Source organism: Plecotus auritus (assembly GCF_963455305.1).
Source record: "Plecotus auritus genome assembly, chromosome: 1".
NCBI classification, from domain to species: domain Eukaryota; kingdom Metazoa; phylum Chordata; class Mammalia; order Chiroptera; family Vespertilionidae; genus Plecotus; species Plecotus auritus.
Window position 1 is genome coordinate 68,271,256 of NC_137770.1, and position 131,598 is coordinate 68,402,853.

General features: G+C 44.1%; 2 protein-coding genes and 1 pseudogene across 4 annotated transcripts; 1 reads left to right on the forward strand and 2 right to left on the reverse strand.

The window, feature by feature from the left end:
- Positions 1 to 2,146: 2,146 nt before the first annotated feature.
- On the reverse strand, positions 2,147 to 57,688 carry SQOR (sulfide quinone oxidoreductase). 2 transcript variants are annotated; one of them, XM_080662579.1, is made up of 10 exons: positions 57,080 to 57,411; positions 31,247 to 31,493; positions 28,816 to 28,986; positions 25,037 to 25,090; positions 22,420 to 22,614; positions 20,456 to 20,665; positions 12,772 to 12,955; positions 4,281 to 4,348; positions 3,830 to 4,008; positions 2,147 to 2,458 (listed from the first exon to the last, which is right to left on the reverse strand). In XM_080662579.1, exons 2-10 carry the CDS (start codon positions 31,478 to 31,480, stop codon positions 2,401 to 2,403), a joined length of 1,353 nt encoding a protein of 450 aa, XP_080518705.1. In that variant the 5' UTR covers positions 31,481 to 31,493; positions 57,080 to 57,411; the 3' UTR covers positions 2,147 to 2,400. The 2 variants fall into 2 exon arrangements, with proteins under 2 accessions (XP_080518705.1, XP_080518706.1); XM_080662580.1 differs by lacking the exon at positions 57,080 to 57,411 and adding an exon at positions 57,580 to 57,688 and having other exon boundaries at positions 2,158 to 2,458.
- Positions 57,689 to 73,985: 16,297 nt separating this feature from the next.
- Positions 73,986 to 92,137, reverse strand: BLOC1S6 (biogenesis of lysosomal organelles complex 1 subunit 6). The gene is made up of 5 exons (XM_080662592.1): positions 91,954 to 92,137; positions 86,813 to 86,954; positions 79,848 to 79,935; positions 78,027 to 78,113; positions 73,986 to 77,616 (listed from the first exon to the last, which is right to left on the reverse strand). The coding sequence occupies exons 1-5, from the start codon at positions 92,033 to 92,035 to the stop codon at positions 77,497 to 77,499; spliced, it is 519 nt and encodes a 172-aa protein (XP_080518718.1). The 5' UTR covers positions 92,036 to 92,137; the 3' UTR covers positions 73,986 to 77,496.
- Positions 92,138 to 96,042: 3,905 nt separating this feature from the next.
- LOC308253352 (large ribosomal subunit protein uL15-like) lies at positions 96,043 to 96,488 on the forward strand (annotated as a pseudogene). The gene has a single exon. The product of its transcript is annotated as a large ribosomal subunit protein uL15-like (transcript).
- The last annotated feature ends 35,110 nt before the right edge of the window (positions 96,489 to 131,598 follow it).

Below are 131,598 nucleotides of genomic sequence, written 5' to 3' on the forward strand. Positions count from 1 at the left end.
AAATGCAGAAGCCAGCCTTGCCAGAACTGTTGTCCATAGCCAGGAAGAGCTGCTGGCTGGTGATTCCTGGGATCTCTGGTCACTAGAGGCGAACAGCCCCAGCTCTCCCAGTGAGCAGCCTGCCAGGAGCTCCGTAAAGGCACGGGGTTTCTTTGCCTGGATTCAGAGGACAGGGCAGAGTAGTCACAAGCCTCACGTGAAAGCACACAAAGGCGACAAGCCCCTGGTTTGCAGCGCTTCTCTCCCACTCTGGAACTGGGTTGGGGTGGGAGGGGTGAGTGTGATCACTAGAGTGATCATATAATCCATTGTCCCAATGGGACATTTTGGATCATGAAAGGACATGCTATTAATAGCTATGCCAGGATAACATGTTAAACAGGAAAACCCCAGACAAACCAGGATGTGTGGTGACCCCAGAAAACATCTTCCACTCCTGGAGCCAGGGTGGGGGTCTGCGGCTGGGGTGATGACCTGTTCTTTTCCAGAATATGTGCCACCAAAGAAAGTCTACTTTCCAAATGGAACCAAGACCTCGTTCAGCAAGCTCCCTGGCATCGCAGGAAAAGAAGAGGAACCACAAAAATGTGGGCAGGGCCCTTCTCTGTCTGGTTCATCGCTGTGCCTCCTGGGCCAAGAATAGTGCTTGGCAGGTTGCAGGTGCTCAGTAAATATTTGAATGAATGAATGAATGAATGAATGCCTGAGCAGTTACCAAAGTCACCTGAACACCAGGAAACCAGGGAGATTTGGCAATCTTAGGAAATATACAAGGGTTTAAACTCTAAATTGCTGTAAAAATCTAAGGCATTGCATAAACTGCTATGCATTTCCCCTTGGCAGAGTTTATAAATATGCAAAGTATAAAGCTTTCAAATACCAGATGAACCAGATAAACTTCTACAAATAAACTCACTAGAAAATTTTTTTGAAGTCACTGCTGAACTAAACTGGAACTATTTCCTGCCATATTTCTCACGTGAACTTATTCAAAATTTTCAAGGCCCAAATTGGGACTGAATGAAGTAAATGCTTACCACACACATCAGAATTCCTCCAACCCCATCCTCACTGTGTGTGAGTTCTCTGGGAAGCAGGTGCCATGGCAGAATTACATTTGCAAGACTTCAGGGCGGGGAAATGTCTGCAGAGTCTAACAGAGAAGGCAGGGAGGGCTCTCACACCATGATTCAGCTGAGACGCCTGGGAAAAGTGGAGGGACCAGGAGCATCGCACACCTGATACAGTTCTAAGAAAGTTTCAGCCAGGTTGATGGGGAATCCTGGAGCCAAAGTTGCCCAGTAAAGAAGTCCCGCATCGTACAGCACTAGTATCCTGTAGAGAGCGCCTGGGAAGGCACATGGGCATTTCTTTAATTATTGTCAGCTGAATCCAGTGGCATTGGCAAAGCCACGTCCTGGAAACTCGCTTTGCCAGAGGCAGGAGTGTTGTCAGCTTGACCTTCAGCCCAGGTGCCAGGGGGTGGGTTTTGTTATTTAAATCCAGCCAAGCACCAGGAATGAATATGACTTGGGCTCACCCAAGAATGCACATAATCTCCTTTGTCTTGACTTTTAGTAAAACTTCCTGGTATTTTGCTGTATAAAATAAACACGCTGTATTGGCTCTGGGTCCCTGTCCCTGTCAGAGGACAGAGGTCCCACCCGGCCCCAGCTTTTTCCTTCTATCTCTGTGTCTGTCTCTTTTTCATTTTCTCAATCTCCAGCAGCCCCTACTCAGGAACCGGATCGCTCTCTAGCTGAGCTGGAAGCGGAAAAGAGAGAAATATTCACGCTATCCCACCGCATCTGTGGCCTCAGTACAAACACGGTCGTGCCACAGAGGGGCGGTGGCCGCAGAGGGGCGGTGGCCGCAGAGGGGTGGTGGCGGGGTGCTGGGTCCACTCCACTGTGCTCCTGCAGCACGGGCTCAGGGCAGTCACACACACTGTCTAAACCTTCTCCCTGGAATGACCCTGGTTTCCTGTGTATCCAAACAGGCTCAGGTGAAATTACACCAGCTATCTGCTGAATACTCAGAGTCCATGACAGAAAAGCTATTCCATCACCACCATCTTTTCCTCCCAAGCGCTATGACTTTTCATTCCACTAATCCAGATTAAAAAATTTTTTTCATAGAATCTCAATGACAAGCTTTTAGTTAAAAAATAGAAGTCTATTCTTTTATTTTAATATTTCCAAGGAATCACGCTCATCCCAGGCAGCCTGAACAGTGGCTGTTGAGAGGGACTTGAAAGGGAGGCATTTAGTCCCTGTCACCCAGCATCCAGCACTAAACTCTTTACAGGGTTAGGTCTGGAGTTCTTCATGCTGCTCTTGGCCAATCTGACTGTGATCTTGGTCCAGAAGCCGCCCAGCGATAGCAAGGGTTGAGCCATCCTTAATTCATACCCAGGTGAAACAACTTCCGCAGAAAGGCTGGTCCTCCCCAGTAACCCCTGTAAGAAACGACATGGAAAAGATATTTGCATCAGAAAAGATGGGAGTGACCTCAGTCAGCAGGATGTTGAAAGGAAAGTCAGATAGGTCACAGACATGCTTATCAGCACATAAAGCAAGATTTGTATTGTGAGGTAGAAAGATCCTGTGACTGGGAGGGGACATGCTTCGAGTTCTGGTTTCGACATTGACTTGCTATGTGAGCCTGGACATGCTCACTCAGTTCAGCAAACTTGCATGCTATCTCTACTACAGGCAAACTGCAATCCTCTCTACTTTCATTTGCTTATAAATAAAGCATAGATCCAGGTTTCTCAACCTTAGCCCTACTGACACTATGAACCAGCTATTTCTTCGTTGTGGAGACTGTCCTGTGCATTGTAGGGTGTTTAGCAGCATCCCTGGCCTTTGCTCACAAGAAGCCAGTAGCATCCCCTCCAGCTGTGACAACCAAATATGTCTCCAGATATTGCCAAATGCCCCCTGAGGGGCAAAATTACTCTGGTTGAAAACCACTAGTATAAAAAGAAAACCACTAGTATAGATACCTTGACTTACCTATCTCATAGTAGTTTGTACAGGTCAAATGAGATTTTCATTGTTTGGAACTAAGAAAAAGAATTATTAAATGTTCTTACTCTATTTATGCATTACTATGCCTACTATGCCTACTATGTAGCTGTGTTACCTCATTAATCCCCATCCTCTGAGGTTACTTTCATTTGCAGATAAAAAAGTTAAACAAAGGCCATCAGGAGGGATTGGGGGGATAAGAGATCAATCAAAGGACTTGTATGCATGCATATAAGCATAACCCATGGACACATACAGTAGAGGGGTGAGGGCATGTGCTGGGGGTAAGAACGGCTGGGGAGAGGTCAATGGGGGAAAAAGGAGACATATGTAATACTTTAAACAATAAAGAATTTTTTTTAAAAAGTTAAACACAGAGAGTTTAAACAACTTGCCCTAAGACACACAGCTTGTAAGTGACCAACACAAAAAACTATTTACCAGGATTTACTATTATTATTAATCCAGCAGTGAGAAGAAGCCAGAACATGAAAGAGAGAAGACTTGGTTGCTGCCAATAATGAAGAGAAGAGGCTGTGACCCCGGTGGGTGGTGGATATACTACTCCCTTTCCTCACCCAGGGCAGCCTCTCTCACACCAAGTATGGCTGAGGATCCAGCAACCTTTGCAGGCTGCCATCACCAGACCATGAGAAACAGCACAGTAAGGGGGATCCCAGTGACCAATCCTGGGCTCTGGGTCATGATTTCTCCTGAAGCTGGAGAAAAAACCATCACCCTGCACAAGTGGGTGCGATAGGCTAAAAGACGTGCCTCTCCCCCAGCGATGCACTTACTTTAGCATCATATTCCAGTACAGAAAGGGCATCATGTCGGCCTTCATGAGGTACATGGAAAGTCTCTCTTTACTCTGGTCAAAGGGGAAGGTCTCCAGTGGCTGCAAGTTGTAGTTAAACTCCGCAAGAATCACGCGATTGTAGCTCGTCACAAGTGGACATGACGTGTAGCCATCATACTAAAATTGTAATGAAACTGAGTTGGAAAGTGGCTTTTTTCATGATGTTATATAGATACTTTAGAATTTATTCTTTACTCTGAGCAGTTGCAAATTTTCTTCTTTTTTTTTATACCATGAAAAATGAAGATTGTATAACAAAAAGTAGTACTAAAGGCAACAATTGCAATGGCTATATTAAAGAAACTAATTAAGAAAGTGCCAACATTGTAGGAAAACATTGTTTTCACACAGAATGGAAGATGATAATTGAGACTCTGACTCTTACAAACCTTCTTCACTGGTGCTTCATTCTTCATGATCAGAGAAATTGTTCTGTCAAGGATTCCTGACTGGGCAGCTGTAAGAGAAATGGAAAAGTCAGAAAAATATAAGCATCTAGGTTTTTCACAAAACCTCATTTGCAGATAACTTTAACGTGAACCAGTTAAGAAGGCTCCATTCCCCATCCTACTAAATTTTAACTAGAACATGATTCTTACTATTTGAAGTTCTGGATACCAGAAGGGGTTCTTCAGTTCATCAAAGGCCCACATAAGTGCCTCCACAAGTTTGACACTGACGAGCCAGCTCTCTCTAACAGGAGGACTGGCAATTTCAAACAAAAGGACTATAAGGGAGACAATACCCCAACCCCACCCCCCTCCTCCTAGAGTTCAGTGGGTGTCACTTGATCTGTTTGCTCCGTATCCCCTAGTCATCTGGGATGTCCCTGTGTCCCAGCCTAGATTAATAGCCTAAGTATATCAATTAGGCCAAACAGTGAGCTTTCCTCTGTACTGGACTGCCCTGAGGTTGGACCAGATTAGATAGAAGATGATAGATAGATAGATAGATAGATAGATAGATAGATAGATAGATAGATTATAGATAGACTGGAGGCCCGGTGCACGAAATTTGTGCATGGGGGTGGGGGGTGTCCCTCAGCCCAGCCTGCACCCTCTCACAATCCAGGACTGCTGGCTCCCAACTGCTCGCCTGCCTGCCTTCCTGATTGCCCCTAACCGCTTCTGCCTGCCAGCCTGATCACCCCCTAACCACTCCCCTGCCAGCCTGATTGATGCCTAACTGCCCTCCCCTGCAGGCCTGGTCCCCCCCAACTGCTCTCCCCTGCAGGCCTGGGTCCCCCCCAACTGCCCTTCCCTGCAGGCCCGGTCGCCCCCAACTTCCCTCCTCTGCCGGCCTGGTCATCCCTAACTGCCCTCCCCTTCAGGCTTGATCACCCCCAACTGCCCTCCCTTGCAGGCCTGGTCCCTCCCAACTGCCCTCCCCTGCTGGCCATCTTGTGGTGGCCATCTTGTGTCCACATGGGGGCAGCCATCTTGTGTGTTGGAGTGATAGTCAATTTGCATATTACTCTTTTATTAGATAGGATAGAGGCCTGGTGCATGGGTGGGGGGGTAGCTGGTTTGCCCTGAAGGGTGTCCCGGATCCAGGTGGGGGTTCCCTTGGGGTGTGGGGCAGCCTGGGTGAGGGGCCTGTGGTGGTTTGCAGGCCGGCCATGCCCCCCAGCAACCCAAGCAGAGGCCCTGGTATCTGGGATTTATTTATCTTCTATAATTGAAACTTTGTAGCCTGGAGCAGATCCAAGCCTCCTGCTCGCTCAATGGCCGCAGCCATTTTTGTTGGGATTTATTTATCTTCTATAATTGAAACTTTGTAGCCTTGAGTGGAGGCCTGGGCACACCAGGGTGTGCAGAAAGCTTGGCTTCCTCCGTCACCAGGGGCAACTCAAGCCTCCTGCTCTCTCCAGCTCCATGGCTGCCGCCATTTTTATTGGGATTTATTTATCTTCTATAATTGAAACTTTGTAGCCTTGAGTGGAGGCCTGGGCCTGCCAGGGTGTGCCGAAAGCTTGGCTTCCTCCATTGCCTGGAAAACCCATGCCTCCTGCTCGCTCCGTGGCCACAGCCATCTTGTTTGGGGTTAATTTGCATACTCGCTCCTGATTGGCTGGTGGGCATGGCTTGTGGGTGTAGCAGACTGATGGTTAATTTGCATATTACTCTTTTATTAGATAGTATGATAGATAGCCGTTTTTATTTTTTGGTGGCAAGAATGGGAGACTGCCTTTTTTATTATGAAAATTTTCAAACTCTGTCATCTATCCCATCACACATGCCACTTTTCTTCCTGGAGCATTTTTAGAGCAAACATCATAGCAACTCACCCATAAATATTTCTGTGTATATCTTTGATAGATGAGGTGTTTTGTTTGTTTTTTAACACAAACACAATAACTTGCTTACACCCAAATTTCTAGCAATAATTCTTTAATATTATCTAATCCCAGAATAGTGTTCAGTTTTAAATTGGTGGTTGCCAGATGGGAGGGAGTTTGGGGTGCTGGGCAAAAAAAAAAAAAAAAAAAATGGATTAAGGAGTACAAAATGGCCCTAGCTGGTTTGGCTCAGTGGACAGTATCGGCCTGTGGACCAAAGGATCCCGGGTTCGATTCTGGTCAAGGGCATGCACCTTAGTTGCAGGCTACTCACCAGCCTGGGCCCTGGTCGGGGCTTGTGCAGGAGGCAACCAATCGATGTGTTTCTCTCATATAGATGTTTCTCTCTGTCTTTCCCTCTCTTTTCCACTCTCCCTAAAAATCAATGGAAAAATATCCTTGGGTGAGAATTAACAAAACAAAACCAAATATGCCAGTTATAAAAATAGTCACAGGAATGTACACCATAGGGAATATAGTCAAAAATATTGTAATGACTATATATGGTGTCAGATGGGTATTGGACTTATTGGAGCAATCACTTCATAATGTATATAAATGTATAATCACTATGTTTTACACCTGAAACTAACATAATATTGTATCTCAACTGTAATCAAAAAATGTATTTTTAAAAAGACTGCCCTTTTAAAAATACAAGCAGTTTGTGTCTCTAGAGATGGGAGACTGGATTGACTTCTAAGGAAAGATGGATTATCTACCTATTGTAAAATGCTAATTAAAGTGATTATTTTGCAATCCCCAAAAATCAGGGGTCAGCAAATTTTTCTGTAAAGCAAAATTTTAGACCTTGTGGGCAAAGAGGCAAAACCAAAGCTATTATATAACATGAGAAAACAAAAATCTTTATTAACAAAATTCAAAATGTAAAAAAAAGTATAATAATAACTTCTTGTACTATAAGTCTACTAATGAGAAGAATGGAATTCTTCTTTTCTTAAGAATAGGAGTCAGTGTTCCCTCTCATCAATTGATTATAAATGTTCATCTGTAGAAAACATCTCAGCCAGTGTATGAAATCAAGCAGTAAGCTGCATTTGGCCAGCAGGCTGTGGTTTGCTGATGCCCAAAAGAGCAATGAATTTTTCACTGGAATGAGAGGATCCAAAATATAATAAATAACTCTGCTTAAAAATACTATCTTACTATTAAAAGCCTAGGTGATCCTCACGCTGTCACGCTGTGAAGCCCTCACACCATCACAAGATGGCTGTGGGACTCCTGGACTCGGGGGAGTCGCCCTGTGGGGCTGCCAGACTCTGGGACTCAGGGGAGTAGCCCCGCGGGGCTACGGGACTCTGGGACTCCGTGGGGGAGGGGGAGTCCTGCAGCCCCACGGTGTGGGCCCCGCTGGGCTGCGGGACTCCAGGACTCGGGGGAGTCCCGGGGCGTTGTCCCCACAGGCTAAACATCAGGGCAAAGGACACCACCTCCACCCGGGGGAAATGAGATTCAGCTCCAGTGTCGGGATAAACCTGGGATAGTGGGAGCTGCCCACACTCCACGTCCACCCCCCAGCCTTGATCTGGGGTATGAACACGACAGAAAACCTCCCTGGTCACTGCCTGGTCCCCTACCCTGAGCTTCTCCCCACACAAGAGCAGTGATTTCATTTCCTGACAAGAGCAGTGTCCTCAATTCCTGACAATGTAGCCCAACAGAACGTGGAACCCTGGTAGCCAGGCAGCCACGTTCTAAAACAGCCCCTATCCAGCTCATTTGATAGAGACATTCCCACCAAGGCATGTTCTGCTGTTTGCCGCAGTCCCACCGCTGGCTCCGCACTCAGCCCTGACGCCTCTGGCCCTTTTCATGGGGAACCCAGAGGTAACCCAGGGAGGCCCAGGGCAGTTTTCTTAGAGCCAGGCCACAACTTTCATCCCCCTCACCAGCCCCTAGGGGCTGTGGGACTCCAGGACTCTGGGATTCTGGGACTCAGGGGAGTCCTGCAGCCCCGCAGGGTGCTGGCTTTGATGCTGAGTCCCCACAGTCGCTGTCACAGACTCTGACAGGGGAGAGGAGGGAGCCGGATACCCATACCCAGAACTTGGCAAATAGTGATATTAAAATATTTCTTCTACTTAATTCCCTTTCAATGTACACAAATTTGTGCACATTGCCACTAGTCTATAATAACAAAAGCGTAATATGCTAATTAGACAGGACAGCTAAACAACCTTCCAGACAAAGCCGGGGCTGCGAGGGCCTAGGTCAGCTACTGCAGCTGCAAGGGCTGAGCCCCTTACACTAATTTCATGCATCAAGCCTCTAGTTATATATATAAATACTATTATATACACATATATACATATATCTATATATACATATATATGTAGATATGCATATATCTATATGTACATATAGATATATATGTATACTAGAGGCCCGATGCATGAAATTCCTGCAAGGGTAGGCCTTCCTTCCCCCAGCTGCTGGCACTGGCTTCCCTCTGGCTGCTGGCACCTGAGACCGGGGCTTCCCTCCAGCTACCGGCACCCAGGCTTCCAGCCCCACCCCCCCGCCTAAACCCACCTTGGCCTGGCGCTGCCCACCACCACTCCCCTTCCCCCTCAATTGATCACCCCACCAGTCAGTGGCCTGAGCCTCCCTCTGCAGGGCAATCGTGGGGCAATGGCGGGCCCCCCCCCCCAACCAATCACATCGCACCTGCCTTGTCATAGCGTTGTCATCCAGACGGTTCTGCTGTTCGGCCCTTCGGTCAGTTTGCATATTACCCTTTTATTATTATAGATATACACCAGCTATCTTTGTTGTGAGCAAGATAACATCTCTAAAGATTACATTTCCCTTTTGGAAAACTTTATTCCTCTTTGAGGGCCATGAAGAATTTAGAATCTGTACTGAGAAAACCCGAAGAGGCCCCTGCAGCAGGACATCAAGGCCAACAGAAAAGGAGAGAAGAGGCCAGAGGGTGCCACCTACAGAGAGGCTGGGCCCTTGGACCCAGGAAGCAGTCACACTGTCCAGGTTTAAGGTGCATGTGTGTGGAGGTGTATTGAGTTGGGTTGGCAGGGGGCGCTCCCCTGTATTATAATCCCTTTTTTTACACCCAAGCCTTCAGTTAACTTTTGTTAACTGTCACATGCTGGTCTTGGCTGTGCTGTGTGTAATTCATGGAGAATCCTGGGGCAGAGAAAAGCAGAGGAAGAGGCAGGAGCTATAGGAAAGCCAGACTCAGTGTGGCAAGACAGGGTCTCGCTCACAATAGTATGATGGCCTGGACGGAGGTAAGACACCTGGCTGGTGGCAGGGAATGCCAGGGACAGATTTGTGGGACAAGTGTAAACATTGTTAAGAATTTATGTATTTTCAACACATAAATTCAGCAGCCTTACATTAAGAGAAATGTTAATTCAGAGGACTTGGGGAGGGGCAGAAATGCAGATCCACCTGGGAGATCATGGGAAAGTTAAGACTATTGTTAAGTGGACACCAAAGAGAAGAGCAAATAGACTTTCACGCAAGTGAAATGACAGAAAGAAGAGCGTTTACTGCAGCACAGTTTAAGAATAATATGAGTTGGAAACAATGCAAATACAAGTTGTGTGAACTTGTTAAATAAACCCTGGAGCAACCATACAATAGAATACAGATTGTAAAAAAAAAAAAGCATGTAAAAACAACAGGATGCCCTCCACGCAAACAGGGACATCTGTAATACTTTTAACAATACATACAAATAAATAAATAAATAAATAAATAAATAAATAATAAATAAATAAATAAATAAGTGTGGGGATGCTCTCTACATGGTCAGGGGGAATGTAGAGGCTCAGAAGATGGGGTAGGGGGTGGAAGCAAGACTTCATTTAGAATTTTCATTTAATTGTATTTAATAGTATCTATTTGGAACACAGAATCAGATATATGTTTTTTTGAAGAAAGCCAAAAGTTAGGTAATCTGGGTCTCACATGCAGCACAGTACTTAATATATAAATTCAGCAGCCTTCCATTAAGAGAAATGTAAATTCAAAGTATGGCCCTGAAGTCTACCTATAAATCCCAAGGACAAAGAACCCAGGATGAGACAAATGAACATAATGGACTCCTGAAGTAACACAGTGGGAGGAACACAACCTCCTGTGTGGAGGGTCCTGTGAAACTTTAACCTGAATCCAAATACAAGAAAAAACTAGGCAATTATAAATTATGGCATATTCTATAGATTAACCATCCTGGACTCTTAAAAAATGCCAATGTCATAAAAGTTTAAAAAAAAAATGTTAGAGGGCGTGTTCTAGATTAAAGGGAACCAGAGACATGACAATCAATGTAGTGTGCGGTCCTGGGGAAATCGGGCTCTTCCACGGGATCCAGAGAAAAGCATTCCAAGGACCCATGCATGGGAGATCATGGTGTGACAAGATCTATTCAGTAAGGCTGCCCCTGGATTGCCCCTGAGTTCCCAATGTCCCACCTCCAACCATCTGGCCATGAAAAAAAGTCCAACCCTGTCTTTATCAAGACCCAAACAAAGGCCAGTGTCCAGAGTTTGCATTTCATATTAAAACTTAGTCCTTTGAATCCAGAGAGGTTTGCCTGGGGCTCCAGTTATCTAGTAGACCCTCATGGCTGCACAAGCACACAGGGGGGAGAGAGAAAGAGAGAGAGAGAGAGAGAGAGAGAGAGAGAGAGAGAGAGAGAGAGAGAGAGAGAGAGAAATCTTTGTTCCCCTGGGCTTGAAAGACCAGGAGTTTTTCTAAATAACCAATCAACTTCCCAAGCTTTTGCAAGCTTTTGATGGGTCCACCCCCTGACCAATGCTCCCTTTCCCAGGCCTCTATGGTCAGGCACTTCCCCCTGCGCCATTTTGACTTCTACTGCACATATGCTTACCTCCCAACACCTCCCTCCCAATTCTGTAGGGGGGAGGGGAGTTCATCCTTGTCCAGGTAATACTGTGGAACCCTGGAGTGTGTATGAAGCTGTAGCTTCCTGGTGTAGTAAACAGGCTCAGTATCCAATTCCCTTTGCTTCCCTTCCCTTTATTAACCTCTGCTAACAGTCCTTGACTGGTTCATGCATTTAAGAGAGGACTGGGCCATAGAAACATTATTAGGAAAACTGGAGAAATTCAAACTGGATTGTATATGAGATGATTTTCTAATACAATGTTCCATTTCTTGGATGTGATGATGGTCTTGGGGAGATAGAGGAGAAAGTCCTTTTTCTTAGGAGATGCAAGTTGAATTATTTGAGGGTGAAGTATTATGAAGTCAAAAGTCACTTTCTAATAACTCAGAAAAAAAATGTACATAGAGTGATAAAGCAAATGCCATATAACAATAGCAATAATTAATACCTGAAGAATATATGGTATTCACTGTACTTTCAAATTTTTCATAGGTATGAGATTTTTTAAATAAAATGTTGGGGGGAAATGACTATTAATAGTGGAAAAGAGCCCTAGCCGGTTTGGCTCAGTGGAGCTCAGCCTGTGGATCGAAGGATCCTGGGTTCGATTCTGGAGCCTCAGTTGCAGGCTTCTCCCCGGTCCAGACCCTGGTTTGAGGCACATGCAGGAGGCAACTAGTCTATGTGTTTCTCTCACATTGATGTTTCTCTCTGTCTTTCCCTCTCTCTTCCACTCTCTCTAAAGGTAGGGGAGGCCGGGGGAAGGTCAATGGGGGTAAAAAGGAGACATATGTACTACTATTTGTAATACTTTAAACAATAAAATAAAAATTTTTAAAAAATCAATGGAAAAATACCTTTGGATGAGAATTACAAAACAAAAAAAAAGTGGAAAAGATATTCAGTGGGTTTCCTTGAAAGTCTTTCTTGGGTTGAAGTAGTCAGCGAAAGTAATGCAACATGAGCTGCAGGTGTACAATTCACACAAAACACTGCCATTCCCATCAGCAGGGAGGTCTGTGCTTTACAGCATCCACAGAGGACAGTTCCTGTCTATGGAGGACAGAATGTACAAGGCAATTCTCCCCATCACTGCTAATGCAGAACATCGAGGTGAAGAATTTATTTTCCAGGCGGAGACCTTAATGGTGTACCAATCAGGGCACGCTCCACTGTGTTTGTCTTAACAGGACAATTTTCTGGTCTGCAAGCATTCATTGACTTGCATGTGTTTTCTGGGGAAAGAAATGCTTCTCTAACTTTATTTACGGTGTTTCAGGCAGAAGAAAAATAGCCAACCTGCCTGGTGTCACAGACTGAGAAGGTCAGGGATGAGCATGTGGCACTAGGAGGAGTAACAGAATTCCTGAGAGCTGGAAAAGTGGGGACCTCTCTCTAATGCACTCTCCCCTGAAAACAACCTCTCTTACCTAGAAAAGGCAGAAGAGGTCATGCTACTCTGATACAAAGCCCTCAACACATTCTTTCTTCTTTACACAATCAACATGATTCTGTGTCAGGGAAGTCAAAGTCATTTTCCTCGTTATTAGTGGAATGCTATTTGTGCCAAATTATTGTTTCAGTTACCATGGTGCCTTGGGGTGACATCATTTGAAGGGGGAAGAAACTCTGCACATTATCTTACCTACGGCAGCGGCAGTCTTCGATGTAGGAAGGTTGGTGCAGTCCCCGATCCCAAACACATTTGAGTACTTATTGTGCTGCAGAGTTTCTTTATCCACATCCACCCAGCCAGCAGCATCAACCAAAGGGCTCTTCTTGAGGACATCAGGTGCACTCATTGGTGGTGTAACATGAAGCATTTCGTACTACAAAAAAAGGAGAGCATCCAAATTTGTGTTTTTTCCATATATCTACAGCCCCACAAGCTCTGCCTCCACCTCCCTCACCCATACACTGCTTTGGCTGCACCGAGCATTACACAAGTAGTGCTTATACTAATCTACACCTTCTCCAGGATCTTACAGGCTCCTTTGGAGTCTGGTGATAAAATAACTAATCACGCTCTTGGTTGACATTGTCTCCCCATAGAGTCCACATGATTCCTCTGGCAGCACGCCTGGAGGAATCCAAGATACTGGAGGGAACCTCACTAACATTCTGAAAGAACCATTGATGTTTCTCCTGTCACTGAAACTAAAACAAAGGGCCTAGCACATTTCAGTTGCTCTCTCCCTGACTGTCATCTACTGACTTGTAAAGTCTGGGACTGCAAAGAGGTACTCAGAGTCCTTGAAACTTGTCAAGGCTGTGTTAGGACCTGATAAGTGAGTGGAATTCCCAAATATGGGTCAACCCTCAAAATAAAGGAAGCAGTCAAAACACCAATTTAAAATGAAATAAAGGTTGGTAAGAATATTGCCTGGCAACTTGGAGGAAAGAGGGGTCTGATTCAGTATTGAGTTTACTGAACAGTGTAGAAGGCAGCGTGGATTCCCGCCCTTCCCCACCCCCGCAAATACCTCTGTCAAGATTACCCTTGGCAATGGTGCACTGGCCCCTTTTTGTTTGTTTATGTACTACTAGAGGCCCAGTGCATGAAAATTCATGCACTGGAGGGGGGTCCCTCATCCCGGCCTGCCCCCTCTCACAGTCCAGGAGCCCTCAGGGGTGGGAGGCGACCAGGCGATCAAGGGAAGGCGATGCCCCCATCACACCTCTGCTGCTGCCACTGCCAGCAGCATAAGCCTCGGCCGACCCTGGTTACCTGAGCCTCGGGCCAGCCCTGGGCGGCTGGGGGGCTGAGGGGACTGGGGGACTCCGGAGGCAGGCGCACAGCACAGCCGGGCCCGCCTGGGGGTGGGCCCGGCTGTGCTGCACGCCTGCCACCTTGGCAGGGCTAAGGGGACTGGGCGCTGCCATCTTGTGGCTGTGGGTGCCGCCATCTTTGTGAGGGCATGATGGTCAATTAGCATATTCCCTCTTCATAGATAGGATTCCTCTACTTTTTGTAGTTCATCCTTTTTATTCTTTTAATTGAGTTTTAATAAATTCCATCTAGAAATTCTAAATTGATTCAAATGTTCACAAAACATTTTATTAAGGTGAAAACTTTAGCATATTAAGACAATTCCAACCTTGTGAGAGTTAATAGCCCCTAGTTCCCATAAGGAGGTTCATCAGGACTTGTCAGTCATGGATGACACTAGGAGCCCTGTATTTATTCCCAATTTCAGACAATTATAAGCTGAGTTAACCTCAAGGAAGAAGGAGTGCTGCAAAACACACAGTGCTGCTCTGCAGGGTAATCTTGGGTGGCTTTTTAGGGATGTGGGCCCCTGAGACTGGGTCTGTTAATGAATGTGGAGACTGAACACATCTGAGGGATAATGGAGGGAATGGTCAACAACCATCATCCACCAAATCATTAAGGCCATGTCTGCATTGCAGTGCTTCAGTTAACTACAACCACTTTTTTAAGCTGGCTTAAATCTTATGAATTCCAGATACCTTTCTAGAAGTTCAGTATTTTTACATAATCATTGTAAAGGCATGACTATTTACTTGAACTAATTAATATCCTGTGCAAAAGAAATAGTAGGAGACTGAAATGTTAGACTCAAAACTATAAAAATCCTAGAAGAAAATATAGACAGCAAAATATTGGATATTTCTCGTAGCAATATTTTTTCTTATATTTCCTCAGGCAAGGGAAACAAAAGAAAAAATAAACAACTGGGACTATATCAAACTAAAAAGTTTTTGCACAGCAAAGGAAACCACCAGCAAATTGAAAATACAACCCACTTAATGAGAGAATATATTCATCCACGATACATCTAATAAGGGGTTAATATCCAAAATTTATAAAAAACTTATACAACTCAACACTAAAAAACAAAAAATCTAATTAAACAATTGGCAATGGACCTGAATAGACACTTCTCCAAAGGGGACATGCAGATGGGCAATAGACATATGAAGAGATGCTTAACCTCATGAATCATCAGAGAGATGCAAATTAAAACCACAATGAGATAGCACCTCACACCTGTCAGAATGGCTACTATCAATAAATTAACAAGTGTTTTTTCAGAAAGTGGAGAAAAGGGAACCCTCATGTACTGTTGATGAAAATGCAGATTAGTGCAGCCACTGTGAAAAGCAGTATGTAGTTACCTCAAAAAATTAAAAATGGAATGCCTTATGACCCAGCGATTCCACTTCTGGGAATATATTTGAAGAAACCCAAAACACTAATTTGAAAGAATATATGCACCTCTATGTTCATTGCAGCATTATTTAAAATAGCCAAGATATGGAAGCAATTTAAGTATCCATCAATAGACAAACGGATAAAGAAGATGTGGTACATATATACAATGGAATATTACTCAACCAGAAAAAATGAAACCTTGCCATTTGCTACAACATAGACCTTAAGGATGTTAAGTGAAATAAAGCAGGCAGAGAAAGACAAATACCATATGATTTAACTTGTATGTGGAACCTAAAAAATGAAATAAACAAACAAAACAGAAACTCATAGCTATAGAGACCTGATGATTGCTAGACCGGAGGGTAAGGAGGATGGGTGAAAATGGTGAAGGGATTAAGAGGTACAAATTGAAAGTTATAAAAAGTCACGTGGAGGAAGACAGGGCAGGGTGGGTAGGAAGAGATCAACCAATGAACTTGTATGCATATATGCATAACCCATGGACACAGACAATGGGGTGGTGAGGGCCTGGGGGAGAAGGGAGGATGGGAGCCATCTGGAAGAAGTTAATGGGGGAAAAGGGAGGACCTTTATAAGACTTTCAACAATAAAAATTTTGTTTAAAAAAAGTCACGTGGATATGAAGTGTGGAATAGGGAATATAGTCAATAACCCTATATAATAAAAGGGTAATATGCAAATCGACTGATTAGTGAAACAACCGGTCATTATGACTCACACTGACCACCAGGGGGTAGAGGCTTAATGCAGGGGGCAGAAGCTGGGCTGACCGCTGGTGAGCCAGCCGCGATGGCAGTAGCCTCTCCTGCCTCCGTGGCAGCACTAAGGATGTCTGACTGACAGCTTAGGCCCACACTGTCAGTCAGACATCTCCTGAGGCTCCCAGACTGCGAAAGGACACAGGCCAGGCTGAGGGACCACCACCCCCCCACCCCCCGAGTGCACAAATGTCGTGCACCGGGCCTCTAGTATTGTAATAACTACCTATGGGGTCAGATGGATACTAGACTTACCAAGGAGATCACTTTGAAAATTATATAAAAGTCTAATCACTAGGGTGTACACCTGAAACCAATATAATATTGTATGTCAACTGTAATTGAAGAAAAAATGAATAAGAAAATAATTTCTTTACAAAAAGAAAAGAGTGGTATTGGGTTTGAGAAGATAATCTGACCAGAAATCCTATAATTCAAAAGAGACACAAATATCTTCTTTCTTTACAATCCCTTTAGAAAAACAATAACCATTTATTTATCCAAATCCCTATCTATAAACTCAACTACCCAGAACACAGCTGGTAAACCAAAGTGAAAAAGACCAAATAATGAAATTAAGTTCATGCACTCAAGCTCATATACTTTGCTCAAAACAGTATGCTTTGGGCCCTCACTCCTGACCCATTCACTTTTACTTTACATAAAACTAAACATTTGGCTCTCTCATTTTCTATCCAGTAAAATATTGGAAGTAGCAATTAAAAAGAGCTGAAGACAGAGAGACTTCCAAAGTCACTTACAACTTCTTGACAGCTCCGAAAGAAGAAAAATGGAAAACTACAAAAAGGACACACACAAAATCAGAGTAGTTTGAGATACTTTTGTAAGGTGCTAACTAGTCCTAAAACACCCTAGGAGTGTAACTGTATAAACTACTCATAACTGACCTTGAGCTGGAGCAAATAGATGTAGCCTGGGAATCCTGTGATGCCATAAAGTAAGAAAGTGCTCAAAAATATGATGGGACCGAAACCGGTTTGGCTCAGTGGATAGAGCGTCAGCCTGCAGACTGAAGGGTCCCGGGTTCGATTCCGGTCAAGGGCATGTACCTTGGTTGCGGGCACATCCCCAGTGGGGGGTGTGCAGGAGGCAGCAGATCGATGTTTCTCTCTCATCGATGTTTCTAACTCTCTATCCCTCTCTCTTCCTCTCTGTAAAAAATCAATAAAATATATTTTTTTAAAAAAATATGATGGGGACATGTCACAAGGACATTGGAACCATCTAAAAGAGCTCCTCAAATCTGGGGCAATTTGTGCACCAAAGTAATTAAAGATAATAATGAATTATAAACCATTGGGAGGAAAGTAGGAATTTAGGAGTTCATACTAATAATCTATACTAATAAAAGGGTAATATGCAAATTGGTTGGGACACCCTCACAGTAACGACCAAACAGCAGGTTGCGTGGGACAACCAGGCCATCAAGAGGGTTAGTGAAGGACGACCAAATGACTGAACAGCAGGCTGCATGGGGTGACTGTTAGAGAGTGGGAATTTTTGAGCATGCTTATTACTCCCATTCCAGAGAGGCCATGGACTATGCCCCAGATAGAGCTGTCAGTGCTGACACCAGGCCAGGCCTTGAGATACGGTTTCATGGCCCTTTCCCAGCACGTAGGCCTTCTTTCATAGAACACTGTCAGCTTTCTGAAGAATAGGATGACCCTGTGAATAACATGGTCATCAATGGCATGACTCTTTTGTTGCTTAGAAAAAACTGTTTTGTCTTAAATTGCCTGCTCTGCAAAAACAGGATGTGGTTAATGTGCTTAAAAGTGGTCCTGCACAAAGGGTCGTGGCTGCTCTCTGGATTCCCTGCGTGGAGAAAGGCAGAGCAGCTGCCGGCTGGCTAATAGAGGCTCCCTAAATTTTAATTTGGTCTGGACTCCAGTGCTCATTCACTCGCGTTCGCTCCACAACAGTGACCAGGCCGGCAGGAGGGTTAGTGAGGGACAACCAAATGGCTGAACAGCAGGCTGCATGGGGCGACCAGGCTGGCAGGGGGGCAGTGAGGGGTGACCAGGCTGGCAGAGGGGGGCAGTGAGGGGCAACCAGGCCAGCAGGGGACAGTTGGGGGCGACCAGGCCGGCAGGGGGAGGGGGCAGTTAGAGGCAATCAGGCAGGCAGGCAGGTGAGCAGTTAGGAGCTAGCGGTCCCAGATTGTGAGAGGAATGTCTGACTGCCGGTTTAGGCCTGATCCCCAGGATCGGGCCTAAACCGGCAGTCGGACATCCCCCGAGGGGTCCCGGATTTGAGAGGGTGCAGGCTGGGCTGAGGAGACTCCTCCCACCCCCTCACCCCCATGCACGAATTTCATGCCCCGGGCCTCTAATGAATTAATAAAGAGAGAAAGGAGGGCTTTTGCTGACAGAATGCCAAGAGCCTATTGCTAAAATTAGAGAAAATGCTGGAAAATCATCATTTTGCAACCACTGCAATAGAGATTGGATTAGGCAAAAAAATCACCAATGGATGCTAGATCCAGGGGGAAACTTTAATGAGGAATAGGATGTTTACATGGTCTTAAAATGTCTCCCTACAGACTTATTAGTAGCAAGAGAGAAAAATAATAATAATACAATGGAGAAACTGGTTCATCTTGACTGGCCTAAATGAACATCATCAGGGAGGGACAGTTGAACACAGTGTGCTTTCACCCTAGAACAGGGGTGGGCAAACTTTTTGACTCGAGGGCCACAATGGGTTCTTAAACTGGACCGGAGGGCCGGAACAAAAGCATGGATGGAGTGTTTGTGTAAACTAATATAAATTCAAAGTAAAGGAGTGGAGGGGAGAGCAAGAGAACCGGATAGAACAGCCGGATCCGGCCCACGGGCCATAGTTTGCCCAAGGCTGCCCTAGAAGGACACATCACTTAAGCAGCATTTCAGTCTAAAACTCATAGCCTGGCCCTGGCCAGTGTGTTCAGTGGTTAGAGCATCAGCCTAAGTACCCAAGTGTCACGGGTTTGAATCCCAGTCAAAGGCAAGTACCTGGGTTGCGGTTTGCTCCCCACTTCCAGTTGGGGTGCATGTGTGAAGCAATCAGTCAATGTTCCTCTCTCTCTCCCTTCCCCCCATCCCTCCCTCCCTTCTTTTCTCCCACTCTCTCTGAAAAGCAATGAGAAAAAATATCCTCAAGTGAGGATTAACAAAAAATAATAATAAAAAAATAATAATAAAGTAAAATAAAAATCATAGCCTGAAATGAATCACAAGAAAACACAAACCAAAAATGAAGACCATTCTATTAAAAAAATTAAAGTGTGGGAGGGGGGCTGTATTATTCCAAAATGCCAGTGTCACAGGAAATGTTCCAGATTCAAGGAGACTAAAGAGACACCACAATTAAATGAAATACCTGACTGTAAACTGGATTCTGTCCTAGAGGGGGGAAGTACTGAAAATGCTATTGAAAACAAAACTGGAGTACCAATGATAGATTAAAATATTGTATCCATGCTAAATATGCTGAGTTGATAGCTGTACTGTGGTTATGTACGAGACTACCCCTATGTCTTAGGAAATTTACAGTGTAAAGTTTTGATGCTTAAAAGACTAATCTTTGATTTCCTTCAAAATTCATTTTCATGGAACCTTTCTTGCCTCTAAAAATGCTGAGTGAATAAAATATGCCTGTGCACTGTTTTCTCACTGCTAACAGTTCTTGCCAGAATGACAAACAAATGATTCTTCCATGCATGCTTCTCCAGCCGCCTTTTCATTTTATTTTTACTCCTCACCTTCTGCTACAAAAGTGCTGCTATTCCCACTCACAGAATAAACTGAGACTCAGAGAAACCAAGGCCATGTACAAAGGCTAGACCTTCCCAAGCAGGGTGTATCTCCACCAGATCTTTCAAAGGGCTTTAAGTGCTTCCTTTCATGCACAGGTGAAAGATGTTTTAAGACAGCCTCTTGAGAGGTGAGAGACGTCCCTGTCATTCTTGAACTAACCACAATCAGGGCTGTTTCTCCCATTCTATAAACTCCATCAATCACTAGATCCTGCATGTAAGGAAGCCCTTCCAGAACGCTAGGCTGTAACTGAAGTTGTGAAATATTTGACTGCTTCAAGTGGCTCAGTGCCAAGAAAAGCAGAGACATAAAACAGGATAAAAATCTACTTGGTACCAGTAGATAAACCCTCCTCCCTCCCATGAACACAGCCTCCTACCTCTTTCTCTTCCTCACCCATGTTGGTCCACCCTCCTCCATCATTATCCTAAGATGCTCATTGTAACCAGCCTCCCCCAGTGCACAATGGTGATGGACAGGGAAGTAGGAGCCACAATGTCGCCTGCATCCACAACACTGTTCACCTGACAGCTTAGCCTCGCCACTCACAGGAATCACTTGGGTCTCTCCAGGTTTGTCCACGTTCTCAAACACAGCCTCTTGTTTATCGGCTCGGACTTCAATGAGATTCTGCTTGTAGTTCACAGTGAGGTTCCGTTCCTTGATAATCTCCAGCAGGACATCTGCATACTTCTTAACCCCAAAAATCGATCCAAGAGAAGTGTTGAAAATGATATTGGCCTTGGATCGCTTCCCTGTCTGAGAAAAAGGAAAGAATAGAAACAACCAACACCAAGGCATTACTCCAGCCACCTTTTGTTTTTCAACTGAGACAAGAATTAAACCCTTCAGAAGAGACCTCGCCAGCTTTCTCCATCCCTTTGCCCGGTGGGGTGAGGTGTGGACCAATCTGCTGCCTCCCTCTTATTTTCTGTCAGCAACACAGCAACTAAGTGCACACCTAAATCAAGAAGTGGGCACTGTTCAATCGAAGGCCAGAGGCGAGATTTCTTCTAGGTAAACACAGAGCTGATTGTTTACTCATATACCCATTTGCTCATTCACTCAGTATAGATGTCATGAGGTCCTAGAGCTGGCCAGTCTGTTCTCGGCACTGAGGGATGGCAGTGAATGAGACGAAGGCATGTCCCCTTGGCTCCCACACTACAGTGCTGCTCAGGTTTCAGAGAGGCTAGTATTCTCCCCAACACCTACAATCTCAGAAACTTCTCTCAGACCACCCAAGAGTTGGGAGGTGAGTTAAACAAAGAGAATTTCCAGGAGGGAAGGAACAGCTAGTCTCTTCTGTCCAGCACCTTGTAGGATTTGCTCACTTGGATCACACTATTTAGAAGAAGTTATATGAGTAAGAACCTCAAATTGCCAACTCGGAATTCTCATAACCCCGAAAAGTCTTTCTTAGACACAGAAATGATGACTTAATTCCCCACCCACGGCGTTGGTGCTGGTCTCCATGACTCAGGTGAAGCCTTCCCGTGCTGGGTCCCCAGTGCATTCAACCCCTCCCCCCTCCCTTCTCCTCACCTGTCCCTTTACAGAACCACAGGCTGCTCTGAACCTGCACCGTCTCAAGTGGGACCACACTTTAGTAAACCTAGTGTGACACCCTGCAGAGGGGAGGAGGGCAAGGGCAGCTCCCCCAGCTTCACACCACGTGTTCTTGGGCTACGGACGCCTGCTCCCACACAGAGTGTGTGAGCAATGTCTCTAAAGAGCATCTTAGGGGAAAGAGACAAATCTTTCCACTAAGGTTTGAATTTCTACATGAACATTATTTTTTTTCCTTCAGAACTGGCATTTTTCCTATTATACTTCCAAAAATGTATATCAAGAGCCAGAAAATATTCATAACTTTAAACTTGAGCTGAGGATATTATTATGAATAAAAATGAACAATGTGCAACTAATTATCTAACTATATGGAAATATTTAAGCAATCTCTAACTTATCTCCCAATAGACTTTTATATACACATTAAAAGATATGTTACAGCCCGGCTGGCGTGGCTCAATGGTTGAGCATTGATATATGAACCAGGAGATCATGGTTTGATTCCCAGTCAGGTCACATGCCCAGTTTCAGGCTCAATCCCCAGTGTGGGGTATGCAGGAAGCAGCCAATCAATGATTCATTCTCATCATTAATGTTTCTATTTCTCTATCTCCCTCTTTCTTCCTCTCTGAAATCAATTAAAAAAATATTTTTTAAAAGTATGTTACAAAGACTATTTAATAATTATGTTTAAAAAACATGCATAAGAAAAAAATGGAAGGTCATGTCAAATTGATGATACCAGCTGTATTAAAATAATTGGATTATGATTGGCTTTTTTCTATTTTATAAACTTCCAATGATATAATTTTGTACATATGTAACAGAAGTTTAGAAATAAGAAAAAGTATTTTGACATGGATAAAATGGAATTCTGTCACTCAACAAATTAGCACTGTCTATTCCCCCACCCTGTCTCTGTCCCTGGAAAGGAAGCATACCTTCCTGAAATAGTCTTCCGATAAGTACATGATCTTCTGCGGGGCCCCAGCACACTTTATGGGAGTATTTGGAAAGGTAAAGATGGCATTGCCCTCCTTGAAGTCCTGCAGAGCTTTCCACGTCTTCTCTACTGTACTAACTGAATAGTTAGACCCTATTTTAGGAAGGGAAAAACCTTCAGGTAGGCCTTTAATCTGCAACAAAAGACACAAAGAAAACATTTTCTACCATATGATTTCACTTATATATTGAGTCCAAAGAACGAAATAAACAAACAAACAAAGTTGGAACAGACTCATAGATTCGGAGAGCTGACTGGTGGCTGCCAGAGGGGACGGAGATTAGAAGACTGGGTGAAAGAGGTGAAGAGATTAAGAAGTACAAATTGGTAGTTATGAAACTGTCAATGGGATGTAAAGCACAGCATAGGGAATATAGTCAATAATATTCTCATAACTATGAATGGTGCCAGGTGGGTATGATTGTTTAACCACTAAGCTGTATGCCTGAAACCAATATAAAATAAAATTGAAAGTAAAGTGTAAAAATAAATGTTTAACAGAAGTGCAAATGGCTTTCTTTGCCATTTCTACAACCTCACAAGCATTTCAGTACAATTATTAGCACCCCGCCTTCACACACAATGCAGCAGGCAGGTGGGTGCAGCACCCAAAGTCACCTGCCAAGCTGCAGACTGGACTCAGCCCAGAGAAGCCCCTCTGCCTCCCTGGCCTTGAGACCATAATTTGAATACATTTCTTCCCACCATCGGACTAAAGACAAGAATCCAGGCATACTTGTGTTTGGAGAACCAGCTGCCTTACTGGGAAGAAGGGTACCACTTGGTAAATTAACTAATATCTCTAAGCCACTCAAAGTGTGGTCTCCGGATCAACAGCACCAGCACTACCTGGGAACCTGCCTGAAAATGAACATTCTCAGGCCCCACCCCAGACCTACTGAATCAAGAACTCATGGGCAAGCCCAGAAATCAGTTTTAATGGGTGATTCAATGGGCACTGAGGCTTGAATAGCTTACATTCACCACCTGTAAAAGGGGATAAAAGTAACAGCTCCATAGGGTTCTTGGCAGGAGTAAATGAGACAATGTGTGTCAAGTGCTGAGAAAAAATGAACCTCACAAGGTGATGCTCTGTAAGTGGTAGTGTATTCCTGCCAGTGAGATAACCGGATTCTTGTCTGAAATGCTAGTAGGTTCACAGTATGCAATGAAAATGGCACAGATTGAGGTAAGAGACTGAAGCACCAGTTCTTCCAACAAGAGAAGGAAACTCTCAAAAAAACAGTCATCAAGACGGACTGGTCCTTCAGAACCTTCCCAGGCTGTTGTCCAGAATATAGGCCACCTCCAGGGTCACTGGACACCAATCCCTCTGGTCTCAAGGAAACAGGGTCCTATGATCTTCTCCATCTCACTCAATGACGAGAGCAACTATTCCTCTGATTACTGATCACAGCTCCTGCTACAGTTTAAGTAGCTGTAATATTAGCAGTTTAAATATTATTTCTTGTTTTGCTGCAAAAAGCTGCTAAGGATTCTCAGCACTGGTCTCTTCAGTCCTCTCAGGCAGCACAGGGGCTCCTGGGGGCAGGGGAGGGGGCGTTATTGTGGAGATGTGCCATCTGTGCTACGTCACCACTTCTGGGGTCTTGTGAGAGACAAGGACCTCCCAGAAGGTGTAACTGGCACCTTCTCCACAGTCTACTCCACAGCTTGTCATTCTGTGAGACTCATGGCCAAGCCACCATGACCAAACTCATCACAACCTTCACACCAATGCATGGCTTCTCCGAACCGTCTCAGGACACGCCCCAGGGCACTGTCACCAGACTCACCCTGGACATGTCATGGTTTGGGGGTTTTTACGCAGAAACACACTTCAAAGACCTTCCCTGGGCTGACTCAGTGGCCTGTGTCACGTTCCTGAAGCTGAGACCTGGTTGTCACTATGCTTTATGTATAGCTCCAACTATTCACCCAGCGTCCCCAACAAACTTTTGGAAATCGTCGTAATTTCTGACTTACTCTATGATGTTTTAGAAAACTGAGCTTGAATGTCACAATTGTCACACAGCATCCAGCTCCCTAGCTCATGGAAAAGGGAGGTCGAAGGAACTTCCAGGGTGGTAGTTATATTGCGTTGGTCACTTCGACCCAAAAAACCCAGCTGCCACAGGGCAAAACCCAAGCCTCTCTCCAGCTCCTGATCAACTAACTGCTGGCATTTTATCCTTAAAGTCTGCTTAGAAATTCAAAATCTTACTTTCAAAGGGAAGTTTAACCTGCAATACCACAAACTCAGTCCCACACAGAAAGGTAGTTTTCTTGTAAATGTAGAAAAGGCTGCTCTTTTGCATGAATTCCCATCAGGGCATGGACATGTTGACTCATGATTAAAGCTTAGAGCTGGATCATGTTATCATTGACAGAATCTCGGATAAGACGTTTTTAAAACCATAAAAAGAATGCTGAGAAATAAAACTGGAAGAGGATTTCTTAGTACTTTTTCTTGTCAAATGAATATAAAGACACCCAAGGCAGTGCTTGATCTTGGCAGAAGTAGGCCAGGCAACACAGAAGTCATTTAAACGTACCTTCCCATAGTCCAGCTGGATTCCGAGAGCAATAATGAGATATTTGTAGGAGATCTGCAACAGAAAGCAATGCCGTTTAGACCAGGACCCAAACAGTGGCAGTCCTAGGACAGACTCAGGCCCCAGGTGACTGGGGTCATCACAGCGTTTCCATTTTTTTATGTGAATGACTTGGAGCTGTGGGTGGTGGGCAGGGCGGGGATGTGGGGGGGGCGGGTACAGGCTCCAGTCTGCCATCACACCCATCATTCTCACACCTCACTGCTCCACAAACATTGGCTTCTGAGAGCTGAGACTCCTATATTTTCACACAGTGGAGGATGACAGCAAAGAGGCCACAACTTCCTGTGCAGGGCTTGTGTTAACACTTTTTCATGTTGGGGAAGGAGAGAATGACTTTCTACTCTTAAAAATAATCCATTTTCTTTTAATATCTATAGGGTAAAGTGTGAATCCCGAGCAAATCTGGCCTGTCATATGGATGGATTGATATCATAACTGAGAAACTGCTCTTTTGAAAGCCATTGAAAAGGATGCAATACAATGAATCTCATATTATTGATCTGTTTGGAATTTAAAAGTCCCCTCCTTAAATATGGGTATTGTGATTATTCATGCTGGGAGCAAAGATCTCCCTACTTATTGTGATAGAAATGTGGGCTGAGAATGGGGAGGAAGACAAGTTGAAGCAAAAAAAAAAAATAATAATTAATTAAATAAGGCAGCAAGAAGGATGTAAAGTAAAAGGTCTTGCCTAGGAAACTGAAGATGAGATTGCAATGAAAGTCAGGGGCCCAGAAAGGACATCAGGTGATGATGGTCTCTCTCCTGTACTAAATAGAGAAGCACGGCACACAGCTATGCAGATCACAGTTAAAGAGAGGGGATTCCAAGACGCAGGAGGCTTGACTCACACTGGGGAGCAACAGGAGCAAGTCACCAAAGAGATCCTGCCCTGTGACCCAGATCAGCTCCATGGTCATGTCCACAGTGAGGCCTTCCTATGACTCAGTCTTAACCCAGTGCACATGATGCTTTATAGCACCTGTCGAGTTATATAACAGATATATCCTCCCCCACCACATCAAACACTCCTAGAGGATAAAGGTTGTGTCTTACCCCTTATATTCCTAGAATCTAGCATAGTCACCAAGTTAAAGTGAGGAACTCAGTAATGTTTGTTGGATGAATGAATGGATGGGTGGTTGATTCTAGTTGCATGTGAAAATACAATTTATAGAATGGATAATAATATATACATCATCATCCCTGTGATTTGCCTATCCATAGACAGCAGGTGCCCTGAAATTCCTTGTTCTGTAGGAAAGTGTACTAGACCAATTAAATGACTGGGGGAACTGTGTTGAATCTTCAGGGTATATGAGGCCAGAGGTAGCATGAGGTCCGGGGAAGATGATCTACAGGTAAAACATACGCCCACTGTCAACAAGAAAAGCCTTTGGTTTGTGTGTACCCTGATGTTTCTATTAGAGCACAATATTAATCATTTTTAGGAGTAATAATAACAGATAAGCTTAAGATTATAAAAAATCATTAAGGGAGAATAAACCCTAAAGTAGCAAAGAATAAAAAGAAAGCCTCAAGTGTTTGGATAAGTTCAAGTTTCCAGGCCAGATGACCTAAAGAAACCCTAAGGAATTGCAAAAACTTGTAGACAAGACTTTTGAGCAATTGCCGAGAACAGTGCAGACCTCTCCAGAAGGCTAAATATGGGTAAGTGCTCTAATTTTATCAAGGAGGTGGGAAGGTAACTAACAACTTAGCAAACAGGATGTTCATCCAGTTCAACATTCCAGGCTCATCTACTGTAGTTTGGAAAAAGAAGAGCATTGACATGGATTCATTTTGCAACCCTGCTTTCAACAATAACTATGCTGGCACATAGTGGATACTCAATAAATATGTCCTTTTCCTTTTTTCATGTATTTTCTTAAAAATAATAACAGCAACATTTCTTGAACATCCACATTATGCAACTGACAAGATTATATCTCCCATGCGATGCTATATGCAGATTTCAGATATGACTATGTAATACTTTTGCCTTAAAAATCCTGGAAGAAGTCCCACCATCTTGCACCAACTTCTTCCCCAGCCCTAAAACAAGACACTGCCAGTTCCCTAAGGTCTACACTTGAGAGGGCTACCCAGGACTCAGAAGTGAGAACACCTGCCAGTGCCTTCCATTCTCAAGAGAAGAGACAAGTTTATGATCCTTAAATGAGCACAAAGGGCTCTGAGCTTTTCCTATAATGTAAATGGGACTGATCAAGGGGGCAGGCACTGCTGTACCAAAGGGGTGATGTGAGTTATAAGACACAGCTTCTCCTGGCCCCATGAGCTGGCAGCAGATGGCAAGGGAAATGAGCCTCAAAGCTCAGTCTTGAGAACTGAGAACAATCTTGTGTTTCATTCAGTCCACCCTCCTGGAGATGCAGGGGAAATAAGGAAGTTCATCAACACGGGGATATAACATAAAAATTTTAACTTAAATAAATGTATATTTTATTAACTAATGTATTAAATATTATTTATTTATTTACTTTAGGATGGGGGAAGCCTGACTTGTGGATCATAAGAAAAAAAAAGACCCAGAGGTTTAAACTGACCCCAAGCCCAGCATGAATCAGCCTATGGCAACTGTCGCTACAAAGGCAAATCCTAAATTAGGCTGTATCTGACTGTGGGAGGGAGTGGGGCCACGCTATTCTGGGCTGTTCTGCAGAGTGGCTTCCTCTTCCGGGAGCCTTTTTCATGGAGGGGACAAGTCCGATGATGTCTAAAGCAGGGGAAAGAGGGTCATGCGGGGACTGAAGACTGTGGAAGACGATGAAAAGTGGGGACAAGGGGACAAACCCACCTGCAGAGAATACCGACATAGACTATAAGAACCATCTTCGAATAGTTGAAGGGTTTCTCCTCACAAGAGAGAGAAGACATCCTCTCCCACACTACAGAAAGGACAAGGAATAAGGAAGATATTAAGTCCAATAACACCCTGGGGGCCCAAGAACCACAGGAGCCTGGAGCAGGCAGGGCGCAGAATGATGGCTGCACTGCCTGCCGCGGTCCTGGGCTCAGCAGCAGATGAGGGGACATGACATTGCAGATGGCTTCTGAGCCTGTGGTCTCACCATCCTGCTCTCATCCCTTCAGTCAAATGCAGGGACAGCACTTTCTGAAAAGCTTCGACCCCTGGGTGATGGTGGGGGCATAGAATGAGACTTCTAAATGATGCTGATCAATTATGAGTCTCATGCTCCAACAGCTGCAATTCTCCTGAGCCCGGCACAAAGCTCAGTCACATGGGCACTTACTAGTCTGGCGGAGCGCCCCCTAGTGTGGCTGGGATGATATTTTCCAACATCCCCTTCCTCTGGGAGGCCAGCTGTCAGGGAGAGAAGCTGGCTGCTTCAAAGGAAAAGGGAGGGAAGGTGCCTGCTATTTTAACACGTAGCAGTATTTGTTCAGTACACATTCAGATGCAAGACACTGTGCCAAGCAATAGGGCCAAGAGTGGGTGTCCACAAATACTTGTCTTAGTTGTTTATTAATTCAACATCCTCAGTCCTTCCATCTGTCCCATCCTCCATTCACCACACTCTACCCTCTCAAGCAGTATTTAACACACACATACATGCACACACACTAATAGACACCACTGTCTCACCATGAAGCTGACCAGTTTGATAATACCTGTGCATTTCATTTCATACAAGCCTTCAGATGAACAAAAGCCAAAGGATCCCAGTGCTTACCTCCTTGCCGCTGTCTGTGCGGATGCAGTTCTTGTCTGGGTTCAGCTCAGCCACTCTGTCTTTGATCCATTCCACACCAGATGGAATCACACTTGCTGTGGGACGGCCAGATGAGGACAACTGTTTGGCACCAGCACCCACCAGTGTCCAGATTGGCTGGTAGAAATGTCTCTGAGAAACAAAGTTTTGGAAATTCATTTCAAGTTGAGGCTGACCAAAGTGTCATAGCTAAAGGTACCTGAGCTAATACTCCCTCCTGACTCTTGGAGTATCACATAGTAAGTCTCTGGGTCGTCCGCCCCACCACCCCTGCCACTGGTGTCTCCTATTATGTTAAACTCTGAAGAGTAGTCACTTATAAGAATTCTGCCAAGATCATTTTTTTAAAAAGCCATAAACTACGCTGGCTGATGTGGCTCAGTTGGTTGGAACATCATCCGTACACCAAAAGGTTGTGGGTTCAATTCCCAGTCAGGGTACACACCTAGGTTGTGGGTTCAACCCTGTTGGGGCATGTATGGGAGGCAACTGATTGATGTTTCTCTCTCACATCTCTCTCTCTCTCTCCTCCCCGCCGCTTCTGTCTCTCTAAAAAAAATAATAATAAAAACATATCCTCAGGTAAGGATTTTTTAAAAAGCCATAACCTATCATTAGCGACCATTGTATTATTTATTGCTGACAGGTGACAGTTGATTTAGGGCTTAACATGTACATGTTACATATACATGTATAATGTACACGTTATGGATACATTTATGTGCACCGATATAAAGAAAAATTAAGTCCAGTAGCATAATATGGTTCCTCAGATGTTTGTGGGGACTGAGGTAAGTCTGAAGTTTACAGCCACTCTGGGGATCCTCAAACTCTATTAACTTCCAACTGTGTTTGCCAAGCCCCGTGGAAGGCGCAGACATTGCCTGTCAACCCTATTAGCGCCTCCTCCTTTCTCAGAGGATTTACACCCAAAGCCAGGAGACACCAAATGCTACCGCATAATGCCACATATGCCCAAACACATTCTCAGCATTGCCCAAACACCTCAGACTGGCTGGACAGAATTGTCAAAAGCCACAGAGAGGTGACGAGAACTGAGGAAGGGCTTTGCAATCTCCCTACAGACAATAATGGCTGCGATCCCGAGGACAGGGGGCAGAGGCCTCCAGCTGCAAGAGCTGAACGGTTCCAAGTCCATCTTGAACAGACAGAGAAATAAAAACAAGCTCGGATGTTTTATAGACTACAAACAACCATCAGCTCCAGCAATCCCTAAACCAGATACAGGAGGGAAAGTGCCCACCGCCTGCGCCACTGGCAGCTCCTTTGAGAGACTCCTGTCCTGCACGTCCTCACAGACATGATTCTGGCCTCCTGAACTGTGTCCAGCGCCTCTGACTCATTACAAAGAGTAGCCCCTGTCCGTGGGTTAGCTACAATAGGCCACCTGACACGGCTCTCAGACAGCTCTCATATACAATGTTGTCCTGAAGAGTCACTTTAAAAAAGAGAGTAACGGAGAGCACCTTCCAGTCTCCCCCCACATCACAGCACACCAGGCTGAGATTGCAGGGAGCCTGGGAAGCCCCCGCGTGCTGTGGTGATTACTTGGAAAACTGGGTGCCTTTCTCGCCCTCCCCTCCCCACCAAACAGGCACCAGATCCATTCTGCCCCCTGCCCCCAAGGATACAGTTCCCAACTGGTACATGCCTGGTTCCTTCGGAAACCTTAGACAAACCACCAGAAATCTTGAATATGTATCTGTAGCTTTTGGACAATTTTTAAATGTTTTTTCATGAAATAGTGCGTTACATATAAACACTTCCCAACTTCCCTCCTGGTAACACTTCCCAACTTCCCTCCTCGTGTTTACTACCTTTTTCTGCCCTATAATCTGTTTCTAATTCCTTGCACTTAAATTTCTGAAACCCACTGACACCTTCCCAGAGGCCTCCCTGGTCCTTCACTCATCACCTTTCTCCAGACTGGACCACAGACAGGAAGGAGCAATGACCACTGACTTTCCTCTGGACATGATGTTGGAGGGAGAGGGCTTCATGGGTTGATATGTACTAACGTCCTGACCCGGGTACCTAAGAACGTGACCTTATTTGGAAATAGGGTCTTTGCAGATGTAATCAAGTTAATACTTATGAGAGAATAAGTATCTGTTGTTTTAAGACTATCCATCTGTGGTAATGTGTTAGCACAAGAAACTCATACGGAAGAGACCATAAAAAGCCAAGGGATCTGTTCTCTCTCTCTTCCTCCCTCCACCTTCTCCCATCTTTTTGGACTGCCTGATTGTTGTGCCCAGAGGAGAAGCACGAACCCCGGGACATGACATCCCATGCCTGACCGTCATCCCCACCCCCTATCGCACACAGGCACATGCACCCACACACATGCACCCAGGAGGGGGAGACTTACCTCGCTGGGCTCAACGATGGCCACATTCTCTGCACCCACTCTCTTCTTCATGCGGGAGGCCATGGTGATCCCACCACTGCCCCCACCCAGCACCAGCACCTCATGGTAGTTCTTGGCCGCAAAGCTGGTCCCTGTGTGCAGCTGAAGTGGGCTTGCCTGCTGAGCGCCCAGTCTGAGGAAGCAGGTAAAGAGCCGGGCATGGGGGCTAGACACCATGGCCACTAGCGGGGTCATCTTCACACGAGATCTGGACAGAAAGGAACAGATGAGGCTATGAGTAAGGAAGGGACCACTGTGCGACCAAAGCATTTTCCTTCCGGTGGAAGGGGAGGCTGGCATCTGGCCAGCTCCAGCTGGTGCCCACCACCTCCCACAAAACCACCTCCCCAGCTGGCTATGGTCCCAAAGTCTCCTGACAGCACAAGATTGTAACTAACAACTGGCTGAGCTTCCATTTCTCCCCTTCCTCCTCCTGTCAGGACATCCAGGACTTTTCCATCTAAAAATTCCAGGGCCTCCTGCAGTGTATCCAGCAGTCACCCATTCTCCTCTCAGGCACATGCCTCAATGCTTTCTTTGGTTTTTCCACCAAAAACGGACAAGTCCACAACTAGATAGACACCTGTACAAGTCCTTGCCATAAGGCCCCTAAGACCTGGTTTTTCCACCAAAAATGGACAAGTCTACAACTAGATAGACACCTGTACAAGTCCTTGCCATAGGGCCCCTAAGACCTGCTGAAACAGAAGTAGTCCAGCAAGAAACCCACCTTCTGCAACCTGGAGTTCACACCAGAGAAATCAGGGACTCGGCCCCACTCAGAGAGCCTGCTGGCTCTGTCTGCCCAGGGACACACAATTTAATCAAAACACGGGCAACAGACACGCAAGCAAAGGCCCTCCACACCTCTGGCAATTTCAACCAGTTGATAAGAGAGCCATAAAAAGATCCCTGCCTGGTATCATAAAGTTATGTTTTATGTAAAGAATCTGCATATGCTGCTGACCAGTCAGTCTTTTATTGTATGCAATCAGTAAGCAATCTCCCCTTCATAGTTCCTCCGAGAGACAGGCATTTCTGCTCTGAGCATTTGGTGCTTTGGCAGTGAGGAAATGAAGGCTTCTTAGGTGTGGGCCTTGGCTTCCCCCACCCACAGAACTGGCCTGATGTCTTGGACACCATCTACTTGTATAACTGGAATGCCTCTCTGGGTAATACTGTGGCCCAAATTCCACCATCAAGTTCAGTCTTTTGGGTTAAACACTGCCCCAGGAACCCTTTATTCAAATGCAAGGACCTATGGGGGTAACCCTTCTAGCTGCTTAGATCACTAACTTCTTAATGGGACCAATTTCATTATATCATTTTTTCCAAAAAACTGAAGAAGGGGACAGCATGAGGGGATTAAAAAAACGCTGAGAGGGAAAGGGGGCTCTGAAAGGAAGGGGGAAAGGCCCTGGCGGAGGGAGAAATGACAGGAAGTGGAAAGGAGGTTGAGTGCTGCCTTTAACTAGGATGAACTTTATTCGAAGGTTTTGGCACTCCGACAACTTCTTCAACAGCTCAGATCTGAAGTGACCCAGCGATTTGGGACCCACAGAAAGTGAGGCAGGTTCATACATTGTTGCTGCAAGTTTAAAATCTGTATGACCCTTCTAGAAAACATCACCCTTTGACCTGGTTTGTCCATTTCTGGGACTTCAATCTAAGGAAATAGCCTCTAATACAGAAGAAGACAAACCTTCACAAAGATATATCTCACATATTCATTCATAATATACAGTCAACCCTCAGCTAACTGGTTTGTGAATTGATCTGATTACATCCAGGTCACAGGAAAAACTTCACACTGCCCAGGGAAAGCACAGGTCCCAGACTGTTTCTACAGTCATGTGACACCCCGGAGAGCAGTTTCAGAAGAAATTGGAAATAGAGTTACAACCAGAGCCACACAAGTAGCTAAGAAAGCTCCAAACACCAAAGCACCTGTTCAACCCACCAAAACAACAAATGTCAACAAACAGCCGAAACCTATTGCTTCTGTGAAACCAGTTCTGATGGAAATGTTGGCTCCAAAGGAGCCTTATCCCACACCTGAGGGTAGCTCCATGAAGGAAGAGAACCTCTGTGAAGCTTTCTCTGATGCTTTGCTCAGCAAGATCGAAGATATTGGTAATGAAGAGTGGGAGAACCCTCAGCTCTGCAGTGACTACGTTAAGGATATCTATCAGTATCTGAGACAGCTTGAGGTTCCCCAAACCATAAATCCACATTTCTTAAATGGAAGAGATATAAACGGACGCATGCGTGCCATCCTGGTGGATTGGCTGGTACAGGTCCATTCCAAGTTTAGGCTGCTGCAGGAGACTCTCCACATGTGCATCGCCATCATGGATCGATTTTTACAGGTTCAGCCAGTCTCTCCTAAGAAGCTTCAACTGGTTGGGATTATAGCTTTGCTTTTGGCCTCCTAGTATGAAGAAATGTTTTCTCCAAATATAGAAGACCTCGTTTACATCACAGACAACACATATACCAGTTCCCACATCCGAGAAATGGAAGCTCTCACTTTGAAAGAACTGAAATGTGAGTTGGGTCGGCCTTTACCAATACATTTTTTAAGGCGGGCATCAAAAGCTGGGGAGGTTGATGCTGAACAGCACACTTTAGCCAAATATTTGATGGTACTGACTCTCATTGACTACAGACATGGTGCATTATCACCCTTCCAGAGTGGCAGCGGCTGCTTCCTGCCTGTCCCAGAAGGTTCTAGACCAGGGGTGGGCAAACTTTTTGACTCGAGGGCCACAATGGGTTCTTAAACTGGACCGGAGGGCCGGAACAAAAGCATAGATGGAGAGTTTGTGTGAACTAATATAAATTCAAAGTAAACATCATTACATAAAAGGGTACGGTCTTTTTTTATTATTATTATTTCAATAGTTTTATTCATTTCAAACATTTTAACAAGAATGTAAACACTAATTATTATAATTTGAAACTTCAAAAAATGGAGGAATCATAGCACAATAACATACCTTATATTGAAGATGGCAAAGGCAAAATAAAATTGCCTAACAAAGGAAAGGTACAAAAGCCTTTCAAATTAAACTTAAATATAATAAAATAATTTAAAACTAAAACAAATAGAAAAGAACAAAATGTGTAAACAGTAAATTAAACATTTTCTTTAGTGCAACTTCCAAATTATGCCCGGGACGTAGATGTAGATGGCAATGTAGACTGGGTTGAAAGGTTTTTGGTCTTTAAAACATCAACTTCAGTGGGAACAGTGTTGTTGGTCTCCTTTTTTAGCTAATGCATCAAAGTCTGGAGTTAGTTTTGTTGTGGCTATTCTCAGGATAGATCTGAGGTGTTCGTCAGTTAAGCTGGATCTGTGAGGGGCTTTGTTGATGTTCATGACGCTAAATGTCTGCTCACAAACATAGGTTGACCCAAACAGCACCAGTATCTTCTGTGCCATCCTCCGGATGTTTGGAAAAGTGGCTTCATTAAGTGAAGCATAAAAGTCTCTTAGTTCAAGAGAGCTGAATTTCTCCTTTAGGACAAAGTCAGACTGAAGATCGATGAGTTCCAGTTGCACCTCTTCTGGTGCTGTTTCAGGGTTTTGTGACAAAGGACAGGCCACCAGTTGAAGTGACTAAAAGCTGAAAGTCTTTGTTGTTTTATTAACAAGTCATTGTGATGTACAGAATGTGGGAACAGGAAAAAATTGTGTTTGAGTAGAGCTCTTAATCTTACCTCAGAAAGGCTCTGATACTGTGCTCTCCAGGGGCGTGTCTCCCTACATCACCACGATAACGTGTCTACGCATTCCCACGGTGATGTCGGCATTACAAGGAGCCTCTGGAAGATTGAGAGGTTGTTCCTTCTACTGAATGGGCGGATATAAATCTGCCCACTCAGAAGAAGGAGCTTCGGCCGTGTTTCCCGACGTTGCCATGTTAACACTGCTGCTGGTGAAGGAGCGGAGGGGAGAGCAAGAGAACCCTCCACTCTTTCGGCTCCGCGGGCCGGATAGAACAGCCGAATGGGCCAGATCCGGCCCGCGGGCCGTAGTTTGCCCACGGCTGTTCTAGACCAAGGAAAATGGAACTTAAAAGCAGCAGTATTACACTGGATACACCAAGAATGAGGTGTTGGAAGTCATGCAGCACATGGCCAAAAACATAGTGAGAGTAAACCAAAACATGACGAAGTTGATCGCCATCAAGAATAAGTAGGTATGCAAGCAGCAGACTCCTGAAGATCAGCACGATTCCTCAGCTGAACTCAAAAGCCATTAAAGAGCTCGCCCTCCCTCTGATGGGGTGGCCCTAGGCCCTGGTCCTCGGGAAGGTGCTTCGTCTGGCACTTTCTCTTGCTTGTTTGGAACTCTTGACTTGGTATGTAATTCTTTGGTCTACTCCATGAAACCTCTTCTCAGACCTATTTTCTAACTACATATTGAGAAAAAATAAAGCTATTGATATTTAAAAAAAGAAAGAAGAATTAGCTACCAATGATACAGAAGAATGCAGCTACTTTACCTCTACATTCTTACAAAGTGAAATATTCACTTTAAAAAAAAATCAATAAATAAAACAAATGGAAATTGCATTTTAACAAGTGGCACATACAACACATTTTATAATTAAATAATGTCATGCTTTGCCCTAGCTCAGTGGTTGGCAAACTCATTAGTCAACAGAGCCAAATATCAACAGTACAACAATTGAAATTTCTTTTGAGAGCCAAATTTTTTAAACTTAAACTTCTTCTAACGCCACTTGTTCAAAATAGACTCGCCCAGGCTGTGGTATTTTGTGGAAGAGCCACACTCAAGGGGCCAAAGAGCCGCATGTGGCTTGCGAGCCACAATTTGCCGACCACTGCCCTAGCTGGTTTGGCTCAGTGGATAGAGCATCAGCCCATGTACTGAAGGAACCCAGCTTTGATTCTGATCAAGGGCCTATACCTCAGTTGTAGGCTCCATCCTGCCCCGGTCAGGCACGTGCAGGAGGCAACCAATCGATGTGTCTCTCTCACATCAATGTTTCTCTCTCCCCCTTCCCTTCCACTCTCTAAAAAGCAATGGAAAAATATCCTTAGACAAGGATTAACAACAACAAAAAAAGAATAAATAAATAAATAATGTCATGTTTTTAAGTTAGATTAAAATTTCTCAGTTTATCCTAAATAAACTGAGTGCTCCTTTCAAAGGATCAGAATAAATGCTTTGCTACAGCTGTAGTCTAACTGGAGAAGTAAAATCCCTGCTGACTGAAAGAGGAGACAGCCTGCTGGGCCTCTCCTACTAACAGCCCTGGCCAAGGCTCCACGCCCGATCTCCACAAGTCTTTGGGACTCCACAGCTTTCCACAGCCCGCCCTTCCCAGACAGTGTAGATCCCCCTTCATTTATTTATTTGGAATTATTTTATTTTTTCCAACTTTATTGAGGTGTATTTGATAAAAACTACTGCATACAACATGACGTTTACCATGATCAAGCTAATTAACATAGCTATTGACTCACCTAGCTATCACTTTTTTTTTTTAGTAAAAAAAAAACACACTAAGATTTACTCTCACCCTAACCGGTTTGGCTCAGTGGATAGAGCGTCGGCCTGCGGACTGAAGGGTCCCAGGTTCGATTCCAGTCAAGGGCATGTACGTTGGTTGCGGGCACATCCCCAGTAGCGGGTGTGCAGGAGGCAACTGATCGATGTTACTCTCTCATCGATGTTTCTAACTCTCTATCCCTCTCCCTTCCTCTCTGTAACAAATCAATAAAATATATTTTTAAAAAAAATTTACTCTCCTAGCAGATTTCAAGTATACAATACAGTATTGTTAACCACAGTGACTATGCTATATGTTAGATCTCCAGAAATGATTTATCCTGCATATCTGAAACTTTGTACACTATGACCAACATCTCCCCATTTCCCCTGCCACTTAGCCCTGGTAACCACCATTCTACTCTCTGCTTCAAAGAGTTGAACTTTTTAAGATTCTACATATGAGATCATACAGTATTGTCTTTCTGTGTTTGGCTTATTTCACTTAGCATAATCCTATAGGTTCATCCATGTTTTCACGAATGACAAGATTTCCTTCTTTCTAAAGGCTGAATAATATTCCATTGTGTGTATATATGTCACCTTTTCTATATGAATGCATCTGTCGATGGACACTTAGGCTATTTTCATATCTTGGTTGTGAACACTGGTGCAGTAGGTATGGAAGTGCAGATATCTCTTTGAGATAGCTATTTTCTTTTCTTAGGGTATATATACCCAGAAGTGGGATTGCTGGATCATATGGTGGTTTTAATTTTTTTAGGAATCTCTATACTATTTTCCATTGTGGCTGCACCAATTTACATTCCCACCAATGGTGAAAAGGTAGCCAAAACCGGTTTGGCTCAGTGGATAGAGCGTCGGCCTGCGGACTCAAGGGTCCCGGGTTCGATTCCGGTCAGGGGCATGTGCCTTGGTTGCGGGCACATCCCCAGTGGGGGGCGTGCAGGAGGCAGCTGATCGATGTTTCTCTCTCATCGATGTTTCTGACTCTCTATCCCTCTCCCTTCCTCTCTTCCTCTCTGTAAAAAATCAATAAAATATATTTAAAAAAAAAAAAGAAAAGGTTCCTTTTTTTTCCACATTCTTACCAATACTTATCTTAAAGGCTCCCTAATCTTAAGTCATGTTACATATTACACACTGGGTGTCAGCTTAGGACACCTGGCTTAGTTCAAATACAGCTGGCCTCCAAGCAAGGATTATTCAGAGCATTCTTAATGAAAGCTCCACCAGCCAGCCTTTCAGTTATTTTCGCTCTTGAAGAAACAGTGAGTCTTTGTATACTACCCAACCGTTCTATGTCAGTCCTACACCAAGCTGGGCTCTCTTTGCTCTGAGTTTTAATAACCACAAGGCCACCCTTTAACATACCATTTTTAGAAAACTTCCAAAATCAAAAGGGGAAACAACCAACAAACAACCTCCCCGATCCTCCCACCCAACCTCCCACCTCCCTGCCACAGGCTTCCCTGAGCCAAGCTACCTTTGAGCTGTTATGTCCGATGGTCCTGTGACAGAGTGAGCCTCAGTCACACAGCACAGGCAGGGCTTTCACCTGGTCCCAGGTGGTGAGAGACTCTGCATGGCTCTCCCTCCTCCGTTAGCTCCTCCCCCTTGGGCTTGCCCGGCCTATTTAATTAAATTCGGTTATAGCTCTCAACCAAATTACCTCCAGAAGACAGGATTTGTAGAAAAAAGGAGGGAGAAACTGTCATCATAATAATAGCTAATAAGGGAATGTTCCCATCTTCATTTTACAGATGAGAAAATGGAGGTTTAGTGTAAGGTTAGAGAACTTGTCTAAGGACACATCACTCATTTAAGCACCAGAGTTTATTTCAAATGGACTCCTCTATTGAGTTCTCATAGAGTTAGACCCCAGAGATAATTCCGGAAAGAAAACTGCCAACTGACTGAATTTCATTTCCATTTAAATTTAATGGAGTGGCGGGGGGAGTGTATATAGTATTAAATTTTAGCTTACTAAATAAATTGAAAAGAAGAAAATCAGGGGTGGGGTGGGAATGAGGTATAATAGTTGTATCGATATAATCTTTTAAATACATACTGGAATTCTTACAGTTGAAAATGAGGCAGGTTAGTAAGAAACTAGGTAATTTCCTGGCAAATGGAATGAGGAAACTGAGACAAAAGGCTGAACACACAGAAAGGCTGAGCAATTAATAGCCAATTGATAAATCACCAGAATCTATCCTCCCTAACCAAAGATACCTAAGAGCTGGTGGTTTAAATCACCTTAGTCAGGGAGAAAGATAACAAAACAAAACACAGAGCCAGACTAACCCAAGACAGAGGTGAAACTAACCAGAAAACAACCCTCCCCCTCACTTGGACCCATAAATTCGCAAGAACTGACCACGCGCACAACTCACTTGTGAGCTGGCACACATCCACTCAGACACATACTTTTTGCTTTTCTCATAGGGCTTCCTGCACCCTGGCCTCTTTCTTTTTCTCTACCTGAATAAAACTCGCTTTGTTCTCACTCTGATTCATCCTTGGAATCTTTCCTGGGCGAATCAAGAACCTGGAGGTCTCCTGACAGGCAGAGTCCTGGACCGTGCCTAGACAGGGCCAGCCCCCAGAGCAGAATCGGTCCAGTAACAAAATGACATGATATTTGCTTGAGGATATTCCAGGAGGTGAAAGTTGATGAGAGTGTAGATGACACAAAATTAGCCATGAGCCGATAATAATTTGAAGCCAACTGATAGATACTAGTATATAAGGACATTCCTTTCAGTAGTCTATTTTTGTATATACTGGCAAGTTTCCACAATAAAAAGTTTAAATGCATGAATGAATAAAACAGCAAAAAAAAAAAAAATCAAAAAACAGTGTCAGAGTGGACACTGGCTTTGCTCTTTAGTCGCTGAAATGTTAAGGTTTTGGCATATTTCAAAGAATAGCAAGATAACAGACGTACAAGTAATAGCAACACAATTACGACTTCCCACCCATGTACATAAAACTTTACAATCCACAGAGCCCACACCTGAGCCCACATTGGAGTATTGATACCACTTTACAAGTGGGAAAACAAAGGCTCTGAGAAGAAAGGTGATCTTCCAAAGGTTACACAATGAGTCAGCAGCCCGAATGCCCATTGGAGCAGCAATGCAGGCATTAATTAGCAGGAGCTACCAGCTGAGAGGTGAAGACAGCCTGCACCTTCTCCCAGCTCCTGATCTTGGGACAGACTCTTTGCTGGCCAGGAGTATAGAAGAGTCCTGCTACACCAAGTGGTCCCCCTCACCATCTCCCAGAGGGGCAGGCCTCTAGGCAGGGGCAGATCCAGGTTTTATGAGCTTTGAAGCATTATATATAATAGTTATATATATATATATATATATATATATATATATATATATATATATATATATACATATACATATACACACACACACACTAGAGGCCCGTTGAAGGAAGATTCTGTAAGAATAGGGCTTTCTGCGGCCTTCTCCACCACCCCGCCTGCTTCCCTCCCTTCTCAGCAGCCCCACCTGCTTCCCCACTGCCCCGCTTGCTTCTCACAGCTTCGCTCCCTTCTGCAGCGCTTGGCTTCCTTCTACGCTGTCTTCAGTCTTCACTCTTCACTCTGTGCCTGGATATGCAAATTAACCGCCACCTTGGTTGGGTTAATTTGCATGCTCACTCCTGATTGGCTGGTGGGCGTGGCTTGTGGGGTGCAGCAGAGGTATGGTCAATTTGCATGTTTCTCTTTTATTATATAGGATATATATATAGAGAGAGAGAGACCTGAATTATATGTAATAGTTAATATTCATTTTGAATGAGAAAATAGATCACAATATATATCCTCAATAAATTCAGATATTTATCCCCAATAAATATCTGAATTCTTGGAGATTTGGGACTCTTTCTTCTGAGATCTCTTTTAGGCAATTTATCAGATATACAAGCACAGAAATGCTTCCTGGTTACAATATGGCCACCTCTCCCCTCCTGGAACACGTCAGAACTCCCTACACCCACAGGAGCCTGTGCAAGAGGGACACCCTGAAGAAAACTTCATTTTCTTCTGAGTAAATCAACCTTTATGCCTAGAGCTCTAGAGCACTCTGCCCATGCCTCTGGGGCTTGCTGAACTACCACTACCAGTCCCAAGCTTTGCCAGTCCCCCTCCCATCCCTGTCCAGCATAACATGGCTACTTTAGACAATCTGAAACTGGGTCCTGATTCCTATTATAAAACTAGCTCCTCATGGACCACACCAAACTCCCATGTGCCAGGCCCCAGCTAGCTGCTTGAGGTTAAAGTATCATCCCCATTTTACAACTGAAAAAAAAAGTCAAGGCCACACAACCAATAAAGGACAAAACTAGGATTCAACTGGAGGGGATGGAAGAGAGGGAGGGAGTGAACCAAAGCAAACATCATCACTTTCCCTGTTATATGGAGGACACACCTGGGAACTGACTCACACAATTGTGGAGGCTTACAAGTCTCAAGCCAGCAGTCAAGCTGGATCCCCCAGGAAAGCCAATGGTGCAGCTTCAGCCCAGAGTGAGCAGGCTCAAGTCCCAGGAAAAGCTATTTCAGGTAAAGTGAGAAGGCAGGAAAAAATCGATGTCCCACATCAAGGCAGATAGGCTGAATGAATTCATGGGAAGGTCAGCCTTTCTGTTTTTTTCTTCTTCTTTAAATCTTTATTATTGAGAGTATTACAGATTTCTTCCTTTCCCCTCCTCCACCCAGTTCCCACCCCGCCCCGCTCTGCCTCCACCCTTTTGTCTGTGTCCATAGGTAAGACCTTTGGTTAATCTCTTCCTGCCACTCCTCTGGGATTCGTCAGTCTGTTCCATGTTTCCATGCCTCTGATTCTATTTTATTCACCAGTTTATTTTGTTCATTAGATTTCTTGTTCATTTATTTTTATTTTTAGATTCAATTGTTGATAGATATGTACTTATTGCCACTTTATTGTTCATTTTCTTCTCCTTCTCCTCCTCCTGCTTTTTCTTGTCTGAGAAGCTCTTTATCTGACCTTCAATTCTAAATGATAGCAGCTGGGTAGAGTCATCTTGGTTGTAGGTCCTTGCTACTCATCACCTTGAATATTTCTTGCACACTCCCTTTTGGCCTGCAAAGTTTCTATTGAGACGTCAGCTGACAGTCATATGGGCACTCCCTTGTAGGTAACTAACTGGTTTTCTCTTGCTGCTTTTAAGATTCTCTCTATGTCTTTGACCCTTGGCATTTTAATTATGATGTGTCTTGGTGTGGGCCTCTTTTTTTAATTATGATGTGTCTTGGTGTGGTTCCTCTTGTTTAGGACTCTCTGTGCTTCCTGGACTTGTAAGTCTATTTCTTTCACCAGGTAGGATAAGTTTTCTGTCATTATTTCTTTAAATTGGTTTTCTTGCTCTTGCTCTTCTCCTTCTGGCATCCCCATAATGCAAATGTTGGTACACTTGAAGTTGTCCCAGAGGCTCCTTACACTATTTTCATATTTTTTTATTCTTTTTTCTTTTTGCTCTTCTGATGGGTGTTTATTGCTTCCTCATATTCCTAATCATTGATTTGATTCTCGGAATCCTCTAATGTTGAATCACTGTAAGTTATTCTTTATATATACACTTAATTTCTGACTTGTCTTTTTTTATGTCTTTGTCATTCTCACTAAGATCCTTGAAAGTCTCACTAAGTCCCTTGAAGCTCTCATTAATTCCCTTGAAACTCTCTTTGAGTCCCTTGAAGCTCTTATTCAGATCCTTGAGTAACCTTATAACCATCCTTTTGAACTCTGTATCCAATAGTTCACTTGCTTCTATTCCTTTCATTTGTAACATGTTTCTTTGTCTCCGCATTTTGGCTGCTTCCCTGTGTTTGTTTCTATGCATTTGGTAGAGCTGCAATGTCTCCTGGAATTGGTAGAGTGGCCTTGTGTAATAGGTGTCCTATAGGGCCCTGTGGCTCAGCCTCCCCATTCACCTGAGCTGGGCACTCTAGGTGCACCCCTATGTGAGCTGTGTGCACAGTCTTGTTGTAGTTGAGCTTTGATTGCTGTTGGTGTCACTGGAAGAAGTTGACCTCCAGGCCAATTGACTGTAAGGACCAACTGACCTCCAGGCCAATTGGCTGTAAGGACCAGGTTCTCCCTGTGTCAGCCTTTCTTATTCAGTGGAAGAGCTGCTATGCAGGAAACACCTCTATGGAGCAGGACTTGCTTCAGTGGTGCCTTGGTGCTCACTGAGTCTGCCCCTTGAGTGTGTCGCTTGTGGATGTGTAGAGTTGTAACCTGGTATGTTCTGAAGCCGTCCACTAGGAGCACTGACTCTAGGGCCTTCAGGGAGGTGCAAAGTCCGCCACTTCCTGGGGCCACCCAGCAGGAGCTACAGAGATCCGCAGATGGCTGCCATTTGTATTTGGGCTAGGAAGTGCCCAGGTGAGGCCCAGCTGTGAAGCAAGGCAGGCTGGTGCTAGTGCCAGGTCTTGGGCCTTTTATTCATAGGTTTGGGGCATGCTGAGGCCAGCTACTGCTTGTTTGAGAGATTTTAGCAAAGTCTGAAGCCTGTGCCAAGACATGCCATTCATATGGAAAAGCTGCTGCAAACAGGTTGGGTGGGGCTGCAAATTAGATGGGGCAGGGTCTCAGGGAATCACCAGGGTGAGCAAATAGTGTGGGTCATGCTGATGGAAACTCATATGGTTGCCAGCCAGCTCTACAATGGGAGAAGTCCCAGCATAGGAACAATGACCCCTGTGAGCACCCCCATCTGGGAGAAAGCCGCCCCAGAGTTCCTGCCCCTATGCCGGACAATCTAGTTCCTCCTTATATGTGTCTGGATCCCCCAAAGCCACCTGGCACTGAAGCTCAGAGGAAGCAAGTCTGAGTAAGTTCGTGCCCTTTAAAAGGAACACTCGGGTCTCCAGCAGCCTCCGTGTCACTCTGCCACAATTCCCACTGATTTTTACAACCCAAAGTTATGGGGACTTCTCTTTTTAGCTCTGGGACCCTGGGCTGGGGGATCTGGTGTGTGTGTCTTGGACCCTCTGCTCCTCGTGGGCAACCTCCACAGAGTTGGTCTTTCTCCTGATTGAAAAAACAACCCATGTGGGTTTTGGACCAGCCCATTCCACACCTCCACCCCTCCGACCAGTATCAATGTGCTTTCTTTACTTTTCTAGTTGTAGGACCTCCATTCAACCAGCTTCCAGGTGGTTCTGAATGATAGTTGTTCTATATTTTAGTCGTAATTTTGATGTGGTTGTGGGAGGCAGTGAGTACCGGCATTTACGTACACCACCATCTTGGTTCTCCCTCGGTCAGCCTTTCTTGTTCAGACCTTCAACTGATTGGATGAAGCCACCCACAGTGGCTTTCTGCTTTACCACCTCCTCCAGAAACACCCTCATAGACATGCCCAGAATACTGTTTGACCAAATTCTAAGCACACCAAGCCCAGGCAATTGACCCAGAAAATTAACCAATATACCCTCTGACTTAAGCTATAAAAGGTCAGGTCTAAATCTGGAAAAATCTCAGGAAAGAAAACTGTTACTGTGATCAATTTGTACCATGTTGGGTGCCAAGAAATTGCCAAACATAAATGCTATGGTTCCTTAACGAGATTTCTTCTTAGTCTGAAATGCATGCAAGTAAAGTATGCAGTCATATGTGTGGCACTTTTATGGCACTGGATTAGACAATCATTTTTTAGTTTTTAATTTTTCTGTATTTTATGATTGACATTTCAGGGCTTTGATAGTCCTAACAAAACTGCCCCTCACATGTAAATCAAATCTACAATGAGATACCACCTCACACCTGTTAGGATTACTATTATCAATATTAGACAAGTAACAACAAGTGTTAGAGAGGTTGTGGAGAAAAAGAAACTCTCATTCATTGCTAGCGAGAATGTAGACTGGTATAGCCACTATGGAAAAAGTATGGAGTTTCCTCAAAAAAATTAAGAATGGAGTTACATATGTCCCAGTATCTTCTGGGTATCTACGCGAACATTTTGAAAACATTTATTCACAAAGATATATGCAACCCTATGTTTGTTGCCACATTATTCATGGTGGTCAAGACAGGGTAATAACCCAAGTGTCCTTCCATAGATGATTGGATAAAGAAGATGTGGTACATGTATACAATGGAATACTACTCACCCATAAAACAGATGAAATACTGCCATTTGTGGCAACATGAACAGATCTTGAGAATATCATGCTAAGCAAAATAAGTTAGACAGGAAAAAGTCAAGATCCTCATGATTTCATCATATGTGGGATATAAGAATGAAAGCAACAAATGAACAAACAAATAAAAACTCATAGACACAGACAACAGTATGGTGGTTACCAGAGGGAAGGAGAGGGTAGTAAAGGGAAACGGGGGTGATGGAAGGAGATTTGCTTTTGGGTGGTAAACACAATGCAATATATAGATGATGTATTATAGAATTGCACACTTGAAACCTATATAATTTTATTAACCAATGGCACCCCAATACATTTAATTTTTTTAAATAATTTTTAAAAAATATAAATTTTTTAAAAACTTCCCCTCCCAGTACTAGCTAACTCCTAAAGACAATAAACCACTTGTCCGGGAGCACATCTTTGATAAGTAAACCCAACCAACCCAGAGCCCATACATGAACCACCTCCTTCATCTGGCTTTTACTCACCAGAGAGCAATATTCCTCTGCCCTAATCATCCCAGACCAGACATCAGATGTTGAGGGCAGCCCCCACAGCCCAGAGCCCATGAAAATTATTCAAATTAGCCAATCCCAAATCTGGTCAGCCTGTTCCCCTGCCTCACAAAAACCACATATAGATTCTTAACCATGCTTTCTCCTCAAATTTTCTGCCTCCTGACCAACCTGGGTGCTTCCCCATGTGGCCCTACATGGTGCACCATGCCTCCTGTTCTTAGGTAACTGAGAAAAAGCATTTTCCTTTGTGGCAGTAGTCTCCCATGTAAATCAAAACACACCTGTTAGAATTACTATTATCAACATTAAACAAGTAATAGTAAGTGCATCTTCCTTCATCCCAATGTTACCCCAATGCATTATTGGGGTGACATTGGGGTGAAAGAAAAGCATCTTCCTTCATGGCAGTCACCTCACCCTACCTAATTTAAACAAATCCTAGGTACATTTTCATATTCTTTCCTTAAAATGCATTCACTGACTGTTCAGATGGAAGATGTTGCATGCCTAACAAATTTTTGCTCTGCTCCTCTCCTTACATATCCACTGAACTGTCAGGTGGCATCTTAAAAGCAATTTAATGACATATTACTGTAGAAAGTTATAATTATGTGGGTGAGTGGGCCAAATTCTTGAAACCAAATAACATAGCTACAGTGTGATATTTTTAATGAAATAATTACTCTGGAAGAATACAGCACCTGGCCTCCTTTGTCACACTCTATCACCTGTTGTGTTGAAACTTCACCAAGGAAAGTTTTCACATCTCTTTATCTTTTAACCTTGATAAGGGGGAGTGTCACCAGCCAGAAGTGCTCAGAAAGGTGTTTAAGGAAAGAATCTTCTACAGGGTATAAATACAGGTGTCTCCAAAAAAATGTATACACACTTTAACAGCTGATAGCTCAATTTTGAAAATGAAATGTATTGTACTATACACTGTCTTTATAATTATTCAAAGTATGTGTATACATTTTGGGGGACACTCTACATATGCCCAAATTCATGTTTATACCTAAACTAACCTTGTCTCAGTCATAGGCTAAATTTGCAGAACCAAAAATGAGGAAATATAATCTAACCCGCATTTTTATTTGTAGATTTATTCCCTACACAGATGCAAATTACATTACATTTAGCTATGCTAAATATGTGAGGATGTCATTATGGAAAGAACATAGTTACAGGAAACCCACATGGCCACAATTCTGCTGTATCTAAGAATGTTTCCACAGTGCTCATTGAGTACATACTGCATACAAGGACCCGTGCTGATGGACACGTTTCCCATCCCGGTCCTGCTCCCATTCCCAGTCTATTAGCTTTAGGTGCTGAGGGAAGAACAGCATAGCTTCTCAGCTGCTGATAATGTAGTCAAGAGTAAGGTGAGTCACACTTCAGGGGAAAGTTATTTTAATGTTAGAAGGTCTAATTTAAATATGAGAATGTTAAGGGTTGTTAGATGTGTGCACATCTTTCTCTTTCTAGCTTGAGAGAGGATGTGTCTCAGTGCTTTGTTTTCCTCCACACTCAATACGGTTTATTTGAATAAATTAAGTTCTACCTCCATTCATGTGTACACAGCTGATGTGTAAAAGTACTGAATCAATCCATGAATCCATTAATTCATTCCATGGTCTGAAAGTTTGTAACCCCCTCCCAAAATTCATATGTTGAAATCCTAACCACCCCCAAAGGTGATGGTAATAGTAGGCAGGGCCTTTGGGAGATGATTAGATCATGAGGATAGAGCCCTCGGGAATGGGCTAAATGCTGTATGAACAGGGTCCAGAGAGACCCTAAACCCCTTTTTCTATGTGAGGACACAGGGGAAAGGCATCAGCTACCAACTGGGAAGAAGGCCCACACCCAACTGTGCTGGCACCTTGATCTTGGACTTCCCAGCCTCCAGAACTATGAGAAATAAATTTTTGTTGTTTATAAGCCACCCAGTGTGTAGCAGCCCAAACAACAATTACGGAGATCCTTCACTGTGCCAGGTGCTGTGCTAGGTACTGGGAGGGAGGGGGACAAAACAGTGAATGTGTCACATTAGGTCCTGTGCTGACAGAGCTTACATTCTAGTGGAATGGAATACATATTCGTCCCTCATGCCCCCACTATTATACCCTCCGGAAATGCCCTTTCTTGTTTCCTGTTTTAGCCATGGCCCAAAGTCCTGCCCAAGTCCCAGCTTTTCTAGTTCCTCCAGCCCAGGTTGATTGCATAAGTCTCATTATCTATTTTGCCCTTTTTGGGATTTTCTTCTGCTCACTCAGTTATTTGTTGGCATTTTGATGCATTTATTTCCCCACGGAGATTGAAACCTCGTGGTGGTTTCAGACACTGATTATAGACTCTGGTCCCATCTACCCCCACTGACACACTTAGGAGTATCTAGGCCCTTCTTGTCATCCCCTGGGGTGGTCCAGACAGAAAACTGCTGTAGTCTGCCAAGGGTGTAGCATGGATCTCTCTGGCCACCTCCTCAGGAACAGTTGCAAAAAATGGGGTACCATTATTTTCCAACACCTGTATCATCTCTGTACTAGTGGAAGCAAAGTTAGGTTTGGCTTCCAAAAATCTGGACTGATGTTCCATCTTAGATTTAACTAGCAGAAGCAAAGGGCAATCAATATGAGCTAAACACCTAAGCTGTTTTGGCAAGAGACGGAAACAGACGGAATCTGAGTAGGAGGTAAAGGACTGGCAGCACTGGGGCAGGGGAAATGCTATGGGAAGAACATCAAGAGGAGGGAATAGCTAAGTAAATGAACCAAAGTCATGGCGACTGCCCTCCAGACCTCTCTCCAGCCTTCTGCGCCCTCCCTGAGCCCTGAGAGCTGACCTGTAAACAGGGTGGGTATCAACTGGCTTCCCTTGTCCTCTGGTTTCCAGTTAGGTTCAACCCGTGGGAGGCACCAGTAGGTTTGAAGATGGAAAAAGATAAGATTAGGATATTTATTCCTCAGACCCCTCCTTGCTGAACCTCTAGTAATCACTCCCTCTACTTGCTTCTTCAGGCCTCAAAGCAATACGATTGCTTCACCCCTCTCGGTTCCCCATAACCTTGCCCACACTTTTGTAAATAGTTATTTTGTTAAACCTTTCTTAATAACATGTTGGAGTGTGCCAACTGTTTCTCAGAGATCCTTGCTGATGAGGAGGGAAAGCCCAGCGTAGGTTTGGGCAATGGAAGTCCAACCAGATTTGACCGATGCGAGGAGTAGACAAGAAAGAAATATCACAGCCCGATTAGAAAGGGTCATGTTCTGGAACTGAAGCTTTATATTGAAAAATCAAAGTTTTGAAAAGTGACAGAACAGAGGGGCAACTCTGAGAAAAATGAATTTAGTGTGAGGGAGCCAACTAAATTGGAGGAAAGACAAAATCAGTTCTGGAAGTGAGGAGACTGGTGCAGTGACCCAGGTATGAGTGATGAGGGCCTGATTAGGTGCTGGCATTAGAAATACAAATAAAGATTCAGATAAGACCGAGGTGGAAAAAGAGACTGATTGGATGAGATGTGGGAAGGGCTCTTGGGAGGAAAAAAGTCAAAGTTGACATCCAGGCAGCTGAAGAGAGAGAAATTATGTGGGCAGAAACAGGAGAGTGAAGGCAAGGACCTGTCTGGTTAGTTTGGGAGTTAGGTTTGAGATTTGGGAAGTGGAATCACCTAGAAGGAGGATCACATAACTGTGGTCAAGGAGGAAGGCAGCCTAAGGCAGATGTCCACTGGGAATAGGGAGAAATTTGGTTTCAGGGCTTAATCTTAGACAACTGTAATCCCATCTAAGGGCCACAAAGTAGCCCCCTGTAGGCCCAATGCAGACCAGAGCTGTGTTCTGTCCAGCTCACAGTGTTCTCTTAAATTTTAAATTAGTGCCAACATTAAAAATTTTGGGTATCTCACAGAAAAAAATCCAGATTTGGGCCCATCTGACAACAATGGGCCCACATGTCGAAACTTGGCCAGAGCTGAGTAGTCATTGCCCATCTGGATCCTGCTCGAGGATCCTGTTCACCCCACCCCACATGGCCTATGTCATTTATGTCACCTGCTGGGCCCTGGCACCCATTTTGAGCATGTGGTCCCTGCTGATGGCAGTGAGAGTCCTTGGAAGTTCTTAACAAAACAGATGTCTTTGGAGACACCCTGGCAAAGTTGAGAGGATGAACTGGATGGAGCGATTCAATTGAGTCCAGCATTTTTGAGTCTTTACTAAGGGCCTGGCATTGTGCCAGGCACCACAGGGCCTGTGATGAAAAAGAAGAGTCTGTCTATTACATAATAGTAACAGGAAGGTCTCTTAAGTGGCTGTTTCAGAAATTCAGTCATGAGTGAGGGCTTAGAATAGATAATGAGAACAGAGATGAAGGTGTGAATGCAAAACAAATGTTGAAGGAATTTCAGTGACAAATTAGCTATAAGGGATAAAGAGGAAAGAATATGAACTATGACTTAGTTCCGTTTGATAAATGAAGAGAGGGTGTAAGCAACAGTATTGGATTACTCAAAGTGTAGTAAAGGTTACACAGGCTGCACCCTTCCTCTTTCTTGCACACCTGCTCTTAAGTAATGGCAGCACTATCATCGCCTGTGTGTTCAGGAACTGGATTGCTATTTTGTTAACAAATAAAGAAAATGGTCCTGGCTGGTGCTCAGTGGTCAGAGCATCAGCCTGTGGACCAAAGGGTCACAGGTTTGATTCCCGGTCAAGAGCACATACCTGGGTTGCAGGTTCAATCCCCGGTCTACCAATCGGGGTGCGTGTGGGAGGCAACCAATCGATGTGTCTCTCTAATGTTGTTTTTCTCTACCTCCTCCTCTATCCTCCCTCCCCTTCCAATTCTATCTGAAAAATCAATGGAAAAAAATATTCTCGGGTGACGAAAGGAAGAAAGAGAGAGAGAGAGAGAGAGAGAGAGAGAGAGAGAGAGAGAGAGAGAGAGAGAAGGAGGGAAGGAAGGGAAGGAAGGGAAGGAAGGGAAGGGAGGGAAGGGAGGGAAGGGAGGGAAGGGAGGAAGGGAGGAAGGGAGGAAGGAAGGAAGGAAGGAAGGAAGGAAGGAAGGAAGGAAGGAAGGAAGGAAGAAGGTAAGGAAGGAAGAAGAAAGAAAGAAAGAAAATGAAGCTTTGGCTGGATGGCTTAGTTGGGTGAGCATCGCCCTATACAACAAAATGCTGCAGGTTCGATTCCCAGTCAGGGAAGTTACCTAGGTTGTAGGTTTGATCTCCAGTTGGGGCACGTAGGGGAGGCAAAAGATCTCTCTCACATTGACATTTCTCTCTCCCTTCCTCTCTTTGAAATCAACAAACATATCCTCAGGTGAGAAAGAGCGAGGGAGGAAGGCAGGGAAGGAACAAAGAGAGAAGCAACCTTCATTTAGTCTTGCAGGGCCAAGTTGGAACTCTACCTCCGAAGCTGTTTAAATATTATTAAGTATTTGTTTAAACATTAAGCTGTGAAGCAAGGCTTTGGTAGTGGACCAGGAGCAAACCATCCAGGAAACAGAAACAATCGTATACAGCTCCCTGATGTTTCAGGGTTTTAGGGCCACACTGAGTTTCTTTAGTTCCCTAAGGGGAAAATGTAGGAATTTCCTTTAAAGAGTCACTGATTAAGGGTTACTAATGAGGACTTGGCAATGCAACAGTGGCTCCCCTTGCTGCTGAGAAATGTACTACAAATGTCCCTAACCTATACTCATTTTACAATCAAAAGCCTTATAATATAGGGAGGCACTGATCATTTCACTAAGCCATACATTTGCTAAGCAGAAAATAGAAATTATATTTACAGAAAGAAAATTCTTACATTACGGCCCCAGAAGCAGAAAAAAATAAGTCAAGTGGATTATTTCAACTGAAAGAAGTTTTGACTGAATTATATTTCTTGTTTTTCTGCTTGCTTTAGCCAGTAGGAGCTTGACCACTCATGTCCTAGTGTGTAAATCATCACAGTTTAGTTCCTTTTCAAATCCATCATTCATAGTTGGCCTCTAATCAAGTATACTGGAGGTTTCCTTTCAAGGTCTGCATATGTTTGTGTGTGCGCATCCCTAGAGCATACAACGCCACACACAGGAGAGGGAGGCCTGATGTGGAATTAACTGGGTCCCATCACAAAGCAGGGATAAGCTTGGGCCTCGTCTCCTAAATCTGTTCAATGGTCACAATGAAATTACTCATCAGCCTCAGGAGTGATGGGTGGTATTCCCACTCAGAGTCTCACACACAAGAATTCTCTATAGGGTGGGATAAACAGGACTACCAATTAGTAAGGCATATTATTCACACCCGAAATTCAATGTGTGTTGTCTTAACACAATGAGAAAAGACTCTTTAATTACAAGTTATACACCTGTTTCGAAAACGATTGAAGAGACGCCAAACTCCTTTAAAGGTTAGGACAGAATGAGGTGAAGGCTAGGTAACAGGTGTGCCAGGTTCCCTAAGTGCATGTCTTCCCTTTGCCTAACTAAATGGCACAGTTCCCCATCCCAGTAAAGCTTTGTCTGAAGGTGTATCAGGAGTCAGGAGACCCAGGATCACACCCCAGGTAGTACCAGGTAGGGCTGGTCCTTAACCATTCTGGGGCATGCTCTCTTCATCAATGGATAAAGGATTGCACTGGGTGGCTTCAAAGGTCCCTTCCTTTTCTAAAATTCTGTGATCCTCTAAATGAGTGGAAAAGGGAAAGAGGTTCACAAGCAGGTACTCAAATGGGAATACTTGTTCTACTGACAGATTGCTAGAGCTGTGAAGCATTGCAACAAAGAATGACAAGGGATTATAAACAGGCCTGTCCCTAGTCTCTCTTCTTCTTCTTAGAAAGACACCGGTGATATTGGATTAGGGCCCCACCCTTATAATCTCATTTAACATTAATTACCATTTTAGGTCCTATCTCCAAATAGCCACATTCTGAGGTACTGGATTTTGATGGGACACAATTTAATCCAGTATTTGCCCTCCAAAAGTTATAGGCATAGTTAGCCCCAGTGTGTTCTAAATGCCCTGTTCTTTACAAAGCTCTCTCCCCATCTTCCTGCCCCAACGTAGCACTTTTACAATATAAATCACAGGGATTTATATCGTAAAAGTGGCTGGACCTGCTAGTACTTTCCTTCTTCTTATTACCATCCACATTTGGTTGGATTACACAGATTTTTAAGGCTGGGAATTAAAAAGCAACTAATTGGCTTCAGGCCTAGTCTGGGCTGCTTCTAGCAATTCACCCTCACCTCTCCCATTTACCAAGCCTTCAGGGTCAACGAGGAGTTATGTATTACGTGGCAGGGCAGGGAAAAGTGAAAAAAGAAATGTGCATCTCTGCCCAGAAATGCTTCATCATGGGTCTGTCTCCATTCCCTATAAGACACTTCCTGTGTTACAACATCTGGTATTAACAAGCCTGGACACAAGCAAGATGGAGGAGACACTGTTCTGAAAGGATTCCGCACTTTCATTTTCTCTGGTGGAACACCAGCCACAAACTCTTACACAGACCCCTGAGCTCTGATTGATGTTTCAGGTACTTCAGCTCCAGATGTATTGTTTACATATTTGTTCAGCCAGTTAAAAATAAAAAAAGCCCAAATTTTAAAGTTACTTCTCAAACCACCATCTCTCTCCTTGATGAATTTAGTGTGTTTTTTTTCAGATGCAGCCACAAGCAACCTTCTCCAATCCACTTATTCATTCAAAAAATATGTATCGAGTGCATTCCATGTACCAGGATTGGAAATGTAGTCCAGTGAAGGAGACAAACAAGTTCTAATAAATGGTACTTATTTCACCGCTCTGTGACAGATGCAGTGCTGGGCAACTTAAATGCATGGTAAAGCATGATCAAGATCTCCACTGTACAATGAAGAAGCAAAGGCACAAAGAAGTTCAAAAAGTCAAGGTCAGACTACTAGTCTATGGAAGTGTGGAGACCAGAACCCATGTCACCTAACTCCCAGGCAGTGCCCTTCCCACTATCAGGGAATCTTTATTTTTCACTAATCTCTAACTGAAAGTTAACACTTTCTTCAATATATACAGTGTCTCCAAAAATATACACACACACACACACACAGAGGATCCAAGATGGCGGCGTAGGTAAACACCTAAACTGTTGCCTCGCACAACAATTTCAAAACTACACTAAAAGATAAAACATCTATCACCCAGAACCACGGGAAAGCTGGCTGAGTGGAAGTTCTACAACTAGAAGGAAAGAGCAAACAGCATTGAGGGGTGCACAAACGCTGAAAAGCTGAGGTACGGAGACGCGGGAATTGGGCTGGCGAAGGGTGACTGGGAGCGCTGCTGTTTTCAACCCGAAGGGAGACAAGCTCCTGATTACTCCGAACTCCAGTTTCTGGGGAGACGCAGGGCACCCAAACTCCTACGGGGAGAAGCTGGACTGTCTGCCGTGGAGTCGGAAAGTGAGGGAGGCTTGTTTGCAGGGCTGCACGCAGGAATAATTGTTTACTGGGCTGGGGTGCGGGACGCAGGGACTGACACAGAGCGAGCTTACTGGCAGCCATCGCTGTTTGCCACGCCCTAGCCTAGTCACACCGAGACCCCGCCCGGAACAATCTACAAACCCACCCAAGCTCAAAGCAGTGGCTTTAGCATATAAATGACGTGCCCTATTGCAGCTTAACCTAGCAAACTTGCAGCCTGGGTCAGACAGCTCCAAAACCTCCAAACCCCAAGCAAAGAGGAGAAAACTGTAGTTCTCGCTGTAGCTCCTGCTGGGTGGCCTCAGACAGTAGCTGACCTGCACCCCATTCGAGATCCAGAAGCCAGTGTACCAGTGGTCAGTGTGAGACACCAGATTTCAACTTCTCACATCCATAAGTGACACATTCAAGAGGCAGACTCAGTGAGCACCAAAGCCCCACTGAAACAAGTCCTGCACCATAAGCGTGTCTCCAGCGCAGCAGTTCTTCCATTATAGACACAGCGGGTCCTCACAGCCAATTGGCCTGGAGGTCAATTCCTCCCAGTGTACCAACAGCAATCAAGGCTTAACTACACCAAGACTTTGCACTCAGCCCACAAAGGGGTGTACCAAAGGCATCCACTTCAGGTGATTGGGGAGGCTGAGCTACTGGCCCCTATAGGTCACCTACCACACAAAGCCACTCCATCAACACAAGGAAGCAGCAAAATGCGGAGACAAAAAAACGTGTCACGAATGAAAGAAATGGAGGAAAGCAAACTACTGGACGACATAGAGTTCAGAACCACATTTATAAGGTTACTCAAGAATCTTCTAAAAACCACTGAGGAACTTAGTGAGACCTTTAAGGATCTTAATGAGAATGCCAAAAAAATGGAAAAGGACCAGTCAGAAATTAAGCATACACTGTCTGAAATAAAGAATATACAGAAACTCAACTGTAGATCAACGTACCCCAAGAATCAAACCAAAGATCTGAAATATGAGGAAACAAAAAACACCCAACCAGAAAAACAAAAAGAAAAAATCCAAAAATATGAAGATAGTGTAAGGAGCCTCTGGGACAACTTTAAGCGTACCAACATCTGAATTTTTGGGGTGCCAGAAGCAGAGAGAGAGCAAAATATTGAAAACCTATTAGAAGAAATAACGACAGAAAACTTTCCCAACCTGGTGAAAGAAATAGACTTACAAGTTCAGGAAGCACACAGAACCCCATACAAGAGGAATCCAAAGAGGACCACACCAAGACACATCATAATTAAAATGCCAAGGGCAAAAGACAAAGAGAGAATCTCGAAAGCAGCAAGAGAAAAACAGTTAGTTACCTACAAGGGAGCACCCATACGACTGTCAGCTGATTTCTCGGCAGAAACTACGCAGGCCAGAAGGGAGTGGCAAGAAATATTCAAAGTGATGAACAGCAAGAACCTACAACCAAGATTACTCTACCCAGCAAAGCTATCATTCAGAGTTGAAGGTCAGATAAAGAGCTTCACAGACAAGAAAAAGCTAAAGGAGTTCATCACCACCAAACCAGGATTACATGAAATGCTGAAGGGTATTCTTTAAGAAGAGGAAGAAGAAGAAAAAGGTAAAGATAAAAATTATGAACAACAAAATGACATCAAATACATACCTACCAACAAGTGAATCTAAAAATCAAGTGAATAAAAAATCTGAAGAACAGAATGGACTGGTGAATATAATAGAATCAGGGACATAGAAAGGGAGTGGACTGACAATTCTCAGGGGGGAGGGGGTGTGAGGGGTGCGGGAAGAGATTGGACAAAAATCTTACACCTATGGATGAAGACATGGCGGCGGGTAAGGGCATGGGGTGGGGTGGGGAATCAGGTGGAGGAGAGCTATGGGGGAAAAAAAGAGGAACACTTGTAATAATCTGAACAATAAAGATTTATTAAATATATATATATATGTATATATATATATATATATATATATACACACTTTAACATCTGGTAGCTCAATTTTGAAAATGAAATGCTTTTATCATTATTCAAAGTGTATATATACATTTTGGGAACACCCTATAGACAACAAACCACAGTAATTATTAGCTGTACCTATGACCCTCTCCAATAGAAATCGTAGATATTTTCTTTTATTACAAGTGTTGTCTATATCTTGAAATATCGTTTATGCTCATTACTACTTCAAAATTATGGTAGCTACTAGATCCACTGATAGATCTTGTTTAATGAATTACTTGTAAAGGCATATACATTACTACATAATAAATTATTTTAATATTTGACAAATGTTTTGAAACTGGTTTCCTTTACAATACTGTGCCTTTTATTTTATACCTTTGAAAGTATTGTTCTGAGAAGGGGTCCTTAGTCTCCCCAGACCTGCCAAAGGGTACACGGCACAAAAATGGGTCATAAGCCTACATTATAGCAACGGGCAGCCCATACCAGTCCAGAGGCTCTGCTCACTGTGTCTTTGAGCAAGAAGCTAGGTTGGGATTTTTAGAATTAAAAGAGAAACGTAAACAAGAGAGAAAAGAAACCGCAATTCCTTTCTCCTTTCCGCCTACTCAGTTGCGCACGTGCCCTAAATGCTCTCTTCTCTGCCAGTCGCAGGGCAGCTGACTCAGAGAGCGCCCACCTGTCCCACGCGCTGCGTCGGTGGATCAATGTGTCCCTGCTGTGGGCAGGCGGGCTGACGTCAACCTCTGACCGCGGAGGCTGTGCACCCACCGTGCCCGGATGGTGCTGAGTGACACAGTCAACAAGCGGGAGGTGCCAGAACTTCCCACACACCCAGGCGGGATCCTGCGGTTTTTACCCGCCTCTAGCAGCTCAACCCCTCCGCGCCCCCAAGGCCCCACAGTCCTAGAAGGAGCTAGAGTCCCAGGACCTGGGTTCCGACGGGGCAGCAAAGAGCTGCTGGTACGGGGTGGGGAAAAGTGCGAAGCTCAGCCCCAGCCGCGAGAGCAGAGCTGGGCCAGCCCTGCAACCAGCCTCAGGGGTGCTTTCTGTCCCCGCCGGGGCCCCCACCCCTGGCCCAGGGCCGGAGATCGGCCGCCCGTTCGATGCCTCTTACCCAGCGGCGAGCGGAGCCTCGGGCCACAGTGTACGGTGTTGGCGCAGCGATAGCCGCGGCTCCCTGCCCGGGCTCGTGGCCTTGGCTGGGGCCCCGCCCGACCCCGGGGCGGAGGCTGAAGGCGTGGAGAACGAGGCTCCCCCCAGGAAAGGTCCCGCCGCTGCCCCGCCCGGCGCCGCAGCCCGGGCACCGAGGCCAAGTGCAGACGGCACGAGGCTTTGTGAGCGCACAGAGGACAGAGCCGAGACTCTCGGGCCCAGCGGCCCAGCGCCGCCCTCGGGGCAAACTCGCCTCCACTCCTGGAACGCCCTGGAGGGTGGCCCGGCGCCCCAGGCACGACAGTGGAGGGCAAGGAGACCACCTGTTGCTAACCCCCTCCCCCACCTCGCCCGCCTGCTGGCAGCCGGGTGCTGCAACTGGGAGGACAAAGGTGGAGGTGGAGCTGGGGTAGAGGCCCTGCTGGTTTGTGTCGGGTCCTCAGGGGCGTCCTGGCTTCTCACCTGGTTCCCGCGACGGCTCGGGAAGACCGCAGTTCCCCTACTCATTTCACACTTAGGACGACGACGGAGGCTCTGCGAAGCCCCAAGGCGTATTTGCCTTGGTAAGCGCAGGGGGAAGGCCCGGGTCCCTTGGCTTTCAGCCACTGCCCTCCGCACCGTGTTGGGTCCTACTTTCATGCTGGGCTTGCAAATGCCCTTTCCAGGTGGGTGCAGTGTAAGTGGTTCTCATAATATGAGACTTAACAGCCCTCCCTTTCTTTTCCCCTAAGGATATATTTTTACTTATGTTTTTGAGAGAGGAAGGGAGAGGGATAGAGACTAGAAACATCGTAAGAGAGAATCATCGATTGGCTGCCTCCTGCACGCCCCCTACTGGGAATGGAGCCCACAACCGGTCAAGTCCCCTGACCAAGAACTGAACCTGACTTCCTGGTTCATAGGCTCACACTCAACCACTGAGCCAAACTGGCCGGGCATAACAGCCCCTTTTAATTTATATACAGGGTGCCCCACAAGTTTTACTGCAACTTTGGATATGTTAAAAACTTTCCTCCTAAAGAGTCCTTGAACGTATTAAATCTTTTACATTTTTTGTGACTTTTGAATAATTTTTTAAAAATTTTGTTACAATCAATGTTTTCTATCTTCAATCAATGGGACGAACTGCTTCTATTACATGATTTTCTGAAATGGGGAACAACTCTGGTAAAGAACTCTGAAAGAAAGGGAACCCTCCTTCACTGCTGGTGGGAATATAGCCTGGTACAGCCACTATGGAAAACAGTGTGGAGGCTCCTAAAAAAAATTAAGAATAGAGTTACCATATGACCCAGCAACCCATCTTCTGGGTATCTACCTGAAAACATTTATTCACAAAGATATATGGCCAAGACATGGAAACAACCAGAGTGTCCTTCAATAGATGATTGGAAAAGAAGATATGGTACATATACTGTATACTACTCAACCATAGGAAAAGATGAAACACTGCCATTTGCAATAACATGGATGGATCTTGAGAATATTGTGCTAAGCAAAATATGTCAGACAGAAAAAGTCGAGAATCATATGATTTCACTCATATGTGGGATATAAAACTGAAAGCAACAAGTGAACAAAATAGAGAAAACTCATAGACAAAGACAACAGTATGGTGGCTATCAGAAGAAAAGAGGGTAGGGGATAGAAAAGGATAAAGGGGATCAAATACATGGTGACAGGAGATTTGACTTTGGGTGGTAAACACTGAATGCAATATATACTAGTAGATGATGTAGCATAGAATTGCACATTTGAAACCTATATAATTTTATTAACCAACTAGAGGCCTGGTGCACAAAATCCGTGCACGGGGGGCGGGGGGGGAGTCCCCTCAGCCCAGCCTGCACCCTCTCCAATCCAGGATCCCTTGGGGGATGTCCGATTGCCGGCAGTTGGACATCCCTCTCACAATCCGGGACCACTGGCTCCTAACTAACTGCTCACCTGCCTGCCTGTCTGATCACCCCTAACTGTCCCCCCCTGCTGGCCTGGTCACCCCCAACTGCCCCCCGCTGCTGGCCTGGTTACCCCCAACTGCCCCCCCCCCCCCGCCGGCCTGGTCACCCCCAACTGCCTCTCCCCCCAGGCTGGTTGCCCCTCACTGCCCCCCTCTGCCGGCCTGGTTGCCCTCACTGCCCCCTCTGCCGGCCTGGTCACCCCACACAGCCCGCTGTTCAGTCATTTGGTCGTCCCTCACTAACCCCCCTGCTGGCTTGGTCGCCCCACGCAGCCCACTGTTCAGTCATTCAGTCGTCCCTCACTAACCCCACTGCCAGCCTGGTCGCCCCACACAGCCTATTTAGTCGTCTGTTAGGTTGTTTCGGTTGTGATGGTAGCTTAGGCTTTTATATGTATAGATGTCACCATAATAAGTTTAATTTAAAAGATATTTTAATAAAATAGCAAAAAATATATATATAATTATGGTAGAAAAAAAAGAAGCTCTGAACAAAATGAATATAATCTTCTTTCAGTTTTACCAATAGATGAATTCCTGGAAATTTCACCCTATGCATATTTGTAATTATCTCAGCTAGAATCCAATTCATTTTACAAAAATATATTTTTTTTTCATACTTGAATGTTGTGGCAAAAGCTGGGGACACCAGGAATCATACAGGACTCATAACAATTGTTGTATGGCACTCTCCACACAGGTCAGAATGTAGCCTGACTCCTACCCTCTAAACGCCATGTTTATGTTTCAATCATCTTGACAAACAGAAATGCCCCACTTCACATCCCAGTCACACAACCCTCCCCATCCCAGTTAAGATGCCCTGGTTTACATGGGAAGACTGCAGGCAGGAGAAAATCAGAGGAGACATGCTGCTTGTCGGATGGTTTGAGGTTGGTGGGTGTGGAATCAGATTCAGTTAAGTGTCCTGAGAAGATCTCACATGCTAGGGGCTCTACATGTATTCATTCTAGAACCTCACCGAAGACCCCTTCTTCTCCCCTCCAGGGACTGCTACATCAGGCAAGCAGGAAGGGGGCTGAGTTTACTCACTCACTCATGCAGTGTTCTTTCATCTAATCCCACCTGCTATGTATCAAGCAAGCCCTGTGCCTGCTGCCTGGTCATGTACTGCTAACAAAATCAGACTTGGTCGCTACCCATGTGGGGCTTGCAAAGTTGCAAACGTGTGCTTGGGGAGATGGGAAACTAGGAGAAGCATCATTAAGTGGGAAGAGGAATGATAGGAGGAGCTGGCACTAAGAGCAACACACCCCATTTTAACATCCTAAAGAATAAAGAGCAAACCACCAGGGCTCTGGGAAAACACGCAGGCTAGTGAGCAGGAAGAACTGGCAACAGGAACTGGGCGAGAATAGGGAATGAAACAGAGAAAGGGCAGGCCAGGAGGAAGAGCATGATAAAGAGGCTGTTCTCGTAGGCATGCAACTTGATTTTTTTTTAAATGTTTTTATTGATTTCAGAGGGGAAGGGAGAGGGCAAGAGAGTTAGAAACATCAATGATGAGAGAGAATCATTGATTGGCTGCCTCCTGCACTCCCCCCTACTGGGAATGGAGCCTGCAACCGGGGCATGTGCCCTTGACCGAATTGAACCCGGGACCCTTCAGTCTGCAGGTCAATGCTCTATCCAATGAGCCAAACTAGCTAGGGATTTTAAAACTTTTTTTTTATTGATTTGAGAGAGAGAGGAAAGAAAGGGGAGAGAGAGAGAAACACCAATGTGTGAGAGAAACATCCATCAGCTGTCTCCTGGGGATCAAGCAGGGGAACTGAGCAGGCAACCCTTCAGTGCACAGGACAATGTCCAACCAACTGAGCCACACCAGCCAGGGCGGACACACAACATTCAATAGTACCCTCTGTTTTGCCGAATCAGCAGGCCCCAACCTCATCCCTTCCCTGCAGCAAATCTTCCCTGGGTGAGTAAGTAGGTAGAGAAGTAGCTCACCCTTCCTCTCCCCGCCCCAGCAAATCCGTCCCTAGCTCAGAAAGCAGCCCAGCCAAGGTGACACCAGCTTCTAAGGAACTGCTGTGAGACTTGTGGGGTCCTAGGGATGAGTTCCTTCTATGTCCCTACTATAGGGACCAAGCAGTACACATAGTGTTCATCCTGCCAGACCACGCAGCGCTCTTAGAACCTCAGAGTGGGTGGGCAGAGAGAGTACAATGATCGTGTATTATGCCAGGTTTTTTCAAAGCAGTCCCCATACCTCCCAAATGTGCCGTTTTCCTCACAGCCATCCTACACAACAAATAACAAAAGTTGCTGTCAGGCTATACAGAGTAGCTAGAGTTTCCTCATTTGTTACATAGAAGATCAAGTGGTTTTTAAGACCAGAAGCAGTAATGTATATGGAGGTGCTTCACAAACTATAAAGACTCTATCTCAATCAGGATTCTTGGTTGCAAATGCAAGCAATAAACCAGCTCTGGATAACTTACATAGAAGAGAGATATTAAAGGATCTCAGAGGTTCATAGAACCATAAAAATGATGGAGTAACGATGGCAGGAAAAGTAGAAAGAAATCAGGACAGCTCTGCAGAATCAAAAAGCAGAAATCACACACCATCTTTTAGCAGGAAAAGCCTGGCTACCCTCAGAATACTCCCATTGCCTTCACAAATGACTCAAATGACACAAATATAAACAGACTGAGAATTCAGGTCCTCAGTGGGAGTGTCCATTGACCAAATCTATGCCAAAGGCCAGCATCATAGCTGTCAGAACAGGGAGAGAACATACTTGGTCCCTCTGACTTTGACCAGGACTTGTGATAGGTATTCCCCCCAAATGGGGAAAAGGGTTGAATACTAGGCAGGCAAAACAAAAAGAAGATGACTACTGTAGGCTGCATAAATATAAGAACTTACTACATATATTGTTTTTTACACACATAAGCAAGGTAGCATAATAGTGAAAACCCTCAGTCCGAGAGTAACAAAGAATTCTGGATATATATATATATATATATATATATATATATATATACACACACACACACACACACACACACACACACACACACATACATATATTAAAGAGTGCTGAAAAGCAAGGGTGTGGCAGGCAGACTCTCCAGACGCTGTCTCCTAGGATGGAGGAAAAATACTGAATCTGGAATCGTCTTTTTCAGAAACTTAGTCTCAAACACAGTTTGGGGAAATTCTTTTTGCCTAAATTTCCTCATCTATAAAAGAGATAAAATTTGTCCTACCTCAAGGATATGCTGGAAGAATAAAAACTGTATCTTTTGGGCTATAGTAGCTCAGAGTATGTGTGGGACTAGGAAGACCAAAGGTTATGTTTGTGTTGTACACCACCACTCTCAAAGAGAAAGTATTAATAGGCCTCAGTTAACTGCATCAGTAAAATGGGTATTTTTATAAGTACCTACCGCACAGGTTCCTTATGAAAATTAAATGAATTAACACAGCTAAAATGATTGGTGCTATACCTGACTTCGAATAAGTACTCAGGTAAATGGTAGGTAATAAATGGTAATTACTAAAGTAACTACAGTACTATAGTTATTGTTGTTATCTAATGTTCAGGCAACTGTTAAACGAGATACTGAAGAGAGAGAAGTTCCATATGGACTGGATGAGCAAGAGAGGGCAAGTATGCTACAGGTCTCAATAAGATGCATGCACTGCAGAGGATGGGAAATAAACCCTGTGAAAGGTCAGAAACAGGCCATTTCATTTGCTATCGAGGCCTATGAACTGTTTCCATCTAGCCAGTTAACTCTTCTTTAGTTTTTCCCTGGACTTTTCATTTTGCAATTGGTCAAAGGATTGAGCCTGATGAGGTTAAGTAGGCAGAAAACATCTAGACCAGGGGTGGGCAAACTTTTTGACTCGAGGGCCACAATGGGTTCTTAAACTGGACCGGAGGGCCAGAACAAAAGCATGGATGGAGTGTTTGTGTAAACTAATATAAATTCAAAGTAAAGGAGTGGAGGGGAGAGCAAGAGAACCGGATAGAACAGCCGGATCCGGCCCGCGGGCCGTAGTTTGCCCAAGGCTGATCTAGACTTTAGAATTCTCTGGCCTATCTGAGACAGAAGAATGGCTGATTTTGTGACTTGTGAGAGCACAGAAACTACCTTGCCAAAGATGATGTCCAGGTCGAAGTGGAAAGGTTAAGTGATCAGGAGGTTCATGAGGAAGTATCCGAGCATGTTCTGAGTGTCAGCAGACAGTGCCAGGAAGTGAACAAGTCCAAGAGGACCTTCTGATTTGTCCAGTCTTCCTCTATAGGTATAATGTCTTCTGTTTTTCATGATGCTATAATAAAGTCAGTTCAAGCATTTAAAATAAATAAAAATTTCTATCTAGCCTTTTATCTAAAAAGTTTGCTCATCCATTTTGGATGCTAAGGAGCATACCTGTCAACGGCTGTCTACCTATTTTGACCCTAGATGCAAAACTGACACCGTTAACCATCTCCACAACTTATTGGTAAAGTCCATTGACTGCGCTCCAACCTTGCCTTTTGGGTAATTATGGCCTCCTACTTCTGGCAGTTAAGAGCCACCTCCTGACCTCTATCATCCCCACAAATGGTATCAAGCTCAATTTGTAAACGGCTCTTCTTCCCTCATCCCTGGCCTTAGTGACGTTGGTGCCGCTCTCACCAGATCATTTGGATGGCTCGGTGAATGGCGTGTCCTGTGTGCCCTCTCATGGCACATATCCTGTGGTGGGCCTTTTGGCCTTACATAATAGAGCCTTTCCAGCATGCCCATGTCCCTCAGCCTCTTTATTCCTTCCTGTATTGTCATCAGAGTGGAGAGGAGAAAGAAGGTTGGAGGGAAGCATCCTCAACTGCAGAGCAGAGCTTCAGTGAAGACCATGGGCAGTCCTTGAGCCCAAGTGGCCCATCGGAGAAGTCCCATGTCTCCCAGAAGTGGGCCACTGGCTATGAGCAGCATGTAGAAAGCATGTCTCAGTGCAAATGCAGACAGACCTCAGAGCATCCCAGCTGAGCCCCTCGTCGGTTCCAGTCCTGTGGTTAGAGGTGTGTGAGAGACATTCTCAAGGCTATGATTGGAGCCCAGAACAAAGATGAGGCTGGGTGTGACCCAGCCTGCTTTAAATCCCGGTCTGCATCTGTAATAACCGGTCTGACCTGTAAGGACAACACCACTCCTGGCTAGAAGCGGGTGAGTCAGAATAAGTGGGCTTCAGGGTGGCCTACAGAGGAGCAAGATGACTCATGTGGGCCTCACCTCCTCTCTCCTTGACATTACACTTTCGATTCACACAGGAAAGGAACATCTGCCCTCCTTCAGAAGCAATCTCTTCCCTGCTCACCCATTCAGAGAGGGTAAATTCGTGAGGCCCAGGCTCTGAGATGAGTGCACTGCCTGGATGCTGTCACTGCATTGAGCAGATGGACTGGAGCCATTATGAGTGGAAACAGCAGCCCATGAGCCAATACTCCTGGAGACCCCTGGGATAGAAGGTGTCTCAGAATGTTGGTGCTGGAAGGGCCTCAGGGATCACCTCCTGTCAGCATGTCTACCCGGAGGGAAACTGAATTGCTTAGAGCCCTCCAGGGAGAACTGACCAGAAGCCCTCCTGGCTTTTAATCCTACTGTGCATTTCCCCCAAAGCCATAAAGGTATAAGAGGACAGCGCTGAGTGATAAATGGAAGACCCAAAAATGCAGGCCCAGCATGGCACTATCAAAGATCGCTTTCTTCAGGTGCTTACAGTGGTAGTGAAATGTCTCAAAACAGCCGTAATAGGAATGTCCCGGCCGTTCTGGAGTTGCCCATTTCTCCCAGCAGCTTGGCCTCTCTCCTGTCTACTCCAGCGTCAGCATCATCTCACAGGAAGAATCCCGAGCAGATCTCACTCAGTTCCAGCCTCACTGTTGCTTCCTTCTACCAGAGAGGCATGGAACTTCCCTGTCAGTCCAGGAAAATCAAGAGTTCTGGGCATTCTTCCCATTAGGCTCTCTCCTAACAGGACACTCATGTCTCTTTCCACTTCTGTTCTTCCAATATTATCAGGTTAGAAGATGAAGTGGTCTATCCATATAGTTCCCTATCATTGGTACAGTTTTATCAAAATATTCCAAGTAAAGCTCCTGAGGTCTATTTCTATGTGTTTCTAGTGTCTCCAGCCTAAGAAAATTCTCTAGGAAGGTGGTACTTTGGGTTTTTTCCACAGTAAAATCCTAGCTCCACCACTTGAATTGTATGATCTGGGAAGTTACTCAGACTTAACGTGTCCTCATCTGTAAATGTGCTCACCTGTAAAATGGTGATGAGACTATGGTGTTATGGTGATAACTTCCCACAGCTGTTGTTACAAGATAACCTATGTACAGCACCTAGCATGAAAAAGATGCTCAACACAGCTGGGGTTCTGAATCTTAGGCTTGGGAATGAGCTAGAAGTAGATCTGAGGTTAGAAATCCAGCCAGAGATGAAAATACTCTAAGCAATTAGACAAAACAAGCGGGGAAACCCAGCAACCAATGAGAACAGGTATGTGGTTGACAGGAGGTCTGCACCTGGGTGCTGGTCACTGCTATTTCCTTCTTTGAATTCCTGGATTAGCAGGCATGGAAATGAACTCTTAAGTAGCATCCTTATTATTAATTTAGGTAATGCATATTAAAACACTTTGAGCCCAGCCAGTGTGGCTCAGTGGCTGAGCATCAACCTATAAACCAGGAGGTCATGGTTCCATTCCCAGTCAGGGCACATGCCCTGGTTGGGGGCTAGATCCGCAGTAGGGGGAGTGCAGGAGGCAGCCAATCAGTGATTCTCTTTCATCATTGAGGTTTCTATCTCTCTCTCTCACCCTCTCCCTTCCTCTCTGAAATCAATAAAAATATATTTTTTTAAATCTTAAATATCTTATTTTAAAAAACTTTGAAAAACAGAACAGCCCTAGCTGGTTTGGCTCAGTGGATAGAGCGTCAGCCTGCAGACCAAAGAGTCCTGGTTTTGATTTGGGTCAAGGGCATGGAACTCGATTTCAGGCTCCTTCCCAGCCTGGGCCCTGGTCAGGGCATGTGCAGGAGGCAACCAATCAATGTGTTTCTCTCACATCGACACTTCTGTCTTTCCCTCTCTCTTCCACTCTCTCTAAAAATCAATGGAAAAATATCCTCAGATGAAGATTTTAAAAAAAAGAAAACAGAACATGCTAGAGGAGCCTAAAAAACAATAATGTTAGATGCTTATATTTACAATAAATAGAGATTTGTTAAGGTTATCTCATAAATGGGGGAAGGGAGGTGGAAGGGTAGTGTGAAATATTCGTGGAAAACAGGACTCTTAGTCCAGTAATTAAATCCTAAGATCCTAGGAACCTAAGAAAAGCCCACCACCAGGTGGCACAGAGCCTTATACAGGAAAATTGCTCAGGATCCGGCATCTTGAGGGTCCTGAAGAAGTAAAAGTTGTCCCATTTCAGCATGGACCCCTCCTTCTGCCCCTAATATTCAGATGTTCTTCTGTGTGTCTTCTCACATCTCCTTTATTTATTTATTTATTTATTTATTTATTTATTTATTTATGTTATTGATTTCAGAGAGGAAGGGAGAGGGGTAGAGAAATAGAAACATCAATGATGAGAGAGAATCATTGATCACCTGCCTCCTGCACACCCCACACTGGAGATCAAGCCCACAACCTGGGCATATGTCCAGACAGGGAATCGAACTGTGACTTTCCATTCATAGGTCAATGCTCAACCACTGAGCCATGTCAGCCAAGCTGAATGAGTATTCTAATACATATTCCCAAGACAGTAGGTAACTAAGCCAATGAGATTCCCTATAGTCCTCATCTAGGCAAAGTTTTTCCTGCCAGGCTAATTTTTTACCAATTAGACCAGGCGTTGGCATTTTTTGGGCCCAGTGCCCAACCTATATCCTATCAGCTAAGACCTAATGTGGAGGGTCAGGTGAATACTAAAATCACACAACTCCTAGGGCCTTTGCCAACAGCAAAATCTTTGGCCTGTAACATTTTTCTTAGAACATGGTTGATGGTGATAGATTACATGATTGGAGAAGAAAAAATAAGTAAAAAATTAAAAATGTCAAGCCCAACATCAAACTGAAAGACTCAAAATGTTAGGAAAATATCATTTTAAACTTTATCAAACGTTCCACACAAATCACTTTCAAACATCTCACTGTTTATACAAAAGTTCGGACCATACAGAAAACCCTGACTTACCTAAAAACTATATATAGTAGTTGAAAACGCTTAGGCCAAACTACATCAAACTGATTCAGTCAGTATCAGAATCTGTAGACCTGCGGGAGCAGAGAGTACCACAAGATGGCAGCCTTGTCCCACCTACGTTTTCTAGGGTCGGGTGCTCATCCGTTGCACCTGCTCTAAAACTGCCAACTCTTCCTTGAAGCTACAGTATTTTTAAGAGGACTGAACAGCCCCTAGCTAATAGAGAAGATGTAAATCTTAACAGTAGGGGTGGCATCTATTTTTTAAAAGTCCAGTATGCTCATTATCTCTAAGCTCACTTCATTCCCAAGATCTTGGGACTGGCTGTCATTATTTTTTTAGTCTATCTGAATATGTAATTAGGCAAGGAAGCAGTGGCTTGGATTATCCAAGAATTACAAGCTCCCAAGCCATGTTTGAATTGCAGGAATTTAATCTTTTTTATTGTAATATTCCTTATTTAGCATTTATGTAATCTAGTTTTTTATTTTAACTATTTTTAATATCTGTATATCTCTCTCCTACTAGATTCAATTTGATCTCAACTGTGATGGTTAATTTTATGTGACAACCTGGCTAGACCATGGTACCTACATATTTGGTCAAATACCACTCTAGACATTTCTTTTTAAGATGAGACTAACATTTAAATCAGTAGACTTTCAGTCAAGATTACCCTCCATAGTGTGGATAGACTCAACCAATCAAATGAAAGCCTTAAAAGAAATAGAAATCCCCTGAGGAAGAAGGAATTCTGCCCCCAGACTACCTTTGAACTCTTCCCTGGGGATCCAGCCTGTCCTGAAGATTTTGGAATTGTCAGCCCCCACAATCATGTGAGCCAATTGCGTTTCTCTCTCTCTCTCTCTCTCTCTCTTTCTCTCTCTCTCTCTCTCTCTCTCTCTCACACACACACACACACACACACACACACACACACACACACACACACAGTTCTGTTTCTCTGGAGAACCTTGATTAATACACCAACAATAGGCCAGGCACTACTGCATTATGGAATAGTAAGATGATTAATAAATATCCTTGATCTTAAATGCTAAGGCAAATGTAATATTAAGTACCATGAGAACACAAGAAAAAAGAACTTTGGGAGGTGGTTTGGAAAACCATAAAGAAGTGACAGTTAGGTTGCAAAAAATGATTAGGTGCTCAACAGGCAGACATTACAGGATGACGGGTCCCAAGCAGTGGAAGCCCTGGGAGAAAAAATACACGTGCACAAAGGGGCAAAGTAAGTACCCACCCTCCCAAAGTGGATGTGACTTCAAGATACTGTGATATAACATCCAACATTTTTAAAGCTTTTACTATTTTGTTAAGGGCTTTTATATGGATACCAAAACACCTCAAAACTCTATGAAGCCAGAAACACTTATCCCCAACTTTACAGTTTGGGAAACTGAAGTACACAGGGTTTAACCAAGTCCAAAGCCCCAAATCAAGCAGGAATATAAACCAGCAGTCTGACTTCAGAGTCCACAATCTAACCACAGTATTACTAATGCTGAATATACTATAACATTTTAAATTTTATTATCAAAGCAGAGTCCAGGGACCTTCAAGTCTATATACATGTTTTTGTTGCTTAGTATTCCCTATACAAAGTGTTCATTACACTTTTGACCAAAAAGATTTCCAAAGTCCTAAAGAAAGTCAAGCCTACCCAGGAGTGAGCAGCACCCACACATGCTCAGTGATTTTCAGCCCCGTTCTTATCCAGATTTGAGCACTGCAGGCCTCCTGAAGTGCATTAGGAATGTATTTATGTTCTAAACCAGAATGAAGTGTCAGTAGGGGGCAGCCTTACCCTAAAATTAGATGAATTTCATTAACTTACTGTTCTTTACAGGCCTTTAAATCTCCTTTATTCAGGGTACACAATAGATACATTACTTTCCCTTCTCCCTGTCTTGGCCTTTCCTTTTCTCTTTCTCGATTACCACCCCCATTCCACCACAAATTTTACCTATCTTCTCTGATGGCCCTGCCTTCTCATTGTGTTTCTTTGGAAATTTTGCTTTTCATGTTTTTGGGTTTTTTCTTAATCCTCAACTGAGGATATTTTCCCATCAATTTTTAGAGAGAGTGGAAAAGAGAGGGAAAGATAGAAATATCGACATGAGAGAAACACATCGATTGGTTGCCTCCTGCACGTGCCTCAACCAGGGTTCTGGCCAGGGAGGAGCCTGCAACTGAGGTATGTGCCCTTGACCGGAATCAAACCCAGGACTCTTCGGTCCACAGGCCAACCCTCTATCCACTGAGCCAAACTGGCTAGGGCTGCCTTTCATATTTTTTAAACTAGTCAGTCATAACTGTCTCCCTTGACTACTTCCTTCACTCTCTAGGTTTGAAAATAGACCTAGTCTCACCCTAATGGCCTTATACATGCAAAAAACTAAAACAGTATGAATAAGCTAGCTACAGAACAAATCTTAAATATCTGAATTAATACAAAAATATCTGAACAAATATACAATATAGAAACTATCTTATCCAAATGGGAAACCTAGAAACTAAGTTAACTTTTAAAAAATACATTTTCATTGATTTCAGAGAGGAAGGGAGAGGGAGAGGTAGAAACATCCTGCTCGCCCCACTCTGGGAATTGAGCCCACAACCCGAGCATGTGCTCTGACCAGGAATCGAACCGTGACCCCCCGGTTCATAGGTCAATGACCAACCACTGAACTAGACTGGCTGGGCAAATAACTTTTTAAAATATGTGCACAGTGAGGTTTGAAGGTTTAATCACTGAATCCTTGTTTCAGAGGAAATCATATACAGGGTGTCCAAAAAAATGTATATACAGTTCAACAACTGATAGCTCAATTTTAAAAATGAAATGTATTTTAATAAACACTGCCTTTATACGTATTCAAAATGTGTGTATACATATTTTGAAAATAAATACATATATATAAATATATATTATATATATATATATATATATATATATACACACACACACACACACACACACACACACACACGCACACACTAGAGGCAGGGTAGGGGGTGGGAGGTAATGTGTCCCTCAGCCCAGCCTGCATCCTCTCCAATCTGGGACCCCTCGAGGGATGTCCGACTGCCTGTTTAGGCCCGATCCCAGAAACGGGCAGTCGGACATCGCTCTCACATTCCAGGACTGCTGGCTCCCAAACGCTCACCTGCCTGCCTTCCTGATTGCCCCTAACCTCTTCTGCCTGCCAGCCTGATCACCCCCTAACCACTCCCCTGACAGCCTGATCAACGCCTAACTGCTACCCTGCCAGCCTGATTGCCCCTAACTGCCCTCCCCTGCTGGCCTGGTCACCCCTAACTGCCCTCCCCTGCAGGCCTGGTCCCCCCCAACTGCCCTCCCCTGCTGGCCTGGTCACTCCTAACTGCCCTCTCCTGCTGGCCTGGTCACTCCTAAATGCCCTCCCCTGCAGGCCTGGTCTCCCCAACTGCCCTCCCCTGCAGGCCTGGTCACCCCTAACTGCCCTCCCCTGCTGGCCTGATCCCCGCCCACTGCCCTCCCCTGCTGGCCTGGTCACCCCTAACTGCCCTCCCCTGTAGGCCCGATCCGCCCCAACTGCCCTCCCATGCAGGCTTGGGTCCCTCCCAACTGCCCTCCCGTGCAGGCCTGGTCACTCCTAACTGCCCTCCCCTGCAGGCCTGGTCCCCCCAACTGCCCTCCCCTGCAGGCCTGGTCACCCCTAACTGCCCTTCCCTGTAGCCCCAATCTGCCCCAACTGCCCTCCCGTGCAGGCCTGGGTCCCTCCCAACTGCCCTCCCATGCAGGCCTGGTCACTCCTAACTGCCCTCCCCTGCAGGCCTGTCCCCCCAACTGCCCTCCCCTGCAGGCCTGGTCACCCCAACTGCCCTCCCCTGCAGGCCTGGGTCCCTCCCAACTGCCCTCCCCTGCTTGCCTGATCCCCGCCAACTGCCCTCCCCTGCTGCCTGGTCACCCCCAACTGCCCTCCCCTGCTGGCCTGATCCCCGCCAACTGCCCTCCCCTGCTGGCCTGGTCACCCCAACTGCCCTCCCCTGCAGGCCTGATCCCCCCAACTGCCCTCCCCTGCTGGCCTGGTCACCCCCAACTGCCCTCCCCTGCTGCCTGGTCACCCCCAACTGCCCTCCCCTGCTGGCCTGATCCCCGCCAACTGCCCTCCCCTGCTGGCCTGGTCACCCCAACTGCCCTCCCCTGCAGGCCTGATCCCAACTGCCCTCCCCTGCTGGCCTGGTCACCCCCAACTGCCCTCCCCTGCAGGCCTGGTCACCCCTAACTGCCCTCCCCTGCTGGCCTGATCCCTGCCAAATGCCCTCCCCTGCTGGCCTGGTCACCCCAACTGCCCTCCCCTGTAGGCCCTATCCGCCCCAACTGCCCTCCCCTGCTGGCCTGATCGCCCACAATTGCCCTTTCCTGCTGGCCATCTTGTGGTGGCCATCTTGTGTCCACATGGTGGTGGCCATTTTTGACCACATGGGGGCGGCCATCTTGTGTGTTGGAGTGACAGTCAATTTGCATATTATCCTTTTATTATATAGGATATATATGAATCTAATGAAAACTATAGCTCCAAACTTGGGAAACACATATATACAAAATTCTGAGCAATTTTAGAGTTCATGTCTCCTCCAAAGGTCATCCACAGAAGTCCTTCCCAGGGGTCCAAAAAGTCCCTCCCAGGGGTCCAAGGCCTCCCAAGTTAAAAAATATATATATCTAGATATATAAAAAGTCAGCAACCAGAACGCCGGAATGACCAGTCTCTATGATGCCCACTGTGGCCAGCCAACCGGCCCAATTGGGGAAGCAGGCCAGTGTCCAACCTCGTGCAGTCCCTTCCCCTGGCCAGCCCCACCCCCGATGGGCCCCCACCACCCCAACCGGCCCACAGCCTCCCGCTCCTGATTGCCCCACCACCCCGAATGGCCTGTAGCCCCTCCCCAGATGGGCCCCCACCACCCCAATCAGCCTGCTGCACCTCCCCTCAGCTGGCCCTGCCCGACTGCCCCCCCACCCCAATAGGGGGTGGGGCCAGCCAGGTGGGGAGAGGGGCTGCAGGAGGTTGGCCAGCCGGCCCTGCCCCAGATCGGGGCCCCCCAACCCTGATCAGGGGCAGGGCCTGCCAGCCAACCTCCTGCAGCCCCTCTCCCAAGTTGGCCCCAGCCCCAATGGGCCCCCATCACCCCAATCACCCACAGCCCCTCCCCGCAGCCAGCTCCACCCCTGATCGATTCCCCCCACACTGATCAGCATCAGGGCTGGCCGGCCAACCACCCATGGCCCCTCCCCCAGGCTGCTGGCCCCCGATTGGCCCCCCCCCACATCGCATTCAGGGTTGGGGATGGCTGGCCCACCACCCAAAGCCCCTCCCCACAGCCGACCCCATCCCCGATCAGCCCACACCACTCCATCAGCCTGCGGCCCCTCCCCCAGCCAGCTCCGCCCCCAATCAGCCCCACACACCAATCAGGGATGGGGCTGGCCAACCAACCTCCCAGAGCCCCTCCCCATGGCTGGCCCCACCCTCAATTGGCCCCCCACCCCAATCACCCATGGCCCATCAGCCAATCACCCATGGCCCCTACCCCCAGCTATCCCGGCCCTGATCAGGCCCCCGATTGGGGCAGGCCGGCCAGCCAACCTCCCGCCATCTCCTCCTCCTGACAGGCCTGGCTCCAATCTGCCCCGATTGGGGCCAGGCAGGCCGGACCCCACCCATTCATGAATTTGTGCACTGGGCCTATAATCTATACCAGTGGTCAGCAAACCGCGGCTCACGAGCCACATGCAGCTCATGAGCCGTGGTTTGCCACTCTGTTGACTAATGAGTTTGCCGACCACTGGACTAGACTAAATGTTACCGTGTAGTTGGAAGCTGTGAGGATTAGGCAATTGTGGCATATTGTGTGCAAAGAGGTAAAGGGTAGTATATGACAGTGGTCGGCAAACTCATTAGTCAACAGAGCGGCAAACCACTGGTCTATATTAATAAAAGCCTAGGTGGCCCTCGCACGCGATGTCATCACAATATGGCCGCCACAAGATGGCCACATACACAGTGGAGGTGGGGCCCGGCAGCCACTCCATGCAGTGAGGCCTGGAGGTCCCGCGGCTCTGCCGGCGCAGAGTAGGCTGGTCCCGGCATCTCTGCAGCCTTGGGCGGAGGAGGTGGGTCCCGGAGGAGGTGGGTCATGGCAGGGGAGGGAAGTTGTGGGTGATTGGGCTGGCAGGGGAGGGCAGTTGGGGGCGATTGGGCCGGCAGGGGAGCAGTTAGGCATCAATCAGGTCAGCAGGGGAGTGGTTAGGGGGTGATCAGGCTAGCAGGCAGAAGCAGCTAGGGGCAATCAGGCAGGCAGGCAGGTGAGCGGTTAGGAACCAGCGGTCCCGGATTGTGAGAGGGGTCTGAATGCTTACTGGTTTAGGCCCGATCCCGCAGTCAGACATTCCCCAAGGGGTCCAAGATTGGAGAGGGTGCAGGCTGGGCTGAGGGATACCCCCCATCCCGTGCATGAATCTCGTGCACCGGGCCACTACTGTGTGTGTGTGTGTGTGTGTGTGTGTGTGTGTGTGTGTGTGTGTGTAATATTCTATTAGTTGGCATTTTGTTATTTATAGGCTATAGGTCCTTATGAAGCACTTCCACCAAACTACTAAAAGTAGTAGCTATTATTTTTATTCTCAAATTAAAACTTTATAAAGTTGGGTTATTTCAACTAGTATCTTTTCACAACACTTTCTATCACTTTTCTGAAAAAGACTTCATGAGTGAACTAGTCATTTTGTGACAAATTTCAGAGAACATTAAGAGAAAGGTGACAGGAGAGGAAAGCAACGGAGTGGAATGGTTGAAATAATGTCCATAAAGGGAAGTATACAGTGCTATGTACACAATAAATAGTGCTTTATCAATGACTTTGGATAATTCAAAGGCCTTTTTAAATTAAATGTGTAAAAAGTAGTCTTCATTTTACAAGTTCAAAATCAGACAAATCATGAAAGTCTGTAACTGTCATATTTATAAACTATATCAACCCAAAAACTCACAAGGATACAATCCATGTTACATTCCATATCTGCATATCTACATGACACCTCCTACACAGAAACACAAAATCAACTCCCATCATTTTAGTTCAATACATGGGAAATAGTATCACAACAAAGGCAACATTTTTCAACCCAAGTACCAATTCATTATTTTGTGCAAAAATACAGTATAAGGGTTCTGACCAGGATTAGTTAGTAAGATATGTTTCTATGTTGCTGAAATACAGCTAAAGTTTTCAATTTTAATTACAAAGGTAATTAAAATTTAATTAATTTAGTTACCAAGGGAATTACTTCTGATTTACAATTGACCTAAATACAGTGCACTAGAAGCCCGATGCATGAGATTCATGCACTGTGGGGGGGTCCCTCAGCCCGACGTGCGCCCTCTCACAGTCCAGGACCCCTCGCTCCTTACCACCTGCCTGCAGTGGAGGCGGGAGAGGCTCCTGCCACCACCACTGCGCTTGCCAGCCAAGAGCCCGGCTTCTGGCTGAGCAGCACTCCCCCTGTGGGAGCGCACTGACCACCAGAGGGCAGTTCCTGTGTTGAGTGTCTGCCCCCTGGTGGTCAGTGCACGACACAGCAACCAGTTGTTCTGCCATTGGGTCAATTTTCATATTATGCTTTTATTATATAGGATGCCTTTTTTTACTTTTAAAATAAAATCTTTATTGTTGAAAGCATTACATATGTTCCCTCTTTTCCCCCATCGACTCCTTTTAGCCCACCCCCATCCCACGCCCCAGGCATTTTTAAAAATATGTAAGCTTTTATTGATTTTTTTAAGAGGAAGGGAGAGGGAGAGAGAGAAACATCGATCAGCTGCCTCCTGCATGCTCCCTATTGTGGACCAAGCCCAAAACCCAGGTATGTGCCCTGACCGGAATGGGAACCAGTGACCTCTCTGTGCATGGGACGTGCCAGGGCTAAAAATTGCATTTTTTAAAAATCTTCAAAGTTAAATAATACAATTCTAAAAGCATATGTGCCCTGCCATTCATTCAATAAACATGATTTATTTTAATACAGGTCACAAAAGTTCAATTGATTAACCAGAGTTCTTTATTTCCTGCCTGCTATCAATTTCAGTCTTAAACCTGACTTTATATCAAAAGCAGCAGTTCAGAATTTATTTCATAAGATTAATCCCAAAAGTTACTGTGTGGCTTTTTAAACTATTTCACTTTTTATAAATATAAATCACTAAAATAGTCTAGACCAGTGTGGGGAGCTCTTTAAAATTTGTATGGGCCCCACCTCAGGACTAAAGAGTAAGAATCTTCCTAAATTTTGAGTGTGTTGTTTTTTGTTTTGTATTTTTCAGTTCCCAGGTGATAATAATATGTAGCCTAGTGTGGGAACCTCTGACCTAAACCACTAGACCAGTGGTTTTCAACTTTTAAGATACATGAATCACTTGAGGAAACTTTTTAAAAAGCAACATAAACAGATTTGCTTCAGTAGACTGAGAGTGGAGTGCAGGGACCAGCATTTAAATAATCATTGCAGCTGGTCCACAAACCACTCTGAGAAACAATGCACAGCCTTTGTCAGATTATAAATGAGTACATTCAGCATGCAGGTGACATTGTACTGCAAGCACTATTGAATCCTGCCCTAGGCAGTTTTAGCCAGTACTTGAGGGCAACATGTAGTCTTTTAAAATAAATGTATTCTTAAACATAAGGTCAAAGTCAAGTGAACTATGAGATCATAATTCATTCATTAAAGAAGGAAAAGGCTTTCAAGCTATTTAAACTTTTCTTTAACCAGACCAGTTCTTCGCACGCAACTTAAATCTCATGCTTCTCTATCACTAAGTATCCTGATATGTGATCAGACGCTGACTCCAGCTTACCAAAAACATAATGTAGACTATAAAAAAATATACATTCTAATCACACACCTTTACAGATTCTGTACAGTCTCTGTGTAACAGACTGGAGACCAGCCAGTCATTAAAGAATACTAAAAACAGTAAATAATAAACTCTCAATTTTAAAAACAATAAAACTTCACATTTCCCTCACATAAGTTTCTATTTATAATACTGGGGGGAGGATATCTAGAAAATGCTAACAGTATCATGCTGCCTCTTTTGTGAAGAAGCTATTTACCAATTTTCCATAATTCTTGTCATTATCTACAAAATCGGTAGTTGGTATCTATCAATCTACTCTCAGCATTTTTTTTTTAAGTAACCACATGTAAAGCCACACAGCAAATCAGAAGATAGAACCAGCAATGAGACCTTCCATTTGGAAAGTTGAGCTCACTATCATATCAGCTTGACAACCGTATCTCAGTGTGTGACAACTCTTACTAAGTATTATAAATATTTAAGCATATTTGAGTGTGTGACAGCTCTACCACCACCCCTGCCAAACTTTAGGGACAGATACAATCTACTCTGAACCAGAAGCTACCTAAGAACTAAGTGGCAACAATGCTAGGAAGCAGATAGAGTATATGGTTAGTGGAATCTATCTGGCATCGTGCTCACCTCGCCTATGCCTAAGATGCTATTATTTACTGTGTATACACTTTTCTATCATGTTCTTCACAAAGATTTATACCATCACCTCTTTTCCAGTAGCATATGTGATTAAACAGCTGGCATTTCTTCGTAACCAAGCAATGAAAAGGCAATTGCCAAAAACCAGCATTGTATTACAAAAGAGGCAAGTCATTTCATAAAATAAGAAACTGCAATTTAATTCCACAGTTATTCAGAAGCTAAAACACTCATACTAATTTTTAACCACTTAAAGCCTAGTCTATTAAGAAAACAATCAAACCATTTTCCAGTTCATAAGTGATTCAAGGCCAAAATAATGAATTTCAAAATTAAGTAAAACAGAAATTGAAAAATTACCCATAAATATCCAACCAAGTGACATTTTGTCTTTTACTTGGGGCGGCGGGGGAGGGAAGAGAAGAAGCTTCTTAAATGGCTAAAATGAACATATAGAGACAGCACTCTTGGGGAAAGGATTTCAAAACAGGACACAATGGTATAAGGCACTACCTTAACTTCAGTCTGCACTTAAGTCTTCTTAAATGCAAAGCACGTGGGACAAGGGAGGGAAGAACACACAAACACATTCAACTTTTCATGTCCTTTTCGCTGGTTTGGCAGTTAACTGCTTTTCTCTTTCAAATTCCTTCTCTCGTTGCTGCTCCCTTTCCAACTCTTCTTTCTGCCTCTTCTGCTGCAGCTTAAGTGCTCTTTTCTATATCAAAAATTCAAAAAACAAGAGAACAATCAAGGTTTATAGATTATGGCCTAATTTAAAAGTGCTTTTGTTTGAGTAATCAATACATATTAATACATTTCATATTTAACTTATAAATTCATTCTGGGTAATTTAAGGTCTCCTTGGAACAAAAAGAAAAAAGAATTGTTACTCCATTAAATGAGGATTGTAGTGCCATATTCAGAGAATAGGAGCCTACAAGCCCAGCTATCAGTAAAAAAGCCCAGAGTGGGGTTCAACTGGATGTTTTAAAATAAAAAAAGAAAACAATGTACCATGAATTGAGTATATTATTGTATATGGATATATAAGAAGTCAGAAATGAATACTGAAGAACAATTACACCTCTACTTTTATAAAGAATATAAAAGAACCTGCCAACTCACTTTTAACTTTGATGTCTTTTCATGAAGCATCAGCATTTCTTTCCTTATATTCACCAACTTGGCATGATAGTGTTTGGCTTCAGTGAACTTAACATGGAAAAATAAATGAAAAGTCAAATTAAAGTAGACTGAAATATCAAAATGGATTAAATAAATCAATGCCTGCATAATACTTCATTCTTCCTAAATTGGTCAAATTTTTTAAAGCCTTAATTATTTCCACAATTTAAGTCCAAATTTAAATTTTATTTAAACCATTAGTAGAATTTTGAAAACACTTGATTCAGATCAGATTGATAAAAAGTTACTAACCACAAAGTAGGCATTTATTTTGTATACAGATACATTTTTGCTTTAAAAAAATGCAATATAATCCTAAAATTCAGTAAGACTACCCAATAATGCTATCAGCTTCATCTGAGAAAAGTAAAACTCTCTACTGCCTTTACAAGAGAAAGACCAAGCCAGGATAAAGGACAGTTTAAGTGTCTGCCCATCAGGAAAAGGCAAACTGTGTCTAGAGAGCCCTGTGGGCTTCTGAAGTCAGACCAAGCAGAACCACCTCTGTAAGGACACTTTTCCTCCCACGGAGTTACGGTGTAGATTTTTCCATCTCACTTAGAGATGGCAGAAAAGCAAAAAAGCACCTCGCTCTCAGGCAAGGGAAGAGAGAAGACCAGGTAACAAAATTGAGAGAAGTGTCGGTAGAGATACTAGCAACCTTCATGCAGCTATACGTAAAGGCATAGTCTGGTGAGCTCTAGAGCTTACAGACCCTTCCCCCCCTCCTCTCTCTCTCTCTCTCTCTCTCTCTCTCTCTCTCTCTCTCTCTCTCTCTCTCTCTCTCTCTCGACCTTCCAGTTTTCAGTTCCTAAATGATAATCAGAACCACTATGGTGCTGAGAGAAGACAAAAGAGTAAGACTTAGTTTCTGCCCCTTGAGACAGAAGCAACAGTATTACATCTGCTTGGTTCATTTATCATTCATTTATTCAACAAGTTTTTGTAAGTCAGTGCAGCCTTGCCTGCCTCCTTCACGAGATGTCAGGAACTACAGGCAGAAAACTTTGCATTTACTACCACAGGCCTCTGCCTAATGCTAGAGGAGATGGACTTCCTTTCTGATTGTTATAAAAGGAAAATATTAATAAGCCATATTTGTCCAGTGAAAAATCCATTTACTGAGGAGGTATGCGTGAAAGTTCAGAAAAATCATGCAAAACAAGGTATTTGTAATGTTTATGCTGAAGGGAAAGGTAGTCCTAAGTTCCTTATTTTTGTTAATTCTTGTTTCTTAAAATACTAGTAAAGAGTATCGGTTCCTCTCATCTAAAAGCTATAGAGCTTCTGATGAAATTCAATTATTGTCATTTATATTGAAAGCTTTAAAGGGTCCATAAAGGAACTTCAAAGGGTCCGTTTTAGCGTTAATTTGTCATAACATTATGAAAATGTCATACAATTAAATATGAATTTTAAAAACCATGTAATTGATAAAAAGAGATGCACTTTCCCTAAGGGGAAAAATAGTATCCCAAAATTTTCTTATTTTTAGTTCTCTTTTATAAAAATAAAAATCTATTCCAGACTTCCATAAGTAAGTTCTATTTCCTATCACAAGTTCAACATTTGAAAGATAACTATTCAAGACAACAGAAGTTCCAGTAAAGTAAATCCAAGTTTCCTATTAAAAGACAAATTCTACCCTTTAAAAAGTAGATGAAAAGATCCCAAACATACCTATGTATAAAGTTGGGAGGACAAACCTATTTCTAAAACAAGAAAGATGTCATTAAGCTATGTCAATTAAATCATACTTACCAAAGCATTAATATCCAACATAGAATGACATTCTTTAAATTTTGAAATCTCTTGTTCCAGTGTGTCTAATAATACAACTTGGTTCTGTCTGAAACAAAAGCACACGGACAAAATAAACATTACAAACTGTAAGTGCTGATTCATTAAAAGGAATCACATTCATCTTGTTTAATGTTGAAGGTAGACATTAAGTTGGAAATTTATTGATTCTCCAAGGCTTATTAGGTTCAGCATAATCATTTTCAAAATAATATTCCAAAGCCACATTCTGATAACCAAATGTATCTTTAATTCTTGCCTCAATTTCAGATTCTAGTAACTAAAATGACCAAGTCATTTAAAGTTATTACTTGTTATTTTGGGCAATTTTCTGTATTATCCAAAAAAAGATTTTTTATGCTATTTTGCCAAAGAAACTTGCTATTTTATTTATATTGAAACTGGAAGAAAACCACAAACAAAATAAGGAGAAGTGACTTTTTAGAGTTGGAAAAAAATGCAGGGATATCAAGGGATAATAAGTCTAAAGGGATAAAAAGGAAGCAAGATGAAAAAAGACAAAGAATCACAAGATTCCCCTACCAATAATCAGTTGTGTGATCTTAGTTTATTTTTCTGGGTCTAAATTTCTTCATTTATAAAGTGAGAAGGTCAGACCACATAATTTTGAAGGTTACTCATAAAAATTCTGATTCAAAACCTTTTACTGAGAAAGAGAAACCAACTTTCCTAATGATACCAGTACCTCTCTAGATCAATCAATACTAGGATCACAGGAATAAGTGGCACTGAAGGGTCACCTAATTAAATATTTTAAAGAATACTATTGACAAAAAAAAAAAAAAAAACAGAATTTACTAGCAAAACTATGCTAAACAAAGAGCAAAGATGAGAAAAAGAAATAACAATGAAGAGACTGAGGGCAGTTACAGCATCTCCACCATCCAGCATTGAGTCTGGCACACCCCAGAGGTCCTAGGTTTGTCCCATCAGCTCTGACTGGAAACCATAGCAAGTGAAACATAGAATGGATGGTACGAGAACCCAGTAAGTCAATAATCTGAGATAAACAGGAAAGCAAATACAGGCTGCTATGACTAGAAAATAATATCGAGCCAAAACCGGTTTGGCTCAGTGGATGGAGCGTCGGCCTGCGGACTGAAGGGTCCCAGGTTCGATTCCGGTCAAGGGCATGTACCTTGGTTGCGGGCACATCCCCAGTGGGAGGTGTGCAAGAGGCAGCTGATCGATGTTTCTCTCTCATCGATGTTTCTGACTATCTATTACTCTTCCTTCCTCTCTGTGAAAAATCAATAAAATATATATTTAAAAAAAAAAAAAGAAGAAAATAATATCGAAAAATCAACAAAACCAAAAGTTGGTGCTTCAAAAGATCAATAAAATTGATAAACCTCTCACCAGACTAACAAAGAAAAAAAGAAAGAAGATATGAATTACTAACATAATTTATTAGAAAGGTTAGTCATCACCACTGATCCCATGATATGAAAAGGATAATAAAGGAGTATTTTCAACAACTCTGTGTCTGCAAATTTGATAACTTAGATGAAAATGACTACTTTCATGAAAGACAAAATCTACCAAAATTCACACAAGAAGAAACAGATAATCTAAGTAGGCCTATATTTAACAGCAAACAGTACCAGATGTTAGATGTTGGTCCTTGAGTTTGGCTAAGAAAGAATTCAGAGCTAAAAACCCAAATACAAGCGAAAGTTTATTTAGAAAGTCACGGAGATAGAAGAAGTGAGCTGCGGAAGAGGGCGCCAGCTGGGCTGCATGGACTCTGGAAACAAGTTACAGAAGCAAAAAAAGGCCCTTGGAGCTAAGGAGAAAGAAAGCAAAGGTACATGTCTTGAGGGGAAGAAAAGGGGAAGGAAAGGTGTGTAATCAAGAGAGACAGCCAGCTTTGGATTATTTGTCTTACAGGTTTTTATCTGTTTTCTAAAGTCGGGAATCTTGGTAGAGGTCTCAGGGGAGGATCTCAATAAATATTCATCAGTTTATCAGGTGTGTCCTTTAGGGTCGTGGTCTCTACTGGCTGGTCAGCACCAGGGTAGGGGTCATCAGTCATTGCACCTGGTCCTGATGTCAGCCATGGCTATGCTTTGTCTAGTTTTGCTGCTTTTCTAGGCCTGAAGCTGAGGTCTAGATGTTATCTCTAGTTTGACCAAAACTCTGTCTCAGTACCTGAGGCTTTGTTCCTGATGAAGGCTTTGTTCCTGATGCAGGTCAGAACCTCATTGTCCTGAGGGCTTAAGGCTCAATGTGTGCTCATGCAAGGGCTTGTATGGGAGTCATATAAGGCTATTTTCCTGCCCTGTTGTTCCTCCTCTAAGGAGATCTACCACATGACTAGGGACATGCCAGGGGACGAAAGGTCAGGGCAGGATTTGGACCACATGACCTATAATATGAAAGGTCAGGGAATCTAAACTGCGTGACCAACTATATGCTAGGGGAGGAAAGGTCACCCTGAGGGCAAAGTCCCACTCCACAATACCTGTTTTTCCAATTTTGTTCTTTGCTAGGCACCCAGGGTTTTCCGCCCTGGTGACCTGTACCTGGCCTATTGTTCCTACTCTGCTCATGTCTGTCTAACTGCCAACAATATATTTACTAGAAATATTAAATTAATAAGTAATAATCTCCCAGAATGAAAGCACCAGGACCAGAGTTTCACTGGTGACTTCTAACAAACATTTAAGGAAGAAATTATGCCCATTTTCTACAGCCTCTTCCAGAACACAGAAGTAGGAAGAGCATTTCCTATGAGGCCAACATTACCCTAAAATCAAAACCCAGATAAAGGAAAGGAAAATCTACAGACCAATGTATTTCATCAGCATAGATGCAAAAATTCTCAATAAGATATTGGCAATCAAATTTGACAATGTATAAAAAGAATTATGCACCAGTCCTGGCCAGTATGGCTCAGTTGGTTGAGCGACCGTCCCATGTACCAAAGGGTTGCTGGTTCTGTTAGGGGCAAAAATAGAATATTGGAGACTAGATATAGTTATAAGAAATACTAAACATGCTCTGTTTAACCATGATTGCATTGTTCTTATTAAAGAACCTGGCTGGGAGTTGTACATGCCTGGGACCTGAGAGTCAACCTTGGAAAGTCCATTCTCATTCAAGAACTACTTAATATGGCAAGATTAACAATCTTGTTAGCCAAATGGAATCCCACCCCAGCCCGAAATGCCTACTTCACGGTGCCTGTAATCCCAGCTTCCCCATGTAATATTTGTCCAACCCAATATAAACAGCTGGCTTATGGGGGATTGGAGAGCAGACTTTTGTGGCTGACCTGCTGCTCTCCCATACTGCCGGCAGTATTAGAATAAACATTCTTATATGATTCAACGCTGTCTCTACTGAATTGGCTAAAGTAGTGACAGGCAGCCCAGACTCATTCGTTGTCCAGTTTTACTTCAATTCCAGGTCAGGGCACATATCCAGGTTGTGGGTTTGATCCCTGGTCAGGGTGTGTATGGGATGCAACCGATCAATGATGCTCTCTCACACTGATGTTTCTCTTTCTCTCTCTACCTTCCTTTCTCTCTTAATCAATAAAAATATACTTTTTAAAGTATTATACACCACAACCAAGTACAATTTATTCTAAGTATGCAAAGCTGGTTCAATATTTGAAAAGAAGAAAGCTAAAGAAAAAAATCATATGGTCCTATCAGTTGATGCAGAAATAGTATTTAAGTCCAATACCATTCATGATTAAAAACACTCTCAACAAACTAGGGAGAGGAACTTCCTCAACTTGTTAAAGAACATCTAAAAAACCTGTAACTAACATCAAACTTGTGGTGAGAAACTAGTTGTTTTCCCCCCTAAGATCAGGAGCAAGGAAAAGATGTCCATTCTCACTACTTGTCTATGTGACACTGGAAGTCCTAGCTAAGGCAATACAAAAAGGAAAGAAAATAAAAGACACACAGATGAGAAAGGAAAAAAATATACAAATTACTAACATAATTAAGAATGAAATTTTCAAAAAGATATAAATAATAGAGACATATTCCAAGTACATGGAATAAAAGCCCAGGTAGCTTAGTTGGAACACTGTCCCAATGGGCCAAGATTGCAGGATGAATCCCTGGTCAGGGCACACACAAGCATCAACCAATTAATGCATAAATAAGTGGAACAACAAATCAATGTTTGTTTCTCTCAAAAAAAATTTTTAAAGTCTCAATATTAAGTATCAATTCCTCCCAACTTGATCTATAGATTCAATGCAATCCCAATTTAAATCCCAGCAAGAAGAAAAAGAAGAGGAGGAAAGGGAGGAGGAGGAGGAGGAGGAGGAGGAGGAGGAGGAGGAGGAGGAGGAGAAAGAAAAGAGGAAGAGGAAGAAAAGAGGAGGAAGATGAGGAAGAGGGGGAAGAAGCAGAGGAGGAGGAAGAAGAGGGGGAAGAGGAGGAAGAGGAGGAAAAAGGAAGAATTAGAAAAGAAATATGAACAATAAAATGGCAATAAATACATATCTATCAACAATTTAATCTAAAAATAAATGAACAAGGAAGCTAATGAACAAAATAAACTGATGAATAAAACAGAACCACAGGCATGGAAACATGGAACAGACTGATAAATCTCAGAGGGAAGGGATGAGGGTGGGGGTAGGAAGAGATTAACTGAAGAACTTATATGCATATATGCATTACCTAAGAACACAGACAATAGGGTGGTTAAAGCCTGGGGCAGGGCAGGAACCAGTGAAGGGGAACAATGGGGACATCTGTAATACTCTCAACAATAAATATTTTTTAAATAAATAAAAATATTAAAAAATTAAAAATTAAAAAAAGATACTTAAGGCCCTAGCTGCTTTGGCTCAGTGGACAGAGCATTGGCCTGCAGACTGAAGGGTCCCAGATTTGATTCCAGTCAAGGGCACATGACCAGGTTGAGGGCTCCATTCCCAAGTAGGGGTTGTGCAGGAGGCAGACAATCAGTGATTCTCTCTTATCATTGATGTTGCTATCTCTCTCTCTCCCTCTCCTTTCCTCTCTGAAATCAATTAATATATATTCTTTTAAAAAGATACCTAAGGATTTCCAGCAACTTGTGAGCCAGCAATTGAATACAAATGTGACTCTTATGGAAGCAATTTTGCAATTCTACTCAGAAACAGGTATACTGTATGGCCATCCTGCAACATTCCCAATAGACAAGACTTTCATAAAATAACAGTAAAACACCAAAAGCAGCGGAAACCGGTTTGGCTCAGTGGATAGAGCGTCAGCCTGCAGACTGAAGGGTCCCGGGTTCGATTCCGGTCAAGGGCATGTACCTTGGTTGCGGGCACATCCCCAGTGGGAGGTGTACAGGAGGCAGCTGATCGATGTTTCTCTCATCGATGTTTCTAGCTCTCTATCCCTCTCCCTTCCTCTCTGTAAAATATCAACAAAATATATTAAAAAAAAAACAAAAACAAAACAAACACCCAAAGCTAATCAAAGTCTAGATAAGATTTAGGGATACTTCTTAGAAGCCAAACACCCTAGAAGTATTCTTTTCACTTTTTATATTTAGACTAGAGGCCCGGTGCACGAAATTAGTACAGGAGATGGGGTGTCCCTCAGCCCAGCCAGCACCCTCTCCAATCTGGGACCCCTCGAGGGATGTCTGACTGCCCATTTAGGCCCAATCCCACCGGGCAGTCAGACATCCCTCTCACATTCCAGGACTGCTGGCTCCCAACCGCTCGCCTGCCTGCCTGCCTGATTGCCCCTAACCACTTCTGCCTGCCAGCCTGATCACCCCCTAACCGCTCCCCTGCCAGCCTGATCAACAACTAACTGCTCCCCGGCAGGCCAGATTGCCCCTAACTGCTCTCCCCTGCTGGCCTGGTCGACCCCAACTGCCCTCCCCTGCAGGCCTGATCACCCCCAACTGCCCTCCTCTACAGGCCTGGTCGACCCCAACTACCCTCCCCCCAACTGCCCTCCCCTGAAGGCCTGGTCCCCCCAAACTGCCCTCCCCTGAAGGCCTGGTCCCCCCAACTGCCCTCCCCTGTAGGCCTTGTCCCTCCCAACTGCCCTCCCCTGCAGGCCTGGTCCCCCCCACCCCCGCAACTGCCCTCCCCTGAAGGCCTGCTCCCCCTCAACTGCCCTCTCCTGCAGGCCTGGTCCCCCCCAACTACCCTCCCCTACAGGCCTTGTCCCTCCAAACTGCCCTCCCCTGCAGGCCTGGTCCCCCCCAACTGCCCTCCCCTGCAGGACTGGTTACCCCTAACTGCCCTCCCCTGCTGGCCTAGTCGGCCCACCTACTCTCCCCTGCAGGCCTGGTCACCCCCAACTGCCCTCCCCTGCAGGCCTTGTCCCTCCCAACTGCCCTCCCCTGCAGGCCTTGTCCCTCTCAACTGCCCTCCCCTGCTGGCCTGGCTGCCCCTAACTGCCCTCCCCTGCTGGCCTGGCTGCCCCTAACTTCCCTCCCCTGCAGGCTTGGCTGCCCCTAACTTCCCTCCCCTGCAGGCCTTGTCCCTCCCAACTGCCCTCCCCTGCAGGCCTGGTTACCTCTAACTGCCCTCCCCTGCAGGCCTTGTCCCTCCCAACTGCCCTCCCCTGCAGGCCTGATCACCCACAACTTCCCTTCCTTGCAGGCCTGGTCCCTCCCAACTGTCCTCCCCTGCTGGCCTGATCACCCACAACTGCCCGCCCACAACTGCCCTCCCCTGCCGGCCATCTTGTGGCGGCCATCATGTGTGTTGGAGTGATGGTCAATTTGCATATTACCTCTTTATTATATAGGATAACTATGAACTCCTCTACTCCCATCTGCTATCAGTAAAGATATAGAAATGCCCAATTGAATAACATGTTACAAAACAAAATACCTTAATACAGTATATACTTATACAGTAATTGACTCTACCAGAGGGGAAATGAGTGCACCTCTGGTTTTTGTTAGCTCACGTGAGTTCCTGGAGGGCTTGTTTTGATCTCTGCAGATCTGGCAGGTAGTGAGAAAGCAATCCTTCTGCCAGTTGCTCCACAGCTTTGTCTTCCACAGTCAAGTCCTCTATTAACCCTTCATCTGGAGAAGTGTCACTTAAACCTGTTTCCAAGCAAAAATCAAATTTAGGAAGCTTTTAAGTTGACACAGGAATGAGAGAGTAGTAGGCAGGCAGGGAAGGAGGCTGGCCGTGGGGTTCAGCACACATATATGAGGTAGTACAGGTATCCTTTTCTCTTATTTTCTCTAACTTTTACCTTCTGAGTATCCTCTAATAAAAGGATTATGAACACTTAAAACATGTTTTTAAGCTACTAGTATAATGTAAAGTCTAGATTAAAAGAATATTAATATATGCAAAATTCTGTATGTTTATGTATTTTTCATAACAAAGGACTTATAGTTTTCAATGGATTATGAAAGGAATCTGGGGCCTAAAAGTGGGAAATAATCACTAAATGAAAGCAAGGAATTCTTCTTTTCAAAAGCAGGCAGAAATTATATATATTTTTAAACTCAATTCCTAAAAAATATTTTTTCATTTTTATGGAAGTAAAAATATGGATCAACATTTATTCTGTATATAGTTGAGATATTATTTACATGCAAAAGGGGGGCTGTTTTGTCATTTGTTAGGAGGAGAGAAATTTTCTAAGAATTTCTCCTCTTTTGAGATCAACATCTTAATTTACTGTAGAAAATAATGTATAATGTCTTGTGTGTAAATCTAGGCGTGATACCTCAAACTTTTCCTTTGAACAAAAGGAGTGCAAGCACTGTAGCAGGCATTCAAAAATATCAAAAATGAATACCCATCAATCACTACAACTACCAGGAAAAGTACAAAACAATTTCTAAAGTGTTCAATGATTGGTTTGTAAGATTTTAGAATCACTGATTTAGAAGGAGAAAAAAATGAGATAATCACATTATTAAAATTGTACTCTACAAGCATTTTTAAACTAATATTAAACTCTCAAACATCTCTCTTTAATCATAACCTGGTAATAATCAGAAACATCAAATTAGATAATTATATAGAATACACTTATTACAACACATTGCTTATAACCAATTGCCAAGAATAATTTTTACCACAGACTTAAATGTGAGGAATATAACATGCTGTCATATTCAAAATAAGCTTTTAGAGATCAAAATAAAATAGTATGGTTTTTATTCTGATCCTGAAAAACACATGAGCAAAGTTTGGAATTCTCAAAGTTGCAAAGCAATATTCAAACAGGTAAGATCTAATTAAAAACTGACGCACTCCACAAATGAAATAAAAATATAATGGGGAACCCTGGCCAGTGTTGTTCCATAGTTAGAGTGTCAGTCCGTGCAGTCCGTGCACCAAAGGATGGCAGGTTCGATTCCTGGTCAAGGGCACGCATCTGGTTGCAGGTTTGATCTCCATCCTAGTGGGGGCGCAGGAGGCAACCAATCGATGTGTCTCTCTCTCACCAATCAATGTCTGTCTGTCTGTCTCTCTCGTGCTCACTCTCTAGTTCTCTCTTCCCCTCCCTCCCTTCCACTCTCTAAAAATCAATGGCAAAAATACCCTTGGTTGAGGATTTACATATACTGTATATATGATGGGGAAAGTGGAGCACTTACAGATATTGTCACTGATGTACCATCAAATGGGAAGTGAATAAGTATATATAAGTATATCTGAGAATCAATGTCATTGCTTGATTTCAATTATAGGGCAAACAAGAGCAACTCTCTTTAAGAAAATATAGCCCCGGCCAGGTAGCTCAGTTGGTTTGAGTGTCATCCCGATATGCCAAGGTTGTGGGTTTGATCCCTAGTCAGGGCACATAGAAGAATCAACCAATGAATGCATAAATAAGTGGAACAGTAAATCACTGTTTTTCCCTTTTCTTCCTGTCTCTAAAAATCAATCAATAAAATATAGAAAACATAAGTATTATAGATAAACAAAAACACCCAAGTAAGGACATTTCAACTTTAAGGAATAATAACTATCACACCTGTCTTACAATATACAGGGTGGGACAAAAATAGGTTTATAGCTGTGAGTAAATGAAACACAATTTAATCTTGTGTTATTATTTATTAATTATTGTATTATTTTCCATCCAAACAATTGTAAACCTACTTTTGCCCCACCTGTATACTAGTATACATTTTAACTCATAGAGCCCCGTCCTACCCTGCCCCAATCTTCTAGTTAATTACTGGAAATGTCCAAGTTTTCATGCTTTTACATACATTTAGTTACTAAGTTCGAGGTATTTTATTGTGGGAGATTAAAGAAAAAGAAAGGGCTCTTATTATATTCATATAAGTAACATTTGCTGCATGCCTATATCATGTACTAGTTTCTGAGTATAACAATAAATTAGGAAAGTCTCTTTCTGTGAAAGGGTTCAAAACAGGGAACCATAAAATGTGAGAAGTGCCATTAGAGAAACCGAAACTCAGAAGGGAATTCAGAAGACAGAAAGATCACTTTCACCAGAGAAGTCTGGGAACAATTCCTAAAGTAGGTGTGGGCATTTGTGCTAAAGCTTGAAGAATGGATGAAATTTTCATTTCTTTTCCTTTTTTTTAAATGTTACTCTTATAAAAATTTAAAACACAAAGATGAAAACTAAAAATACTCCTTCCCATGCCCTTAGAACAGTGGTTCTCAACCTTTCTAATGCCGCGACCCTTTAATACAGTTCCTCATGTTGTGGTGACCCCCAACCATGAAATTATTTTCATTGCTACTTCATAACTGTAATTTTGCTACTGTTAATGAATTGTAATGTAAGTATCTGTGTTTTCCAATGGTCTTAGGCTCTACAGCAGCGGTTCTCAACCTGTGGGTTGCGACCATCGGAAAACACAGATATTTACATTACGATTCATAACAGTAGCAAAATTACAGTTATGAAGTAGCAATGAAAATAATTTCATGGTTGGGGGTCACCACAACATGAGGGACTGTATTAAAGGGTCGCGGCATTAGAAAGGTTGAGAACCACTGCCTTAGAATCATTCTGAAGTTTCTTACACAGCCTTCAAGAAACTGTCTTTGAATATCCATGAAAAAACCCTGTTTTTATCACAAATGAAATATTAGTTGTATTTTTCTACAACTTTTAAATATATGTTACATATCTTTCTAAATTAACATATACATAGTTTTACTACATTCTTTTTAAGTTAATAGAATTCTAACATAGTTTAACCAACTCCCTATTGTTTTGGACTGAATGTGTGTGTCCCTGCCAAAATTCATGTGAAAGCCCTAACCTCCATGTAATGGTATTTGGTGATGGGGCCTTTGGGAAGTTTAAATGAGGTCATGAAGGTGGATGAGATTCTTGTCCTTAATAGAAAAGGAAGAGAACCAGAATTCTCTGCCTCGACCATGTGAAGATCAGAAGATGGTCCTCATCAGGAACCTAATCTGCCAGCACCTAGATCTTGGACTTCCCAACCTCCATATCTGTAAAGAATAAATGTCTGTTATTTAAGCCACCCAGGCTATGGTACTTTGTTACGGCAGCCCGAGTGCACAAAGACACCTATGGTTGAGTACTTAGGTTATTTTCACTTTTTGCTATTTCAAACAATGTTGCAGCAAGCTTTCTCCCTTGTCTTTCCATATCCATGTCACTGTTTTTGCAGGGCAGATTCTTAGACGCAGACTGATGGGACAAAAGGTTTATGCATTTTAAATAGGCATTGCAAAATTGCCTTCCTAAGAGATGGCAATAATTTACTCCTGCCAACTATCTGAGAGCTATTATTTCCAAATGGGTAAGAAGGTGTGAAGACAGGACTGAAAGGAATACAATATGGGGGGGGAAAGCAGCATGAGGAAAAGTAGGAATACAGAATTGTTCTGAATAGAGAAGGTAGTTGGAGCATGGGACATAATAGTACTGAGCTACATGAACCACATGGCCAGCCTAGGAGGACCCTTGAGTGCCAGGCTAATGGGTTATTTTAGTAAGTAGTTAGGAACCACTTAAGGTTTCCAAGCAAGGAAATGTCATGACTGGAGCTTTATCTTGGAGCACTGATGTGACAGCAGTGGGAAAGATGGGGTGGAAGAGTAAGAGACTGGGAGCAGAGCCCTTCCGGTGTAGAGGGAGATTAGCATTACAACTTGTAAGGGTGAAAATACAAAGAGGAATTGGAAAGTGTATAGTAGAACCCCCTAGATTAAACAGAAGTTGGAGGCAAGTGAGAGGAAAGAGTCCAGGGTAACATCAAAGCTTCAAGTGAGAGTGACTTGGCACCATTAATAGGATCAGAGACCTCCTTTTATTTATGGACATGCTATGAGATTAGTGCAAAAGAATCCTGTCAAAGTATCCATCAAGCAGATGAAGAAACGAGCTGAGAGGGACCCAAACTGCACATATAGACAAGGAAGTTATATTTATAGAAGCAATTTATGAATGTGGGGAGAGAGGGAGATCACTGAGCAAAAGTGTGACCGAGAAAGGACTGAGCCCTATTTTGGGGTAACCCCTATATTTCTGGAACAAGAGATAAAAGAGAAGGTACACCCAAAATCCTGCAGCCTTTCTCCTCTAGGGTCCCTTATCTGAACCACAGCACATGACTCTGCTTTGAGTAACTACTTTCTCAATCCTCCTAAGGACGGCACAGAAATGGTATCATTCTGGATGCATAGCAAGTCAACCCATTACATTCAATGGATGCCTTAGGACATTGGGGCTTAAATCGCTCTTGGAACTGCTGGAGGAATAGGGATGCAGCAATGTCAACAAGCAAGGCAGAGCACTGGGTAACTCAAGTTTCTAAATTACAAAGCGATCATCTTGACAAATTCATTCTCAACCACTAACGTGTAACAAATAGCTAACAATGAGCTGGAGTCACATAAACGCAGAATGACTTAACCATCAACTGCTTCCAACTCCACCCCAAAAACACCGCTTCCCCCTGCAGATCTCGTTTCCCCCGATTCCGCAGGGCGAGGGGCAGCACGGTACCCACTTCCACGTCGCTCAGGGCCGCAGCCGCCAAAAGCCGCTCACTCCTGGGAGCGACCCGGAGACCCAGGCACTCCGCCCCGGCCGCCCGCCCCGCCTACAGCACGTACCGGGCGTCCGCTCCCCGTCTCCCAGGCCGGCGGGCGGCCCTGTCAGGACCCCGTCCGACAGCGGCGGTTCAGGGACACTCATGTCCCTCCCGCTGGGAACAGGGTAGGGACGGTAATGTAGACGGTCAGATACAGGGAGGTGGGCCAAGCGCGTCCCGCGCCCAGCCGGACGGATCCAGCGGTCGCACTCGGAAGTACCGGAAGCGGAAGATGGAGGGCTCCGGGCACGTGACCGCGGTTCCGCCCCCGCCCCCAGACCGTTCCGCCTCCATCATCCCCCACCCCCTCGCTCTGGGGACTCCGCTCTGACGTCACAGGCGGGTCAAGAGAGCGGTGTCAAAAAGGTCTGCGGTGCGGGCTTGCCGCCCTGGGGCCCATAGGAGCGGGGACGGCGAGGGGGGCGGGAAGGATGAGAAGAGGGCTGCTCCCGGGACCTCGCAGACGGGTTCTGGAGAACTGGGCGGACAGTCGGTCTTACTTCGCTGAGATCCTGCACAGCTCTTCAGTTTTGTGTCTGTGTTAAGGTAACACCTTAAGTACAAGGACTGCGTGTCTTCCCCGCGATGTGGACCATAGCTTCAGCCTTGCTGATTGGGGCATTGGCCAGGATTCCGGTTCCCCCTGTGGATTGTAGGTGAATGATTTAAGGCCTGGGGGGCAGCATCTACTGAATAAATTAAGTCATATGACTGAAAACTGCACTTGCTGAGACGGGGGTGGGGGAGCATGCAGGAGGCAGCCAATCAATGATTCACTCTTATCATTGATGATTCTATCTCTCCCGCTCCCTTCTTCTCATACATGTAATGTCAAACCTCAGAAACTTGCACCTGCAACCCTGCTGCCCTTATCAGTGCATTCACACCTCTTCTTTTGGCCTCCCTCTCAAGAGTAGCTATTCCTTACCTGTAATAAGCAGAATAATGACCTCACCCCAAGATGTCCACAGTCTTAATCCCCAGAATCTGTTACTATGTTAAATTTCACCAAAACAGGTAATTAAGGTTGCTAGTCACTTGATCATAACACAAAATAGATTATCCTTTATTATTGAGTGGCCCAATATAATCAATCACAAGGGTCTTCAACACTGGAAATAGGAGGCAGAAGAGGAGAGTCAGAAGGGAGCTAGACTTTAAAAGATAATTAGAGAGTCACAACATTACTGGCTTTGAAAAAGGATGAAGGGGGCTACCTGCCAGGCTTGTGGAGATCTCTAGAAGCTGGAAAATACAAGGAAATGGATTTACCCCTAGAACCTCTAGAACCCTGCTGACACTTTAATTTTATCCCAATGTAACCTGTATTGAACTTCTGACCTACAGAACTATCCTATATAATAAAAAGCTAATATGCAAATGGTCATGAAGCCCTCACACCATCAGGCCAAAACGGCTCAGACACTCAACACTGGGGAGAGAGGAATGGGGACCAGCCAGGCACAAATGAGCTTGCAAGAGAGGAATGGGGACTAGCCAGGCTGTGGCCCAGGAGAGGGACAAGCTGCGCACCCCGTGGTCCCAGGAGCCAGCGGCTGCATCTGCACCTGCGGCCCCCGGAGGACAAGCCACATGCCCTGCGGTCCTGGGCACCAGCAGCTGCGCCTGTGCCTGTGGCCCGGGGGGAGGACAATCCGCATGCCCCATGGTCCCCGCAGTCCCGGGTGCCAGTGGCTGCGCCTGTACTTGTGGCCCTGGAGAGGAACAAGCTGCCTGCCTTGCGGTCCCAGGTGCCAGCGGCTGTGTCTGCACCTGCGGCCCAGAAGAGGGATAAGCCGCCCGCCAGGTGCCAACGGCTGTGCCTGCGCCTGCATCCCAGGAGAGGGACAAGCCACCTGCCCCGCGGTCCCGGGCACCTGGGGCTGCGGCCCAGGACAAGGACAAGCTGCCCACCCTGCAGTCCCAGGTGCCAGCACCTGCGCCTGCGGCTGCAGCCCGGGCAAAACTGCCCACCCACAGTCACCTGCGGCTGCAGCTGGCCCAGGCAAAGCTGGCCCAGGTCCTGGGTGCCTACGGCTGGCCAGGGGGAGGGAAGCCCGGGTCCTGGGTGCCTCTACGACTGGCCGGAGGAGGAAATCCTGGGTCCCGGGTGTGGGGCAGAGGCAGTTAGGGGTGATCAGGCCAGCAGGGGAGCAGTTAGGGGCAATCAGGCAGGCAGGCAGAGGTGGTTAGAGGCGATCAGACAGGAAGGTGAGTGGTTAGGAGCCAGCAGTCCCAGATTGCAAGAGGCAATCCCCCTAGGGATCCTGGATTGGAGAGGGTGCAGGCTGAGCTGAGGGACCCCCCTCCTGTGCACGAATTTTATGCACCAGGACTCTATATAATAAAAGCATAATATGCAAATTGATCAAATGGCGGGACAACTGTTTGGCAGGGGGCAAGGCCAGCGAGCAGACGGCACCAGGCCAGCCAAGGCTCGTGCCAGCAGGCAGAGGGAGGGGATGGCGATGGGGGCAGAGGGGTGATGGTGGGGAGGGTGGGACTCCCCCTAGAGGGAGGCCACAGGTGACGGCGGCGGGGGGCAGGGCCAGCCACTGGCCAGCTGGTGCCATCCCCTGATCAGCCACCAGTCACCTCCCTGTGGGGAGTGAGCCTAAGCCATCAATCGGACATCTCCTGAGGGCTCCCTGACTGCAAGAGGGCGCAGGCCGGGCTGAGGAACACCCCCGCCCCCCAGTGCACAAATTTTCGTACACCAAGCCTCTAGTAAGATAATAGATTTGTATTGTTTTAAGTTTGTGGTAATTTGTTACCATGGCAATAGGAAAGTAATGCACTACCCTTCAACCATCCTTTGTTTCATTCAAGCATGGAATGTCTCCAATGCTCTTGCTCATGCTTCTGCCTGGGATGTTCTATCCAATGACCTACTCATCTTTCAAGGCTCAGCCTAAATAATACCTTGAATTTAAAATCATTCACAATTCTACCTCCCATTCAACTTTCAGAAATTACAGTAATAACCTTTTCTCAATACAAAGCGCCCTCCTGCTATTTAGCACTTAATCCATTCTTGTATTAATCATTTCCCTTGACTTTATTGTATTGCAAACTCCAAACAGAAACTGTTATTCACAGAGAACACATAATAGGTCCCCAATAAATATTTGCAATTAATGAGAGTTCCTGTTGCTCCAAACATTTGTTGGTGTCAACATTCTGGATTTTGGCCTTCTAATAGGGATGTAGTGGTAATTTATTGTTTCTTTAATCTGTATTTCCTAGTGACATATAGAGTATCTTTTTATATGCTTATTTGTCATCCATATATCTTTGGTGAGGTGTCTGTTCAGATCCTTTGTCCATTTTTTAATCAAGCTGTTTTCTTCTTGACTTTTAAAGAGTTTTTTGCATATTTTGGATAACAGCCCTTTATCAGGTATGTCTTTTGCAAATATTTTCTTTAAATCTGTGGCTTTTCTCATTCTCTTGACAGAATTTTTTAAATGAAAACTTGAAGGGTACCTAAAATAGTGTGTGTTAATGGAAAGAGGGCAGGTTCTCTAATCTCCCACAAAGTTTTGACATTTATATGTATGGGCATCTTTCTGAAGGTTGCAGCAGTGGAAATAGCCAAGTATTTGATGTCAAAAGACATGTTTCAATAATAACTAAGACATTTACTAGTTAGGATTTTTCGGTTACAAGTAAAGAAGTCCAAACCTATTTAAACAAAACAAGGAATTTACTGACTCACTGAACTTGAAAATTCAAGAGTTGATCTGGCCAGCTTCAGGCATAGCTATATCTGTTTCCTCAGATAAAATCAGAATGTCTTGCCCTGGCCAGCATTGCTCGGTGGTTAGAGCGTCGGCCCACCACTTTCTCTCTCTCTCTCTCTCTCTCTCTCTCTCTCTCTCTCTCTCTCTCTCTCTCTTCCCCCCCCCCCTTTCTCTCCCTCCCTCTATCTATCTATCTCATTCCCCACTCGGATTCCCCCTGCATTAGCTTTACTCTAGCAGTTCTCTCTGGAAAATAGCTCCAAGGTTTCATGCTCCTTATATCTCTCAAGTGAAGCCCTCTCACTCCTAGAATTAATTTATTTATCTGTTTAAAAATAAAAACTCACTCTTGCATCTTGGCCACCAACATGTCATCCAGATTGAGGAAGACCTGGAAATTGTGGGGCCATGTGAGCCACAGCCACGGCCGCATCGGCAAGCACAGGAAGCACCCCGGGGGCTGCGGTAATGCTGGTGGCTTGCATCATCACAGGAAAACTTCGACAAATATCACCCAGGTTACTTTGGGAAAGTTGGTATGAGGCATTACCACTTAAAGAGGAACCAGAGCTTCTGCTCAACTGTCAACCTTGATAAACTGTGGACCCTGGTCAGTGAGCAGACACGGGTAAATGCTGCCAAAAGCAAGACTGGAGTTGCTCTTATAATTGGTGTGGTGCGATCAGGCTACTACAAAGTTCTGGGGAAGGGAAAGCTCCCAAAGCAGCCTGTCATTGTGAAGGCCAAATGCTTCAGCAGAAGAGCCGAGGAGAAGATTAAGGGTGTTGGCAGGGCCTGTGTCCTGGTAGCTTGAAGTCACATGGAGGGAAGTTCATAAAATGTCCACAAGTGAAAAATCAATCAATCAATCAAAATAACTCAAAATATTTGGATCCCATATCTACCTGTATACCAGTCTCTGCATCCAGGGGATGTAGAGAGTTCTCATGAGCCAGTGTGGGTCACATGTTAGCACAGGGAGGCAGAGTCTCATATATATATATATATATATATATATATATACACATATACATACATATAATTAATTTTTTTACAGAGAGGAAGGGAGAGGGAGAGAGAGTTAGAAACATCGATGAGAGAAACATCGATCAGCTGCCTCCTGCACACCTCCTACTGGGGATGTGCCCGCAACCAGGGTACATGCCCTTGACCGGAATCAAACCTGGGACCCCTCAGTCCGCAGGCCGACCAAGGCAGGAAGGCAGAGTCTCTTGACTGACAGTCCTGCTAGGAGTTATATAAAACCACAGGGCAGTTTCTTAAAGGAAAATCAGAGTCCTGTTACCAAAAAAAGGAAGGAAATTGTCCCAACCAAAGCAACAGATGTCAACTGCATCAGTTATGAGATTTTAGTCGAGCCCCTTAATCTCTCTGAGCCGTTGTTTTTTCCATCAGTAAACAAGGCATAAAACCAGACCCATCACTTGACATAGTTCTTGTGAGAATCAAACACTCTACAGAACATTTGTAGAAGATTTGTAAGCTGTGAGGCACCATTGCAAACAATAACAGTCCCCAAGTACTTACTATGTGCCAGAATAAATATTATTTCTGTTATTAGTGCCTTGATTTAATATATTCACCAACCTCACTGATGTTGGAAGGAGTTCAGAACAGGCACTGTGGCATGTGAATTATTTTGAGCTGAAAGCAATTGAGATGAGAGTTCATGAGAAACTTTTACCTCTCCTTAAATAATTTAAATTAGAGGCGTTGCCCACAATAAGAGTTATCACCAGAAATAGCTTTTTATGACTAATCTATAGGGCAGAGCAAACATCTAATTACCAATCATCAGCTCTTCCTGTCATCCTGAAAATGACTCTTCCTCCCTTCTGAAGACTCCCAGGTGCCTTATCGCACCCTTAGCTTGAAAATGCCTCATTTCCCTTTCTGTCCCTGAACCTCTCATGTATATGGCATCCCCATATGTATACATGTCATTAAATTTGGTTATTTTTTTCCTGTTAATCTGTCTTGTGTCAATTATTACAACAGCCAACAGAATCTTAAAAGGTAGAGGAAAGTTTATTCCTACCCTACAGTTTTTTTTTTTTAATTGATTTTTAGAGTGAGAGGAAGAAAGAGAGAGACGTCATTGTGAGATTGCCTTTCATATGCACCAAGATGAGGGGTCAAACCTGCAACCTGGGCATGTGCCCTGGCTGGGAATTGAACCGGTGAGCTTTCAGTGCACAGGACAAAACTAACTGAGTCACACCAGCCAGGGCTACAGTTTCTTAACTAGGCTTTAGGCTTCTCAAATAACCTGTCAACCATAATTTATTTCTTAACTAGAGTTCCATGGTGGGATAAGAGAGACTAAAAGGTTTAAATAAATATCAGAGTTTGGAAATTACATGTTTTGTTACAAACTCACTTCTTTTGTACAAATCAATGTCTTCAAATAAGGGGTTTTTTAGGGGTAAAGCTCCACTGGCTGAGCTGGCAGCTGAAGTTCCAGACTTGCACAGGTAGAAAACCAGGTCCTGAAGTACAGAGAACACCACCAAACCAAGGTTTTATTGACCATCAATGCCACTTTCAATGTTTTGCTTTTATTGGGGGACAGAGGTGGAGAATGAGGTGTCTTACTTTCTTCTTCTTTTAGTATTATAATGTCTGACTCATGATGTTATTCATGAGTAAACAAATGTTCATAATATTAAGTGGTAATCATTGGAAATATCAGTGCTTCTGGAATATTATTAAAAGTAGTGGCAAAATTTTATTGATTCAAAGAACTTTACATCTTTATATACTTTTTATTGAATTTAATGAGATTACATTGATTAATAGGTTTCATCTGTATGTTGTATTGTATGTTCACCTCCCACAGTATAGTCTCCTTCCGTCACCATTTATCCCCCCTTTGCCCTCTTCTATCTGCTCCCATCCCTTTCCCTCTGGTAATCACTATGCTGTTGTCTGTGTCTATGAGGTTTTTTTGTTTGGGTTTGTTTTTTGTTTTTTGCTTAAAAGCTTCCCACCCACCACCCTGACAGCTGTCAGTCTGTTCTCTGTATATATGAGTCTGCTTCTATTTTGATGATTACAGTATAAATGAAATCATACTGTATTTGTCTTTTTTTGGGGGGGGGGGCTTATTTCACTTGGCATAATACCCTCTAGGTCCAGCCTCTCAAAAAAGGTAAGATTTCCTTATTTTTCATGGTTGAGTAATATTCCATTGTGTAAATGTACCAAACTTTTGACCCACTCATCTACTGAGGGGCACTTGGTCTGCTTCCAAATCTTGACCATTGTAAATGATGCTGCAATGAACATAGAGGTGTATATATTCTTTCAAATCCGTGTTTCTGGTTTCTTTGGATATATTCCCAGAAGTGGAATCTCTGGGTCATAAGACAGTTCCATTTTTAATTTTTAGAGGAAACTCCATACTGCTTCCCACAGTGACTGCACCAATCTGAATTCCTGTCAGCAGTGCACAAGGGTTCCCTTTTCTCCACATCCTTGTCAATACTTGATGTTTGTTAATATATTGATGGTAGCCATTCTGACAAGTATGAGGTGATAATCTCATTGTGGTTTTAATTTGCATGTCTCTGATGATTAGTGACATTGAGCATCTTTTCATATGTCTATTGGCCATCTCTGTGTCCTTTTTGGAGAAGTATCTATTCGGGTCCTCAGCCCATTTTTAAATTCAATTATTGTGTTTTTTGTTGTTGAGTTGCTTGAATGATTTTACATTTTAAAATCCTTTTTTTCATATGTTTATGGTGGTTCAAAAGACAATTTTTTAAAAAGCCCTAAACCATAACTTCAGGGTTTTTACAAAATTAATTAGTTCATATTACTGTGTAGATATCAAAAAGAGCACCAACACTATTGCTTTATTCACTTTCTATGTGATGCAGAAAGTGGGATTTTATTGACTAAGAGGCCCGGTGCACGAAATTTGTGCACTGAGCGGGGGGGGGGTCCCTCAGCCCGGCCTGCACCCTCTTGCAGTCCAGGAGCCCTCAGGGGATGTCCGACTGACGGCTAAGCCATCAGTTGGCATCCTTAGTGCTGCTATGGAGGCAGGAGAGGCTCCTGCCACCTCCGCTGCGCTCGCCAGCCTGGAACCTGGCTTCTGGCTGAGTGGTCCTCCCCCTGTGGGAGTGCACTGACCACCAGGGAGCAGCTCCTGCATTGAGCGTCTGCCCCTGGTGGTCAGTGCATGTCATAGCAACCAGTCGTTCCGCTGTTTGGTCAATTTGCATATTAGTCTTTTATTATATAGGATGTGCAGCATAAATTATTCCAGTCCTCAGTTTCTCTTTTAGGATGAATTTATTTAAACTACTTACTATGCCGAAACCGGTTTGGCTCAGTGGATAGAGTGTCGGCCTGCGGACTGAAAGGTCCCAGGTTCGATTCCGGTCAAGGACACGTACCTTGGTTGCGGGCACATCCCCAGTAGGAGGTGTGCAGGAGGCAGCTGATCGATGTTTCTCTCTCATCGATGTTTCTAACTCTCTATCCCTCTCCCTTCCTCTCTGTAAAATATCAATAAAATATATTTTAAAAAAATAAAAAAAATAAACTACTTACTTATTTTAGTCATGCTTCACTCAGAATTACTAAAAGTAGTACATGAATTAGCTTTCTAAAAAGTCCTTATTTTTTACTTAGACTATTTTCTTTGAAGTGTTTCTGTTGCTAAATATGAATAATTTCCAAAGATTCTCCAGGCCAGATGGTGAGAGAGAAATATAAAAATTCAATTTCTTTGTAACATGATGAGGCCAAGTTACAGAGCTCAGTCTCTAATTCCTTTTTCAATTTAAAAATTCCAGAGGATCAAGTCATTTTAAAATTATTGCCCTAGTCTTTGGCCTTCCTGTAAATTTCTTGTCAACATCTTTTCAATCATTTAATGAAAGTGCTCTGTCTTTAAAATTAATAATTAACTTACCTTCATCTTAAAGTATTTTTTTCTAAACTATTCATTTAATTTACTAGATGAATTAGCATATTTAAAAGCATTAATTTTTATTAATACCTGTTAAAAACAAGACAACAAGCCCAGGAATATAACACAGCCATTAAAAAAAAAAAGAAGAAAACCTTGCCATCTGCAACAACATGGATATGCTGAGTGAATTAACTCAGACAAAGAAAGACAAATGCCATATGATTTCCCTTATATATGGAATCTAAAAATAATAATTAAAAAAGTCATAGATATAGAGAACATTTTGACAGTTGCCAGATGGGAAGCGGGAGGGGGGGTAGGTGAATGGGTGAAAAATGGGTAGAAATAAGGGGAAGGGATTAAGGAGTACAAATTGGTAGTTATAAAACAGTCACAGGGATGTAAAGTACAGCACAAGGAATATATCAATAATATTGTAATAACTATGTGTGATGACAGATGGGTACTAGATTTATTGGGGTGATCACTTTTTAAGTTATATAAATGTCTATTACTATGTTATACACCTGAAACTAATATAATATTGTAGTCAGCTGTAATCTATATATATAAAAGCCTAAGCGACCAGCTGACCGTTCAACCGGCCCACCTGTAGCTATGATGCGCACTGACCACCAGGGGGCAGACACTCATCACAAGAGTGGAAACCACAGGCATGGAAACATGGAACACACTGATGAATCTCAGAGGGAAGAGGGAGAGGGGAGGGTGGGAAGAGATTAACCAAAGATCTTATATGCATACTAGAGGCCTGGTGCAAGGATTCATGCACCATGGGGTACCTCGGCCTGGCCTGTGCCCTCTTGCAATCCAGGACACTTCAGGGGATGTCAAAGAGCCAGTTTTGGCCCAATTCCCGCAGGCCAGGCCGAGGGACCCCACTGGTGCACGAATCCATGCACTGGGCCTCTAATTGAAAAATTAAAAATTACTCAAAATTTAAAAAAAAGAAAATCAGGCCCAAAATGGAGTCAGTTGTGTTAAGTTCCATGTCACCAAACAGAGACTGAATTACGGTTTGGCTCTCCCAGAAATGGAATTTTAAACCAGTCAACCAGGAATCACTTGATCAGCACAAGTTACGTAATCTGCCTGACAGACTTCTCCCATCCCCTAAGGAAAATAACTTTGCAATAATCAACTCACTTCTTTGCCAGTGTAAATTCCTTTTTCCTGCTTTCTTCTGCCTACAAAAGTCTTCCACTTTGTACAGCTCCTCAGAGCTCCTTTCTATCTACTAGATTAGATGCTGCCCAATTCGAACTGATTTTTGCTCAGATAAACTCATAAAAATCTTATACCTCTGGGGGAAAGCAGAGTGTGCCAAACCCAAAATGTGGCTTTTTGGGGATGTTAATTATTTTAAGCAGGTTATTTGTACAAACTTAAAAGCTCAGGAAACACCTTTGACCTTCCCCCTAACAGGCCTAAAAGAATTGGTAGAAAGCCTGCTCCAGGAGGAGAGCGATCATCACAGATAACCATATGAACTTCGTGTGATACACAGGGAGGAAGCTAGCAAGGCCCATTTGATCAAAGTCCTCTCTGTGGCCCTTTGTTGAAGATGCTCCAGCAAACATTTATTTATCAAACATTTGCTTTTTCGTCCCCATGTGAATTGCCTTCCAAACCACACCACTCACCTTTCTCCTTAGTTCAAGTGGCATATAAGCTTCAACTGCCGGATATGTCCTGGGATCTCATATTCTTATGAAATCCTCATATATACATACTTAATAAATCTGTTTATTTTCTCCTGTTAAATATCTCCTGTCAATCTGATTGTCAGACTAGCCAGAAGAATTTAGAAGGGTAAAAGGAAAATTATTTTTCCTCCCCCATACCTCAGTTTATCTTTTGACGCAGCTAAAGATTTCAGAAGGCATTTTTCCTTTTAAAGTTTTGGAAAAGTCTCTATTATGTATTCCTGGGAGAGGGAGGATAGACACTAATGTAATTTATTTGAAGAGATAAATATAATCTGTCCTCATAAACCTAGTGGAACTAATTCTTTACCATCAGTGACTACTGCAGGATTTTGCCAGTCCTGGTTGCCCTCAGACCATTCCTCGACTTTCCCTGATAAACTCTCTCACAGGGACTGTGTTCCGTGGTCCCTGTGTCAGCAAGCTTCCAGCTGGGTTTGACCAGTGGTGAGACTGGAGGCTAGAAGAGTGGAAGGGGGGATAGCAAAGAAGAAGGAAGCCTTCCATTTTACTCAGTAAATGGGTTGGAATCTGAAATGTGCTGCCTCCAGAACCAAAGAAATCTATGAGGTGTTGTGCCTTCTTCTTAGTGGTGGGAGAAACAACTGCAATAATGTGTCCCTTACTTTAGAGGGAATGTCCCAGTATACCCAGACTACTGGACTTCTAAAACTTTGAAAGGCCTCTATTATGTATTCCCAGGGGATGTGTGAGGAGAAGGAGGGGGGAAATAGACACTAATTTATTTGAAGAGATAATGAGCAGTGATATCTCCCATTTTCTGAAGCACAAGTATCTTTCCAAAGTCACCAGCATGCTTGTTACTTCCTGTCCATCAAGTCTAAAGAAGCCATAAATATAATGAACCAACGTAATATTCTGTGTCTCCAGATGGTCCAGATCCCTTTAAACTATATTATGCCAGAGGATGAAAGTTAACATAGCCCTAGAACAACATAAAGGTATTCTGCTGTGTCCATCCCACAGGAACACAAACTGCTTCGTATTCTCTGTTCTTATCAGGATGAAAAAGAATGCATTCATCATGTCAACAGTCTGTCCAGAGACCATGATAATCTCTGGCAGGGATACATCTGACACAGCAGACTTCACCTATTGATCTCTGAATCTGAAAACTGACTCCAATACAGAAACTGGCATCACAACTTCTTATTTGGATAGCTGCCCTCAGCCTCCTGATCATCCATTCTTGATTTCTTTTTATTTTATAGATTGAGCAACACTCAAAATGCTTATTGGTTGTCCATTTATATTGCCCCAAGACACACAATCTCTTAGCCATCTTCATAGTTCTCTCTCTGTCAGACTCCCCTGAGGGATCATTCTGCCTTTCTTCCTAGGATAATTGCACCTACTTTGCTTCTGATGGTTTTAGTCCTACCACTGGTCTCTGTTAATTTTTTAAAAAAATAATATATTTTTATTGATTTCAGAGAGGAAGGGAGAGTGATAGATAGAAAGAAACATCAATGATAGGAGAATCACTGATGGGCTGCACCCTACACTGGGGTTGCAGGCATGCACCCTAACCGGAAATTGAACTGTGACCTCCTGGTTCATAGGTCAGTGCTCAACTACTGAGCCACACCAGCCGGGCCCATTTAAACCATTCTTAAATGTATAGTTCTGTGGCAGTAAGTACATTCACATTGTTGTGCAACCATCACCATCTACTCCAGCTACCTCATATAAGTGGAATCTTATCTAATAAAAGAGTAATATGCAAATTGACTGTCACACCAAGACACAAGATGGCCGCTCATGTGGTCAAAGATGGCTGCCCCCATGTGGACACATGATGGCTGCCACAAGATGGCTTGCAGGGGAGGGCTGCTGTGGGAAGTTAGGGGTGACCAGGCCAGCAGAGAAGGGCTGTTGGGGGTGACCAGGCTGGCAGAGGAGGGCAGTTGGGGGAGACCAGGCCAGCAAGGGAGGGCAGTTGGGGTGACCCAGGCCTGCAGGGGAGGGCAGTTGGGGGGGACCAGGCCTGTAGGGGAGGGCAGTTGTGGGCAATCAGGCAAGCAGGGAGGGCAGTTAGGGGTGACCAGGCTGGCAGAGGAGGGCAGTTGGGGGGGCAGGCCTGCATGAGAGAGCAGTTGGGGGGGACCAGGCCTGCAGGAGAGGGCAGTTGGGGGGGACCAGGCCTGCAGTGGAGGTCAGTTGTGGGGGGACCAGGCCTGCAGTGGAGGACAGTTGTGGGGGACCCAGGCCTTCAGGGGAGAGCAGTTGTGGGGGACCAGGCCTGCATGGGAGGGCAGTTGTGGGGGACCAGGCCTGTAGGGGAGGGCAGTTAGGAGCCAGCAGTCCTGGATTGTGAGAGGAATGTCCGACCGCCCGTTTAGGCCTGATCCCACTGGGGTCCCAGATTGGAGAGAGTGCAGGCTGGGCTGACTGACACCCCCTCTCCCCCGTGCACGAATTTCGTGCACTGGCCCTCTAGTCATACAATATTTGTCCATTTATGATTGGATTATTTCACTTAGTATATCTTCAAAGACAATGCTATGTTGTAGCATGTGTCAGAATTTCCTTTCTTTTTAAGGCTGAATAGTATTCCATTGCATACATATCCCACATTTGTTTATCCACTCATTCATCAATGGACTTTTGGGTTGCTTCTACTTTTAGGCTATAGTGAATAATGCTACTATGAATATGGGTGTACAAATATTTAAGTTCCTGCTTTCACTTCCTTTTGATTATATATTTGGAAGTTGAATGCCTGGCTTTTATGGTAACTTTATGTTTAATTTTTTGAGAAATTGCTACATCATTTTCCACAGCAGCTGCACCACTTCCCATTCCCACCAGCAATGCACAAAGGTTCTAATTTCTCTACATCCTTGTCAACACTAATTTTCTCCTTTTTTCTAGTAATACAGCCATCCAAATGAATGTGAAATGGTATCTCATTGTGTTTTTAATATGCATTTCTCTGATGATTAATGATGTTGAGTATGTTTCATTTGCTTATTGGTTATTTGTATATCTGCTATGGAGAATCTATTCAATTCTTTTGTCCATTTTTAAATTAATTTTTTGTTGTTAAGCTGTAAAGAGTTCTTTATATATTCTGATTATCAATCCCTTATCAGATATATGATTTGCAAATATTTTCTCCCATTCCATGGGTTGCTTTTTGACTATTGGTAAATATCTTTTGATGCACAAAAGTTTTACATTTTGATGGAGTAGAACTTACCTATATTTCTTGCCTGAGTTTTAGTGTCATATCTAAGAAATCACTGCCAAATCCAATATCATGAAGATCTTCCCCTACGTTTTTTTCTATGAGTTTTATAGCTTTAGCTCTTATGTTTAGGTCTTTGATCTATGTTGACTTGATTTTTGTATATGGTGTAAAGTAAGGGTCCAAACTCAATTTTGTTTTTTTTTTTGTTTGTTTGTTTTGCATGTGGATATCCAGTTTTCCCAACACCATTTATTTATTTATTTACTAGAGGCCCAGTGCATGAAATTAATGCACGGGGGGGAGGGCTGGGAGGGGGGAGGAGAGGGTGTCCCTCAGCCCAGCCTGCACCATCTCTAATCTGGAACCCCTCAAGGAATGTCCAACTGCCAGACGGGCAGTCCGACATCCCTCTCACAATCCAGGACTGCTGGCTCCCAACTGCTCACCTGCCTGCCTTCCTGATTGCCCCAAAATGCTTCTACCTGCCAGCCTGATCACCCCCTAACACCACCCCCCCCAGCCTGATTGATGCCTAACTGCTCTCCTGCCAGCCTGTTTTCCCCTAACTGCCCTCCCCTGCAGGCCTGGTCACCCCTAACTGCCCTCCCCTGCAGGCCTGGTCCCCCCCAACTGCCCTTCCCCGCAGGCCCGGTCACCCCCAACTTCCCTCCTCTGCCAACCTGGTCACCCCTAACTGCCCTCCCCTGCAGGCTTGATCGCCCCCAACTGCCCTCCCTTGCAGGCCTGGTCCCTCCCAACTGCCCTCCCCTTCTGGCCATCTTGTGGTGGCCATCTTGTGTCCACATGGGGGCAGCCATCTTGTGTGTTGGAGTGATGGTCAATTTGCATATTACTCTTTTATTAGATAGGCTAGAGGCCTGGTGCATGGGTGGGGGCCAGCTGGTTTGCCCTGAAGGATTTCCCGGATCAGGGTGGGGGTTCCCTTGGGGCGTGGGGCGGCCTGGGTGAGGGGCCTGTGGTGGTTTGCAGGCCAGCCATACGCCCTGGCAACCCAAGCAGAGGCCCTGGTAGCTGGGATTTATTTATCTTCTATAATTGAAACTTTGTAGCCTTGAGCAGAGCCAAGCCTCCTGCTTGCTCTGTGGCTGCAGCCATTTTTGTTGGGATTTATTTATCTTCTATAATTGAAACTTTGTAGCCTTAAGTGGAGGCCAAGGCAGGCCAGGGCTGCGGAAGCGTGGCTTCCTCCATCGCTGGGGGCAACTCAAGCCTCCGGCTCTCTCCAGCTCCTTGGCTGCCGCCATTTTTGTTGGGATTTATTTATCTTCTATAATTGAAACTTTGTAGCCTTGAGTGGAGGCCTGGGCCAGCCAGGGTGTGCGGAAAGCTTGGCTTCCTCCATTGCTGGGGAAACCCAAGCCTCCTGCTCACTCTATGGCTGCAGCCATCTTGGTTGGGTTAATTTGCATACTTGCTCCTGATTGGCTTGTGGGCGTGGCTTGTGGGTGTAGTGGAGTGGTGGTTAATTTGCATATTACTCTTTTATTAGATAGGATTTATTTATTTTTTTAATTTAATAAATCTTTATTGTTCAGATTATTACAATTGTTCCTCTTTTTTCCCCCATAGCTCCCCTCCACCGGGTTCCCACCCCATCCTCTGCCCTTACCCCCCCACTGTCCTCATCCATAGGTGTATGATTTTTGTCCAGTCTCTTCCCGCACCCCCCACACCCCTTTCCCACCGAGAATTGTCAGTCCACTCCCTCTCTATGCCCCTGATTCTATTATATTCACCAGTTTATTCTGCTCATCAGATTTTTTTATTCACTTGATTTTTAGATTCACTTGTTGATAGATATGTATTTGTTGTTCATAATTTTTATCTTTACCTTTTTCTTCTTCTTCCTCTTAAAGAATACCTTTCAGCATTTCATATAATACTGGTTTGGCAGTGATGAACTCCTTTAGCTTTTTCTTATCTGTGAAGCTCTTTATCTGACCTTCAATTCTGAATGATAGCTTTGCTGGGTAGAGTAATCTTGGTTGTAGGTTCTTGCTATTCATCACTTTAAATATTTCTTGCCACTCCCGTCTGGCCTGCATAGTTTCTGTTGAGAAATCAGCTGACAGTCGTATGGGTGCTCCCTTGTAGGTAACTAACTGTTTTTCTCTTGCTGCTTTTAATATTCTCTCTTTATCTTTTGCTCTTGGCATTTTAATTATGATGTGTCTTGGTGTGGTCCTCTTTGGATTCCTTTTGTTTGGGGTTCTGTGCGCTTCCTGGACTTGTAAGTCTATTTCTTTCACCAGGTGGGGGAAGTTTACATCATTATTTCTTCAAATAGGTTTTCAGTATCTTGCTCTCTCTCTTCTCCTGGCACCCCCATAATTCTGATGTTGGTATGCTTGAAGTTGTCCCAGAGGCTCCTTATGCTTTCTTCATATTTTTTTATTTTTATTATTTTTTTTTTTTTTTTGCTTTTCCGGTTGAGTGTTTTTTGCTTCTTTGTATTTCAAATCTTTGACTTGATTCTTGCGATCCTCTAGTCTGCTGTTACATCTCTGTATAATATTTTTTATTTCAGTCAGTGTATGCTTAATTTCTAGTTGGTCCTTTTTCATATCCTCAAGGGTCTCCTAAATTTATCAGCCTTTTCTAGGAAATTATTGAAAAACCTTATAACTGTGGTTTTGAACTCTATATCCAGTCATTTGCTTTCCTCCAGTTCTTTCATTTGTGATCTGTTTCTTTGTCTCCGCATTTTGGCTGCTTCTCTGAGTTGATAGAGTGGCTTTGTGTGCTAGGTGTCCTATAGGGCCCAGTGGCTCAGCCTCCACAGTTACCTGAGGTGGATACTCTTGGTGCACCCCTTTGTGGTCTGTGTGCACAGTCTTGTTGTAGTTAAGCCTTGATTGTTGTTGGTATCACTGGGAGGAATTGACCTCCAGGACAATTGGCTGTGAGGATCAGCGGTGTCTACGCTGGGTGAACTTCTGTGCTGGAGACACTCTTATGAGACAAGACTTGCAAAAGCCTCTGTGCTCAGCTTGGATGGGGCGGAGTCTCAGGGCGGAGCTGACAGCATTGGTTTCCTGTCAGCCCTGCCCTCATAGGCCCCTATGTCTCAGTGTCCCATGGTAATCGCTGCAAGGACCTCTGAGAGAAAGCCGCCCTTGAGTTCCGCCCACTACCAGACAGTCCAGTTTCTCCCCGAATGAGTCTGGGTCCCCAGAGTCTCGCCCGGAATTGTAGTTCAGTGCTGTCGGGAGCTTTTGTCTCCCTCTTGCTTGAGAAAGCCAGCCACTCACTCAGTTGCCAGTCTTCTCCACGTGCGTGTCTCGGTACCTCTGCCTCCTGCAGCTCTTCTGAGTCTCAGTGTGCTTTTCTCTTTCCTTCTACTTGTAGAATTTCCACTCAGCCAGCCTTCCTGTGGTTCTGGATGATGTCCGTTTTGTCTTTTAGTTGTAGTTTTGAAATTGTTGTGAGAGGCAGCAGTTTAGGTGTTTACCTATGCCGCCATCTTGGTTTCTCCCTTCGGATTTATTTATTTTTTATAAATTTTATTGATTTTTTACAGAGAGGAAGGGAGAGGGATGGAGAATTAGAAACATCAATGAGAGCGAAACATCGATCAGCTGCCTCCTGCACACTCCCTACTGGGTATGTGCCCGCAACCAAGGTACATGCCCTTGACCCGAATCAAACCTGGGACCCTTGAGTTCGCAGACCAATGCTCTATCCACTGAGCCAAACCGGTTAGGGCCAAACACCATTTACTAAAAAGACTACCCATTTCCCATTTAATAGCCTTGACACTCTTGTTGAAAATCATTTGACCATATATGTGAGAGTTTGTTTCTGGACTCTATTCTATCCCATTGGTCTACATGTCTTATCTTTATGCCAGAACCACACTGTTTTGATAACTGTAGTTCTGTAGTAAGTTTCAAAATTGTGAATTGTGAGATCTCCAACTTTGTTCTTCTTTTTCAAGATTATTTTGCCCATTCAGGGTCCCTCTATATAAATTTTAGGATGGACTTTTCTATATATGCAAAAACTGTTGAGGTTTTGATAGCGATCACATTGAATCTATAGATTACTTTGGGTAGTGTTAACATCTTAAAATCTACACCTAACACATGTACATTTGGGCTTTCCTCACCTCCACAGGAAACTTTTTTTTTCTTTTTTTTTATTCTTTTTTTTAAATAAGGAAACTTTTTTTTTTAAATATATTTTATTGATTTTTTACAGAGAGGAAGGAAGAGGGATAGATAGTCAGAAACATCGATGAGAAACATCGATCAGCTGCCTCCTGCACACCTCCTACTGGGGATGTGCCCGCAACCAAGTTACATGCCCTTGACCGGAATCGAACCTGGGACCTTTCAGTCCGCAGGCTGACGCTCTATCCACTGAGCCAAACCGGTTTTGGCAATAAGAAAACTTTTTAATGACAAGTGTTATATCTTGATTGTGGTAATACACAAGTGGTATATTTTTCAAAATTCATAGAACTATATACTTAAAATGAGTTTATTTTATTACATGTAAATTATATCTCAATAAATTGATTAAAAGCTTTTAAAAGATACCATAGACTGGGTGCTGGAGAAGCCTGTGTCAGTGGAGACAGAAGGGGAAATAGGGCCCCAAGAAAAGCCTGTTCTCTTTAGCCAAAGGATCTAGAAAGGAACAGCCTAATGAGACAGAAAGCTGAACACAATTACAGGCCATTAGGCCTCTCCCTATGGAACCAACATAACTTATATTCTTTCTTGATTTTTTGGATATTTTATTCTCTGAATTTCTTCTAGATTTTCAGCTACCTCTTCTAAGTCTGTCCTAAGCCTTAGTGTCTTCTCCTAATTTTCAGTAGGCTTCAGCCTCATTTAAATGAAAGTAATAACCTGGTTCCCACTATCCAACAATCCAAACCCACACCCAAACTCACAAGCAGGCTCTAAATTACTCTCGCATCTCCAGGCCTCCTTACATTTGCTCATGTAGTTCACTCAACCTGAAATAAATTTCTCCATTTGCCAAAATCCTTGTTAACCTTCAAGTCCTAACTTAAGATCTCTGTTGAGCTTTCTCATATCTCCCGATTAGAATAAATGCCCCTTCCTCTGTTCTGGGTTTGCCTCATTATGCCCCCTGCAGTAAAAGCCAAGGTCCTTTGGCCTAGGAATTGAATCTGTTTCTTTTATATATACCACCTGCCAATGCCCTGGATTAACTTGAGGAATGAATGAGTAATTTGGCCTTCAAATTATAGGAGACTCCTATAATATCATAGGACTCCTATAATTTTATAAAGCTCCTATAGCTTTAGGGGACACATTAGACATGGGAGAAAAGTGTGGTCCATTATAGAGGTGTTCTCTCTTTTCCGCGTCCAGCACGGAAAAGGAACAGGTCCGGTTCCTGAGTGGAGGAGCTGGGGATTAAGAAATAAAAGAAAAAGAGAGACCAGATAGAAAGATAGAAACAAAGCTGGGAGCCAGGTGGGACTCCATCCTCTCTGATGGAGAGGCAGGGACCCCGGAGCCCACGCAGCACATTTATTTTATACCCCCAAATACCAGGAAGTATCACCAAAACTTAGGATCAAAGGAGCTTATTTACATTCTTGAGTAGGCCCTAGTATTCCTGGTGCTTGCCTGGATTTACATATCAAAGCCCACTTCCCGGCACTTGGACAAAGGTAAAAGTCAGTACTGATAACACCCCCCACCTCTTTGGGGAGGGCCTAACCAAGACGCAGCTCTGCCAGTCGCCTCGGGCTCAGCTGACAACAATTTAAAGAAATGCCCATGTGCCTTCCCAGGCAGCCCTCTACAGTCCATAAGTATGTGCTTAGGGCTGTGGAGGTGAGGAAAGCCCAAATGTACATGTGTTAGGCGTAGATTTCAAGTATGTTCATTGAAGGAAACTTGGAGGTCTGGTGGGGAGGTGTTGGGTAGGTATGTTTGTAAGGGTATTGGAGGAATATGTGGAGATAAAAACAAAAGATTAGGAATGTTTGATATACCAAGAAATTGAGGGGGAGATGTGGGACAATGAGGAGTGATCAACATGCAAAAGACTCAGTTTGGCCCTAGATGTTTTGGCTCAGTGGATAGAGCATCGGCCTGTGGAATTCCCAGGTTCAATTCCAGCCAGTGCACATGCCTGGATTGCAGGCTCGAACCCCACTAAGAGGTGTGCAGGGGGGCAGTTGATCAATGATTCTCTCTCATCATTGATGTTTCTATCTCTCTCTCCCTCTTCCTTCCTCTCTGAAATCAATAAAAATAAATTTAAAAAATTTTTCTATTTTTAAAAATTCCAAAAATGCTAGAACTCCTAAAATTAACTGTCTAAAGATGAAACAAACAAAAATGTAATAATTATTTGGAGTCAGTAGTAATTACTGTCCTACTTTATCAGCTGGGTAAATGCACATGATGGTAGCAGAGGCATTTAAAATGCTAGCTGCTATAACAGATTCATCCTTAGAATCTCCAAGTCTTAACTAATTAAATGTTTATTTCTCGTTCAACATACAGTCCTGTGGAGGTTAGCAGGTTGTAGGGGCTCTGCTTTACATGATCAATCAGGGGCACAGGCTCCTTCTATTGTATGTCTGTGCCTTACTCTATGTTCTCAGAGTTCTCTCCATTTACCTGACAGATTGGAAAAGCATGTGAAAATTACTTATACTTTTTATTGGGCAAACCTAGAAGTGGCACATATCACTTTTTAAAGTTTTATTGGCCAGACTCAGCAGAAGGCCTCACGTAACTGCAAGCTATATGCCCCAAGGAAGACAGGCACAAGGATATTGACAAGAATGAACAGTCTATGTGGAAACATCCCAAAGAGGGAGAGGGAGGAGAGGGAACTCTCAAAACCCAACAAAAGAGGGATGTTAAACTTACTATGACATCTAGAATATAATCTGCACTAATAAAAGAAAAACATGCAAATTAATCATCACTCCGCTATGCCCACAAGCCACGCCCACCAGCCAATCAGGAGTGAGTATGCAAATTAACCCAACCAAGATGGCAGCCGGCCACGGAGCTGGAGCAAGGAGGAGGCTTGGGTTGTCCCAGCGATGGAGGAAGCCAAGCTTCCCACCCGCCCTGGCCGGCCCCGGCCTCCGTTCAAGGCTACAAAGTTTCAATTATAGAAGATAAATAAATCCTAGATACTTGCTTCCAGCCAGCCCTGGCCTCTGCTTAAGGAGGTGCTGAAAAAAAAGAAAAAGAAAAAGAAAAAAAGGATGGGCTGGGACCTTGGGTCGCCGGGGGGTGATCAGGCCAGGATGGGATGGCAGGGGCTGTTGGGGTTAAGCAGACCAGCAGGGGGGCCAGTTGGGGGTGAGCAGGCCATCAGTGGAGGTCAGTTGGAGGTGATCAGGACAGTGTGGGGGGGGGCAGTTTGGAGTGATCAGGTTAGCAGGGGAACAGTTGGGGATGAGCAGGCCAGTGGGGAGGGAAGTTGGGAGTGAGCAGGCCAGAAAGAGGGGGGCAGTTGGGGGTGAGCAGGCTGGTACAGGGGGCATTTGGGGGCAAGCAGGCTGGCAGCGGGGGGCAGTTGGAGGTGAGCAGGCCGGCAGGCAGAGTGGTTAGGGGCAATCAGGCAGGCAGGCAGGCAGGCAGGTGAGCAGCTGGAGCCAGCAGTCCCGGATTGTGAGAGGGATGTCTGACTGCCGGTTTAGGCCCGAACCCTGTAAACCGGCAGTAGGACATCCTTCAAGGGGTCCCAGATTAGAGAGGGTGCAGGCTGGGCTGAGGAACACCCCTTCCCCCCACACCCCATGCACGAATTTTGTGCACCAGGCCACTAGTATAGTATAATGGATCACTACTAGGTAAAATATATATGTATATTTATTGTAAATAATCAAAGGATCACAATATTTTAATATCTAAAGTTTATTGTAAAGAGAGAGAGAAAAAAGAGTAAAGGAAGATAAACTTAGTTCATAATTGTGCTTAATGTGAATGGGGATAGCGGGGGTCCATGGTTCCTGTTCTGGTTACTGATTGCTATGTAACAAACTACCTCCAAGCCATTTTATGGGTCATGAATTTAAGCAGAACTCACCTGGAGAAATCTGTTCCATGAGGTTTTGATGGAGGATACTTGGCATTCATCTGGTGGATTAACTGTTCTGGAAGGTCCAAGATGGTTCATTCATATGTCTCACATCTTGGCTACAAGACCAAGCTCAGTGGGAACTGTTGACTAGAGCATCTACACATGGCTTCTCTAGCTAGCATGGTGGTCTCAGGGTAGATGGACTTCTCATATTACATCAGGCTTCCTAGAAAGTGGGGGTGGCTATACTTACATCAGACAAAATAGAGTTCAAATAAAAAACTGTCACAAGAGAAAAAGAAGAGTATTATATAATGAAGAAATGTCAATACACCAGGAAGATATAACAATTATAAATATAATATGAACTCAATATCAGAGCACCTAAATATGTCAAGCAAACTGACAGAACTGAGGAAGAAATAGACAGCAATATAGTAATAGTAGAGGACTTCAGTTCCCAACCTTCAATAACAGAACATCCAGATAGAAGATCAACATGGAAACAGAGAACTGGAAAAACACCGTAGATCAAATTGACCTAACAGACACATACAAAGCATTCTACTCAACAGCAATAGAATACACATTTTTCTAAGGACACACAGCTCTTTCCCCAGGAGAGATCTCATGTTAGGACACAAAACCAGACTTAACAAGTTTAAGAAGACTGAAATCATATCAAGTATCTTTTACAACCACAATGGAATAAAACTGGAAATCAACAATAAAGGAAAACTAGAAAATTCACAAATACATGAAAATTAAACAACAACCCTCTTAAAAAACCATTGGTCAGCCCTAACCAGTTTGGCTCAGAGCGTCGGCCTGTGGACTGAAGGGCCCCAGTTCAGTTCCGGTCAAGGGCATGTACCTTGGTTGTGGGCACATCCCCAGTAGCGAGTGTGCAAGAGGCAACTGATCAATGTTTCTCTCTCATCGATGGTTCTAACTCTCTATCCCTCTCCCTCTCCTTCTCCCTTCCTCTCTGTAAAAAATCAATAAAATATATTTTTTAAAAAACCATTGGTCAAAGAATAAATTAAAAAAGGAAATTAAAAAGTACCTCAAGACAAACAAAAATGGAAACACAACATTCCAATACTTATTCTACATTCAATATTTAGTACTGAAGCAGTATTAAGAGGGCAATAAATGCCTATATTAAAAAAGAAGGAAGATCTCAAATAAACAACCTAATTTTATACCTCAAAGCTAGAAAAAGAACAAACTCAGCCCAAAGTTAGCAAAAGGATGGAAATAACAAAAACTTAAAGCAGAAATAAATGAAATAGAAAAGCAATAGAAAAAAACAACAAAACTAAGAATACATATTTAAAAAGATAAATAAAATTGACAAACCCTTAGTTAGACTAAGTAAGGTAAAAAGAGAATCTATCCTATCTAATAAAAGAGTAATATGCAAATTAACCATCACTCTGCTACGCCCACCAGCCACGCCCACCAGCCAATCAGGAGCGAATATGCAAATAAACTCAACCAAGATGGCTACCGCCACAGCAGGAGGGAGGCTTGGGTTTCCCCGGCAATGGAGGAAGCCAAGCTTCTGCAGCCCTGGCTGGCCCAAGCCTCTGCTTAAGGCTACAAAGTTTCAATTACAGAAGATACATATATCCCAATAGAAATGGCTGCCACCACAGAGCAAGCAGAAGGCTTGGCTCCGCTCCAGGCTACAAAGTTTCAATTGTAGAAGATAAATAAACCCCAGATACCAGGGCCTCCGCTTGGGTCACCAGGGGGCGTGGCTAGCCTGCAAACCACCACAGGCCCCTCACCCAGGCCACCCCACGCCCCAAGGGAACCCCCACCCTGATCCAGGATACCCTTCAGGGCAAACCAGCTGGCCCCCACCCATGCACCAGGCCTCTAGCCTATCTAATAAAAGAGTAATATGCAGATTGACCATCACTCCAACACACAAGATGTCTGCCCCCATGTGGTCAAAGATCCTTCCCCCATGTGGACACAAGATGGCCAGCAGGGGAGGGCAGTTGGGAGGGACCAGGCCTGCAAGGGAGGGCAGTTGTGGGTGATCAGGCCAGCAGGGGAGAGCAGTTGGGAGGGACCAGGCCTGCAAGGGAGGGCAGTTGTGGGCAATCAGGCCAGCAGGGGAGGGCAGTTGGGAGAAATCAGGCCTGCAAGGGAGGGCAGTTGGGGGTGATCAAGCCTGAAGGGGAGGGCAGTTAGGTGTGACCAAGCCAGCAGAGGAGGGAAGTTGGGGGCAACCAGGCCTGCAGGGAAAAGCAGTTGGGAGGGACTCAGGCCTGCAGGGGAGAGCAGTTGGGGAGGACCAGGCCTGCAGGGGAGGGCAGTTAGGGGTGACCAGGCCTGCAGGGGAGGGCAGTTAGGGTTGACCAGGCCTGCAGGGTAGGGCAGTTAGGGGTGACCAGGCCTGCAGGGGAGGGCAGTTATGGGAAAACAGGCTGGCAGGGGACCAGTTAGGCATCAATCAGGCTGGCAGGGGAGTGGTTAGGGGGTGATCAGGCTGGCAGGCAGAAGCGTTTAGGGGCAATCAGCAAGGCAGGCAGGCGAGCAGTTGGGAGCCAGCAGTCCTGGATTGTGAGAGGGATGTTCGACTGCCCGTTTAGGCCCGATCCCACCGGGATTGGGCTTAAACGGGCAGTCGGACATCCCTCGAGGGGTCCCAGATTGGAGAGGGTGCAGGCTGGGCTGAGGGACAGACACCCCTGTGCACGAATTTCGTGCACCGGGCCTCTAGTATATATATAAAAGACTAATATGCAAAGTGTCCCCTCAGGAGTTTGATTGCTTGCTATGATGTGCACTGACCACCAGGGGGTGGCACAGAATAAAGGAAGGCCCTGGCCGGCAGCCGGAAGGCCCTAATAAACTCTGATTGCCAGCCAGGCCAAGGAACCCTACCCGTGTACAGATTTCATGCACCGGGCCTCTAGTATATATAAAAGCCTAAGCAATCGGTCAACCGGTCAACCTGTCAACCAGTCACTATGACACACAATGACCACCAGGAGACAGGTGCTCAACACAGGAGCTGCCCCATGGTCATCAGTGCACCGCCACTCAGCTGACCGATGGACACCAGACACGGGGCTCACGGCTGGCTGCCACAGCCCAGAGCCAGCAGCGGAGCGGCAGTGAGCCCACTGGGAGGCAGGTGCAACGGGGTCGGGATGAGCAGGAGCAGCAGGCAGCATTGGACTGCCGGTTTCAGCTGATCTCCACAGGCCATGCCAAGGGACCCCACCGGTGCATGAATGCACCAAGTCTCTAGTATGCAAATAAAATCAGAAATGGAAGAAGAGATTTTATAATTGATGCCATAGAAATTTTTAAAAATATCATAAAAGGCTTCCATGAACACTTACACACCAACAAACTGCATAAACTAGAATAGATAAATTCCTAGAAACATACAAACCTACCAAGACTAAAGCATAAAGGAATAAAAAGTCTGAATAGATCTATAACTAGTATGGATATTGGGTCAGTGCTCAAAACTCTCCCAAGAAAGAAAATCCCAGGATCAGATGGCTACACTGGCAAATTCTCCCAAACAGTTAAAGAAGAATTAATGTTGCCCTGACCAGTGTGGCTCAGTTGGTTGAGCATCATCCTGTGCACTGGAAGGTCTGACTGGTTTGATTACCAGTCAGAGTACATGATCGGGTTGGGGTTTGATCCCGGTGGGGGTGTGTGTGGATGTTTCTCTCCCATCAATGTTCTCTCTCTCCCTCTCCCCTCTACTCTCTTTAAAATCAATAAAAACATTTAAAGAAAGAAGAATTAACATCAATCCTTTTCAAATTCTTCCAAAAAATTAGAGGGGACACTTCCAAACTCATTTTATGAGGCCAGCATTACCCTGAAAACAAAGGCACCACACGAAAACAAAATTATAGGCCAATATCCCTGATGAATAGAGGTGCAAAATCCTCAACAAAATACTAGCAACTGAATCCATCAGTACATTAAAAAGATCACATTAAAAAGATCAAGTGGGCCAAAACCGGTTTGGCTCAGTGGATAGAGCGTCGGCCTTTGGACTGAAAGGTCCCAGGTTCAATTCCAGTCAAGGGCATGTACCTTGGTTGCGGGCACATCCCCAGTGGGGGGTGTGCAGGAGGCAGCTGATCGATGTTTCTAGCTCTCTATCCCTCTCCCTTCCTCTCTGTAAAAATATCAATAAAATATATTTAAAAAAAAAAAAAAAAGATCAAGTGGGATTGATCCTTGTGATGCAAGGATGGTTCAGCATATGAAAATCAATTAATGTGATACACCTCATTAACAGAATAAAAATCACATGTCATTTCAATGGATACAGAAAAATCATTAGACAAAATTTAACACCCTTTCATGATAAAATAAAAAAACTCTCAACAAAGTAGGAATAAAAGGAAATTGCCTCACCATAATAAAGCCCAACAAGTGTTTTTGCAATATTGTGAAGAAATTGAAACTTTTGCAGTGTTGGTGGAAATGCAAAATGGTAGAGCTGCTATGGAAAACAGTATGGAGATCCCTCAAAAAATTAAAAATAGAACTACCATATGAACCAGCAATCCCACTTAATGTTGGAATTTTATCTGCCTCCAAAACAGAAAGTTAAAATCTTTCATGTAACAGATAACGCTGCAGTAAAGCCAGGATTCTTCTTTACGCTGCTCACTGTCACCCAGGGCAGTACATGAACGTCACAGCAAAAAACTATTGGTAAAGGTTTACAAGGAAGCAATGAAAAGATAGGGATTTAAAGGCCAACCTGCTACTTATGGTCAAATGAAAACCCACAGGAGACCTGGAGCTATTTCAACCGGTGATGTTGCCAGAGTCCAGCCTGGAACTAAAATACCTGGGAAAATAAGCACAGATACGACAGCATACAGACTGGAAGTATGGACACAAGGACAATAAAATGGACATTAAAAAATGTTCATTAATGATCAGAGATTCTAAATACCCTGCATATAAGGATTTCTGTGAAATTTTACTATTCCCTATGTGCTTTTCCTGATGAAGAGGACCAACCAGAAAACTTTTATGATGAAAGTATGTGTCAAGCCAGTGCGCCTTCTATTACATCTGCCTTACTCACTGGACATGGCAGAACTTCCTATATTCTGTGAACTTTGTTAAGCCAGCACAGTAAGATAATCAGGAACTATATCCTACTTTCTTAGTCAAAGTAACACCACACTTGTCATCTTTGTCCAGGCCTTAACTATATCACTCATCCTCTAACTGAATTTTGTTAGAAAAATTACCACTTAAATCAATTAAGTAAATTGAATACACTAAATTAATTTTTTAAATATTTTTTATTAATTTCAGAGAGGAAAGAAGAGGGAGAGAGAGATAGAAACATCGATGATGAGAATCATTGATCGGCAGCCACCTGCACGCCCCACACTGGGGATTGAGCCGGCAACCCCAGCATGTGTCCTGACCAGGAATAGAACCATGACCTTTTGGTTCATAGGTAGACACTCAGTCATACCGAGCCAAGCCAGCCAGGTTGAATACACTAAATTTAGATGGACTGGCAGTTTTCATATCAGTAAAATCTCTCCAATTTGCAGAATTCATTCTTTTTACTAAAATATCACAACTTATCTTAAGGTGTATATAAATTTAACTTCTTTCATTAAAAAAAATAAACCAAAGAACTTGTATGCATATATGCATAACCCATGGACACAGACAATAAGGTGGTAAAGGCCTGGGGCTGGAGGCAGGGCGGGCTAGACGGGGGTTAATGGGGGTAAAAGAGGCACATATATAATATTTTCAAAATAAATATTAAAAAACAAACAAACAGGTAAGTTCTAGAGGCCTTCCATACAAAATTTTTGTACACTTAAACTTTTGTTAAGCGGGTAAATCTCAGGTTGTGTTCTTTCCACAGTAAAATAAAACACAGAAATAACTGAACTGCTAAAAGGATCCTAACAAGTATCAGGGTTAGTAAGGACTCCAAATAATGGGAGGAATACCTTGTTACAATCATCAGATACTGGATTTGGGGATTTGAATCCCACATACAACTTGGTGACATTTGCTCAAAACCAAGCAGAGGAAGGAAATCTAACAACATTCAAAAAACAGCTTGAATCAACTTTTGGTCAGCTCTGTGGTGACATCAAGTCACAAGAGTAGAGCAATTCAATTCACTAACTTCCCTTTCGTAAAAATGCTGAGAAGCCGGTAGTTTCCTCGCTACAAGTCAGTGTAAGATCCTGACTTTCCTACATAAACAATACAGTCAAACTTGGCTCCTCTGTGGCAAAAAGAGAAATGGGAAACACCTACAATCACTTCAGCTTTGAACTTGCAGAATATTCCATACACATTCATATTCAAGACACGCTCCTTGAAAAAAATCAAACAGAATAGAGAGGCATGGAAATATATAATCTATCTATAATAAAAGCGTAATATGCAAATCAACCAAACGGCCAAACAGCAGAACAGCCGTCCGGATGACCACGCTATGACGCACTGGAGCCAGGCCAGCCAAGGTGGGTGTGATGCGATTGGTCGGGGGGGCCCCACCATTGCCCCATGATCACCCCGCAGAGGGAGGCCCAGGCCACCAACCAGCAGGCTGCGGTAGGTGAGTGGGGCCCCCCTCTGCGGGGTGATCAATTGTGGAGCCCCAGCCGGGGGGAGGCCCAAGCTGCCCGGCCAGCAGTGCTGAGGCGGGTGGGCAGGGCCTGCTTCTACAGGGCTATCAATTGTGGGGCTTCTGGACAGTGAGAGGGCACAGGCTGGGCTGAGGGACCCCCCCTCCCGAGTGCATGAGTTTCATGCACCGGTCCTCTAATCTATAATAATAAAAGCATAATATGCTAATTAGACTGGACAGCCAAACGACCTTACAGACGTCATTCCAGATGAAGCCACGGCAGCAGGGACCAAGGCAGAGGCTGTTAGGAGCGATGAGGCAGGCAGGCGAGCAGTTAGGGGGTATCAGGCAGGCATGCAAAGTGGTTAGGGCCTATCAGGCAGGCAGGCGAGCAGTTAGGGGCGATCAGGCAGGCAGGTGAGTGGTTAGGGGTGATCAGGCAGCCAGGCAGAGTGGTTAGGGTGATCAGGCAGGCAGGCAGAGTGGTTAGGGTGATCAGGCAGACGAGCTGTTAGGAGCCAGTGGTCCCGGATTGTGAGAGGGATGTCCAACTGCTGGTTTAGGTCCGATCCCACAGGGCAGTCGGACATCCCCTGAGGGGTTCTGGATTGTGAGAGGGTGCAGGCCAGGCTGAGGGACACCTGCCTCCGTGCATGAATTTCGTGCACCAGGCCTCTAGTATATATATAAAAGCTCAGCGACCAGAACAGCGGAACAACCAGAACGACCAGTAGCTATGACGTGCACTGCGGCAGCCAACCAGCCTGATCGGGGCCCCAATTGGGCCCACCACCCTGGCCGGCCCGGCCCCCAATCATCCCCCAACACACTGATCTGCGGCAGGTCCAGCCGGCCAACTGCCCGCAGTCCCTCCCCCTGCCAGCCCGGCCCCATGGGCCGCCATCAGGGTGGGCTGGCTGGACCCCACCCATGCACGAATTCGTGCACTGGGCCTCTAGTAAAATATAAAAGTCTGTCTTCTCTTCACTTTGATATGTATCCTCCCAATGTGGTGTACACATATACTGACCTAACTACCTACCTACCTACACATACACACACACACACTCACACACTTGAAATGATATTATCCTAACCATATCATATCATTCTGCAATTTGTTTTTCTTACTTAAAATTTGTATAGATGGACCTTATTTTTTCTATTGCCTGCATAGTATTACATATGACTAAGCAATCACTCATGAATGAATATTTTTGTATTTTTTATGTTTTAAAACTTTTTTAATTTATAGAAGTAATACTTGCACATGTTTTAAAAATTTAGAGTGCACAGAAGTGTCTAAAATGAAAAACAAAAACCTTCCACTATCCATTTCCACGAACCCCACCACTCCCACTCACATTGATGTTTCTTTCTCTCTCTCTCTGCCCCCACTTCCTCTCTCTCTCAGATCAATAAACATATCCTCAGGTGAGGATAAAAACATTTTTTAAGGAAATATAGTTTAGTAAATTCTTGGATTTAGATACAGATAAACTCCTCTAGGAAACAAAATACCTTCAGTTGTTATGGTCCTGCTGCCAATTAACTTTGTGACTGTAAACACATTACTTAACCTCACTGTGCCCTAGTTTTTTATCTCTTCAAATAGGAATAATAACTATCTCACAGGTCTGAAAGAGGATCCAATTAAATTATGCCTTTGAGCACAATTAGTAAACCACAGAGTTATCATTAGTGCCTTTCCCTTTAGCGGTCTCTCGTTCCTGAAGCTGCCGCTGGCCAAACAGAGTTGGACAAGCAGGTCAAACCTCAAAATCAGGAATTCTCATGGTACCCTGCTGCTTCTCAGGTTTCAACCCCTAAGACAGTGGTCGGCAAACTGCGGCTCGCGAGCCACATGCGGCTCGCGAGCCGCGGTTTGCCGCTCTGTTGACTAATGAGTTTGCCGACCACTGCCCTAAGAGATCTGATAGAAAGCGGTGCCAGCAGGAGTGTTAGCTGAAGCAACAGTTCAGAGGTCCTAAAGCAAAGCCAGAAACTGGAAGCAGGAGAAACAGATGCCTGTTGCCATTGGTGGCAGCAATAGCGACAACTGTCACGCCCCCTCACTGTCACCCGCTGCCCCTGCTGGGAGAAGGATTTAAGTGCCTGACTTGGGGGACAGAGAGTGCGATAGGAGAAGCCCCTGAGCGTAGGCACCAGATGACTCAGTCTTTGAGACAGTCCCTGGAACTGGTCCTGGTACAGAAGAACAGAAGGGGAGAGAGGAGTTCCGGGCTACAGCCAGGATTGTGTCGTTGCCCTGGGGAACTACTACTACAGTCCAGGAGTATGTGAGTCACATGGAGAGCTCAGACCCAGAAGCCTCCGGAGCCCTCACTCTGCTCTCTTGAAGCAAGCTTTCATTCTCTAAAAATGATCCCTCCTGCACTAACTCATCAGTAGACACATGAGGACAGTTGGTTCTGATTTTGTCAGACAACAGGCTTGTTCTGGAGGTCTTGGGCTGTTTGGACTTTAATTGTGCTACGTGCTAGCTAGATAATGGACAGTTCCATCTGCGACATGGCTGGGTGGCGAGGGAACAAGTGTTTTGTTTTTCTGGGGTTTTTTTTCCTCTTTTTTTCCTTCTTTTTTCCCTTGAGATTTTTAATGAGAGAATAAGCCATCCTCTGAGAGTGATTCCAGCAAAAGTTAAATGCAAAGGAATGAATCAGTTATCTGTTGGAGTAAAAGCAAGAAGCTGTGAGTAAATGAAGAGTTTTGGGGGTGCTCAAAGATGTTCTGGGAGTATTTTTATGAAGGTGGGACATTATTTGAGTTGTAATTTAGTAAGCTGAAATCAAATCAATTGTTTGGAGAAAGATGTAGAAACAGAAATGGATGGCTCAGTCATTTTGTATTGTTAATAGAACAATAATCTTTTGTATAACATATCAGTATGTTACAAAAATAATAGTAACCACAGCAATATAGCAGTGAGGTGATGCTCTGGATTTAAACACAGATAAAGTCCTACAAGAGCACTGGACTAAGAGCCAGAATATTGAGCTTCTATCCAGGCAAGGGAAGCTCAGAAAAAGCCAATGTCTTTCCAAACATGTCTGAGGAATGAGAGCGCAGCCAAGTCCCACAAGAAGTGGATCTCCTTGGTGGAAATGACCCCAGAGCTTGTAGCCATTAAGCCTAGAGCCTATAGCTAACTCCCCTTGCTAGGATTCCCAGCAGTCTTAAAAAATTAGCTTTCCATGTTGAATTCCTGGTTAAGGTAACTTGAATATACAGGATACCTATTTTATTTCTCTCTACAAATCATTGTCATTTTCTTTATATTTAAATTTTTATATTAAAAAACATTTCAAACACATAGATATAGAGAAAATAGTATCTCTCTATATAAAAGCCTAAGCGACCATCCAACCATCCGACCGTCTGACCGGTAGCTATGATGCGCAATAATCACCAGGGGGCAGACGCTCTGACTGGTAGCTATGACGCACACTGACCACTAGGGGCAGACGCTCAATGCAGGAGCTGCCGAGCTGTGGTGACTTGGCAGCTGTGGTTCTCAGGTGACGCACCTGGAACCAGAGAGAAGAGAGCCCGATTCCAGGGTGCATCACCCAAGAACTGCCCTCTCGAAACCTGGAACCCTCGGGGGATGTCTAAGACCTGGTTTCAGCCTGATCCCCACAGGCCAGGCCAAGGGACCCCACCGGTGCATGAATCTATGCACCAGGTCTCCAGTATATATATATAATGTATAATCAATAGTATAGAATACCCATTAATCAGATTCAATCATTATCAAGATTTTCCCACACTAAAGATTTTGCGTCACTGAAAACTAAAATATTTTAAATCAAGTGCTAATCCCAAGTCATTTCATCCCCACTTACTTCATTCACTGTGGATCTCCAAAACATATCAACATTTTCTTACATACCCACAATATTCTGCTCTATATTTATTAGTTTCTGTGAGCCAGGTTACCAGGAGTTGGAGTTGATGTCATTGAGAAGAAGGGGGAAGGGGAATTAACATTAATCTAACAGTAACTGGGGTAAGCCATGTGCCAGGTTCATTATCTCATTTAAGTCACCATGGCCAATTATAGTAGTTATTACCTCAATCTACAGAGAAGGAAACTGAGGATCAAAGAGATCATGTAATTCATCCAAGCTGGCTCTGCTAGTAAGGGGAGGGGCTGTCATAGACAGTAATGCCCCACCCAATAGGCTGAGGTCTAGTGGCTCCAATTTCTCCACTCAACAAATGCCTATTGAGCATCTACTATGTGCCAGGCACAGGGCCAGGTGCAGGAGACACAGTGGTCCACAAAGATAGAGTCCCCTACTCTCATGGAACGTAGAGTCTAACAAGGGAGTTAGAAGCAGCCATTAGTCAAATAATGCCACCAATGAAGATAAAATTACAAGTGAGACATGCGTGCATGCAACGAATAGACTCCTATAGACGTGGGGCATGATGGGTGCCCTGGGGGAGTGACTCTAGAATTTACCTAGAATTAACTAGGTAAAGGAATGGTGAAGAAAAGCATTTCAAATGAGGCAATTGCATGTACAATGGTTGTGGTCCCCAAACAATGCAAGTTCAGAGTGGCTACAGCTCAGGTGTGTGTATGGGGACGGGGGTGGGGGGGGAGTTGAAGACACAGTCAGATTTCCGTTCTGAAAACTCCAAGGTGTTTTAACAGAAGCCACTGGGAGGTCTGGACAGTCACAAGCAGAGCCCTCTGGTGGATTATGGGACCTAGCTACACCCCACCTTTATGAGAACAGTTGGTCTAACTGTAGCTGCTTTAATAGTATGTTGGGAAGCAGAGATTCATGGAACCCAGTCAAGAGCCTCAAGCATCTATGTGGGAGGAGACTCACTAAGATCTGTGCTCATGATCTGGAGGAGAAAGAATGCAGTAAAATATGAACAACACATCCCACTACACTATCGATGGGCCTAGATTAGGGTCAGCAAACTATAGGCCTCAGGCCAAATCCAGCCTGTGCCGGTTTCTGGGCAGCCCACAGGGTGGTTTTTACATTTTTTAATGGTTGGGGGAAAAAATCTAAAGGACACTAATATTTGTGACACATGAAAAGTATATGAAATTCACATTTCAGGGTCCATAAATAAAGTTTTATGGAACACAGCCATACTCATTATTTATTATCACCTATTGCTGCTTTCACAATGCAACAGCAGAGTTGAAAAGCTGACTGACACCAGGGTATTGCTGTAAAATGGACATTATTACTGGCCCTTTATAGAAAAAGTTTGCTGGGCTAGTCCGAAAAGCCAATAAATCTGACCAGGTGGTCAGACAACTGACAAATAAGCTTTAGTGGGAACAAGTGCTAAGTAATGTACTTTGGGATAAAAATATCCAAACTATTTATAAAATGAAGACAGAGCTCTGAGCTGTGAGATCACAACTCAGAACTCAGTACAACTAAAGGCAGCTAGAGTAATATTAAGTGAATTTCCTGCCCTAGACTATAAAAATCACTACACAATGATTGAAGTTGGTTATCTGCAGACTTCACCTGATGGGGCCTAAGGGAATGATTTCAGGAAGACTAGACTAAAATATAACTGAGAAAAAAGGCTATATTATTTTGCACTTTCACTTAAAAACTACGTATAGGTATAGATATCAACAGTCTACATATAATTCAGGGAAAATTAGTAATAAAGATTTAGAATTGGGATGTGTACACAGGACTACTGAGGATATAATTTATTTTATTTTTTTTTAATATATATTTTATTGATTTTTTACAGAGAGGAAGGGAGAGGGATAGAGAGTTAGAAACATCGATGAGAGAGAAACATCGATCAGCTGCCTCCTGCACACCCCCTACTGGGGATGTGCCCGCAACCAAGGTACATGCCCTTGACTGGAATCGAACCCGGGACCTTTCAGTCCGCAGGCTGACGCTCTATCCACTGAGCCAAACCGGTTTTGGCGAGGATATAATTTAGACCAAGCATGTCAAACTTGCGGCCTGCAGGCCACATGCCTCGTTTATTTGGCCAGTGTTAGCTTTTGAGTTTGACATGCTTGATCTACACTGTCTTATTCAGCACTATAGCTCCAGTGTCTAGTGCAGCGGTGGGCAAACTACGGCCCGTGGGCAGATCCGGCCCGTTCGGCTGTTCTATCCGGCCCGCGGAGCCGAAAGAGCGGAGGGTTCTCTTGCTCTCCCCTCCGCTCCTTCACCAGCAGCAGTGTTAACATGGCAATGTCGGGAAACACGGCCGCAGCTCCTTCTTCACACATAATCGTGGTGATGTAGGGAGACACGCCCCTGGAGAGCACAGTATCAGAGTATTAGCTAAAAAGGAGACCAACAACACTGTTCCCACTGAAGTTGATGTTTTAAAGACCAAAAACCTTTCAACCCAGTCTACATTGCCATCTACATCTACGTCCCGGGCATAATTTGGAAGTTGCACTAAAGAAAATGTTTAATTTACTGTTTACACATTTTGTTCTTTTCTATTTGTTTTAGTTTTAAATTATTTTATTATATTTAAGTTTAATTTGAAAGGCTTTTGTACCTTTCCTTTGTTAGGCAATTTTATTTTGCCTTTGCCATCTTCAATATAAGATATGTTATCGTGCTATGATTCCTCCATTTTTTGAAGTTTCAAATTATAATAATTAGTGTTTACATTCTTCTTGTTAAAATGTTTGAAATGAATAAAACTATTGAAATAAAAAAAAAAAGACTGTACTCTTTTATGTAATGATGTTTACTTTGAATTTATATTAGTTCACACAAACACTCCATCCATGCTTTTGTTCCGGCCCTCCGGTCCAGTTTAAGAACCCATTGTGGCCCTCGAGTCAAAAAGTTTGCCCACCCCTGGGCTACTGTCATGACTGAATATGAAAAGCATTCAAATAATATTTGTTGAAGAAACAAGGAGTCAGGGGAGGGATAGAAGAGGGGAAGAGAGGGAAGAAAAAGGGAAGGAGGGAGAAGGAGGAGGAAGCAGAAAGGAGGGAGAAAGTTGGGCAGAATCCACAGGATTTGAAGGCTGGATGGGAGTGAGCCAGACGCTGAGGATAAAGAGCACCTCAGCAGAGAAATAGAAGCACAAAAGGCCAGAGGCCTGGAACAATGTCATTTAAAACTCTCAGTCATCTTTGCCCTAATTCTAAGATAACTTGGTTTCTCCTATCACTGGTCCTGTCAAGAGGGCATCCAGTGCAACAGGAAAGGTATGTCCCACAGGATTATTAACATATTAGAGGCCCGGTGCACGAAATTTGTGCACTGGTGGTGGGGGGTGTCCCTCAGCCCAACCTGCACCCTCTCCAATCTGGGACCCCTTGGTGGGTGTCTAACTGCCGATTTAGGCCTGATCCTGGAAGTCAGACATCCCTCTCACAATCTGGGACTGCTGGCTCCCAACCACTCGCCTGGCCTGATCACCCCCTAACCACTCCCCTGCCAGCCTGATCGACACCTAACTGCTCCCCTGCTGGCCCGGTCACCCCCAACTGCCCTCCCCTGCAGGCCTGGTCCCCACCAACTACCTTCCCCTGCTGGCCTGATCGCCCACAACTGCCCTCCCCTGCCGGCCATCTTGTGGCGGCCATCTTATGACCACATGGGGACGGCCATCTTGTCCAAGGGTGTGGTGGTCAATATGCATATTACCTCTTTATTATATAGGATCAGCCACAAAGTAATTTACTCAGTCTCTGGGGCAATTAGGCATGCATTGATTTCCCCAGCCTGATCCTCCGGTGTAGTTTCTGTAGCTGCAAAGCTACAGAACTCACCTGGGACCTTGGTGACTCTAACATGGTTGTGGCCTGCAGGGCCCTACCTGGGTGTGACAGGCTTTCCTTTTTGACTTCTCTGACCTCTTTCATTCCAATGTAAAAGGAGTCACATCCAGAGAATTCCCTGAGGTCACCCAGCCCAGTTTGCTGCAGGACCCAATCGGAACAAGGTATCTTTCCCAGAAAAGATTCTCTCCCAGCTCAGCAATATTCAGCCCTTACCAGGGTTCTAGAGTTTCTCTTTCCTGAGAAGTGAACTCATCCTAGTAAATTGAAAGTCCCATGGCCTGGACACCCCTCTGTCCCAAGTAAACCAGGGCAGTTGGTCACCTGCCAGGCAGTTTCCTCATTTACAATGGGCCTCTTATCCTACTGTTCCCCAGACTTCACCTGGGTCTGCTCCAGAGTTTCTGCTGCCTCATGCCCATCACTCAGAATACTGAAAGCAGTTCCTTCTGCATCAGGGAGGGGGACAGCATGGCCTCGGTAGGCTACTGGGTTCACGGTTAGGACCAGAAGAAATCAGAGACTGAGGAGGAGGAGTTCCTAAGGAAACTCAGCTGGTAAAGAGTTGGATCAAAGCCTCTCCTCTTTTATCTGGTGATGTTTCTGTGCATACAGTGAGGATTAAACGTAGCTGGTATCAGGTAAAACTTTCAACATTTACAATGTTTGGAGACAATGAAGAACTACTAAAGGGAAAGCTTCCTTAAACCCTATTTGCAAGTGAGCAGACTATGAATTTTTAAAACATAAATAACAAAGAGGAGAGTAAAACTTTGTTGATCAGTAAAAAACAACTGTAATAATTACAGTAATTTACATTTAACTACCATGGGGCACAGTGATTATGAGGTATTATTGTGCCATGTAAATCATACACCAAGATCTTTGTGATTAGGGGACTAAACATTAGTCAGGCATGTGTGCTTTGGTGGTAGGTTTAAAACGATTAAAGGTAATTTAGGTTGGCCTAGTTTTAGGATTTTTGCTTCCGGGAAAATAGGGAGTTAAAATAGCAGGTGAACTTGTTGCATTTGGTTCTGGGAAGACCAATATAATGATACTTAAAAAAAATTATTGCCATCTTTATTTATGAAAGAATTCTGAGAAAAACTCAAAACACTGCAGATTTTAATGAAACTAATCCTCACAATAACTCCGGGAGGGAATTCTGACACAATGGCCTTCATTGTGTAAGGCCACAAGTTGTTAGACCCACAAAAAGAGTCACTTTGTTTGCGGTTGCTTCTCTGTCCCGACTTAATTCATCCATGTCACAATGTTCTTTGAATAAGTCTAGTATAAATATAAACTGACTATTAGTGTATTAATAATCTCCAATCATTATGAGATAGAATGATCTCATCACTAAGAATTTCTTAGAAATGACCTTACATACGAGCTTAAAGAAACAAAATGTTTGTTAGAGGGAAATTTAAAATTATGGATTAACTCTCTATGATTAAAATATTTCCATATATTAATTCATGCGTATTTACAGGGCTCCTGCTATAAGTATGATGCCAGGTGCTATGGACACAAAAAACAGCATATGATAGAAATGAAGTAATCATAACAGTAATGTGTATAGTGGTGATCTAGAAATCTAAATAAGTCAGAACATGTCCTTAATAAACCAAGGACTGGAGTTTAACAATCCTGAAAAGGGATGATACAAGTAGAGGATTCTTGAAAACCAGCCTTTGCTCACACTCTTGTTTTGCAGTTTGGTGCAGATGGCATGGTCTTTAATAACTCTCTCTAGTAAAGTAAGTAAGGGAATGCTTTCGCATACAAAATCTCATTCATCTAGTGTCCCTATGAAATAGGGAGGGCAAATATTATTTCTACTTTTTACAGTTAAGAAAATGAGCTCAGCATTAGTATGCTGCTAGGAATCACAGTGACTGGATGGCACAATTAGCAGCTGAAACTAGTTCTCCACATTCTCATGTGGTTTTCATGTCTATGATGAAGCATTCCCAAGCACTTCCAAAGTCGGCCTTCTACCTTCATCTTCAAGTTCCCCCAGCCCAGCTACCATCTCCAGACTCCAGGGCTACTGTGCTCAGTTCTTAAATCCGTCCCACCTGGGACCTCCTATTCCCTCTCTTTTTAGATGGATATGGCTAGAGAAATCCATAGAAACATTTACTTTTTTTGTTTGTGTGTGTGTTTGTTTGTTTTTCAACTATACTTTTCAATATTGTTTTGTATTACTCTCAGGTGGACAACATAGTGGTTAGGCAATCATACACTTTACAAAGTGTTCCCCCCTGGATATTTCAAATGGTCTCCTCTAGACATGGGGCATGATGGGTGCTATAGGGGAATGGCTCTAGAATTTACCTAGAATTAACCCCTCTCCCCGCTGGCAACCATTAGTCTGTTCTCTGTATCTATGAGTTTTTTTCAATCTTGTTTGTTCATTTATTCTGTTCTTTAGATTCCACATATAAGTGAAATCGTATAGTATTTGTCTTTCTCTGACTGACATATTTCACTTGGCATAATACTCTCTAGGACCACCCATGCTGTTGCAAATGGTAAAATTTCATTCTTTTTCTTTTTTGATGGAGTAATATTGCATTGTATATACTGTATATGTACCACAGCTTTTTTATCCACTCATCTATTTATGGTCACTTGAGTTGCTTCCAGATATTAGCTGTTGTAAATAACACTGCAATGAACATAAGGATGCACATATTCTTTCAAATTAGTGTTTTGGGTTTCTTCTAATATACACCTAGAAATGGAATCGCTGAAGGCAAAGAACATACAGTGGGGTAAAGACAGTCTAGTTAATAAATGGTATTGGGAAAATTGGACAGATAAATGGGAAACTAGACCACTTTCTTACACCATATACAAGAATAAACTCAAAATGGATTAAAGATTTCATTGTAAGGCTTAAAACCATAAAACTCCTAGAAGAAAGCATAGACAGTAAAACCTCTGACATCTCTCTTAGCAATATATTTTTTTTCTGATATATCTCCTTGGGCAAGGGAAACCAAAGAAAAACTAAACAAATGGAACTACATCAAACTAAAAAGTTTTTACACATGAAAGGAAACCATCAACAAAATGAAAAGACAACCTACTGAATACAAGAAAATATTAGCCAATGGTACTTCCTATAAGAGATTCATATCCAAAATTTATAAAGAACCCATACAACTCAACACAAAAAAAGCCAACAATCCAATTTAAAAAAATGGGCAGTCTTGGCCCATGTGGCTCAGTTGACTAAGTGAAAGGTTGCTGGTTCAATTCCCAGTCAGGGCACATGGCTAGATTTCAGCTCAACCCCCAGTGGGGAGCATGCAGGAGGCTGCTGATCCATGTTAGGCTTTTACATCCATGTTTCTCTTTCCCTCTTTCTTCCTCTCTCTCTAAATACCAATAAAAATTACTAAAACAAACAAAAAAACACCTTAAGATTCTTTACCATCAAATCAAAGTTTTAAAAAAATGGGCAAAGGACCTGAATAGACACTTCTCCAAAGAGGACACACAGATGGCTAATAGACATGAAAAGATGCTCAACATCACTA

Coding starts and splice junctions, on each gene's coding strand:
- BLOC1S6 (XM_080662592.1), bottom strand. CDS start 92,035: ATGAGTGTCCCTGAACCGCCGCTGTCGGACGGGGTCCTGACAGGGCCG. Junction 79,936..86,812: donor CAAGCCCTCCAGGAACTCAC/GTGAGCTAACAA, acceptor CTTTTGTTTCAG/ACAGAACCAAGTTGTATTAT. Junction 77,617..78,026: donor AAAAGACATCAAAGTTAAAA/GTGAGTTGGCAG, acceptor TTTTTGATATAG/AAAAGAGCACTTAAGCTGCA.
- SQOR (XM_080662579.1), bottom strand. CDS start 31,480: ATGACCCCGCTAGTGGCCATGGTGTCTAGCCCCCATGCCCGGCTCTTT. Junction 28,987..31,246: donor CCATCGTTGAGCCCAGCGAG/GTAAGTCTCCCC, acceptor TTTGTTTCTCAG/AGACATTTCTACCAGCCAAT. Junction 4,009..4,280: donor ATGAAGCACCAGTGAAGAAG/GTTTGTAAGAGT, acceptor TTACAATTTTAG/TATGATGGCTACACGTCATG.